The 134908-nt window shown below is 40.9% G+C and overlaps 4 protein-coding genes across 5 annotated transcripts in view; 3 read left to right on the forward strand and 1 right to left on the reverse strand.

The window, feature by feature from the left end:
- man1a2 (mannosidase, alpha, class 1A, member 2) overlaps window positions 1–1375 on the forward strand; it is a 126247-nt gene extending 124872 nt beyond the window's left edge. Inside the window, exon 14 of the mRNA XM_034147406.1 lies at window positions 1–1375. This exon is cut by the window's left edge and continues 248 nt beyond it. The gene's annotated coding sequence lies outside the window, so the exon portion shown is untranslated.
- A 22540-nt stretch (window positions 1376–23915) lies between these two features.
- On the forward strand, window positions 23916–27266 carry tent5c (terminal nucleotidyltransferase 5C). The gene is made up of 2 exons (XM_034147419.1): window positions 23916–24052; window positions 25310–27266. The coding sequence occupies exon 2, from the start codon at window positions 25332–25334 to the stop codon at window positions 26481–26483; it is 1152 nt and encodes a 383-aa protein (XP_034003310.1). The 5' UTR covers window positions 23916–24052; window positions 25310–25331; the 3' UTR covers window positions 26484–27266.
- Window positions 27267–49654: 22388 nt separating this feature from the next.
- gdap2 (ganglioside induced differentiation associated protein 2) lies at window positions 49655–93738 on the reverse strand. 2 transcript variants are annotated; one of them, XM_034147417.1, is made up of 15 exons: window positions 93698–93714; window positions 93512–93538; window positions 87372–87575; window positions 84275–84414; window positions 81778–81931; window positions 80535–80623; window positions 79670–79746; window positions 78498–78657; window positions 75620–75770; window positions 75356–75432; window positions 73993–74069; window positions 73080–73219; window positions 61034–61088; window positions 58302–58445; window positions 49655–52186 (listed from the first exon to the last, which is right to left on the reverse strand). In XM_034147417.1, exons 3-15 carry the CDS (start codon window positions 87554–87556, stop codon window positions 52145–52147), a joined length of 1491 nt encoding a protein of 496 aa, XP_034003308.1. In that variant the 5' UTR covers window positions 87557–87575; window positions 93512–93538; window positions 93698–93714; the 3' UTR covers window positions 49655–52144. The 2 variants fall into 2 exon arrangements, with proteins under 2 accessions (XP_034003308.1, XP_034003309.1); XM_034147418.1 differs by having other exon boundaries at window positions 75620–75761; window positions 93512–93738.
- Window positions 93739–95764: 2026 nt separating this feature from the next.
- wdr3 (WD repeat domain 3) lies at window positions 95765–108212 on the forward strand. The gene is made up of 27 exons (XM_034147404.1): window positions 95765–95836; window positions 96917–97118; window positions 97216–97425; window positions 97510–97628; window positions 98122–98200; window positions 98849–98944; window positions 99510–99614; window positions 99837–99938; window positions 100433–100533; window positions 101127–101249; window positions 101628–101858; window positions 102302–102395; window positions 102555–102656; window positions 102775–102863; window positions 103255–103393; window positions 103485–103541; window positions 103816–103916; window positions 104326–104437; window positions 104562–104696; window positions 104809–104859; window positions 105237–105302; window positions 105519–105611; window positions 105699–105749; window positions 105981–106024; window positions 106145–106273; window positions 107679–107772; window positions 107907–108212. The coding sequence occupies exons 2-27, from the start codon at window positions 96945–96947 to the stop codon at window positions 108060–108062; spliced, it is 2853 nt and encodes a 950-aa protein (XP_034003295.1). The 5' UTR covers window positions 95765–95836; window positions 96917–96944; the 3' UTR covers window positions 108063–108212.
- Window positions 108213–134908: the final 26696 nt, after the last annotated feature.

Raw genomic sequence — 134908 nt, forward strand, 5'->3', positions numbered from 1 at the left:
TCTGGACTGCAGACATCAACCAGAGGAATGATGGAGAGCCTCCCGAGGGGACGTAGAGACCCTCTCTCTTCTTCTATGTTTTACTCTTTGACTCTCTCTCTGTCTTCTCTGAAAGACGGCGTTTTTTGCTGCTCAGCCTCGCGACTGGCTTGAACTGACTCTGAAGGACCGAGCTCTAATACAGGCTCGATTTGTTTGTTTTTTTGTTATTATTTTTTAGTGACCAAACTCTACTCCCATACAGACTCAAGCTGAGGCATTATGGGTTTTCTGTGAAGGATTACAGTCAGTTTGACACTGTACTGATGGAAGTGTGTTTGTTTCTCTTCCAGACTGACTGACTTGAGGACTTTACAGGGTCTGTTGATGTGTTTTTTTTTGTTTGGACTCATGGGGACACAGGGTTGAATGAAAGCCCTTCGCTTCTCCCTGAACCCTCCTCTTACTCGTCTTACTCCACTTCCTGTTTAATCTTCATCTGATGGACTTTGACCTGGAACTATTAGCAGCTCGTCACATCATCAGTGCGAGGGCGGGTTGTATCTCCTCCTCCTTTTACTCCTCTAATCATCCTTTTTTCAGAACAGTGGACCATTGTAAGTGAACAGTAACTCCACCTGGACAGCAGCAGCTTCTCCATCTTCTCTCTCCACACCTCGACATCTTTCCAGTTCCTCTCCCAGATATTAACGTCACCGAGTGCTGCTACATTTGTTCATTTTCCGCCACCTTTTTCTGATCATACAATAGTTCCTGTCCATTTATCCCCTCAATTTGTTCTCTTATTTCTCGCCTTCTCATAACACATTTTTGAAGGATCCAGTAATGCTTCTGTATGAGTATGAGTGTCTGTGTGTGTGTGTGTGTGGGTGTGTGTGGGTAAGATAACCTCTGCTGTAAATCATTGATTTGTGCACTTTGTATGGGAAGACTTTGAAGAAGAGAGAAATAGAAGTGTAGCACTGAAAGAGCTGAATATAGGCTCCCTGCTGAGCTCCCAGCATGCAGCAGTCGCTCCGTATATCACGTAAATTGTATGAACTATACCGTTCTCAACCACTTATTTTTTACATTCCTGCTTTAATTGTCTCTTCGCTTCTCATTCCTTCTCTTCTCTTGTCCATTGTAACCTTCATACTCCTTAACTAAAACAAAACATATGAACACTCTTGAGGATTTGTTTCTGAGGTTTTCCAGAAAAGGCTAATTTAAAAAACATTCATTTAATAATGTCCAAGTTTTTGGATAATCTCTAAATCACAAAACAGTTTGAGCTTTTGAGAAATATATATCACCTGTTAAATGTACATTATAAAGCTGCAAGCATGTCCCCTTTGGGTTTATTGTTCAGTAAACAATCATGACGAATAACTACTGTACAGATTCAATTCACCTTTTTTCGTCCCCATCATCATATCTTCAAAAAAAGTTAAAATCTTCACATCTGGCTCGCTTATCTCTCCCGACACACAACTCTCTCTGTTTCATCTGAAGCTGTGCGAGGGATTTACTGCTTTGCTTAGATAATAGATAATACAGTCTGTTACTAAATATTACGTTAGAGAACAACCAAAACAACTCTGAAAGAGAGTGACAGATCTTCTGAATGCTGATTTTCAATGTGTGCATAAAGCAGTTATTTGACTCTTTAAAAACACACGGGTGAATTTCATGCTCGGAAACAACTAGGGCTGTACCCGAATATTCGTTCGTTGGTGAACTATTCGGGTTTCAATTTCGTTATTCGGATATTCGTATTCGGTTTTTTTGGTAGCCAAATTGAATTTATTGAAAACTCCAATATCAACGTAAGAGCTTGTGCCTCTTCGGGGGGTGCTAACACTTAACCATAAACTTTATTGTTTACTTTCTCCGTCTTTATATGTAGATATGACTTTTCTCCGTTAATTTCCGTCACGGTGTTTCCATAGCAACAACAACTTCCTGTCAACAACGCTAACTCTCCTTCAAAATAAAAGCATGTTAGTTCCATGGGGGTACTTAAGTACGGCAAAGTACTTGGTGTGAAAGCGGCTATATATAACTGCAACGAAAGTAACAAACACAATGCAATATCCTTTTCAATTTCAAAATGAATGCCGTGAATAAACCGAAATACACGTGTTGAAGCGGTTCGCTGCTGATTACTACGCACCCCCGCCCCCCCCCCCCCCCCGCCGCTGATTACTACCGAATATCCGGAGCCCGAAAAATGGTATTCGGGACAGCCCTAGAAACAACACTGACTAAAAACCTAAAGTACTGCTGCAGAAAACCAAACAATCTTATAACTGTTCATATCAATGCTACGGAAAATGTTGCAATTTCAAAAATTAAAGAAAGACCATTTCAACCTCTATAATCTGCGACTCAAGTGGAAATATTTTTGCACAAGACTTATTTTTCAAGATAAGAAATATGATGTTTTAATGAAGGCTATATTTCTTACAATGTGACAGCAGCAGCTGTTATAACAATGGCAACAATTATATCTGAACCACGAGAAATGCTACCAGGAGGAAGAGAAATGGCAGCAGAGAGGAGGAGGAGATGTTGAGTGACTCAGTATTCAGCTTAAATCATCCAATGTTGAAAAATGTTCTTTTTGAAGGTCAACATTTCAGTCAAACCACCAAAAACTTCATCCTCCATCTCCAAAATGCTCAAATTTAGTTTTTCGAATTAACGTTTTTTTTCTGATCCACTTGCCATGTTTGTTTTAACAAAGTGTGTGTGTGTGTGTGTGTGTGTGTGTGTGTGTGTGTGTGTGTGTGTGTGTGTGTGTGTGTGTGTGTGTGTGTGTGTGTGTGTGTGTGTGTGTGTGTGTGTGTGTGTGTGTGTGTGTGTGTGTGTGTGTGTGTGTGTGTGTGTGTGTGTGTGTGTGTGTGTGTGTGTGTATTAATACGTTTGTGTGACGTGAATCTGCAATGTGTCCAAACTCTACGTATCAACTGACTGGTTTAGAAACGGAGAAAGAAAGTAATGAGAATACGACTACTAAATATGATTTTTGTGAAGTTTGATCCGAAGAGTAGGAATTGCACTAAACCAGGATGATTGTGTGTGTGTGTGTCTGAGTGTGTGTGTGTTATTGTGCGTCGGATTCTTTTCAAGCCTTATTTTCAAATGTGTGACGCCTTGGCCAATACTGTGCTCTTTCTCCGTTTGCTTTGTGTTTTTTTTAATACATCATGATGAACCACATTTCTTTTTATGGTTGTTGTTTGCACAAGCTTTGTTTGCCCTCTGACCTGTAGATCGATGCACAACTGTGATGGAGTCAAAACGAAGTTGACGCCTCAAAGCAACAAGGAAACGATTTAAAATGTTGTTTACCGCACAGTCACATGACTAAAGGTTCTCTAAAACGTATCAAAATGCTGATTTACTTTCAGATTATTATATTCTAAACTCCGCTCCTGACAAAGATAGCTGTCAATAAAATATAATTGTGTGTGCAGAATGAAAACAATATGGTCACAACAAAAATGGAAAGGTTTCATTTGAGTGATTGATTAATTGTAGCCATGCTATTTCCCTTTGCCTCTAAATGCTTCAAAAAGCTTTACAAAGCGTACACACTGTTGGTTTTGGTCTTTTCGTGTGTTTGGATGACAGAAATATAAATTTAAAACAGCAAATGTAATTCAAAATATCAACAAGTAACATAATCATCAACCATCTCTGTCCTGATTTGACAGACAGGTCGAGGAAGACGTTACAGATATTTTAGGAAAATGCTTTTAGGATTTAAGTCCAAGCTATTTTAACCAAACTTCTTTCCAACGTTCAAGACAATGTTACACTTAGTTTATATGTAATTAATCCACTTCCACAACAACAGCAGTCACCCTTGTTATTTTATTTAAAGTTTTATGGAACTTCATCTAGCATCGATCAGTGTACATACAGGATATTTCTCTGCACATTCAACATGTTCCTCCCTCCCTCCTCTCTCTCTGGTGGGGGTCCATTCATGGCTCTCAGTATCCTCATCATCATCATCATCTTCATCACCTTCATCTGACGGGGGGGGGTAAAGCCCGGGCAGAAACCTGGGCACTCGCTGGGAGCGAAACGATGATTTTGAAAAATGTAGTGTTCTGTATTTGTATTTTTACTGAACTAAAAAAAAAAACGATTAAAGTCTGTAAATATGTTTAAAACTGAGACACAAATTCAATAAAGATGTTATGAAAAGTGATCAGACACAAAGTACATTCTGTGTTTTTACTGTGAAACAAACTCTTATTTCCTCATATTTTCTCTTTACTATTTTATTCCATATGTTCCAGCCGTGAGGTTCCCGGAGTATTGATCCAACACTTTGTTCCAGTCTGAAATGTTTCAACAAATATTGAAGAGTTTCTATGAAATATTGTGTAAAAACTCACGTGTAATAATCTGATGACAGCTTTTTGCTTTTATCTATTGATTCATTTTGTACTTTATGGAAAAACGTTTTGGTGTTTTGAACAGAGTACAACATGAGACTTAGTTTATGACTTTAAACCAAATGACCTTTCTTTTGTAAGTGAGGAAAAAAACAGGTAAAAAACAAACAGACAAAATAATAATTATACTATGAATAATACATTCAATTCATAGATGGTACTCAAAGACACTTTACATGTAAAAATGCATTAAAACAGCATTTAAAACCAAGTCAAATTATGTAGAAGAAAGATTACAGTTCATGTGAATAATAATCATGTTAAAGGGAGATAATACTATCAAATGTACATTAAAGCTGTCTGCGAGACCGTATGACACCAAGGGGTTTTCAGCACAGCATGTTCTCAAAATATCAGTAAAATACTTCCCCTTCCTCCGGTTCATCATAAAACCAGAGATTCTGCAGAACTAATGAGTTTCCCATCAGCCTCAGCTGTATGATGAAGATGATGCTGGATGGACGAAGAGTGAACATGTTAAACATCTGCACCTCATCAGTGTGTTGCTATGCTAACATTTAGCTCAGAGAAAACCCTCACAGCTGCTTGTTTTTCTGTATGAACTTGTCTCTTTTATTTTAAATCACAAGTTGTGTGATCGGCTGACAGCAGCAGCTCATCTGAATCAAATTAAATATATTTGACAATTAGAGCCTCTCTATTTAAAGGGGCCCTGCTATTCTCATTTCCAGGTTCATATTTGTATTTAGTGTCTCTGTGTGACGTGTTTACATGTTTTAAAGGTCACCTATTATGCTAAATCCACTTTTTCATGTCTCTTCTATATCACCATGTGTCCCCTCTGTGTAAAGAGACTCTGAAAGTGTCAGGAACAAAGACCCCCTCTCTTTTTGTCCTGATCCATTTATATAAAAACCTGTCTGAAAATGAGCTGATCAGATTTTGGCCACTTTATGATGTCATAACGATGTTTTAGCTTGGTAACCATTAGCCAATCACCAACCAAGGTAACCCCCCCCCCACCACCTTATCACCTGAATCTCCTCCTAGAGCACCATTGTGTTCTTTTTAACCAAATATCTCTCAGAGGGGCGTGGGGAGGGGCTCCTTATTTTCATCTAAAGTAACAGACAGAGAATCAGCACTTTTGAAACAGGGCTGAAACAGAGGGGATTATGGGTAATGCTGCAATGATCTGTTTGGTGTTTGGAGCCAAACACTTCAGAGACATGTTTTGTATATATCTGAGACCTATAATATATTGATGAAAGACAGTATAATAGGGGACCTTTAATGTTCAAAAAGCTCTTTATTTGTCTCATACTGCCTGTGCTGCAGCACCTCTTTTCACCCTCTGTCTGAAACCAGAGTTTTCATGCTTTAATGTTCAGAAATGTTTTGGGTATTTTTCAGCAGTCATTGTTTGAATCAGGCCGTTTAAGTTGTTGCTTAGTGGCTCTTTTTTCACAGGTTTCTGTGCAAAGCTTTCTCTCACGCAATGAGGATACTTGATTGTTGAGTGTTAGTAAGGAGTTACCCTGGCTAAACAACGGCTCCTGGCTAAAAATACCTACATGCTAACCACGTAAACACCTTTATTAAACACTGCCACTCACTTTATATGTTTAGACGTGTATAAACAACTGCCGTCAAATCGCTCCAGGATGCTGGCAGAGACACACCCAACAATTTGAACAAAACACACACACATTTCCTTGAAGTCGGCAGCTTACACACTTAAAAGCATTATCAGAGAGTATTTCTTCCACTCTATTCCAATACAGCAGTATCATCATCTTACAGGAGGAAACCAAATGTTTTATTTGACTTGTTCTATCAGAGCCTTCAGCGAGGTCTAAACTGACTTATTGGTCAAAACAATCTCCACAACATGATACAAGTCAAAGCACAGAAGTAAAAAAACATCTGTATTTTATGTCCGACAGACGTTGGTCACGGTCTAGAAATCTTGTTGTTTTTATTTGGGAATGAGGCTTCAACACTTCCTTCTGGTACATTAAAATAAGTCCCAGGGCTGATTTGATTGACATCTGTTTACAGTTGAGCCTAAAAAATAAAGACGGCTGATTTATTTCAGTTTATTAAAAACCTGATAGCTAATATTTAGCTTGGACTCCAGTGACGGTCTTTAAACTTGTTGTTTTCTGTTTTGACATTTCTACTTTTGTGTTTGGAGTTGAGGTCACTTTTGGCTTTGGGTTTAGAAAACGTTGTTCTTTTTGTGTGTTTTTCTGAGGCAGACAGAGGGAGAGTGAACATCTGCTTCCTGTTGCAAAGATCACCGTGTGTGGAAATCTGTAATTACACATCATTTATGCTTATCATGCACTAAATATTGCTCATTAGGTCAGTGTGTGAGGAGTTTTAATGTTTGTTTTTTAGTGTCAGCGCAGCAGGTTGAGTAGTAAAGGGGATAAAGATAACCAGAAATTACTTATAATTGACAATAATACATCTCAAAGAGGCCCTGCTATGCTTTTGGGGCTTTTCCCTTTCCTGTAGAGTGTTATAGAGGTTTATGTAAATAGTCTACAAATGCTAAAAAATCCCAAAGTTAAGCACAAGATACAAATATGAACCTGAAAATGAACATAAAAGAGCTCCTTAAAGTTTCTTTGAGTACGTAGAAATTCGCTATAGGCCTATAGATTGAATTTATTATTAATAATATTATTGTTATAATTATAATACTATTTAAATGGGTTTTGGGTTTCTGACTGAAACTGTGTTTGTGGGGTTTGAGTGATAAGGAGATTGTTGAAAGTAGATTGAAAAAATACTTATTTAAAGTGGACCTATCATGCTATATTTGAATAATATAGTGTAGGACCATACCTATATAAGGCATATTTATACTTTTTTTTTTTTCAAAATACCAAACAGATCATGCATTTTAGCCATGCCTCATTTTGCTCAATTTGACATTTTTTAGATCTGTTTTAGCAAGGGCTGATTCTGTGAGAACAGCACCATCTACAGGCCTGGCATATGTACTACAGCGTCTCCAGCGCTTTCGAACGGCAATGGCCGTGGCTGTCTCCTCCTGATTGGTGGAGTTGGCCCAATAGCCGTAGCGCCACTGTCCTGACGTCAGGACAGTGTTCAAATCTGGATCAGTTTTTATCAGATCCGTTGCAGCCCCTTTTTTAGAGATTTGGGTATGGAGGAAAATAGAGAGGGTTGTGTTTTCTGACACTTGGTGAGTTCCCTGGAACACTGGGGACACATATTCATGTATAAAAGACGTACAAAAGTGCATTTTGCATGATAGGTCCCCTTTAATTAATTCACAATAACAGCTGTCATGCATCTTTACGTTTTGTCTCCACAAGTATTTCACATGCTGTTGACTTCATGCTACTGCTGCTGCAAAACAATTATATAGCGTAATGTAGAAATACATGTTCTGTATGTCAGCAGTGCTACATGAGTTTGTAGAAAGTTTCTGTAAAAGTCCCTACTGTAGTATTTAGGGAAACACTTCTTGACACAAAGCTTACGCTGTAGCACCACTTAGCAGAGTTTAACACTTACATCACAACCAAGAAAAAAAACACCACAACCTTTACATCAGGACATTTCCTAAACTTCCTAATCCCTTTGAGATGTCACCAGTATTTCCCCTCTAATAATAAGCTTCCCTTTATTTATCCCCTAAATGAGAGCCGTGACATTAATAACTCAAACCGTGTTTTTATTTTCACAGACATGTTTGCGATCATGCCTCCGTGTCCTCTCTGTTCCTCGCATGTCATCTCAACACGTGTTCGCTCTGTGAGGCAGATTTCCAGACATTTTACAGCTGCTCTGTTTATAAAATGACTCAAAGTCTTGTTTTATTTGGCCCTACAGCAGCTCACAGTAAATGGCTTCAGTATGTTGGAACACAGAAGTTAAATAATCCTGGACTAGCTGTTCACATGAAGCAGAACAGGAACACAATGACCAGCAGCTCTGAAAGTGAAGAGGGAGTAATGTGGCGACGAGTCTCCCGAAAAGTCTGGATCAAAATGTGATGGAGAGCTAGCCAATTGAAGCATGATTGTTACATAGTGATGTCTCTATGTTAAAGTGTGACACCCTACAGGAAAGGTAAAACCCGAATAACAGATTATAGGTTATATTATTAGCATTAGCATACTGTATTAGGACCTCTTTAATCCTGTTACATGTGATCTCTTACTCCCGAAGCCTGTTGTGCACATGAAGAATTCTTTGGGAAGCGACTGCAGTGCAACATAAATCACCTTTAAGGACAGGAGGAGAGACGAAGAAACTGCTGACTGGAGCACAGATAAATCGCAGCCTCCTCTCAGTCATGCAGCCCCTCAGCTTCGATCCTGTGATAATGAGCATATGGTGGAGGCGGGGGAAAGTAATGTGCCCTCCGATAACACACAAGTAAATGATGTCAGAGGAAGCGCCGGGCTTTTAACTGTCCGCCTGTGAGTCATCATAAAATATTAGCAAATGTTTTCATCTGCAGACGTGGTGGAAGCTTTTATGGCACTCATGTGTGTTTGTTTGCATGTGTGCAATACGTACATACAGGAACATGTAAATGAATTGTGTGTGTGTGTCTGTCTCAGTGTGTGTTCAATGTGTGTCTCAGACAGTGTGTGTTCAATGTGTGTCTCAGACAGTGTGTGTTCAATGTGTGTCTCAGTGTGTGTTCAATGTGTTAATGGCCTACCCATCCGTGGCCTGCACACACTGAGTCACTTCTCAGATGGCACGGTGCCTGAGAGAGGCAGGTGGCAGAGCTCCAGCTACACACACACACACACACACACACACACACACACACACACACACACACACACACACACACACACACACACACACACACACACACACACACACAGACACACACACGGACACGGTTCAGGTAGATTGCGCCACGCACCGCTGTTGTTCATCCCTAAACAACAGCATCATGATAGCGCTCAGAGATTCTTTATTCAGTGTGTGTGTGTTTGCCAGAGGTCGCACTTCCATACATACTGGATATTTTCACAGCCAGGAAACAGATGGCTTGGCACAAACAGCTTAAATAACAACACCTCACACACACACACACACACACACACACACACACACACACACACACACACACACACACACACACACTGAGGAATATTATGTCCTGTCAACAAAGGAAATAAACTAGCAAACACAGCCTGTTGCTTCACTGATGTCATATGAAGAGGTGTTGTGTGTGTTTTGGTGTAAGACGATCCCAAAACACTTGTCTCTTGTTTAACGTGCCCGGTGTGCAAAGGACAAGGTGCACAATGGGGTTGTATCTGCCTTGTTCTTCTTCTGTATTGATTTTCGTTGCTTACCCTTACACAACAAATAGTTTACATCCTGATTGAATGATGAAAATGTTGTGTGAAGACTTTTCACCTGTTTTCACAACAAATTGCAAAGAAACTGCGATAAACTTCCACACACACACACACACACACACATTGTTGGCATTCTACTTTGCCTTTTATGGTAGTATATCATTAGAAGCTCAAATGTGTGACGAGATGTGGGATTTCATTGGATTCAACAGGCATTTTGACATCATGTAAATGGACAAAGCTGACTGTGATTGGTCTCAATTCCTAACTCTCTATAATCCATGGTGGTTTATTTTTGGCAGATGTGTCCTCCTCTCCTATCAGGACACATCAGTCTCCCACCTTGAATCTTTATGACACAGCTGATGCTATTTATACTTGTACTGGTAATATTAGCACTCATCCAACGACCTGAAGTAGTAGTAGGACTTTTACTGCCACAAATACTATTTCAGGATGAGTGATATTATTAGATTCAGCATCTGGCAACCATGCAGTACTAATCCCATTCATCAATCCCTTTGTTTTTGGGGTTAAGCAATGGTGGAATAAAACTAAGTACATTTACTCATACTGTTTTGACATGGTACTACATGGCTTGAGTATTTCCCTTGTATGCTACTTTATACTTACTATACTCCAATACATTCAGGGGCAAATGTGTTACTGTTTACTCCACTACATTTATTTGAACTCTCATACTTACAAGTAACTTTTATATTCATGCTTATATGATATGATGCAGTCCTGTACTTCTAATCCACTCTTTATTTCACAAAGTATCTGAAATTGGCTCCATATTGACAAACTAAAATACCCCTAAATGTTAGTGATATAAATAGGATGACATGATATTCTATAAGCATACTGTGAAAGAAGCCATTCTGCATAACCAGTACTTTTACTCTTAATATTTAAGTAAATGTAACTGGTAGTACTTCTGTATTTACTTAAGTAACATTTTCAATGCAAGACTTTTATTTTAAAGTTGCCGTTACAGAGACAGATATTTTGAAATCTGGAAAACCAAACCAACTGCTTGAATATATGCATGTATAGCTTGGGGGGAAAAAACAAGTTTACATTTCTGTGAATTCTCTTCAGCATAATTTTTAACTAAGCGAGGTGATGTTGCAACAGCAAGAATCATATATTAATATGACAACATCTTGTTTAGAAAAGTTATGTGCTGATAGTTGTGAATGTTGGCCAAACACTTGCTCGTGGAAGCCATTACATTGACAGCTTTTATTAAAACCTTCAGGCTGTTTGAATTGTCGCAGTAGATTTACAGTGATAGTTTCTGCAGAGGGTGTGATGCCTTCCAGTGGCTTTGCAAATCAGAGGAATTCAAAGCTTGCTTTTGAAGCTTTAACCTAAAAGTACCCTGTACCCTGTGTCCTTTTGTGTCCTTCTGTAGTCCATTTCCTGTTGTTCGTCTTGTTTTACCCCGGCTGATATTTCACTAAATCCACTGTTTTAATTGTTCCATATATTGCCCCTATGCCCTGTGAGGTGTCCTTGGGTGCTATGAAAGGCGCCCCCCAAATAAAATGTATTATTATTATTATTATTATTATTAAAAGCTGAATTGCTGCTATTGTTCACATACTTCAGTCTGAGTCTGTTAATGATTTTCAAAATGCATCAAAAATGGAAATCTTAAAGTAACATATTTTAGACAGCTGTGTGCTTTATAGTTTGAGTAAGGTCATCTCCTGTTCGTACATATCGCTGCCTCCGTGCAGTGCACAAAGTCTAGTCAATAAATAAATAGTTTTCCCATTTGTTTTGCCATTTTCTTAATGTCTTTCAGTTTTGTAAAGCACTTTGAATTGCCTTGTGTTGAACTATAAATAAACTTGCCTTGCCTTGAACATGAATCAATAAAACCTCTACATTTCTCCAAGACATAATCGTGAACTCCCGGCTATCTACTAAATTCTTTTATTTGAGATTGTTTTTGTAAATTTAGAATAACAAAGTGAATGTAGGGGATTATCAGAAGTGTTTTGGCTGTTTTTGGACTTGAAGTGCTGCAATATATTTTATAAACAGACTGTAAATGTGTTTCCCGCATTACAAAAACACTGTAAGTAAAAGCACTTATCATATCACGTCACACTGATTGTGTAAAACAGTGTTAACGGTTATGTTATGGATAAGAAATCATTTTGAAAGATTGTAATGAATGAGTCCAGATGTGTGTCAGTGTGTTTGTGTGTATGACGGGTTATTTACACACACCCTGCCACTCCTCACTCTTACATGTGGTGCAAGTCGCATTCTGTGAAAGTTGCTTCTGCTTTTCGCGCCCACTCGGTTCAGTTTGGGTTCAGAGGTCAAAGGTTGAATTTGTGTAATGACAGCTGGCAGCGTGCTATCACAATATGTGGCCTCAGCTCTGTGTGAACCAGCGCTAAAATGACAAGAAAAGCACAAAGAAAAGCTAACCCTAACGCATCTGTTAGTAAAGCAACTTGTAGACCATTTAACCGTAATGTTTTTGTACTTGTTTCATGTTTAATTCTTTATATGCAACAAATACAATATTTCATAGTGTTCGTGAGTATGTTTATATCTACAATACAACCCATGTTTTATTCTTAAGTACTGACATTTAGATTTTGTGGCTGATACCAATATATGTAGGTTAAATAATCTGCTAATAATAATATATTATCAGATTTTCTTTAATGCATATACACATAAATTCAACCAGAACATTTTACATGGGGTGGCAAAGGGGGGGCAAGAGGTCATGCCAGGGTGGCATGGGAGGGCGGACCGTACGTGGTATTTACTGTATATATAACCTATTTATTGTTAAATCATGCCCTAACACAAGTGTTCTTAATGCACAAGAGAAACAAGGTGTTCAGACAAACAAACTAACATATAGTATAAAACAGCAGAAAATACTCATGATACCCTAGAACTCTGTTTACTGTAAGTACAGTCAAAGTACTTAGTTATAATTAAGTACACAAATGACATCACCCATCTCTTCAGAGAGCTAAAGGTGACCTGTGCAGCAACACATTTCAATCAATATTTGTCAATACTAAGAGCCGCTAGATTGTGCTGCTGTGATGGAATATGTATGTAAGGAGAATAAGAACATACCATGTGGTCCAGCTGGAGTCTCCTCTGCCTCCTGATCCCTGCCTCTGTCCCTCTTTCTGACACTTCATCTTTATTCCTCACACACATGTCTTCTTCTTCACTAATGTCTTCATCTCCTCCTCTTCCTCCTGCTCTGACCCTTTCCTTTTCTTCTTTCTGTTCGTCCTTCTCAGATATGTCTTTTTGTTGTTGTTGACTCACTCCAGCTACTCTGGCCTGCAAGAGTCTACTTGTGAAAAGCACTGGTATAAATACGTGTATAACTCTACACGTTAGGGCCATGTAGCTAATAAGTAGCATAATAAATATTAAATCAGAAAGTATTTATCAAACGCACACAGGCAGCTGTGTTTAGACCCAGTTTGACGGTAAAGGATGTATCATAGTTTAATTTATCTGGCCTCATTGCTGTGATGTGTAATTTACGTGGATTTAATAGTACCGCATAGTTTAGCAAATAAAAGTGATCAATCTCCCAGCTAGCGCTGTCTGTGTAGTATTTTGTAACGTGACCCCTGCTGAAAAAAACAGCTTAGACCAATTTAGCTGGTCAGGCTGGTTGTTGACCAGCCTGACCAGCTAAACCAGCTAAACCAGCCATCCTGGCCAGCTAAAAAAAACAGCATAGCCCAGCATAGTATGCTGGGCTATGCTGGGCTGGTCACCAGCATCCATCTATAGTATTAAATATACCCTGCTGGAAGCTTACCAGGATTCCAAGTGACCAGCAAACATTGTTTAAATACTGGTATGATTATTTAAACCAGAGAACATAAATATATTACAAAGATTCATGTATTCTGGTATCTACCAAAATAAAGACATTGTATAGTGTTCATAACAGTATTTTAATTTAATAAATAGCAATAAATAGCTAGTTAATATAATAAAATACACAGTAACAATAGAATAATTATACAAATAACAACCAACCTGCAAATCAACCTACACATCAAAATAAATATATTATCTAAAACCGGTGCATTTGATTTAAAATAAAAGTAATAAATAGAATTCAATATTTAAATGGTACCAAAAACAGTAACACGATGTATGATAAGAAAAAGGCAACAAAGAAAGTGTTTTTGTTTTTCCTTGTTCATGTCCATAATGTTTCCCGTTGTGTAGCGTCCAGCCTTTCCCAATCTGGCCTGCATTTCTGTGTGCTGAAGCCACTTCTTGAAGCAAACTGAAAAGAAATGTACAGATATAAGTACACTGTAAAAAGAAAACTTGACATGTACGTTAACATTTGGGCTGCTGTGGTTGCCAGAACCGTTAAAGTATGGTAAAATACATTACAAATTACAGTTGGTTGGCATAGACCCTACAGTCAACAATTGCTTATGGTTATTTACAATGGCAAAACCAAATAGAGCTAGTGTACACAGCTGTATTATCTGGGAAATAGAAGAATCGGATCAGGATTCGGTCTTGGCCGACAATCGATATCAAATGAATCGGATCATTATTAGCATCACACTGATCACCTTTGTCGACTTGCAGCCTAAATACAAAGATAACTCCACTTGTTGTACTCCTAACCCTAACCCTAACCCTAACCCTAACGCTGCTTACCTAATAAGCCTTGGTAGAACTAGTGTCCGAGTCATAGGGTCCAGAACTGACTGAAGACATGTGGAACAGAGTCAGGGTCCAGGACTGACTGAAGACATGTGGAACAGAGTCAGGGTCCAGAACTGACTGAAGACATGTGGAACAGAGTCATAGGGTCCAGAACTGACTGAAGACATGTGGAACAGAGTCAGGGTCCAGGACTGACTGAAGACATGTGGAACAGAGTCATAGGGTCCAGGACTGACTGAAGACATGTGGAACAGAGTCAGGGTCCAGGACTGACTGAAGACATGTGGAACAGAGTCATAGGGTCCAGGACTGACTGAAGACATGTGGAACAGAGTCAGGGTCCAGAACTGACTGAAGACATGTGGAACAGAGTCAGGGTCCAGGACTGACTGAAGACATGTGGAACAGAGTCATGGGTCCAGAACTGACTGAAGACATGTGGAACAGAGTCATAGGGTCCAGGACTGACTGAAGACATGTGGAACAGAGTCAGGGTCCAGGACTGACTGAAGACATGTGGAACAGAGTCATAGGGTCCAGGACTGACTGAAGACATGTGGAACAGAGTCATAGGGTCCAGGACTGACTGAAGACATGTGGAACAGAGTCAGGGTCCAGGACTGACTGAAGACATGTGGAACAGAGTCAGGGTCCAGGACTGACTGAAGACATGTGGAACAGAGTCATAGGGTCCAGGACTGACTGAAGACATGTGGAACAGAGTCAGGGTCCAGGACTGACTGAAGACATGTGGAACAGAGTCATAGGGTCCAGGACTGACTGAAGACATGTGGAACAGAGTCAGGGTCCAGGACTGACTGAAGACATGTGGAACAGAGTCATAGGGTCCAGGACTGACTGAAGACATGTGGAACAGAGTCAGGGTCCAGAACTGACTGAAGACATGTGGAACAGAGTCAGGGTCCAGGACTGACTGAAGACATGTGGAACAGAGTCATGGGGTCCAGAACTGACTGAAGACATGTGGAACAGAGTCATAGGGTCCAGGACTGACTGAAGACATGTGGAACAGAGTCAGGGTCCAGGACTGACTGAAGACATGTGGAACAGAGTCATAGGGTCCAGGACTGACTGAAGACATGTGGAACAGAGTCATAGGGTCCAGGACTGACTGAAGACATGTGGAACAGAGTCAGGGTCCAGGACTGACTGAAGACATGTGGAACAGAGTCAGGGTCCAGGACTGACTGAAGACATGTGGAACAGAGTCATAGGGTCCAGAACTGACTGAAGACATGTGGAACAGAGTCATGGGGTCCAGGACTGACTGAAGACATGTGGAACAGAGTCAGGGTCCAGAACTGACTGAAGACATGTGGAACAGAGTCATAGGGTCCAGGACTGACTGAAGACATGTGGAACAGAGTCAGGGTCCAGGACTGACTGAAGACATGTGGAAACAGAGTCATAGGGTCCAGGACTGACTGAAGACATGTGGAACAGAGTCATAGGGTCCAGGACTGACTGAAGACATGTGGAACAGAGTCAGGGTCCAGGACTGACTGAAGACATGTGGAACAGAGTCAGGGTCCAGGACTGACTGAAGACATGTGGAACAGAGTCATAGGGTCCAGAACTGACTGAAGACATGTGGAACAGAGTCATGGGGTCCAGGACTGACTGAAGACATGTGGAACAGAGTCATGGGGTCCAGGACTGACTGAAGACATGTGGAACAGAGTCAGGGTCCAGGACTGACTGAAGACATGTGGAACAGAGTCATAGGGTCCAGAACTGACTGAAGACATGTGGAACAGAGTCATGGGGTCCAGGACTGACTGAAGACATGTGGAACAGAGTCATAGGGTCCAGAACTGACTGAAGACATGTGGAACCGAGTCATAGGGTCCAGGACTGACTGAAGACATGTGGAACCGAGTCATAGGGTCCAGAACTGACTGAAGACATGTGGAACAGAGTCATAGGGTCCAGGACTGACTGAAGACATGTGGAACAGAGTCATAGGGTCCAGGACTGACTGAAGACATGTGGAACAGAGTCATAGGGTCCAGGACTGACTGAAGACATGTGGAACAGAGTCAGGGTCCAGGACTGACTGAAGACATGTGGAACAGAGTCATAGGGTCCAGAACTGACTGAAGACATGTGGAACAGAGTCAGGGTCCAGGACTGACTGAAGACATGTGGAACAGAGTCAGGGTCCAGGACTGACTGAAGACATGTGGAACAGAGTCATAGGGTCCAGAACTGACTGAAGACATGTGGAACCGAGTCATAGGGTCCAGGACTGACTGAAGACATGTGGAACAGAGTCATAGGGTCCAGGACTGACTGAAGACATGTGGAACAGAGTCATAGGGTCCAGGACTGACTGAAGACATGTGGAACCGAGTCATAGGGTCCAGAACTGACTGAAGACATGTGGAACAGAGTCATGGGGTCCAGGACTGACTGAAGACATGTGGAACAGAGTCAGGGTCCAGGACTGACTGAAGACATGTGGAACAGTGTCATAGGGTCCAGAACTGACTGAAGACATGTGGAACAGAGTCATAGGGTCCAGGACTGACTGAAGACATGTGGAACAGAGTCATGGGGTCCAGGACTGACTGAAGACATGTGGAACAGAGTCATAGGGTCCAGAACTGACTGAAGACATGTGGAACCGAGTCATAGGGTCCAGAACTGACTGAAGACATGTGGAACAGAGTCAGGGTCCAGGACTGACTGAAGACATGTGGAACAGAGTCATAGGGTCCAGAACTGACTGAAGACATGTGGAACAGAGTCAGGGTCCAGGACTGACTGAAGACATGTGGAACAGAGTCAGGGTCCAGGACTGACTGAAGACATGTGGAACCGAGTCATAGGGTCCAGAACTGACTGAAGACATGTGGAACCGAGTCATAGGGTCCAGAACTGACTGAAGACATGTGGAACAGAGTCATAGGGTCCAGGACTGACTGAAGACATGTGGAACAGAGTCAGGGTCCAGGACTGACTGAAGACATGTGGAACAGAGTCATGGGGTCCAGAACTGACTGAAGACATGTGGAACAGAGTCATGGGGTCCAGAACTGACTGAAGACATGTGGAACAGAGGACAGGCATGGTTCCATGTACAGGGAACTGGAACTTTGAACAGGTGTTTTCATCTTTTCTGCCTGAAGATTCACAAGTTCTTGATCAGGTGTTTGATGTGGGCTGGCATGATCCTTTCTGCAGCGATGAATAAAGAAAACAAAGATTTTTTTTTTAATAATAGTAATGATGGTAACAACAATGATATTAGTATAACTTTGTATATAGCACTTACACAATTGCAAAGTGATTCTCACAACAAAAATAAAGAACAACACAATACCAACAATAAGAAAACAAATGATTATAGGAATGTTAAGAGACAAAGACATGATAAATATTCTGAGAGGCCGACTACAGAAGGTAGACTCAATGGCTCTTGATGACATCAATGAGCAGTCCCAATACATGCTGTTGTATAAAAAGAAATAGAATAGGTCCAGATTGCTTCTATTTTGTGTTGGATGATTTGTTTTATTGATTGCTGATGTACCAGCGCCGTCCCTGGCCAACATGAGGGGGGGGGGGGGGGGGGCGCGAAACCGTGCCGCGCCACACTAATTGCGCTGCATAAGCGCATTTTCGGCTAAGTTGAGGCACCCTCCGCAAGATGAGGCCCCCTCCGCGAGATGAGGCCCCCTCCGCGAGATGAGGCCCCCTCCGCGAGATGAGGCCCCCTCCGCGAGGTGAGGCCCCCTCCGCGAGGTGAGGCCCCCTCCGCAAGGTGAGGCCCCCTCCGCAAGGTGAGGCCCCCTCCGCAAGATGAGGCCCCCTCCGCAAGGTGAGGCCCCCTCCGCAAGGTGAGGCCCCCTCCGCAAGATGAGGCCCCCTCCGCAAGATGAGGCCCCCTCCGCAAGGTGAGGCCCCCTCCGCAAGATGAGGCCCCTTCCGCAAGGTGAGGCCCCCTCCGCAAGGTGAGGCCCCCTCCGCAAGATGAGGCCCCCTCCGCAAGGTGAGGCCCCACGCAGTCTGCATGATCGGCCTGTAGGGAGGGGCGGCCCTGTAACGTATACTGAACTTACATGTACCACTATTTAGGAAAGGCTCTGATCAGAAAGGTTGACTAGTAGGACAGCAAAGAGGTGGAGGAGGTCTATGTCATGTACAACCATTGGTAGATGTTACACCTGAAAGAAAGATAAGGAAATAAGAAAACACAGGAGGACAAACATTTTCTTAAGTAAAAGACCAAATCATGTCAAGCTTTAACCTGAGCCTGTTTTTTCAGTCTTTGCAATGCACTGTTGGAAAATACATTCCAAAGGATAAATTCAAACTCAATACCATAAATAACTGGGTACTAAAGTGCTTTACCTGAGAGAACACGTTCCACGCGGAGCAGCAACCATCCGGCTGGGCCTTTTGCTGCATATCATCCATAGACTGTATATCTAAAGATATCATCTCCTCCCTCTCCACTGTTTCCAGTAGATCTCTACTATCCAATCAAACTGAAATTCTATTATTATTATCCGTCATCACCACGGAGGAACACACAGCCTCTGTGAGCGAGCGAGACAGAGAGAGAGAGAGCGAGAGAGCACACCTTTATCTATTTAATATAGCCTAGTTGTAGAAAATAAAGTAAGAAATCATTCCAATGTGTACTATAGGACAGTAAAAAAAAAAAAACAGTTTAAAAGGGGAGTGATTAGTAAAATAAGCATACATAAAAAGAAAGAATGCTAACTAGGTAACATTAGATAAGAATAAACAAGTTTAAATGATTTGTTATTGGTTGTGATCATATTCTAAAGATGTTTGGATTATTGAAAAGTATACAGCTCCTTTTCATGAGTGTTGAGAGCTGTATCCATACATTCATGTTGTGCTCAAAGTGCTCCAGATTGATGCATTTCACTTCAACATTTAAAAAATAATCTTCCAGGGGGTGCATGCCCCCGGACCCCCCTGGAGGAGGGGAGGTCCACCCCCAAATAAAGCAGGTTAAAATAATTAAATTGCATACATGTTATTTTAGTAAACACTGAAAACGGGTCCCACAGACCCAAACAGCACACACAGGTTCAAGGTCAGCATATCATAATGTTAAAATGTGCTAAATATATACACTGCAAAAAACAAAAACAAGAGGAGTAAAAGTAGCTCACTTGAAAAGACCCACCTGTTCAAAGTGGACTGGCAGAAAAGGGTTGAGAACCACTGGCCTACAGGAAGACACGGCCCTGATGACATCCATGCTGGGCTATGCTGGTTTAGCTGGCCAGGCTGGTCTTGAACCAGCAAGACCAGCCTGGCCAGCTAAACCAGCATAGCCCATGGGGTCACAAGTTCTCACAACCAATAACAAACCAACTAAACCAGCCTAACACCAGCTAAACCAGCAACCATCTTAAGCTGGTCTATGCTGTTTCTTTCAGCAGGTACGTCCCAAACAGCGACCGTCTGTTAAACGCTATCGATTCAAACAGCAGAGTTTTATTCATATTTTTGTTTCAAGCTCTAGTCTTTAGTCAAAACAAAACGAAGGGGAAATGCTCCCAGGGGAAGCTGATCCACCTCCAGGTGCTGATCCACCTCCAGGTGCTGATCCACCTCCAGGTGCTGGTCCACCTCCAGGTGCTGATCCACCTTCAGGTGCTGGTCCACCTCCAGGTGCTGATCCACCTCCAGGTGCTGGTCCACCTCCAGGTGCTGATCCACCTCCAGGTGCTGGTCCACCTCCAGGTGCTGATCCACCTCCAGGTGCTGGTCCACCTCCAGGTGCTGATCCACCTTCAGGTGCTGGTCCACCTCCAGGTGCTGATCCACCTCCTTCAGGTGCTGATCCACCTCCTTCAGGTGCTGGTCCACCTCCTTCAGGTGCTGGTCCAGGTGCTGATCCACCTCCAGGTGCTGGGACAGCTCGCTCCCTCTCTGCAGCGGTGTGAGCCGCGGTCTGTGTGAACGCCGCGCCGCAGTTCAATGCAGGGCCGTAGCTGCGTTTTTAACGGGCCTAAGATGATATTTCAAATGATTCACTTGTAATGAATGTACTGCTTGTTTCGTTGCTTGAGAAGCTTGTAGACATAGTGTAGGTTTGTTTCTACAAGTACAGTTTTAGGGACACAAAGGTTAGGGGGGCAGCTGGGGGGGCAAGGCTCTACAGTGGGGGGCAACATATTGTAGGGATTCCTTACTAGAGTTTTGACCCAGATGTAAGCCAGATTTAAAATTGGCCAAACATATTGACCCTGAGGATTTGGTGGTCAGACATTTGCTGTTTTCATCTTGTTCCTATACTTTATGGGATGATATGCAGCTTTCCTTTGTTTTAAATACGTGTAAACTGAGAATCTTCAATGTATGGACGACTGAAGATGTCATTGTAGGAAGTCTTTGTGATTTTTTCAGAAATGTAAAGAGTATTTCATGAGAAAAGTATTTATTGTTTGCCTCATAGTTCATTTTACCGCAAATCTAACTTTTCAGTTGGGAAAGGCCTGATCTCACAGCTGTGTTTGGAGAGATTGATCTTTAAAGAATACTGTCTCATCCTCCTGTATCACAAATATTACTGCCATAAAGTAAACCCTGTTCCTCTTGAGCTGAGACTTTCTGAATGAGAACATTTGCATGCATATTCAATAACCCTTCTTGTTTCTATATCAGTTTGTCACAATGACAGAATAAGCACTGCATGTTCCCTCTGTGCATTTCAGTTTTCAAGAAAGTATGACGCAGAGACACAACGACAGGGAATCCACCCCCCTGCTCTGTTGGTTTCCTATCAAATCTGTTGCTGACTCACTGACACAGATGTACTACCCACTCCCCCCCCCCCCCAACATCCACACACACACACACACACACACACACACACACACACACACACACACACACACACATTCGCAGTAGAGAAAGGGATAAATGTCTTTTGCGAGAATCTGCATCACGCATCACTTCCTTGTAACCCCCAACTCTCCCTTTCACTGACACATATTGATTGGTGTGTGTGTGTGGCTCTAAGCCTGGAGGAAACAGAATGTGTGTGTGGTGTGTGTGTGTGTGTGGTGTGTGTGTGTGTGTGTGTGTGTGTGTGTGGTGTGTGTGTGTGTGTGAGTGTGTGTGTGTGTGTGTGTGTGTGTGTGTGTGTGTGTGTGTGTGTGGTGTGTGTGTGTGTGTGTGTGTGAGTGTGTGTGTGTGTGTGTGTGGTGTGTGTTGTGTGTGTGTGTGTGTGTGTGTGTGTGAGTGTGTGTGTGTGTGTGTGTGTGTGTGTGTGTGTGTGTGTGTGTGTGTGTGTGTGTGTGTGTGTGTTTCCAGTCAAGCAGGAAACTAAATTCAACATTTGCAGCCAGTCACATAAGATCCTTATTTGTCCAATTCCTGCCAGAAGACAATAGTGGAAAAATATTTGCAATACACAGATTTGCAGCCAAATGTATATTGATATGACTTGTCCACTTGTCATGCGTTCCAGGGGGAGAAGGGGAGGGTCAGGATATCTAGAAATGGAGGTGGCAAATATACATATATATATTTATATATATAATATGTATATATAATATGTATATATATATATATATATATATATATACATACATATTTGCACACATATTTTTATATACTTTTGTTTTAGATTCGGGATTGTGGGAAACGGTATTCGATCTCTCTCTCTGTACATACAAACTGGAAGATTGACAATGAAGTTGACTTTGACTTTGACTTTGAAACTGGGTCACACACTTAAATAGGGGAGTACATTTGGATAAAAGTGCTTCATTTAAATGTTCATGTTTTATGATGTTCACTGCTGTGATTAATTACTTCGGTAAATCTGAACTCCTTAAAACACAAATAATAACAATGACTTACCTGAATTAAAACAGCGATTAATCAGCAACTTCAAGGTGACTAAAATATGTTTCATATAGCAGTACATTGCTTTACTAAAAAAATACCTCACAAAACTGCACTACAGAAAATCGGAACTTTCCCTTTAAGCCGTCATCATCAAGTTTCCTGTTTCAAAATAAAACCCCAAGCTCTTATTGTGGCGGGAGCATCCTGTGGTTTATACCTTTGTTTCATTTCCCAAAGAATCACCACACATGCTTGTGGTTTCCCTGCGTCATTCAGAATAATGTCTGGTGCAGGGAGGGAGAAACTATTTGTCCAGGTTATGTCACAGGGGGGATCTCCAATGCAGCTGTGATGTTTGTCAATGCTTGTTAAATGTGTGTGTGCAACAGAAACAGATCTACACAGGAATGTTTGTATGTGTTCCCTGGAAATTAGGTATAGAGATCTGAGGGAGGGTCCCACCTGCTGTGTTAGTGTGGCCTTCACCTAACATATGGGACTGAAATATTTTTAGTGATGTAAAAAGACTGGTCAGATTTCTTCTTCCTCAGCTTTTCAACAACAGCCGGTTGTTTCTTGACAAAACATACTATGTTATATAATATTGGGTATATGTGTTTATATTAATATATATGTATTTGTATGTGTATTTTTTTATTTTGGTTATTTTTTTCTATTTTAATTCATAAAAACGTTTGAATAAGCTTGTAGACTTGACAAAATATGAATTCAGGAAAATACATTTAAAATATATGTTTTATTTGTATTAGTTATAATAAACAATAGAACAAATTATTCATTAACATCAACCAAATTATTACAACTTAGACAGATATTAATTTGTATATATATATATGTGTGTGTGTGTGTGTGTGTGTGTGTGTGTGTGTGTGTGTGTGTGTGTGTGTGTGTGTGTGTGTGTGTGTGGTGTGTGTGTGTGTGTGTGTGTGTGTGTGTGTGTGTGTGTGTGTGTGTGTGTGAAAGGTACCACACATAATCAATACGTTTACAATAATTCAAGGCTTTATATTATACAGTATTTATCTTGGGTTAACTTATGTGTGTGGGAATGTTTTTCAAATCTTTAGTCATATAAAAATAATAACAGAGTAGAATGTAATATTATTTAAAGTTAAAATAAACCAGTGTAATTTTCAACAAAAACAGCTGATTTTCAAATGAAACGTCAGAGAACGCCGGCTGCATGGAGACGACCCTGGTTACTTGGCAACGCAAAAACCTCGTCGACCAATCAGATGCTTCGTTCGGCGCATTGCTACAATCAAACTCAACGATTTCACGCCTGTGTGACTTGCTGATGATGAAAGTTGGACTATTCTTTGGGTAAATATACAAACATGTGTGTTTTATGTTAAATGTAAAATATATAAGTTATAGCATATTACATATACTGTTTTAATAGTGAACTTTTAATTTGTAAAAGCCACGCTACATATAAATAGAGGGGACTGTGTTATGCCACGGCGGTGCATTTGTTTCAGTGGGTGGTGCTTCGGCTTTATAAAGCGGGCGTGTCTTACTGCAGATGGTTCAAATAGAGACTGTTCCGCAGAACCGCATGTGTTTGTCTCCCAGCAAGTGGATTATGAGGAGGTGTCTGCACGAAATCCAAGTTAACATCTTCTTTTTCTGACTGAGTGCTTTTCAGAGGACGCTTTTGAAAATGTATGTACTACTTTTACGGTTCATGTATGTGATTATGTCCAGAAAGAAGCCATGTTTTAACTCCACATAGGATAGACATGTGACATGACATTCGCTTTTTAAAAGTATAACCAGTCGTAGGCATTATTCGAAACGTGATGTTAGTTGGGATATTTTAACGTAATTCGTACTTTTTTTAGTTTTCTTCATTATTCCAATGCGTATGTTAAACGTGACTTTGCTAGATTCTCAGATTCGTCGCCATATGTTTTCATATTGAGTCAAACTTCACTCGTCCTACTTATCGTTATGGCAACAAGAGTTACCGTTAGTTTTAAACGCATTCATGGTTTAAAAAAGTTACTGTAGCCGACAGCCGTTAGCAACCATGGAAACGTTAGCGGTTTACGTACAACTGAAATGCTGCACTCGTCACGGCCCAATTGATAAATCAGCTGGAACAAATGATTATGATGTTTTTGACAACGTGTGACACGGTTACTGGTATATTGGACAGTGCTGTATTTTTAACACTTGAATAAGAGTTAAACCTGTAGTAACATTCACAAGCTACCCTGCAGTATACAAAGTGATTAAAACTAGCTCCTCGTTTCCCAGCTGTGATAAACGCATGAATGCATCCATAATTATAATCAAAACAGGTGATATTATTTTTTGAAAATCCTGGCTTTAGTTGTCTATTTACTTTAAATCTAGTTGGTGTGTTTGTCTCTCAGCAGTTCTGGAATAAAAGCCAGGCTCGCGGTGTTCTAGAAGCCTCACGCGCTCTGTCCTCCACTGTGTGTGTGAGCGACAGAGTGAGCGAGCAGGTTGTCTCGTGCTCACATTCAGCTGTGCTCGTGCTGAATGGGTCATGATGCTGCTACTGTTTAGTGACAACTTTCAACACTGAAGCCGGAAGTTATATTTTGATGTATTCCCTTATTGTTTAATGTATACAGCATTCTTTATATACATTTTTAATTGAAGTAGTTTGATCTATTCTAGCGTGCATTTATATTGTATGCATGTAGATGTATATATTTCTACTGTGGAATATGTATTTACGGTTTTTATTACTTGTATTTTTTTGTAATGTCTGCTGTATGTGTAACAACATGCTTCACTAAAATACATAAATGTATCGATTATATATTTAATACATTTCCCATGTTCAAAGAAAATGATTTTAGTATAGTGATAGTCTGTGTATTTTGCTTGGTTTATGTCCCGTTTAAAAATCACAACTAACATCTGTTTTCTCTCCTGCCTCCTCAGTTAATCTGAACTTTGTGAGAAGATGGATAACAAGGAGGAATCAAAGAGTTGTTCCGTCAGTGTGCTGACCTGGGACCAGGTGAGCCGGCTGAATGAAGTTCTGACGGAGGTTGTGCCCGTCCACGGAAGGGGGAACTTCCCCACCCTCGAGGTGCGGCTGAAGGACATCGTGGCCCGGGTGCGCTCTCGCCTGGAGCTCAGGGGCATCCGAGTGAAGGACGTCCGGCTCAACGGCTCCACGGCCAGCCACGTGCTGGTGCAGGATGTTGGCTGGAGCTACAAGGACCTGGACGTTATCTTCAGGGTGGACATGCCGCACGAGTCAGAGTACAGGCTCATTAAGGACGTGGTGCTGGGAACCCTGCTGGACTTTCTGCCTGAGGGTGTAAACAAGGAGAAAATCACACCCATGACTCTCAAAGAGGCTTACGTGCAGAAGCTGGTGAAAGTCAACACAGAGCAGGACCGCTGGAGTCTGATCTCCCTCTCCAACAACAACGGGCGCAATGTGGAGCTGAAGTTTGTGGACTCGATACGCCGGCAGTTTGAGTTCAGTGTGGACTCCTTTCAGATCGTGCTGGACTCCATGCTCTCCTACTACAAGCTGGCACAGACGCCCATGTCTCAGGCCTTCCACCCCACAGTGAGCGGGGAGAGTGTGTACGGGGACTTCAGCCTGGCGCTGGGCCACCTGCGGGACAAACTCATCGCCACCAAGCGGCCCGAGGAGATCCGCGGCGGCGGCCTGCTGAAATACTGCAATCTGCTGGTGAGGGACTTCCGTCCTGCCAGTGAAGAGGAGTTCAAGGCCCTGGAGCGCTACATGTGCTCCCGCTTCTTCATTGACTTCCCTGACATTGGTGAGCAGCAGCGCAAGGTGGAGGCCTACCTGCAGAGCCACTTTGTGGGAGAGGAGAAGAGCAAGTACGACTACCTCATGATCCTGCGGCGCGTCGTCAACGAGAGCACGGTGTGCCTCATGGGTCACGAGCGGAGGCAGACGCTGCACCTCATCTCGCTGATGGCCTTCAGAGTGCTGGCGGAGCAGAACGCTATCCCTGACGCGTCCTGCGTCACCTGCTACTATCAGCCGGCGCCCTACGTCCGAGACCACAACTTCAGCAACTACTATGTGGCTAACCAGAACATTCCAACATGGCTGCCATGTAACTGACATAAAGTGGACGGATGTAAAAGAGGGCCCGCTGCTTTGGAGACAAGAGAAGGACTTAAAAAAACAGAAAAAAATATATTGAGGCAATAAATACAAAGTTCCTCTCAAGGCACAATTATATTTAAGTGGACAGGTGTTTTGCTTTGTTTTTGGAATACTTTCTCATTCCTCATCTTCAGAGTTGTCTAGGTCATTGAATAGAAAGTGATATTTTTAAGTGTTTAGACTTTCTTTTTCTTTTTTCTTTCTCATGTTTGGTTGTTTATCAGAGTTGTGTTTTGTGCCTTAACCTCCAGATGTACGCCCCAATAATTTAAGTATTGGCTATGTTTTTGAAAAAGGGATGAAAATAATGTTATAGCCTAAAATTTATTTTTCTCCTGTGATTTAGTAAAAAAAAATAATAATACAAATGTGAAAGGCAGAAAAAAATGTAAAATATTTAAAAATAGTATTATTGGGGTAGGGGATATATAATAGGTGACGAGCCCCAAAAAAAAGCAGAGCACCAGTGTTATAAATATGTTTGATTCACTGGGGAGGGGAAAAAAGGTGTTACACTAATAACTTTGTTCACATCAGATATGAAGAGGGAAGCGAGCGGAGTCCATTTATTTTAATTCATTTAGACATGTAAATATCTCTTGCATACATTTGTAGTCTCCCTGATACGCCGACAGTGCCTGTGATTTGTAAACAGTGCAGGAGATGCAAAAAAAAATGTGTATATTTTTATTTTCCACTGTGAATTTCAGTGTAGGACAAGCTCCACTCCTCCCCCCCCCCCCCCCCCCCCCCCCTCCCTATCCACTTTACTCAGACCTGTACTTTGCAGTCGAGACGGGCTCCAAGTGGGACAGCTTGGGCCTCAGAAAGATGGCTCCTGTGTGTCTGAGGAGTTTATGTTCCTCTGTGTTTTTAAGTCTCTTCCAAAGCCTCACCAGTGACCTCCAGATGTCAGTCTTATGGCCATTGTGGGAAGCTCTCTGACGGGAGGCCGGCCTCGCTGCCTGGAGCGAGGCTGGCTGGGAGTCCCTTCCCTAAAAAGGAGCAGCACATGGCGTCCCTCACAACCATCGCAGGCTCGACCGCGAACCTGAAACGGGATCCTCCTCTGACGCAGCTCACTGACTGGCTTTCAAACTATAATTATCTTCTTTTTCTTTTTTCCCTGGGGGTGATATCTTCGGTGCCCTGCCACCTTACATGTGTGGGGAGCTGAGTCACTTCCTGTCCTCTCTTTACCACGCAGTGTTTGAACCCCTTTTGTGGTCATGGGAGCGCAGAGTGCAGCTGGTATGTCGAGAGAAATGCTCACGTCTGCCAGTGGGATTCCTCTCCCCTTTGGGAGTTTGAAGAATCCTGGAAGCTACTACCAGCCCCCCCCCCCTGAAAAATGTGACTGAGGTGCAGGTCCTCAAACTTATGAATTACTATTTCTAGCCAAGCTTATTATAGACAGTTAATTATGAGCTCTTGCGGTGCGGCTAGCAGATTAGCTTTAGCTGTATGAGCCTTAGCTGTAACTTTCACATGTCGTATCTCTTCACTTTCCTGATATTACAGCATCCAGGCTTGAGAGAGGGAAAGTTGTTCTTATGTAAGAGACAGCTGCTGCGTTTCCCAGAAGCTCCCCTCCTGCCTTTCTGCTGCTCGTTCCACAGATAACCAGCAGCGCCTCTTATCTGGCTGGCGCACGACTCCTGGCTGGTGAGAGGAATTGTTGAGTGGGCGGTCAGCTCGCCCCCCCCCCCTCCCCCGCTCAGGTCACAACCTGGGTCAGGGCACGCTCTGCTGCTGAACTTTGGTAGGTGACCTGCCATAGTCTTTTTAACAACAAGTCAGGGGCCACACATTGTCAGAGTTACAACCAGCAACTGCAGCGCTCAAGTGCCTTTTGAGTCTTTGGAGAGTGATTTAGCTTTTTACGGTTCTTTTGAAGGAGGGAAAGCATTGTTCTAAGCCTTATGAAATGTGGATGATCCACGACAACATCTTTGATTACAAGAGATTACATCCTATTCCAGTTGGGAAATTTAATTATGGGTTGAGTTTGTTGTTTCAGTCCCAAACCATTATCTTCCTTGAAAGCCATCTGTCTAGTCATTCCTGTCAGTGTTTCTCTGTCTTTCCTACCAGTGTGGGCCTTGTTGTCGCTGGCAGCCATGTTGACCTCAGTCGTGCCTGAATGCCTTTTTTTAAATCAAACTTTTTGATTTTCTAAACGGGCATTATATTTCTACACCCTGCCGATCAATTGTAGCTCCACCGGCCCTGATGCAACTTGTCTTGTGTTCCTATCCAAACCAGAGCAATACCTGAAGTGCACTGAGCCAGACTTTTGGCTCCAGTAGCTGGAGGTCCCCCAGCAGAGACCCTCACTGACAGAAGCACTTTATAGAGGCCTTGGTTTACTCCAACCCCAGCCACCGGAGAGGAATGTAAATAAGCTAATGTGGTGGATTTGCTGGAGGGAGTTGAGCTGGTTCTCAGGGACATATGATGTGTTTTTGAGGGCTTTGTTTTGTCCCTTTTTTATTTTGGAAGGGTGAATAGGTTTCATCTGCCTTACATATTGAGGCATCCCCTTCTAACACTTAATGTGTGTCTTCTTCTCTCTGTGATAATTGTACCAGCAGGTTCTTATTAGAGTAGATCATGCCTGAAAATGGAGGTAGCAGACTTTAGCGTGCAGCTTTGGCTTTTGTTCTAATCATCTCTCAGCGGGTCGTCGCCTCTTTGTTTAGTGCCAACAGCTGGATTCATCACCACACTCTTAACATAATCTGTGACTTGTCTCGAAGCCAAAAAACATTGATTTGGTGCTTTTAAAAAAAAACATCTTTGCATCACGTAATCTCAATCATTCCCCAGTTTGTTTATCCCCTCTGAGAGATGATGGATTAAAGCTTGGAGCCACATGCGGCAGGTTAAAGTCTGAGCGAGGAGTGGTCCCTTTTTTTTGGGGGGCTTTTTGTTGACATCGCTCACTATAATCAGTTTGAGCGATGTCAAAGAAAATGCAACGTGCGTTTTCTAGACAATCGATGGTGAACGCAGCCTGGAATGTAAATACTCGTGCGTTTTTCTGATGACTAAAAAATGTGTGCCTGTTTAATGAAAGCTTTACCTTCCCCCCCCCCTCCCCCCACTAGAGGAGAGAGGGGGTGCAGCAGCAGCTCACGTTGAATAATTTCCTTCATCAGGGTGGATGTGTGTGTGTGAACTTTTTGTCAAGTACGATGTGGAGAAAAAAGAGGGTGGATTATTTCCCCCTTTTTTTTGTAAGCACACACATTCTATTTTCTGCTGTAAACTACGTATGAATCCTCTGCTTCTCTCACCCCCCCCCCCCCCCGCCTGTGATTGTCCCACTTGTTTGGGCCTTTGTTTATTAGTACAGCGTGTATTTATTTACGACACCTGTAGATGTGTTTTGTGCGCTGGGGGGTGCAGAGAAAGCTGTGGATTGTATTTGTAGTGGGTTATGTGTGTCTAAAGTCTTACACCATAGGAATGTGATGGAGACTTTCTTACACTTCCTTTATGAAGTGTTGTGAATATTACTGCAGCAGATGTGTGTTTACGTTAATGCGTGGAGGTGTGTGCTTGTCTGCATGTGTGTATGAAGAAGTAGCTATAAAAGTTTAAAAAAAAAAGAAATTTGTGGCACTATATATTTTTTTTTGAAATAGTTAATGCAAAAGAGCTTTTGTCAGCTTCGTGATTGTGACGACGAGTTGATGGTTACAACCATTATACTATTTCATTTTTCAGGACTTTTACCTCACTTGAGTTTTTCCTTTTGAACGGAAATGTACATCAGGAAATGTGTTTGAAGAGGAAATGATGAATAAAAGAGTATTAAATGCAATTTCTGCTTCAGCTGTTTCTGTCCAAATCTCGCCTGTCAAGCTGCGTCTTAAAGATTTATCCTAAACCAGTATTTCAATGGATTTATGTTAAAAAATACTTAAGGGTAATACTGCATTTTCTGTTGAAACTTAAAACCCTAACATTTAAATTCCAGACATGTCAGAATAAAATATGTATAGAGTTTAAACTGTAAACTTATAAGGACAAAATCTTTCTTTTTTTGGGTGTTTTATTTTGCCAACAAAAAAAGTATTACTTAAATGAAGTTGTGTAGGACGTATTCAGATCCTTGAGTAAAAGTACTGATGCTACACTATAAAAGCACTCCAATACAAGTAAAAGTCCAAGTAAATTTTTTTATTTAAGTGTAATCACAGGGTTCTTAAAAAGTATTAAAAGTTGATAAATCAATTTTAGCGAAAATTAAGGCTATTAAAAAGTATTAAACGGCATTTTCCAAGGTATTACATTTGGTAGCTTGTTTTCAATAAGTATATCAATTGTCCAAAGAGGTTGTATTCTACAGTTTTCCTGAATGTAATCATTGCGTAGGTGTGTAGTGTGATTCTGTGTAGTTTATTTATGGCATCCCGTTGGATTTGACGTCATCTGAACAGGACATCGCACGCTCACTGCTTGATAGCGCGCCAAGGTCCGTTTACGCCGGTTGTTAAACAACACCGTTATGGGGAAATGCAAGTCTGCGTCCAAATGGTTGGAAGATAAGGAGGAAGGACAATCAATACTGTATATAGTAAATGTGAGGTAAAGTGTCGCCAATGTAACCGGTTAGAACTCGAAGTGGTGATGAGGTCTTAAAATGTATGGAAAGGGTCTTAAAAAAGGTCTTAAAATGTATTACATTTGACTTCAGGATTCCTGCATATACCCTGAATCAGGAAAAGGTATTGAAAGAAAAAGTACTCGTGTATATATATAAATACCAATTAAGATTTTTTTTTTTTAAATTACTTTTTCTTTTTTGTGTTTTCTCAGGAATAGCCATGTTCTTGTGCGATATTTAGTATTTGGCCCATTGGATTACAGTTTTTTCCGAAAATATACCACAAGAAAAAAAATGTGTCACATGTGCCCGAAGACTAGATGTAGTATAAAAAGAGAAACCCACTTTATCACACTTCCACAATAGGAAATCAGTCATATAAAAGCTCTCAGTATAAACACGGTACATCAACGCGACAGTTAAATGGCTCATCCATAAAAGAACCCTATTACTTTACCTTAGCTCAAAGACATATGTAATCTTTGAATGCACTTACAGGAAGTGGCATTATTGTATTTCTATAGCTTTAGTTTTACCATCCTTCCTTTATTCAGTGGAGATGAATTCAACCAGAGATGTTTCCTGTCTTCATGACGGGGGGGAAGTGGTTAGTGGGAACCTCCATCATCTCTGCTTCCAGACATTTGAATGGTGTTTATGCTGATCTGAGTTCAGTGGAAAACACTCTGCCAGACGTTTTAACGGGTAATAAACCCTGGGCATTGCTTTAGTGTACAGGAGTACCTCTGAGCATCAAAGCATGTATGACCCTCCATGCAGCACCACATATGACTCTGACCACACGAGAGCAGGGGGTTTAACCTGAAACTTCTCATGCATGTTACTGTAAATGTCCCCTTTCTGTTTGCTGCTCCCCCCCCCCATGAGCCTTGAGTCACTTCCATTCATAAAACACTTTGACTTAAATCTGAGCGATGACTCATTGAGGTGAAGCAGTAAAGTGCTCTGACCTCACCGACATCGTTTTTTCCATTCGCCTCCGTCCACATGCTGATGCTTCTTTACGGACCGTATTAACCTTTATTTTTTATAAATGCCTCACTTCCTGCTTCTCGTCCTCTCTTGTTTGTGGTTTAATATGAATAATACTGCAACAATCCTACATGATTACCATTATCTTCCATCCTCTATGGATAAGAACAGATGTAGGTAATCCTTTAATTGCAGGGCGACTTAAAACATATGCAATAATAATGGATTACCTTTTAAATTGACCCCAACAATAACTAAGTTGGCATGTATAAACCAATGTTAATATGTTGCATTCAAAATAATAATATTTTATATGTATGTTCTGTAAAGTGATTCAGTAGTTATCAAAGTTGTGTTCATTTGGCCAGTTTATACTTGCTAATAAGTAATCAAAGTTAGTAGGGTTAGGGTTGCAAAGCAGCAGCTGGCGAGCCACCTCTCATCTACAGTAAAGTACATGTTTTTTATGAAACTAACACTCAGAGCCACATCGAATAACTTTTTCTTTAAATCAGTTGCAGGGGAACGGAGGTCACACAGAGAGCATCAAGCCGGATTCCCTACAGTATTCTCAGTTTGGTGCACAATGTTTGTGTTCACCGTGTAAAAGTGAAACGTTTCCCACTTTCATTTGATGAACAAAATAATGAAAATGAGATCATATTCAGAAGGTTGAATCCTATCTGTTATCTCAAACTATAAACCTCTTGTTCATCTCTGTGGATGATTCTTTAACCATCACCTTTGTGAGGTTGACAAGAAACCAAACGGAACAATCCAGCAGTTTGTGATAAATGATCCGGTACCACTTAACAATAAGACTACGGTGATGTGTTTTACACTTTACAATAAGACTAAGGTGATTTGTTTTACACTTTACAATAAGACTAAGGTGATTTGTTTTACACTTAACAATAAGACTACGGTGATGTGTTTTACACTTAACAATAAGACTAAGGTGATTTGTTTTACACTTAACAATAAGACTAAGGTGATTTGTTTTACACTTTACAATAAGACTAAGGTGATTTGTTTTACACTTTACAATAAGACTAAGGTGATTTGTTTTACACTTAACAATAAGACTACGGTGATGTGTTTTACACTTTACAATAAGACTACGGTGATGTGTTTTACACTTAACAATAAGACTAAGGTGATGTGTTTTACACTTTACAATAAGACTAAGGTGATTTGTTTTACACTTTACAATAAGACTAAGGTGATTTGTTTTACACTTAACAATAAGACTACGGTGATGTGTTTTACACTTAACAATAAGACTAAGGTGATGTGTTTTACACTTAACAATAAGACTAAGGTGATTTGTTTTACACTTTACAATAAGACTAAGGTGATTTGTTTTACACTTAACAATAAGACTACGGTGATTTGTTTTACACTTTACAATAAGACTAAGGTGATTTGTTTTACACTTAACAATAAGACTAAGGTGATTTGTTTTACACTTAACAATAAGACTAAGGTGATTTGTTTTACACTTTACAATAAGACTAAGGTGATTTGTTTTACACTTTACAATAAGACTAAGGTGATTTGTTTTACACTTTACAATAAGACTAAGGTGATTTGTTTTACACTTTACAATAAGACTACAGTGATGTGTTTTACACTTTACAATAAGACTAAGGTGATTTGTTTTACACTTAACAATAAGACTACGGTGATGTGTTTTACACTTTACAATAAGACTAAGGTGATTTGTTTTACACTTAACAATAAGACTACGGTAATTTGTTTTACACTTTACAATAAGACTACGGTGATTTGTTTTACACTTTACAATAAGACTAAGGTGATTTGTTTTACACTTTACAATAAGACTACGGTGATGTGTTTTACACTTTACAATAAGACTACGGTAATTTGTTTTACACTTTACAATAAGACTACGGTGATGTGTTTTACACTTTACAATAAGGCTCCCTTTTGGCAGTTATAAATGTTAGTAACTCGTAAATAAATGGTCATAAGAGATGCCAAGAAACATCAAGATTGAAGGGGGGGGGATCAACTGTCAAGGACTCCTTGTCTTCACTAGCAAATCTTTTATTGCAACTTGACTACAAGGAAATAGTGCTACTTGGAGATTTTAATTGGGACTGGTTAACTGCAGTATCAGAGGATTTTAAAAACCTTTGTATCTCTTTAAATGTTACTCAGATTGTTGACAGTCCTACTCGCCCTAACATTAAGTCCCCTAATAAATCCTCCCTAATTGATCTCATTCTAACTAATGTTCCCTATAAATACTCATCTGTGGGAGTATTTGCGAATGATGTGAGTGACCACTGTGTTGTAGCCACAATTAGGGACACTAAGGTCCAAAAGGTTAAACCTCGTATTATCATTAAGAGAGACATAAAACATTTTGTGGAGCAGGGTTTTGTTCATGATCTGTTTGGGTTTGATTGGGGGAAAATCGATCTGTGTGCTGATGTAGAAACTGCATGGTCTTATTTTTATCTTGGTTTTATGGAAATTATAGATAGACATGCACCCCTGCGTAAATTTAGAGTAAAGGGACGAGACAATCCTTGGTTTTCTGCTGAACTGTCCAGTCTCCTGCATGAGAGAAACAAGGCCTGGGCAAAGGCTAGGAAATCAGGCTCAGAGGTAGAATGGCTGCGTTTTAGGCAACTAAGAAATAGCTTCACTTCACAGGTCAAAAGTGCTAAGTCAAAGTACTATTTGTCAGTTACTACAGAAAACCTAAATAATCCTAGGAAATGTTGGAAAGCCATAAAATCGCTATCCACCGGTGAGATCCGTAATGAGCTACCTCCGTGCCTTACCACAGCATCTGGCTCGATATCGGACAGGGCTACTATGTTAAATTGTTTTAATGAGCATTTTGTGTCCTGTGGCTCTCTGTTTGATTCTGTGACTAACTCTGCTTCTGTGAACACCCCAATCCGTGACTCTGAACAATGTGGTCTGGAAAACCCTTTCAGTTTTACTCCTTTTACTGTAAATGTTGTTCATGAAGCTTTAACCAAGTTAGATCCTAAGAAACCTGCTGGCCCGGACAACGTGGAACCTTTCTTTTTAAAGATAGCTGCAGATTTTATTGCTCCACCTCTCACTACTCTTTTTAATCTCTCCCTCAGCACAAATGCAATTCCACAAGTATGGAAGTCAGCTTATGTCCTGCCACTACTAAAAGGAGGGGAAGCAACTATTTTAAATAACTATAGGCCAATCTCTAAATTGTCAGTTCTGGCTAAGGTGCTTGAACGCCTAGTGAGTGAACAGGTAAAGGAGTTTTTATGTAAAAATGATATCCTGTCTAAACATCAGTCAGGCTTCAGAAAGAAACATAGCACCATCACTGCCACAATGAAAGTGGTGAATGACATTACGAGTATTTTAGATAATAAGCGGAGTTGTGCAGCTCTATTTATTGATCTTTCTAAAGCGTTTGATACCGTCGATCATCGCATCTTAAAGCAGAGGCTACTCAGTATTGGCATATCCAACCATGCAGTGGTTTGTGAACTACCTCTCTGAAAGGTCCCAATGTGTTCACTTTGATGGGCTGTCTTCTGAGTGGTTAAACATTGCTAATGGTGTTCCTCAAGGTTCTGTTTTAGGTCCGCTTTTATTCTCCATCTACATCAACAGTTTAGGTGAAAATGTGGATGAAGCTACTTTACATTTTTATGCGGATGACACCGTGATGTACTGTGCAGGTCCCTCCATTAAGGAGGCTGGTGTTAAATTACAGGCTGTTTTTAACATTATTCAGACTCAGCTCTCTGAACTAAAGCTTCTTTTAAATGTTGATAAAACCAAGGTAATGCTCTTTTCTAAAGCTAAAAAGACACCAGAGCCTGTTTTAGATATTGTTACTATGCAAGGACAAGTACTAGAAGTGGTTGCCTACACAGGAAATATTGGTGAGTATTTTTTCCAGAGTAATTACTATTTTGCTCTGAAATAGTGATATTTAATCATTTTGGAGTGTATTTATTACTCATAGCTTCTAGAGTGCGATCAAAAATGCAGAGTCAATTCTATTGGAGTTAAACCATGGCCACGCTGTCACGGAGGTGATCTCTGGGGCCATAGATCTTGGTCTCCGTTACGGATTATATAGCTTCATTATTGGCGAAGTATATTCATTTGTTCCACGCTAAAACATTGCACAGGAAGCATGTGATTATATATAATTTATGCATATATTTGTCACGATCTGTCTATGTTTTAGTTTGTCTGTCTCTGTTTCCTGTTTTAGTTTGAAAAGTGTTCCCCCTCCCGTCTTGTCTGTTGCTGGTGATTGTGTTCACCTGGTGCCCTGTGTTTCTCCTCCCTCCTCACCTGTGTCTTGTTGGTTTGATTAGTCCTGTGTGTATATAGGTTCTGTTTTCCTGTTAGTGTGTGTGTGTGAGATCCTTGGTGCTGGTGACTGTGTTCACGTGAGACAGTCATATTGAGGCTGTGTATCCTGTACCACAAAGAGGAATAAATGCCCACACCGGGTTGTATTTGAACTCTCTGCCTCTGCCTCCTTGCTTGGTCGGGCCGCTCAATGGTCAGCTTCACACACGCCCACTCATGTTCCTTAAGCACTTTGGTTTATTGACCTTTTTTATTGTAAAGATCATTGTGGTTCATTTATTCTATTCTGAGTAAAATTACCTTCGATTGGGAGTAAAATTACCTTCTATTGGGAGTAAAATGGCAGTAGAGTTGTTTTTAATATACACTACATAGAGTAAATAACCATTAAGCAGAGTCAAATCTAAGCACATAATAGAGTAAAATGAACTCTAAAAATACAACTCTGAACAAATAGTACATTTTACTCTATATAGGTTGGGACCAAATGTAATATTTTTAGAGTAAAATTGTCTTCAATTTGAGTCGATTTTACTCAGAGAAATGTACTGTGTATTATAAATACCTAGGTATCTGGCTTGATGATTGTCTTACTTTTAAACTTCAGGTCAATAACCTGCTTAAAAAGCTGAGGGTTAGACTAGGTTTCTTTTTCAGAAACAAGTCCTGTTTCTCACTTGAGGCCAGGAAAAGGCTAGTCTCTGTGACCTTTTGACCTGTGCTGGACTATGGTGATCTGAATGGTGGTCTATATGAATGCACCTGCCCATTGCCTGAACAAGTTAGATGCCGCCTATCACAGCGCACTGAGATTTGTCACAAATTGTAAAGCACTTACACATCACTGTACCCTGTATGCCAAGGCAGGTTTGCCATCACTTACTGTACGGAGGCTCAGTCATTGGTACACGTTTATTTATAAAGCTTTGTTGGGTAAACTCCCGTATTATATCTGCTCTCTGATAACACAGAGAGTTGCAAGCAGCTATTGTCTGAGATCGCATGATGTAGTATTGTTAGATGTGCCAAGAGCAAGGACTGTCTTAGGTAAGACAGCTTTTATGTGCGCAGCTCCACTTGCTTGGAACAATCTTCAGCAAGAATTGAAACTGAGCAATCTCATTCCTCTGCATGTTTTTAAAGCTAGGCTAAATGAAATGCTCGTTGATACTATGGGTACTTGTAAATGTCTATAACTATGTAAATGTATCCTGTAAATATAATGTATGATGTCCTTTATTGTTTTATGTTTCATGTGGAACCTACTTGAGCAGGTCTCCCTTGAAAAAGAGATCTACTGTATGATCTCAATGGGACCATCTGGTTAAATAAAGGTTTGAAATGAAATGAAATGACAACCGAGTTAATAACCTAATTATATATATATTATATATATTTATGAATCCTTTATAAGGGTAGTCTTATTGTAAAGTGGTACCAATTGTCCTTATGTTTGTACTCAACACATTTCCATTTCCTTTTATTGAGCCGTCCCCTTTTCTAAGTCACAGTAAAGCCCCTCGTTTCCTGAGTTTCAGACACAGTGAAGTGTTAACTGTTTATTGAGAGAGTTTCAGGGCCTTCACCAAACCACACAGCCCCCTCCCTTTGCACATGAACACTCTCACACACTCTCACACACCCTCACACACTCTCACACACAAAACCCCCCCCAGCAGAGTTCGGCCAGGTCAAACAATGCATGATTTCTGGAAAAATACTGATACAAGTATGCAGGGGATAGTGAGACAATGGAGAGTTAACACAGAGCAGAGAGTGTGTGTGTGTGTGTGTGTGTGTGTGTGTGTGTGTGTGTGTGTGTGTGTGTGTGTGTGTGTGTGTGTGTGTGTGTGTGTGTGTGTGTGTGGGGTGAGACCACCATTCACATACCTGCCACTGGTCTCCAATAGCTGCACGAATCTGTTCTCAGTTTTCATTGTTGATTTGTAGGTATTTTTGCTTTTATCACTTTTTTGAATTGTCTGATGTCGAATTCTTGATTATAGCTCAATAAATGCAGAAGTGGAGAGTAAATAATGACAAGTGATAATGTGTTCAGTACGTTTTAAACCCAAGAGAGAGAGAAACACAGGGATTTGAGCCTTTGCACACACACCTATAGAACACACTACAGGAGAGGGAAACCCCCACAAAGCATAAAAGGGCCTCTTTAAATCCTGTTTCATTTCCAGGTGACAGGATGCATGTTGGAACAATGATTACAAATTCCCATTGAAGTTTTAAAATGAATAATTATTTCTTCCATATCTGAAAGATCCAATGACAACGACTTGTCTATCTGTTTGTGAAGCAGCAATATTTACAGAGGAGGTGGTTTATTTTTCAGTTTCACAACGCCCACTGCTGTTGTATCGTAGAACAAAGTTAGCTTCATGATTTATTACAAGAACTGATCCAGTAATCATCATTATAACTGAAGCTTTAGTGAGAAGCAGAAACATTTTGGGGTATTTCTCCATGTTCACCAAACCTCCCACAGCTGCTGCTCGTTGCCGTTGGCCTCGTAGCAAATGGAGGATTTTGTTGGCACCGTGAAACTCATTGTTGTGTGTTAATTAATGTTAAAAATATGCTCTCTGTTGCTTCCTGTTTGTGGGGTCCGGGGGCTTGAGGGCGGATTCATTAAATAGTGATCCAGTATCCAGAGGAGAGCTCATCAGCAGCCATGCGCACCGTCCAGGAGTAATGAGCTGAGATAGCATCTGGTTCCTGGGCTGATGGTTTTGCTGATTATGTGTTGTGTGTGTTTTATTTGTTGCGAGAGTGTGTTAGTGTATTTCAGACTGCTGCTGTTATTCATGCCCTTCTGAGTGTTGGTAAGTATTACTAAGTACTTTTTGGAGGTAAATGTACATCACGTATTTCCTTTTTTTGCTACCTTCCACTATAGGGTAACATTACTGTTGTCCCCGATCCATCTCAGATGTGCTTTAAAAGACCTTTACCAATATTGTACCTTTTTACTCTGCAACATGTATTTCATAACTTTTGCTAGTTACTTTGCAATATAAGCCCTTTTATGGAAGTAAAAAAATAAAAAACATGATGCAAAAAGATCATGAAACTCTTTACTATACGGCCCTATTATGCTTTTTGGGGTTTTCCCCTACCTGTAGTGTGTTATAGAGGTTTGTGTGCATGTAAATGGTCTCCAGAGGGAGTTTCCCCTGCCTGAAACACCTCCATTGGACCCCTTTGTTTACTTCTGAAACATAGTGACATCACTATCTAACACTTGCGCTTGGTCCCGTCTTTTATTTTGACTTACAAGCAGGTGATGCAGTTACTATTTATCTCAAGTTTCACTGCTTCATTCATGCATGAGACGCTCCAAGCTGAAACACATATTCAAAACACCTCTACAGTCCGGAGGTCTGAGACTGAGACTCTGAGAGCTGTCTGAGTTTCTCTGCATGAAAACTAAAGGGAGGTGAGAGCCAAGGAGCCAAGTGTTTACTTTATAGATTGTGCTGTATTCTTTTCTATGTGAATTTACTGTCATTTGGTCTATTTTATGAACATGGTTTTAGCTAGGCGGTTAGGGGAGATTAAAAGATTCAAGGTTCAAGGCTTTTATTGTCATGTGTGCATAGCTACAGTAGTTATGTCGATGAAAATCTTAGGTCACAGGCTCCTCCAACAGTGCAACACAATAAAACTGAAGTAAATACAAATACAATAGAATAGAAGTAGTGGCATAAGCTTGATTGATTGAAGTCTAGTGGAGCCAAAAAACATTATGAAGCCTGACTTTCACTCTGAAAAAGTTTGTTTTAAAGAGTCTCACTTTGAAATTACATGTATCACAATGTAGGTCACTAAGACCACTTTATTTATGTATCACTTCACCATGTTACTTTGCATGAAAACACCAATGTCTCTTCATTAAATGTCCGAGGGTTTAAAAGCAACTCCAACTAGGAACTACTTTGCAAACTGAAGTCCATCATCGTGTTCAGACTGCCTGGACTTTCACCTGTGAAGGAAACAAATGACCATAAAAAAAAGAAATGGTGTGAGAAGTTGAGCAGCTCGTATAAACTCTCCTCTCTTCTCAGGAATAAAGCAAGCTGCGCAAACATCCCATCATGCAAAGCTGGAGAGGAGAGACAGCTGGACGTCAAGGTCCGAGAAACAGGTGATGGGGAGGGGGGGGAGGGAGGGGACTGTGGCTGAAACAGAGAAAGACCGATTTAAGAAAGAAGAGTCAGCAGGTTTTCATGTACCTCGTCATGCACCGATGGCTTGTTTCCCAGAAAGACTTAAACATGGACGCCATCAATCTGTGTGAAACTCTCCGATTGTAAAGGCAGGTCTGTGTTACTATCTCCTCTATCTCATCACCAGATGTATGTGACATGACATGTGTGTCAAGCATCCGTCTGACTGTGTCCGTGTCCTGTACATTTAGTGAGCGTTTGATGGCTATAAGTTTACTCTTTCTTTTACAATACTCTGACATGCTGTTCCTATTATATTCCTATCAGATGAAGCCCAGGGTGTGTGATCCGCTTCCAGGCCTTTCTCTGTCAAACAGCACGTCACTCTCACTGTGCACAGAGCGAAGAACACAGGTCAGATAAGGTAATGTTATTCAAACATCCTGCTATATTATGTATAATACATAAAAAAGTTGATTTGAAACTTTTAACATCTCTTTTTACCAAACAAAATGCATTGTCTCTTGAAATTCAAACTGCAAAAGATACATTTGTAATGCAATAAGTGAAGGTTTTAGTGAAGTAAAGGGTGCAATATATCCTGATGAAATATCGGGGATATATAAGTACATGGAAGAATAAAATGGAAAGTACATGTGCCTGAAAAAATGAACTGTAGATGAGTAAATGTGTGGATGAAAACCCAGACGTAGATATGATTTATGTCCTCTTGTTAGTATTTTCATTACAGTTTCGTCCGGCTCAGGGACAGACAGGAAATATAAAAGTGACTTTTAAAACTGAGTCTCTCTCTCACTGAAAACAAAACTGCACTATGACGAAGAAGAGCATGTCTCTCTGTTTGTGAGTTTCTTTCACACACACACACACACACACACGCACGCACGCACGCACGCACGCACGCACGCACGCACACACACACACACACACACACACACACACACACACACACACACTTTTGTCTTTCTTTGCTCTTTGTTGGTGCCTCCGTAAAAATGCAGCATTACACTCCTGCTTATACTTTCACTACTAACGTGTAATGAGATGTCTGTCCTTGTCTCTCAGTGTCTCACACACACTCATAAACGACCACTCTAACACACACACGTCTTCTCCCTCCATACCGTCCTCAAGTGACCGTTTTCAGCAGATTTTTGTTACAAGGAGTTCGGACAGTAATGCCTGTTATTCACGGTTTGCTGCGCCCAACGTGGGTTTGCCCTTCTGGATCCAAACTGCAAAAGCATGTGCAACAAACACACACTCACACACACACTTTAATATCAAGCTAAGTGCTTGGAAGACACATAAACAGGAAGCCTTTGCTTTTGAAAAAATGGTCCACTACCCTTCAAATCTATTTTACAGGGTTAAAGTATCTATTCAGTATAACTCTACCTATAAATGTAGATATCACACACACACACACACACACACACACACACACACACACACACACACACACACACACACACACACACACACACACACACACACACACACACACACACACACACACACACACACACACACACACACACACACACACCTTTCTCTTTCTTTGCTCCATGTTGTAGTTTTCAACCACTGCATGTGTAATACACTAAAGTGAAACCTGTCGAAGCTGAGTTGTGTTCATAGGAAGTTGGAAATTCCACAATAAATGATAGAAAACTGAACTTAACTCGTACAAATTGTGTAATCTTACTGCATTACATCCTCCATCTCATTATATAGCTCATATGATTTGAAGGCGTGTAGCTGCCACATTGAAGCAGAGGAAGTCTCGATGAGAGCGCAGATGGAGGCTCAGTTTTCTTTCTCACACACTTTGTTCCTGCCAAGCTGTGACCTCTGAGCTGAGGACAGCCACGAGGCAGAGCATGCAAACACACCCAGCAAAAACATATGAAGAAATAAATGTTCTTGTGAACTCTTTATAAAATATAAGTTAGCCAAAGGAAGGTAGCTGCTGCTGGAGTTTTCTAGAAGACGTTTTGCATGTTTCAGTAATGTACCAACAGATGTCCTAACAGCTGTCAAAGGCAAAACACCTGCTTGGACGTAAAGCTCCCAGGGAAAATGTAACTGCAGGTTTTTACTTTCATCTAACAACATATCAACATCTTTACAGAAAGTACTTCTTCTCAAAATGTATGACACACAATTTGGAGACAGATTCAATATAAAGAATGACATCAGAGATCACGCTTTCCTAACTTGTTGTCCCTATTAGTGTCAATAACCCTGGATACTACATTTCCCATGATGCAACTGGATCTCCCTTTACCCCTTTTCAGCAATGTAAAAACTCATGTCTTTCAAAGGTTGAGGGATCAGCTGACAACATTTAATCAAGCGCTGTAAAAATGTAGCTGTTCTTCACGGGGGTATTCCATTAATGCTTCTTTATGTTGCTTCTCCAACACATTTTAAACTGTGTTTCATGATACACTAAAAAACTCTTTTTGGCTTGAGACCCTTTCAAAAGATGCAGTATGTTGATAAGCCATACACATTTCCACCCAAACAAACTTTGACACAGCAGTAAAATCCAGTTTACACATTTTTACTTTCATGAATTTGTATTATATTCTTCAAATTACACCTGTCTGTTTTTGCAGACTCTGTATTTTCCCTAATTTATCGTAGTAAGCCTGCTCAGAGAAAACTCGTTTTAAGTCTTAGTACTTACAGTATGTCAAGAAAGCATATTCTATTAGTGTATCTGGGTTTTAAGGCTATTTTTGATGTGTTGACGCTGCCTAAATGATTTCTATAATGTATTTAATTATCCCAGGAATAGCAAAGGCATTATATTTCCTACAAACACACACCAGGAGTCTGAACATGCCTCAGTGTCTCAGCTGGTATCAACTCGGCACAGATGTCCAGGTGGAGTTTATTTAATCTGTGCAGAGGCTAATCTGCACCGCTGATAGTGTCGCTGCGTCTGTGCTGCTTTCAGATACAAAATGCTTGAGTGTCCGCAGTGATGTGGACACAGTCAGCGTGTTCATTAAACACAACACGTCTTAAAACGATAATCAGTGGTGGGGGAAACATTCAGGTCTTTACAGAAAGAAACAAATCTGAAATATGTTATTGATCTCTGCGGGGACAGGGTTGGTTTTTTTAAACATTAGTTCCCTTTTAGAATGAAATAAATATATAACCATAGAGGAATTAAACTGTGGACATTGTACCTTGATGTTATTCCTGGTTTAGAAAGACTGAAAGATATTGCTTTTATTTTAAGTAAAAAAGTAAATTTATTTGACTTTTTAATGGTTATTTCATTTTTATTTATTTGTGTAAGAAGGGGCAGGTAAAATAAGATGTTCTTCTCCCTGCTCCTTTCCACCTTGCGCTATAAAAAACAACAACCAGTATAAGTGTTAATGTTTTTTTAAAGTTGTACATGTTTTGTTTTAAAATAACTGCCATGTGTGGAATACACAAATACAATTAAAAAAATTAAAAAACAAAAAAATATAAGTATGTATATTTCAATAAATACAATAGTTAAGTAGTACACTATCAAAATATACCTTGACTCCATAAAGCATACTCATGAAAATCTATATAAAGCATTAAAAGTTAAATTATGCAAAACACCTGAAACTGAGACGTTGTTTATTTTTCTTCTTTACTTGCTTGTAAAGCGCTTTGAGCACCAGGATAAGCGCTATATAAATGTATTATTATTATTATTATTACATACAGTTTGCCCCCTCCAGAAACAACCATCCCTCCACACAGCCCTCGTCCCCCTGGTGGTCAGACCTCCTCCCTGCACTCTGACCCCCGGCTGCCCCCTCCTCACTTTCCTGAGGTAGACTCAGGACGTGTGTTCAGTTCTAATCAAACAACACACAGCTCACTTTGAAACTCTGCCACGTCTGCAGACTGATGTAAGACAGGTGACCGAGACACACACACACGGAGGCGCACACACACACACACACACACACACACACACACACACACACACACACACACACACACACACACACACACACACACACACACACACACACACACACACTCTCAGATGCAAGTTGAAATGGATTTCTGTGATAAGATATTCCTGGTAAAGTACTCCGGTGTGAAAGCACCTATTGCCTCCAGACGCAGTTGAACTCCATCTGTGGTTGTTTATCTTCGACGTGTGATCTGTGATGGAGGCTGAGGTGGATTGAAGGTGTGTGTGTGTGTGTGTGTGTGTGTGTGTGTGTGTGTGTGTGGGGGGGGGGGGGGGGGGGGGTTAGTGCTATTTATCACTACATTACCTCCTTTCTGTCTGGGAATGCAGCCAGCGTATACAGTGTATATCGCTTCAAGGAGTTTTGGTCTAGACTGAAATATTTTGAAACCTTTTGGATGGATTGTCGTGACATTTGGAACATACCTTCCTGTTCCCTGAAGGATGAATTCTGAGTTTTACTATTCTGTCTCAAACTCAAGGCCCACGGACCAAATCCTGCCACTGGGACACTTTTACCCCCCCTCATATCAAAAGTCCAATTAACAATATTCCAACATTGTAGCATATGTGGTTAATCAGGGTGCATGAGTTTAGCTAAATAGCAAAGTTTGTTTGTATTTTTAAGGTTTTTAAAAGAGTTTTCTGTATGGGACATGCAAACTACTGATTTGGGTGTATTGTCCATATTATGCTTTGTGGGGTTTCCCTTTCCTTTAGTGTGTTATATAGGTTTTGGTGCATGTAAATGGTCTGCTAAGGCTAAAATCCCTGTGTTCCCTCCAGGGGGAAATGCCTTAATTTGACTGCTTTGTTTACTTCAGTAACATAGTGACATCACTATGTAACACTCACGCTTCTATTGGATAGCGCTCCAACATATTATACGTGATAGGCTAAGGGGCGGGACATCCCTAAGCCATTAACCAATCACAACAGAGCCGGCCAGCTAACCAATCAGAGCAGACTGGGCTCTGGTTTCAGACAGAGGGTGAAAATAGGTGCTGCAGCACAGGAGGTAGGAGGAAAATAAAGAGCTTTTTGAACATTAAAGCATGGAGACATGTCACAGGAGAGACACTATACTGTACAAATATGAACAATATTTTTGTATTACATTTTTTTAATGAATACAGTTATTACTATCAAACAAACTTGAAGAAACCTTCAAACAGCCTCAGCTTCCACATGTCATTTCCTCTTTGTTTTATCTACCGTTTCTAATTACTGATATGTTTGACAGTTTTACATTTTCAATCATCTGGAGATTGGACGTGATTTGATTAATCAAGCGTTCAATCAGTATATAAACATTTAACATCTGAGCTTCAGAGGAAACGCTGTGATGTAAAAGCCAAGAGTTATTTCACTCATGAGAACCTGCACGCTGACTGTGAATCTAAACGTTTATTCACTTTGACCTTCATCGCTCTGTTGAAATCTGCTTATCATTTGATGTTTGCTGTTTTGTTCATTAGTCATTAGTTCTTAAATAAATGTGTGAGCCTTCTGTCGTTTGTTAGTCCTGCAGACGAGTCCTTCTGCTTTACATCCTTTCACAAGCAAACTCAAAGGAGCTTTATTAGCATCAACGTTTCAAGAACAATGTTGTGTCAAAACATTTGGACGTGACACAATAACAATCAAATAAACATTAACATAATATTAACATTGATTTATGCACATGTGTTTGGGTGGGGGTGTAAAGCTGTACCGAATAAAGTTTGTCTTACAATCAAAGTTTCTATAAGCTTTGGGTGTTTGGTGTTATATTTGAAGACGTCATCACCCTTTTATAGACTTTAAAACATATTTTAAAATAAATATCTTATCCTTTTTTTTTTTTTTTTTTTTATAGTGTGCATGTTTGTTGCTAGCTTAGCTTAGCATACTTGCTGTAAACATTGGGAAACTGCTAGCATGGATCTTTCCAAAGATAAGTAAATTAATCCACAGGGATCTTTAAGGCTCACAAATGAACGGGTTATGTGTTTCATAATTACAAAACCCCAACGGCGAAAAGGCAGGTTATGGTTTTAGTGAGGGTTATATGTCAGATTATTTTCGAGCTCTGAGCATTCGGCCGCCAACCAGCAGACTTCAGGAAGTCACTGTGCCTGGCCAAGAAAGAAATACCTCCGACATCAAAAGTCTAATTGACACTTTTAGGTGTTTTTCTCATTAATTTAATGATCAATGCTAAGTGGACTTGAGCCTGTTTATTTTCGTAATATTGGGCAGCAGCAATGTCATACAACAACTGTATGTTCCAAGTGTGTATATGCAGAGGTGGGAAGTAGTGGAGTACAAATACTTCGTTTCTGTACTTAAGTACATTTTTCTGGTATCAGTACTTTACTCCACTACTTATTTTTCTGAAGAGTTTTTACTTTGACTTCTTACATTTTTAACACAAATACCTGTACTTTCTACTTCTTACATTTTCCAAACAGGCTGGTTCCTTTAGTTTGAATGTGTGTTTGGTGGCGTGATCATTATTATTTAGAGTCATTGCGTGCCTATTGATTTGAACACGATCCGTGTATCCATCATTTCCTGGTCTTCTCTAAAGAAGAGGGACCAATGAAAACGTTGTCATGTTTCCGTTGTTCAGCATGGAAACATTCATTAGCTAACAATGACATTATTGTTCTATTAATATAAAGGGAGGTCAGGTACTCTTTAAAACAGCTGCTAGTTATGGGTACTTTTTACTTAACCCTTAGATGCACGAGTGACTGGACCCTACACTCTTCCATAAGTGGGTCAAAAAGGACCCGTATTAGAATAATATGTTTTTATGCCATTTTTGTCATTTTGGTTAAGAAAAATCACTCGTATAATATTTAGTATTATATTTTGGTTCACACTAGAAATATTTTATATTTAACTTTTCACTATTTATAATTTTAGTAATTTTTGTTACATTTTTGACCCACTTATGGAAGCTTGGGGTAGTAATACAAAAACTACAATTTCTTAAAATGTACATTTAAAATTAGAATGGCATGATATCCAAAACATGTTTTTTGAGGAATAGCTGGAATATGAAATGATAAAAAAAATATAATTACAAAGATACTTCAAGAAAACCACCTCACCGGGTCAAAAAAGACCCACTTGTGCATCTAAGGGTTAAGTACATTTCGAAGCCCATACTTCTTTACTTTTACTTGAGTAAAGAACTTTAGGCAGTACTTCTACTTTTACCAGAGTATTTTTAAACACGAGTATCTGTACTTCTACTTGAGTAAAGGATGTGTGTACTTTTGGTCTGTATGTTTCAGATCAGAACATAAATCTCCAACCCCTCAAGAGTTCAATTTGACCAAAAAGGGACCTGATCGTTTCCTGTGTTTTGTTGCCCCTTTGTGTTTTGACCAGATGATCCCTGCTGTCACGGAGGAGGTCCATGAAAGATGGATTTGCTCCTGCACTCACTGCAGCTTTTTGTTGATGTTTTCATTTAGTGAACAGACAGCAGCGTCCTCGCCCCCTGCTCGGCACTTTAATCCAGGTAGAACGAATAGAGGGATTAGAAAAGATGAGACATGATGGAAGAGGGTCACAGCGTTCGGCAGGATGTTGTCAGGTGGAGAGAGGTGAAAGGAGGAAAGCTTTAATCAGAACAGCCTCTCCTGCTCTTCCTGGAACATGACGCTGATTTCTGCGGAGGGAAGGTGAGACCGGCCGGAAAATAAACCTCTGAGTGCAACACCTGCTGTTTATCCACCTGTTTCAGCCACTCTGTGTCTCCAGCTCTGCTGCGTTGTTCATGGTAAACACAGCCTCATAAAAGGTACATCTGAGCTATTCTATGGTAAAGTGTGCCATGAAAATGTCATATAAAGTGATAGTTTAATGTTATAGTAAATATGTCAAAGAATAGTATGCCTTAAAGGTTATCAAAATATCATAGTATGGTAAAAGATATAAAATAATCATGAAATAGGTCAGAGTAAGGTATGTGAAGAAGTCACACAAAAGGCCAGATTAAAGTTTGTCATTGAAAAATGTCATAGAATTTCATAAATATCTCAAAGTATATATTGTAGAAAATAAGTCACAGTAAGTTATGTGAAAATTCTAGTTTCCAGATGTCTTGACACTGCATCTCTTTGGCTTGTATCTGTACTCTGCAATCACAATAAAGTTTAATATAGAGAGAAAATGCTCCAATGAGCCGTTTAACTTGAGGTGTGCATTATGTTGAGAATACAGGTAGTTTTGAGCGCTTTAGATCAGGGGTGTCAAACTCAATTTCATCGCCGGCCACATTAGCATTATGGTTGCACTCAAAGGGCCAGTTGTAACTTTAAGATTATATAGATATATAATATATATAAAATAATGTATTATATTACATTATTGCCTCTGAATTGGATTATTATCGGATAGGGTAATAACTTTATAATTAACTACGTCTGAAGGCAAAAGTCTATGGCAAATAATTGCAAGTCTCTTCAGTGCGCATGTCACAAAATGAGATGCATTGTGGGACATGTAGTTTATGGGCAACGTGCTTCTGTAAAGCGGCATGTAACCATATAATAAACTAATCATATTCTTTGCAAGCTCTTACATTAAATGAAGTCGCGGGCCGGATTTGGCCCCCAGGCCCCCGGACACCCCTGCTTTAGATATTACACCAACTTGTGAATGCCAGTCAAAATAAAAAAATACACCCTCAGATTTCCTTATTTTCATCTAAAGTAACAGACAGAGAATCAGCACTTTTGGAACAGGGCTGAAGCAGAGGGGATTATGGGATGCTGCAATGATCTGTTTGGTGTTTGGAGCCAAACACTTCAGAGACATGTTTTGTATATATCTGAGACCTGTGATATATTGATGAAAAACAGTATAATAGGCGACCTTTACATGGGAAAAAAAACATGGATTTTACCTCAAATAAACAAATTATTTGCTACAAGAACAAAAAGAGACTTCACATAAACTGAGAAACAGATTTACAGAAGAAAAAAGTCATTTTAATAAGTGTGTATATGCATATATATATATATATATTAAAAAATCAGCATTGTACAGTAAATCTGTTGTCCAACCCCATCCGATCACTTTGAAATCATAAAAAATATATATATACATTTGCAGGAAGTCAAAGATTGGCTCAACATTTGATAACCTCTGAAATAATCACAGTTCACTGGTTGTCTTTGTAACTGAAACAAAGTCCAGAGTTGTATTGAGGACCTTTTTCACAACTCATTGTCATATCCAGTCTTTAAATCTTTATCTTTGTAAAAGCACGAGGTGAGAACAATCACTTTACGTGGATTCATCTCGCCTCCCTATCATTTATTATAGAAAAACAAGATTTTTAAGACATTAAAAAGTTGATTAATGTTGTTGAAATCTACTTCATTCTCTTCACAGGGTGATTGGTTGGTGATTTTAAACAGAGGACACCATCTGAAATGTCTCCTCGCTGGATGATGAGTCTTTCAAATCCAACAACATGTGAATTGAAATCTAAGAAGCCTTTTCTGTAGGGATAATCTCTGTGACTTGTGCACATGTGTCATGATTCAGAACATTTTAAGACAAAGAGCTGAGAGGCTGCCAACAGAGCGGGACAGATTTAAAGAGGCGCAGATTGAGAGACTGAATGAGAGATTCCTCCCAATAGAGAAACACACATTTGTTGTGATAGTGTTCAATCTTTGGGTGGCAGACAGCCGGGGTTCGCTTCGTTATGACCGATTTAATATTTAGACACTTAAAAGGAATGTTTTAAAAGTTTAGTTGATTTGATTTGCAATGACCCTGATGAGGTAAACCCACCAGTCCCATCATAATGCAAACGACATGTGCTTAGTGAGAACACCAAGCAAAAAAGAGACAAAATTATCAGTTTAAAGCGGCCCTATTCTGCTTATTACAGGTTCATGTTTGGACTTTGTGCCTCTGTGATGTTTACACGCTTTAATGTTTCAAAAGGTCTTTTTTTGTACCTCTTTTCGCCCTATGTCTGAAACCAGAGCCCAGTCTGCTCTGATTGGTTACTTGGATGGCTCTGTTGTGATTATGAAAACCCTTTGAATGCAGAAAAACAAATATAACACCCTACAGGAAAGGCAAAACCCCACAAGAGCATAAACAAATGTGAAACTCCATTGGCAAGATGAGGAGAAAAATCAGTACCCTTTAAAAGCGAACATCAGAGGAAGCAGAGCAGATGACATTAGCCAGCGTTTCAGAAAGAGATAACATTGTGGGGCAATGGGAAAGCAAAAACATGAGACAATTGTTTTAGAAAAAGTTGTAATAAAGTGAAAAATGCACACGATACGTTCCCAGAGACCCTTGGTGATTCATTATAATGTTCTGCAACCAAAAGTCCAAAAAGTGTTCAAAATGTGCCGATCCAAAACAAAAAAAGCAGCATGATATTTGAGAAACTGAAAGAAATCATTGACGATTCATTGATCCGTTGATTGAGCATTTGATTCATTGTTTCAGTGCTACTTTTATCAACCGTAGTGACAAAAAGGTGGGTAAACCAAATGAATACAGTAAACTAGTGCTGCCTTCAAGACACACCATAACGTGGGAAATTACAAACTTCCTGCAAGAAAACATGTTGTCTGGATTTGAAGCGTTTGGTGATATTTAGATAAAGAGTTGGAAGGGAAGAGGGATACCACGTTCATATTTGTGCATTAACATAAAAGGTAAGAACCTACCAGCTCCTTCAAAGCTCACAAACGTACAGCTTGTTTGTTTAATTCGTACAAACTAAATGTAAGACGTTTTTTCATTTATTTAGCAAACAAATATGAGTGTTGTCGACCGTCTTATTTAATGAAAGCCAATAGGTAATGTAGAGTATTCCTTTGAGTTGAACATTGCTATTTGTTGTGATATAAAGTTGATTCGATGTTACCTAGCTAAGCTTCAATAGACAGAGTGTTTCTCTCCTCAGGGTTTCTCTGATTGTGACTGCAGGACAGAGGCGGTTTTTAACAACGGTGTTTTCCAGCTTCAGCCTGAGAGAAACTGGAGGAGACGATGTGGAAATCCAGACCGACGTCATTTCACTGCAGCATTTGAAAAAGTCTGATAATATTCTGAGCGCAGACGTCTGATACGACCGCACGATGGAAAACGCTTTGAGGCTTCACATGATACTTCATATTGCGGGAAGTTTGAGCAAAAAGCAGTCTTGGTGTAAGGCATAATCCAGAAACCAGATCCACGAATAGTCTGTGGAGAGAGAGAGAGAGAGAGAGAGAGAGAGAGAGAGACCGCTCAGCCGACCACAGGCTGCTAAATCTGTCCTTTTGGCAGAAACAGAACAAAAGGAGAGTTTCCCAACAAAGGGTCAGAGCCTTCAGGAGGTCAGGAGGTCAGGAGGTCAGACCACACCGTGAACGTGAAGGTTCCCACTTTACGAGCTGAAAACGTGTCGTTACTGGAGGGTCGAATCGATCTGCTGTCACAGACTGGAGGAGTGGGAGGGGTGGTACGGTCCGTTTACCTGAGAGAGAGAGAGAGAGGGGAAGGAGAGAGAGAGAGAGGAGAAGGAGAGAGAGAGAGAGGAGAAGGAGAGAGAGAGAGAGGAGAAGGAGAGTTAATACAGAGTTATTTAAATGGTAAAACCCACAAATGGTCAATATGGAGAATAGAATATACATTTATTTGTCATCATACAAAGTACAACATATATTGCATATTGCATATTTACACTTACAGTCTAAATATATATTAGTAAAATAGCCCAGTGTTTCCCATACATTGATTTATTTGTGGCGGGCAGCCACAATTAAATATCGTCCGCCACAAAAAATATTTTTTTATTTTGGTGTTCTAATGGATAGTGAGGTGGGCTGATGATCGGAAGGTTGCGAGTTCAAATCCCACCTGGAACACCACCACTAGTGTGTCCGTGAGTAAGGCACTTAGCCCTCAGTTACTCCAGGGAGAATGTCCCTGTAATTGGTCATTGTAAGTCGCTTTGGAATAAGGCGTCTGCTAAAAGCCTAAATTGTAAATTATATTTTTGGGAGAATAGACCCCACAGATCCTCAACTCCGGTGTGTCTCACTCATTAACAACGCAACACAGAGCAACGAGAACGTTGTCTACAGTAGCCATGAACTCGCATGTATTTTGTTTTTTGAGGGGGGGGGGGTGGATGCGTGGGCCACCCGAATAGGTTAAGGTGCCTTTGGCTTTTCTTGCCGGGGGGGGGGGGGGGGGGGAAACACTGTAGCCATAAGTATGTCTAAATAGTAGTGCTTGAGGTAGAACTGTTTCAATAATATTTGTGGGAACAGATTAATAATCCATGTGTGAATGTGTATTCTGTAAAGGTTAAAATAACATCCACAAATAGAAAAAAGATTTGTAAACTCCCCAAAAAATGTTGCAAATATAAAATGGATCTGAAAATATAAAAAAATTAAACTAAAACTGTGAATACATTAAACTGATTTACAGATGAAAAGCTTGAATATCTTTCAAACGTTTTCACTTTTGATCAGCTTTTGTAGATCAAGCTTATATTAGTGGTTGTGAGCATTTGAATTTGTCACACTGATGACATGATTTCCACATGTATAAGTAGGAGCATGCAGTCTGTATACCATATTGGAAACTGAGCTTGTTAAATGAAGCTCCTCTGTTACCACTTGCAGCAATAACGTAACATTTTATTGCATGCTTTTTCATTTTGTCTTTATATAAATATATTTGGGTGTGTCAGGTCGAATAAGGTCTACAAATGAGAAACTCCTCTCCTTATTGTGGCGGCAGATGCCTCGGCAAGTCGTGGCATCTGTGGCAGATGCCGGAAGTACTTGCCACTGCCTGCAGATGCCACGAAATGAGCCAGGCCCTACTGCAGAAAACAGTGGCTGAGACCGAGTGGTGCAGAGGGACACATCCTTATTGAAAGTGTTGAAAGGAAGGAATTTCCTCAAGTTTTTGGCAGAAACCCCAGCAGTTTATCATCAGAGGACACAAAATGTCCCTTTTTTTCCCGTGCAAATTAACTTCCTCTTCACTGTCAGAACCCTGATGCTGTGCCAGGGCAGACGCCAGAGAAACAGTTCTATCAAACTAACGGAGCGAGAGCTGGGCGGGTTTTTCTCTCTGAGGAAACACCATCTCCCAGGTTTAGTTTCTGTTCAAAGAGCTCCTCAGTGAAGTGGAGCGGGTTGTTTCTGTACTTCATGTTCAGGGCAGCTCTCCAGGTAAACTATACTTAGCTCACATGTTGCTCTCTCACGCTGCTTATCGGTGTCACTGATAGAGTGTTATATCATCGTGAAATACCATGGGACACGGGGTGGGTAGGTGTGTGTCTGTGTGTGTGTGTGTCCTAGCATTACCATAATTGTGGGGACCGACATCTGTTTACACAGTCACATGTGGGGACTCGCCCCCCTTATGGGGACAAAATGGAGGTCCCCATGAGGGGAATCATTCATTTTAGGGTGAAGACTTGGTTAGGGTTAGGGTATGGTTAAGGGTTAGGGTTAGGGTAAGGTTAAGGGTTAGGGTTAGGCATGTGTTGGTTATGGTTAAGGTTAGGATAAGTCTCCAGGAAATGCATGTAAGTCAATGTAATGTCCCCTGAAGTGATGTATACATGGTATGTGTGTGTGTGTGTGTGTGTGTGTGTGTGTGTGTGTGTGTGTGTGTGTGTGTGTGTGTGTGTGTGAGACTGGTAATACACTTTTAAACTTTGTCCTAAAAATACATGTTCTTTCCGCTCTTTAAGAAGTTTTTATCCTGCATGAATGATTGTTTTTGGGTACTTGGGGGCAACAAAACATGGACATATCCTCACGCTTTATTGTTAACAGTTATTTATTATTATTATTATTATCATGGATATTATTATTAAACAGAAGACCTTTAATCAAACCTGATGATAAAATTAAATCACGATTAAAAGTCATTCTAAAAAAGAGCTTTTCTCTGTTTTTCGTCTCTACCATCTCCTGAGGAAAATGTCACTGCTAGCCTGTAAATATGTCTTTTCGGTTTGGTGCAAACCAGGCAGTGTAACGTGGATTGTTAGCTGCCTGCTGCAACCAAAACACATGTGAAGTAAAACAGTTAAGAGTGACAGCAACAAAATGAGCTCCACTCACTATAAAGCCAATATCAATACAAATATTCTTCTAATTCTGATTGTCTCCGGTGAATAATGATCTGTGCTCACAGCTTGTATATGAAGTGGTGTCTGTTTCTCCTACACTTTTCGCAAACAAAAGGAATCGTTGCTTGGATCCCAGCAGAAACGTAATTCAACCCAGCAGAGCAAACTATAACAGAAACACACTTTGGTGTTGAGAGGAACTTTATTGACCCGTTCCCTTTCTGGCTGCAGTCCTGAAAAACAGGGAAATGCTCGGGACTAAAGCCTTCAGGGAGGCCGGCTCTTTATGTTCACTTTCTCTCCGTTTAGTTCCCGGCAGGAGACTGAGAACGACCCAGAGCCATGGAGGACAACTAAACAGTGAGAATGATTAAAGACTGATCGGTGTAACAACTAAAGCAGCATGTCACCTTGTTCCTACTTCCCGTACCAGGTCAAAGTTCATAATGGGAGGCTGTGGCTCAGTGGGTTAGTGCGCTGAACTTTGAATCAGGGGATAGCAAGTTCGAGTCCCACTGCAGTCAGCATGTCGTTGTGTCAAGACACTTCACCCCAAATTGCTCCTGTGGGGATTGTCCACAGTACTGAATGTATGTAAGTCGCTTTGGATAAAAACGTCTAACAAGTGACATGTAATATAATGTAATAATATATTGTGAAATAATCTATTATTAAACCCCTAATATGTGCAGTCTGTAAGCATTAGGACTGTCTTGTTAAAGCTCTGTTTGTCTGGGAGTTCAAGATTGGACTCTGAGCTTTAATTCGACTTAAGTACGTGAGTAAATGTACTTAGGTTGGCTATTATTTAAGTATTATATAAGATTAATTATATAAACTGTGGTAACTAAGACCCATCTATTTATTTGGTTTTTAATTGAATGTTATTCATTGTTATTTTATGATTTTATTCTTGTTTTATTGACTTCTGTTAGTATTAAGTTTTCTTTTATTTATGTAATATTTAAAAGCCATGTGTGAATGTGTTTATCACCTGGGAAGTGGAGGTGTTTTGAAGCAGTTTGTGTTACCTTATGTGTACGTAAAGTGCTATATAAATAAAGTTTTGATTCAATCAGCCAACGATAAGTACATAAACAACTGCAAAGTCAAAATATATAGAATCAGAAACTCAGTTCGCCAATCACAGATCACGACGTATAAAAACATGATCACAAAAACATTTTAAAAAGGTCACTCTTACAAGGCATTACAACCGAGTATGAAGAAGCGTATTTAAGAACAGTGACCTCCTCTCGCAGCCCTAAAGCCTCGTTAGATCAAAGCTTTTGATACGTATGACTTCATTCAATCATCTTCACATCAGACCCTACATTTCAAGGGGAACTCAACACAGAGCATCCTGGGAAATCTCACTTTAATTGAGTTTGTTGCTGATTTATAAGTTTCATTTCCTAAAATGCACACACACACAATAAACAGGTCATTAGCTGATTGTTCCTCCGCTATTCTCTGGTTCACATCAGCAGTAAGGAAGGCATCAGATGACCGGAAGAGATGAAGGAAAGCTGATTAATAGAGCTGGGAATAAAACACACAAGGGTGTAAAGTTCAAGCTCTTCATTGTTTAGGATTTGGCTGACGAGGGGAAGTCTGCAGGAGTGTTCTGTTTCCAACACAATAAGAGCGGAGAGGCTATACAAAGTATTGCATGTTTTGATACCTGCAAATTCTAAAGACTGATTGGAAACACAAAGAGAAAGCTGCACACAGATAGACTAATACAAGGAAGTCAAAGTTACGAGTAAAAGGAAGTCGTTCACTGACACCAAGGGTGTTTCTCAATGTCGAGGACGCTTGCTTGGTAGCACATGTCTTCCGAGTCACTTGCTTCAGAAGCGAGGCAAGAATACTTCCTGGCATTCGGAAAACAAAGAGTGGAACAGGCGAGCAAGTGTGCGTCATATGAGAGGCCCCGTCTTACATCTTCCGCCACAGATTTGGGGAAATTGGTCCGTGCGCAAAGCATTGTGGGGATTTTAACACCGCAGAGTCTACACATGTGCAGCCTCGAAATTTCTCCAAACGAAGTACGCCGGGCTCGGTAGATTTCCAAGTATGCTGGACATTGGAACAGTCCTTCGGTGGCACTCGATGACGTAGCATGCTTGAAATAGTGGCTCTGGAGCAGCTTTACTCGACATTGAGAAACACCCCAAGTCTTGGAAACCAGAGCTCTTTAAAAGCGGAAATATGCATATTTTTCAAGTCAAAGACAGGGGGTGTTTCTCAATGTCGAGTAAAGCTGCTCCAGAGCCACTATTTCAAGCATGCTACGTCATCGAGTGCCGCCGAAGGACTGTTCCAATCTCCAGCATACTTGGAATTCTACCAGCATACTTCGTTTGGAGAAATTTCGAGGCTGCACATGAGTAGACTCCGCGGTCTTAAAATCCCCACAATGCTTTGCGCACGGACCAATTTCCCCAAATCTGTGGCGGAAGATGTAAGGCGGGGCCTCTCATATGACGCACACCTGCACACTTGCTAGCCTGTTCCACTCTTCGTTTTCCGAATGCCAGGAAGGATTCTTGACTCGCTTCTGAAGCAAGTGACTCGGAAGACATGTGCTACCAAGCAAGCGTCCTCGACATTGAGAAACACCCAGGGAGAGCAAACCAGGAAAATGTTTCTTTCAAATGCAAGATGTATTCCAGATATCTTTCCAGATACAAAGCTCAATTGCTTCAACACCTGTTAAAGGAGAACTTAAAGGATTTTGGAAAGGACTTGGAGTTTGCTAATGATTTCATAAAGTAGTTTAGACTACAGTCATAGAAAAGAGTGAGAGGGTTACAGATCAGGTGTTTTCAAAGTCTGAGACTGTGGGCCTAAATAAAACCTTCAAGAAGGCTTCTCATTAACCTCCTAAGTTTACCGTCTTTGTTTTCCGCGTACTTCCTTGATCATGCAATCATGCTTATGTTATCTGATCTTAGATATTTACACATGAGCTGAAATAGACTAATATTGCCTTTGGACAAAACTTCATACATAATAATACATTTGTTCCTAAGGCATTCATTATACCGATATTTCCACCAAAATAATATTTAACACGGGAAAACCCACAGAAATAGGCGATCCTTTCCCATCGCTAAAGACCAGTGTGACTTTTTTTTCTGGTTGCTTTGAAAGAGAGAATATTGATTGTGTGTGTTGTACAGAAACGTACATGAATATTAATTGTCCAAACCCCTGTTTATATATATTCCTCTTCGATGCACGTCACATATCATTTGCGCAGGGAAAGGGCAGAAAGTTAGCCGGGTGTCGTGTTTCCATGACCCCTTCAACCTGTTCTATGTGAGCTACTTTTGTTATTTAATGTCATATTTTAGCGCTCCTTAAAGTGTTTGAAACCCTCTGTTATAGAATACGTGTCAACGACATCTCTGTGTGCATCTGTGTGTGCATTATTGATGAAAGTGTGTGTGTGTGTCTGTGCGTGTGCGCTGCCTACCCGTGCGTCATAGTCCAGGACGAAGGGAGGGATGTCGATCTGCTCCGGTTGGATGCAGGTGAAGAGCTGCTGCAAGGTGTCCAGGTAGCGAACTTTGTCCTTCAGCCCCGACACGCTGAAGGTGGTGAAGAACCACGTGGAGACCTGGGGAAAAAGACGAAAGAGGGATGAAATACGAAGGGGATATTTCATGCGTCACAGATGCCATTTGCTCTTGATTTACCAATAAACTAATCTTGCTTAAAGGTCCCCTATTATACTGTTTCTCATCAATATATTATAGGTCTCAGATATATACAAAACATGTCTCTGAAGTGTTTGGCTCCAAATACCAAACAGATCATTGCAGCATCCCATAATCCCCTCTGTTTCAGCCCTGTTTCAAAAGTGCTGATTCTCTGTCTGTTACTTAGATGAAAATAAGGAGCCACTCCCCACGCCCCTCTGAGAGATATTTGGTTAAAAAGAACACAATAGGCGCGTTCACACCGGAGTACTTTTCCCACTTTAGTTCCGATATAGTTCCGAAATGTCGCGTTCACACCAAAAAGAGCCGGAACTAAAATTAGTTCATGAGAACCTTTTTACCCACTTTTCCGTCAGTTTTCCGTCCCTGCTAGAGAGCAGGTACTTTCGTGGGGGAAAAAGGTTCCTATGTCTCATTGGCTGGGCGGATTGCGAACCACGCCCCGTAAAACTGGCAGTATACGCCGTGAAGTTGTTTGCGGCCTGCCAGTAAACCCAAAGCAGAAGAAGAAGAAGTGACGTCAGCGGCTTCAGTTGCGTAATCTTCCCTCAGGGACTTATTCCGGTGTGAACGCGATCTGTACTTAGTTCATGAGAACTAAAGAGTTCTCATGAACTAAGTACAGATGAACCTTTGTGGGAAAAGTACTGCGGTGTGAAAGCGCCTAATGGTGCTCTAGGAGGAGATTCAGGTGATACGGTGGGGGGGGGGGGTTACCTTGGTTGGTGATTGGCTAATGGTTACACAAGCCAAAACATCGTTATGACATCATAAAGTGGCCAAAATCTGATCAGCTCATTTTCAGACAGGTTTTTATATAAATGGATCAGGACAAAAAGAGAGAGAATCTTTTTTCCTGAAACTTTCAGAGTCTCTTTTCACAGAGAGGACACATGGTGATGTAGAAGAGACATGAAAAAGAGGATTTAGCATAATAGGTGACCTTTAAGACAAAAACAAGAGTAGACAAGAGACAAGAGAACATTTGAAAAGCCAACAACAGAACTAGATTAAGTTGAATGAACTTTTAATGATCCTAAAAGAGATGTTTAGCAAGTGCAGGAAAAAGTACAGCATTTCTTGTAAACGGCAAAAAAACTGATAAAACCCAGGCGACTAAAAGAGCTCATATCTCCGCCAAGGCTTCACAATTATCTAGAAATCTCGATAAGAAAAATAATCATGTTTAATACGAGTAAAATATTTAGAGGTTATTATTTCTGGACCATGATACGTTTCGGTGGAAGAGCGGCGGATAATTATCCAGATTTTTGGAAGAACCTTTATCTTGGGAATGTTTGGGGTTTGTCCAACGACTAATAATTAGAAATGTTCAGACACATGAGCACAGAGTTATTTAAAATAATCATGTTGCTGGGGTGGTTTTGAAGGGCTGCTGTTTTTATGAAATTGCACAATGCTTTTACTGAAGAAGTCATGGCAGCAAAAGTTAGGTTATTTTTGTTTGAAGAGGCCCGATTATACTTTTTGAAGTGTTTTCTCTTTCCTGTTGGGCGTTATATAGGTTATTTTAGTTTGAAGAGGCCCAATTATGCTTTTTTAAAGGTTTTCTCTCTCCTGTTGTGTGTTATAAGTTATTGTGCATGTAAATGGTCTGTAGAGGCTAAAGTTTCTCTCCCACACACTCCCCCCCCCTGTCTGAAAAGCCTCCATTGGACTCATTTGTTTACTTCAGTAAAATAGTGACGTCACTAAGTAACATTCACGCTGCTATTTGCTAGCGCTCCAACACATTGTACGTGATAGGCTAAGGGGCGGGACATCTCTAAGCGGTTGACCAATCACAACAGAGCCGGCCAGCTAACCAATCAGAACAGACTGGGCTCTGGTTTCAGACAGAGGGTGAAAAGAGGTGCAGCAGGCAGTATGAGAACAATAAAGAGCTTTCTGAACACTAAAGCATGGAGACATGTCACAGTAGAGCATAATATGTCCACTTTAAAGTCAATCAAATTTAAAAAAGATTGGTTAATGTGTTAAGGTTTTGCAAAACAGAGAGTAAAAAGCAATATAAGAAACTATTCTGACATTATGAGCCAAAACATATAGTGAATAATTCAGTTCATATGAATGAAAATAAACGGAACAGCAATAACACTATCACCAACAATAATACTTTCAACACTACTAGTTTACTTTGAATATCTTGTACTGGCACAGAAATATATACAGTGATTGTATCCTGTAGGCTTGAATATACAGTAATCTGTATATTGTAAATATGTAAATGTAAATATGTAAATAGGCTGTGGCTCAGTGGATAGTGTGCTGGACATCGAATCAGGGGGTAGCAAGTTCGAGTCCCACTGCAGTCAGCATGTCGTTGTGTCCCCGGGCAAGACACTTCACCCCAAATTGCTCCTGTGGGGATTGTCCTCAGTACTGAATGTATGCAAGTCGCTTTGGATACAAGCGTCTAACAAATGACAATAATAATAATAATCAATACATGACAGGACGTTACCTTAGAGCGAAATGTTGGATGTACAAAGTAGAAGGCCTTCAAATTCTTCTTAAACCTGCAACACATAAAAGGAAAATAAATGACAGAAAGGACTGACTCATTACTTTTTAAATACAACAGATAAGAGGAAAATAACAAGTTGAGTGAGAATTATGACCATGACTAAGATGAAATCAAAATGATTAATCCGCTGACAGATGAGACGGGACGTGAATGTAATCACTGTGTTTTTTGGGACAGAATCTCACACCTTTGGACTCAAATACAACGTCTACAGAATCAGCTCCAGGCCGTCCATCATCAGCTGAACATTCACAAACATCTGCAGGAAACCAACCTTTATACAAAGCCTTTGAACAAACTCATCAACCCCTCTTTGAAAATTCACTTTTTCCGCTTACAGCCTGAAATCAAAACTTTCATCAACATTCCAGCTTTATGTACAAAGTCTTTCAACAATCAACTGATGAACAAAAACACAATTGTACAGACTTGGAAATGTCAACAGTGCACTGATTTAATACTTCATAGGGTTTACTTCATGTTCACTTCAACACCTGTTGCTTTAACAGTCTGTTCAGATATGTCACAAAATTGTTGTTTAGTCAAATTTCGTGGTGAGTGGCAATGGTCTTCTCTCTTCAAATCCATGCAGAGATGAGCAATAATACATTTTAACTGGTCAAACATAAGCAACGTTGCAAATTGTGGAAGTAGAGTTATTTAATGATTCTACATTGTTGTATTTCAGTCAAGGCTATCACTTGGCTACTCAAGGACATTTTCCATCTTATGTTTCAGCCACTGTGATGTTTTTTTGGTGGTGTGTTCAGGGTCTCTTGCTGAAAGATGAACCAAAAGCATATCTTCATCTGTCAATCAATGAGCTGCAGGTTTTAAACATGAATGTGCGTGTGTGTACTTTGCAGAATCCATCTTTCCCTAATACCTAACTTAAGTCGTCGCTGTAGAGAAACACCTCATGCTTCACAATCAGGATGCTTGGTTTGCTTTTTCCATCAAACATAGTGCTTGGAGTTCAGTCTTTTAAAAAAATGACTATAACATTTTTTATCAGAATCTTCAGTGATTTTCTTTTTGCAAACCAAAAATGAGACACAGTTTGTCCCAGCTTTGTGTGAGCAAACTTAACAATAGACTTGTAAGGCCTTCAAAGTAACCACTAGCCTCTGGGTAGCTTCCAATATCATATTCTCCTAATGTGTGGGGAATCCGAGGGCAATACAATAGAAAACACTTTTAAATGTTTTTGCATCCTTCTTTTAAACTTGTGCTTTTCAAACATTAATCCTGAAGCCCTTTTGAAAAGCACTTGTGTGTAAAGTGCTTCATGTTACCTTTTGCTGTTGATGGTTATAATGTGTACAAAGTCAGATGATTTGTTTGAATATGCAGGGAACATGTGTAGTGTCACTTTGTGGAGACTGCCTAAGGCCAATGTACTTGTCTACAGTGACGAATCCCGATGGACCGGTACTGAAGTGGGCCGGTCGGATAAGTCACTAGCAACCCCCCCCCGTTGATGACAATTTACTAGCGGTACCGAAGTGGGCCGGTCGAGAGTCCCGGGCTGATTTTTAGTCACAGTCCGCCCCTGCTTGTCTATTAACAATTAACCATCTTTCTACAGGAGATAGTTATTAAAGAGCCTGAAGAGTGTGTGCACTGATCGGCGTGAGTAATATTGACTTTGAGTATATAAATAAAGCATTTCTCCTGTCTATTTAAACACTTCTTAAGGTTTGTTTTAAATACAACTCAAATGTAAGCCCCTGATCCTAAACAAATATTGCACCCTGACCCCGATATATATTTACAGTTTCTATTTCCTTCATGCTATAGAGCTCCATTATTGTCCCAAAATCTATTGCCATCAAATATTTAATGCTCTGAAAATGCAATAGCACTTATTTTGTCGCTAAATCATTAAATGTCCAGCTGCTACACTACATAATAATTAGAGCAGCATATGGATATTCATCCCCTGCTGAAAATAGTCCTCCCAAAAAGCACAATATCCTAAAATGAAACTATATATTTGTGATCTGCTTTTAAAAAATCCTTACAAAGTTGGATAACAGTTGAATCAATGCTGTGTCCAATCACTCTGTCATAGTAGCGCCAAATGGACATATTATCGATTAATAGAAAGACGAGAGCTTACAAGTTCAATGTCATATATAGAGAGGCGAAGTCCAGCCCTTCTACTTCCCTTATTTCGGAAAAATTATGTATTGAAGTCAACGGGGAGAGAAAGATTATCTTTCAATCCCGTTTGAATTGTGCCACGAACTACACATATGATGTTTGTCAATCTTAAAAAATAATTTCAATGTCAAAAAAGTCACAGTTTGTCGTAAAACTGTTGAAATATAAGACGATGAAAAATACGCAACTAGAAAGACTACACATCCCAGTAAGTGATGTCATTAACGTTACACATTACACTCGTGTCACTCACCGAAACCTTGTAAAGCCGGTCCCGCATGCTGGCTCTCAGGCCCTTAAAGGCCCCTACACACCAGGCCGATATCGGCCGTCTTGCGTTGTTTGGCGACAACGGGTTCCTTGTCGCCCAAAGTCAATTTGGTGTGTCCCGAACCCTCGGCCGTGACACGCCTTATTTGGCCTTTCACGGTCGACACTCGGCCGATTCAACATGTTGAATCGGCCGGGTGTCGGACACAAGCTATCGGGCCAAGAAACCACTCTGATCAGCTGTTCAGCTAGCAAATGAGAAGCGAAACGGAAGTGAGGGACGTAAACAAACGATTAAAAAAGGCACAGGACAGCAGCTAAACCCCAGCAGGTGATACTTAAAAGACATCAAACATAGCCCTTAAATGTCCTCTCTTACCTCCCACACATAGCAGGGACATCTCTGATATCGGCGGGAGCGTCCCCGGCTGTCCTCTGCTGAGAGCTCCGTGATTTGTTTGGTCAAGTCCGGTTTTTCATCTCATCGTAAATTTAGCAAGAAGTGGCCATTATTACATTGCTGACTCAATAAACTACACACCCGCCAGAACACTGCGATCATCAGATGCAGGTCTATTAACTGTGATTTTATAGTATGTCTGCACTTTATGTGCTCATTTCATCATTCATGTATTTTTATATTCTAAAACATGTTTTCGATGGACGAGAGTGAAAATGGAACGCACATGCTATTTGTTTGTTTATATCAGTCTGTTCTTCTTCTCTGTCTTCCGGTTGTTGCCTATTTTGAATGACGAATACACACTACCGCCGCCTGCTGGTAAGGAGAGTTATTGCCACTCACGCATGTGCAGTTCGTACGTGCTCGGCTGAAGTCTTTGCGGTGATTTCCAGTGCGACACACGGCCAAGACGCAGGAGAACTCGTCGATGGAACTGTCGGTGTCGGGTGTCGGCGAGTTCTCTGGTGACTGCCTGGTGTGTCAGGGCCTTAAGGCCGCTACACACCCACCTGAGACCAAAGAACGCGTACCGAAGACGTCCCGACTTTTACGTCAGCTTCGTCGCCTGCGTCCGCTACGCCGCCCGCCTACGAACACACCGCAAATACTTCAGTCGACGAGTGGCAATAACTGTCCTTACCAGCAGGCAGCGGTAGTGTGAACAGCCAATCAGAGTGATTGGGAGGTGTGAAAATGTGCCGTAAAGAGACGACGGTGCGGGACACACCAACCTGAGTAGGGCGCCGCGAATGCCCGACTGCCTCTGATGGCCTCGGACTCCCAAAATCGGGTTGGTGTGTAGCCAGCTTTACGGAACCGACTAACTCCCCTTGTGTGTATGTACAGCTCTCAACATGCCCAGACTTGTAGTGATTTTCACCTCGTTTAATACTTTTCGCCTCATTCTGAAAGAAAGAAGTGAAATGTGCCAACGTGACGGCCGTCTTGGTGTGTGGTGCGAGACGGGAGATGTAGTTCATTGAGCGGTTTCACACAAAAAAAAGTGTTACTTCACAGTTTTACGACACATTTGAATTTTTTTGACTTGCAAAATTATCTTTTAAATTGACAAACATCATATGTGTAATTCGTGGCACAATTCAAACGGGATGGAAAGATAATCTTTCTCTCGCCATTGACTTCAATACATAGTTTTTCCGAAATGAGGTCCACCGGAAGGGGAGGGACTTCGCTTCTCTATAGATATTTGTGAATATTTTAAAGGAAACTTTCAACATGAACATTCAACATTTGTTGGGAGGAGTACAGATACAGTAAAGCTGTTAGAGAGAGGAACACGTTTTAATACCCCAATGCCAGGTGTCATGCCATTTAAACATGACTTACTATTTAATGTCATCAGACCATTTAATAAATAGGCACACTCTGCACTTAAATGCAACACAAGTCATTGAATCCAACAATGAGTTCACTGGGCAATAATTTAACCGACGGATGATGAATAGTTTTTTCAGCTGGATGGGTTATTCTGTAACCACAATAGCAGCGGTTCATCCAAAGTTAAATGTCTCAACAACTGTAAGATTGATGTTCAATACAATGTGCAAAGACGTTCATAGTCCCTCAAAGGACTCGCTGTAATTATTAGACTCTCACTCTTCCTCCGGTGCTGCCATGACATCAGGATGTGTCAACCTTTTATTGGCAATGTATTGTAGGTAATAAGCAATTCGTTTCTACAGCTACAACATTACAATTATACAGTCAACTTTGTACACACGATTTCAACTATTCCATTCAAATGCCCTTTTTGGAATCACCAATGTATGTCTTAGTTTTCTACAAATGTTTCAGTAATCTTTGTCAGGCAGATGTTTAATTTGATAGTGTTTGTTAATGCAGTCTCCACAGTTTTGCAATCTTCAGATGTCAGAACCGCATAAAGGGATATTACAGATGTTTTCAATGACTTCTCTGAAATCATTGTATTACTTATAGTAGATAGCAACTTAGGAGAAAGGCTCAGAAACTAAGCAATGCATTTCTGTGGCAGTGGGGAATACACACACTGCGGATAAAGACCGTTTTCAACTCCAGTTCAAACAATCCAAAGTTAGACTTAATTTTAAGGCCAAAATAGCCTGCAAAGGAAACTCATTTTAGTGACTTGTACCCATGATCTCATTCCCTGAGCTCATGGCCAGAGGAGAGTATTGGAATAGACTGGTAAATGGAGAGCCTAACCTTCAGATAAACCTCTTTAAATCCAGCCAAAACCAATCCAGTCTGTCGATCTCTCACACCATAACATCACTCATGAAAAGGAACCCCAAGACACTTGAATTTACTCAATTGGGATAGCAACTCAGTCTCAACCAGCATGAGGCATTCACTCCTTTTCTGGCAAGGTACCATGAACTTATCTTAGCCACTTCACCCTCTGCTGCAAATCACCGCTGGAGGTATCGGTCCAATGAAGCAAGAAAACCACATGCTCTGCAAAAAGCAGAGGAGCAAAACCAGTAAAAGCCAGTAAAACCAGTGGGAAAAACATTCTCAGCTGCCTTGTTTAAAAGATGGGTGCCACTTTCTGCAAGTCTAGAGTTAGTGTCTGTTAATTAGCTGAAAAATAACCTCTTTATGACCAACAAACCCTGAAGTAACCTTAACTGTGATTACAAACCAAATATAAGCAGTTTTTATAGACTGGAAAGTCATCTGTAACGCACTCAGCACTGGACGTGAAGACTTCGCAGTTCATTTCAAGGCAGTGGTAGATATTAATACGCCACATTTGTGACAGTTTCATTGTAATCCCACACACACATGGTGGTGTTTTGACTGTGGTGAGTGGTGTTTATTCATATAGCACAAAACAGTGGGCCAAGACAAGGAGGAACTTGGTGTTTCGGTTGAGACATTTACTCCGAAGGGAATCACGAGTACCAAACTATGACGTAGGGATTTCTACTCTGGACAAAAATAACAAAAATCAGTCAACTGGAGAAAGTAACCAGCGTCTCCCCAGTAAGACGGACAGTTTTGGAAACTTTTGTGATCATGTTTGGCTTTTAGTCTGCTGGTTGAGTTGTCTGGAGCCAGCATGCATCTGCAGCAAATCAATAGTCTGATGGGTTGAGCATGCGAGGGTCACCGAGTCCGTTCATGTGTTCATTCAACACTGCCTCCAGAAGTCAAAACAGCAGTAAATACTTGTGAAGTAACTAAGAATTCAGGCATGATTAGAAACTGTCAGCCTTTTATAACATATATAAATAAAAGTTGTTGTTTTAAATGACATGTGAACCCTTAAAATGATATAACAAAGACAGAGTGTCCAAGTGAGACAGAGTTTTATGCTTTAAGGTTCATTATATTTTACTGCTCAATGGTGAAATTGGCAGTAATTAGAAATAGAAACAGTCGTATTACTCAGCTGTGTAATGATGGATAGAAAGGACAATTAAGTTGTAAAAAAGAAGCACAAACAGACTTAAAAACTATTCCAAAAAAAGAAACTATTATGCTTTTCTTCTTTCCTTACACTTAAAACAAGACAGTTACTGTATATTTAACATTTAAGATTAGTATCTGACCCCCCCCAAAAGATAATAAAATCTTAACATCTTCTATTTCTTCCCCGCAGTGTTGCACGGGATAAAATAATAATAAATATAATACATTTTGTAGTCTTTCAACAACCTTAAAGGTCTCCTATTATACTGTCTTTCATCAATATATTATAGGTCTCAGATACAAACCTGTCTCTGAAGTGTTTGGCTCCAAACACCAAACAGATCATCCCATAATCCCCTCTGTTTCAGCCCTGTTTCAAAAGTGCTGATTCTCTGTCTGTTACTTTAGATGAAAATAAGGAGCCCCTCCCCACGCCCCTCTGATACCTCTTTCACACCAACGCAACTCCGGCTCAAGCTCCGTGCTAGAGCTTTTCAGGTTCAGAACCGGTTCTTCGGTTTAGCTCCGGCTCTTTTCACACCGCCCAGAGTCCGACTGGTGCTGCGTCATTGCGTCATCGTTTGCGTCATGACGTAACCGTTTGCGTGCCTGCTTCATAAAGCCAAACCGCGCGGAAACCCCTCACAGCTCACACCGACAACAACAACAATGGCCGATTGTGCTCCAGCTTCCTCTGTACCTCTTCGGAAGACCAGATTCCCAGTAGGTTGCTGGTCTCTTCAGTGGACCACTGCTGCTTGTTAAGTTTCTCCATCGTTGTGTACAAACTGGATAAAACGCGGGCTTTTTGTTGTTGTTCAGGAGTTCATGTGTAATGCCCCTGCCCCGCCTCGACGTAAGCGTGACGTATGCCGTGCTTTTGCAATTTTTTGGTGCTTGAATCGAACCGGATTCCGGAGCTAAGAGGCTAAGAGACTGCTCCGCAGCGGTGTGAACAGGAAAACCCGGTGCTTTTCAAGCTCCAGCTCCGAACCGGCCCTGAAACACCGTTGGTGTGAATGAGGTATGAGAGATATTTGGTTAAAAAGAACACAATGGTGCTCTAGGAGGAGATTCAGGTGATAAGGTGGGGGGGGGGGGTTACCTTGGTTGGTGATTGGCTAATAGTTACACAAGCCAAAATATTGTTATGACATCATAAAGTGGCCAAAATCTGATCAGCTCATTTTCAGACAGGTTTTTATATAAATGGATCAGGACAAAAAGAGAGAGAATCTTTTTTCATGAAACTTTCAGAGTCTCTTTACACAGAGGGGACACATGTTGATGTAGAAGAGACATGAACAAGTGGACTTTGTACAATAGGTGACCTTTAAAGCAAGCAGAAATATTGCTTTTTTATATATATAGATTTGTCGTGTCGTCTGAACCCAATTAGGCTTTTGTTGCTCGCAATAACTTTTGAACGGGAGTGTCCAACGACCCCCCAGAAAAGCTGATAACACATTTTTGTTGCTCACTGAATCATGGAGAGCTACCGATGTCAAACATTTCAGAGGAAACGGGAGCCAACCAGGATCCAATATCCAATTCAAAAGCTGCACACATTCAATAAAAGACATCTGGCTTTCAACACACCTAATTAAAGTCTAACAAGTCTCTCTTCTTATAACAAGTTCACATGAAATGCTAATGTTTGCAGAGAGTTTGTGGGACTTGACATTAAAAGGTGATTAGCATTAAAGCTGCAGCTCTCTGTGAATCAGCAGCGTGTATTAAAGGAGTCATGGTTAACCTCTATGGCTGAATGTGGTTTCCCTTTACTAAAGAAACAGGAAGCTGAATACAGCATCTTCACTCATATTTTACCATCTTTTCTTTGGCTTTCTTAGTTCTCTGCTGTGTGACTGAAGTAACTCACAAATGACTCCTTTTAGCCATTGGGTGACAAATGACTAAAGTAAAGATCAAACATGAGGAATTATGTTTGTAAATGTTAAAGTCCTAAGGGCGTAATTGACTGAATGTTCCAGACAGAAAAAGGTTTAGTAAAAGGTGTGACGAAACATAATGAGGGGCCAGTCTCAGAAAGAAATGAAGAGAGAAACACGGGGGTGTAAAAGGTGCAACATGACTGCATGGAGTTTCCCTCTCACACAGGAAGCTTGTTCGGTTGTGGGTTTCCAGAGACCAGAAAGATACTATGAATCAAACAATTGAGCACCGGAGTTTCTTTTTAAGAGGTTTCCAAGTAAGAAAATACAAAATGTTTAAATAATTGCAACTTGTCCATCAAAAAGTACATCCTCTTGTTTGAGTAAAGTCTGTTCCAAGATCTTTTAGGAAATGTTTGAACTTATTTTTTCTTTTTAGTCGAATGAGTCCTGTTTATATTTTTGATCTTTTCCTAAAAGCATATACAGTTGAGAGCACTTTTGAGTCACATTTATAATCCCAAGATGTACAAAGCAGATCTTTATTTGTATGACTGTTCGGGTAATAACTCACTTTAGTTTTCTCTTCCAAATAACACTGACCTGGGGCTTTTCTTTCAGCCAGTCTTCTTACCTATCTGCATGTGTTTCCTGCCCATTATGACAAACAAGAATGACATCATTTGAAATGCATTTTTCCTTAAATTCAGCCCAAGTCTATCACATACCTTTAAAGGTCCCATGTCATGGCCATTTCTACTGATCATATTTCCATTGTTGAGGTCTACTAGAATAGATTTACATTGTGCAATTTTCCAAACTCACATTGGTTTCTCATACAGCATCTCTGTAAAGTATGTGTATTCACTCTCTGTCCTACACGGCTTGTTGGAGCTCCTGCCCCCCCCCTGCTCCCTGTGAGCCCAGTGTGCTCTGATTGGTCGGGACGTTGCGAGGCTCGCTGCTCAGTGAGCTGGCTTACTGGTGTGGTTTCCGGGTCGGCGAGACAGCGCGGAATTCATCCTGAGCACACACACAAACACTCACAGCCGAAGTAAAAACAATAAGTGTGGCTTGATATCGAGTAAGAAAAAGGTTTATAAACGCTGTGAGAATGGGTCTGTGGAGAGCATTTCTCCAACCAGGGAGCTCATATGCAAGTCAATGGGACTCCCTGTTAGTTGAAAATGTACGCTAAAGGTCCTGGTGTGTGAGGAGCTCCGCGGATTGGTCCATTTTGGTAGAAACAAATGGAAAAAGAGAAATCTCCAACGAGGCGTTCTGGGGCAGCATAGACAGGTCTTTTCTGTGTTAGAGTTTTACTCGCTACAGGGTGTACTTTGAGGGTTTGTGACTCTGCAGACCGTTTACATGCAGCCTAACATAACCCTAACGGGCCGTCTCCACGGCAGCGTTAAAAAAATCTTGGAGGTGGGCGTATCTGAAGCTTGAGGATTTTTTGCGAGCAACCAATCACATGAATCTCCCGCCCGCGACATACGAAGCAAAAAAGCCCGAAGTAAACTGGATATAAACTCCCCAAAACAGGCGAAAACCTACCACTGTCTCTGCCACCTCCCTCCATGCCTGGCTCCTCCGGTTTATATCCCGGTAGGTCTGGTCATAAAGCACCGGGTGATTGATTCGCTACCGCTAATTTCTCCTCCATTTTTTGGAATATGAGGAAATGACCTGCGGTATTTCTCTCCCAGCATACACGCCGTTTGATTGGCTAGAGCTTGAACTGTCAGATTTGCGTACACGGGATTTGATTGGCTGACGCTTCCACCTCAGCCTCAAAAGTTGAACATTGTTCAACTTTGGATCTTGAAAATCCTGAGAATCTCCGCTCGCCTGCCCACAATGCATTTCGGCGAAAGCGAAAAAAAAGTGACGTCACCCCATTCAAAGTGAATGGGCAGAAGCGTTTCAAGATTTTTTAACGCTGCCGTGGAGACGGCCCGTAACCCTAACCCTAACCCTTCATAACACACAAGGGGACGGATAATAACCGGAAAAGCATGACATGGGACCTTTAAACAATTATAGGACGTGTTGAAGAACATACTATGCTAGACCATATAAAACATGTTGGCCAACTCTGATGGCTGGGTAACTCAATAAACTATTCTTTATTTGATTATTTCCAGGATTTGTCTCTTCTTAAGCTTGATAAGTGGAACTCACTGAAGGCTGCAAACAATTTGATGCCTTTTTAAGCTGGCCTGGTACTAATACAACATCTGACTACATGTGTAGAGTATTTAGTGTGTCGATGTGTTTGTGATAGTTAGCATAGTCTGTATCTGGAATACAAATAATACAAACAATCTTTGAAGTTCAGATGATTCAGGTCCAGGTCTGAATGCTGCGCTGCATCTGGCTGGTGTTTGACACAGCATGGCTGACAGATTGCCATTCATATGTTGATGTGAAGATAAGTAGGATTATTTTTCAAGTTTGCCTTCAAATATGTGACACTGGCTGTATCGTGTACTGATCTAGAATAAGATAGCTTGTCTGTATCTGATTTAGATCCATTTAAAGACAGTACTTCTTTATTTTTCTGTGTACTTTAAATTAGATTGCACCTTCCTGTTACCTCGTTTACTTTCCTGGCACTAGGTACATTTGGTTTTAGCACTTTATAAATTAATCTTTATTGTCTATATTTATACACATTTCTTTATTTCTACTGAAACTCCTGCAGAACACGTTCCCTCCGGACATTTCATCTCTAAATCTTATCACTTTTCTTCAGGAGTTTTATTTTTTTTGATCAGCTCCTGGAGACCCGTTCTTAAACAAATATAATGTCTAAAAGTTATTTAGTCAAGGGATTCCTATGAGCCGTCTACTCAAAGCAAGCTCATTACAAACATAGTCTTTTAAAACGTTGAACCCTGTCATTAAGGCCGAGTCACAGCCGATACATCACCCCAAGAACACGCTCCAACTTTGTGTTTCCTGTTCCAAATATGGCCGCCAGATTTCCAAAACCCGCAGTGAAACAAGCCCGTTTTGCTTTTCCAAAAGTATAAACAGTGTAACCTTGGCGGTGCGATGCTGCAGCAGGAACAATGTATCTGAACTTGAATGCAGCTGCAGAATTCAGGAGAAAAGAGAAGCGCCAGAAGAAAGACAAACCAGGGTCAAATAGCAGCCAAAGCCTCACAATACATTCATCATGAACGACTAAAAGTATGTACTGTGATATTAAAGATTATTGCACCTGCCCAGACTTAATGTCGTATTACAATAAGCAGACAATTGACAACAGAAAACGCCCGAGAGCTTTCAGAGCCGTCAGATTCTGTTCCATCTGTTCCTGAGAATTTTCTTATGACTTTTTAAAAGAAAAACTCTTCAAGATTTATGTTTGATATGCAACTCTCTGGCAATTCAATACTGGAGATGTTGGCGCTGTCCAGCAGAGCAAATGACTGCAAACCCAGAAAATACAACACAGATCATTAAAGTCGTGGCGTTTTCTTATTCAACCATTGTGTGTGTGGCAGAGGGATGAGACAAACCTGAGAGACTTAATCAATGTCAGATATAAATAGATCTGTTTTAAGTGATCATATTTAACACACATGTTGTGCTTTTGATCAAAGAAACCAAGTCAAATAACTGCAAAATGTAAAAATATTAGTACAAAATGTTGCCCGTGTATTAGATGCTCATGGTCATCTGACTTTTTGTCCCATTTATGAACCCATTTAGGAGTTGTAGCACAGTTGAACTCAAGAGTTTAGAGTGTTATACTGACTTGGCGTCCACGATGTCGTAGAGGTTCTTGAGGAACTCTGAGTCGAGGTGGTTGTGCTCTCCGGTTAGCGTGTGGAAGTAAACCATCACATACTCCTTCACTGTGATGTGGTCCATCACGTGGATGAAGTACAGCAGCGCCTGCACACACACACAGTGAATCAGTTACAGACTAATAAGGTGCAAACACGCTTATAGCAGTGGATTCTATACAAGTTTATACACATTCTTTCAGAGTTTTATATCAATATTCATTTTATAATGTACAATGTGTGTGTTTGAGTGTGTGTCTGATCTGTTGATATCGTGTGTGTCCTCAGGGGTAGACTTGTGTGGCAATAATATGGAAATTACCAAAAAGCAGAATCATGCTTTTTGGTAATTTCCATATTTGTTGAATAATTCGTTTTTAGTTTATTTTGGTTCAAGTAATACTATTTTTGGAAGATGGAGGTTAATGTTAAGGTATCATAAAAGAAGTTTGGAAAAAAAAAATTCACACACACACACACACACACACACACACACACACACACACACACACACACACCACACACACACACACACACAACACACACACACACACACCACACACACACCACACACACACACACACACACACACACACACACACACACACACACACACACACACACACACACACACACACACACACACACACACACACACACACACACACACACACACACACACACACACACACACACACACACACACACACACACACACACACACACACACACACACACACACACACAGCACACACACACACACACACACTACACACATCACACACACACACACACACACACACACACACACACACACACACACACACACACACACACACACACACACACACACACACACACACACACACACACACACGTCACCTTTTCGATGTCGATCAGAGTCACCGGGATGTTTCGTCCAACCAGAATCATCACCGTCCGGCCACACAAGTCCACCCCTGAGGACACACAATATCAACAGGTCACACACACACGCAACAGTTTTACATTTTGTCCAACCATCTGCCCAAAACAAAAACTTGAACATGTCATTGTAAAATTGTGTTGCACATTTTCTGATGTGTGTAAGACAAAATACAAAGTAACAATTAGTTACAGCATCTTTTCATTTTCCATGACGTGATGACACAGTTCCTCATGATCTCAGTTTTTAGTGTATTTCCTGATATTAGTAATATTATTAATAGTCAAGTCCTTTCGACAGGCTGTAAAACTTCTGAGAAAAGAGCTTGGAGCTCACTCTGCCTCTCCAGCTCTTGGTTTCCTGCCTCTCCTCTCAAATGAAAGCCTGTCCCCTCAGAGAAAGTGACAACAGCTCTCTGGAAACTGAGGATCTGCAGCAGCCTGATCACATGTGTCTCTGATGAGGGCCTTGATGTTGTGTTTGAACTATGTGGTGCATTTGAGTTTCTTCCGAGGGCTGTGTTTTGTTTAAACATTCATTTTATGTGTAGTGTCAGTGTGTTACTGTTTTTACCTCCACCAACAAGTTATTCTTCAGTTTGGTGTAATTGTGTTGGTTTGTTTGTCTGAATATATAGTTTATATATTGATTGCTTGTTTCATGACATTTACTTTCAATTAAGTATAGTTCAGAAAACAAAGTTAAGCTTCATTTTATCCTTTAATGTAAGCGGTGTCTAGGTTTTATAACGTAAAGAGTTATATTTGCAATGTTTTCTTTGTGAACCTTACATTCTTCACCAAACAACATCCTCGTAACACTTGTCTGAACTCCAGAGCTCTCTGGATCATTCATTTTCTTTTTCTAAAGTATTGTTAAGATTTAACCAGATAAATATGGGATTATCCAGTTCATTTGGGGTTTACACATGTCCCTGTTTTAAGAAAACTGGTTCCACAAGGTAATGCAAGTTTTAAAATGCCTTGAAACCAAAACAGATGGCGTTGGGGCAAAACTGTAATACAACACTGCCTCCTACTGGCAATGAGATGTAACTGCACCTGATAACAGCTGAGCAAAGGGAGATGTTGCATTTCATTCACTGGAATTAAATCTGGGATAATCGTACCTCACCAGTGTCGTGTTCAATGAAGTGGAATAAAATCAAAACACCAACATGCACACGAACACACATGCAGGCAGTCTGGCACAAAATACACAAGTCTAAACATCTCCTTTTGCTTCCGTTCTGTTTCCAAAATTAAGGTTTCAACTCACAACTTTTCTCTCTCCCTGCCCCTCAAACACATGATCACATACCGGTTTGATATAAAGCTTTCAGAGCAGCGATGTCAGACAGATCCTCCGCTCTCGCCCGACACAGCCAGCGGTTGTAACTGCAGGTGAGGAACACACAGAGAAGGGATCTTAATGTATTGTATAACATCACAAATGCTAGTTTTCGTGAGACACACCTAAACTGAACACAACTGAGACCTGGAGAGACGCATGTTATTATATAAGATGTTGCGTTTTCGACACAGTAGGTTCCAATTATTTAAGATTTGTGTTTATGACTCTTACTTTCTCTGGTGCTGTTTCTGCAGGGCCACGTCCGACATCTGGCCCTGAAGGATCTGTTTCCTCTGTTTGTCCACGTCCCCCTCCATCCGGGCGAAAGCGTGAGTCCCCACCTGACCCAGGTCTGACTCCAGACTCTCCTCTTCTGAATCATCTGCACAAAATGTTTGGTCGGGCCAAAGTGCTGTACATGTAATAACTACAATCACATAAAAACACATTTCTATAATCACAATAAAAGACAATAAATTACAACAGATATTTAAAACACAGGGAAAAGTCAGGAGTCGTGCTCCGCTCTGACTAAAAGGCCAGGGAGAAGAAGTGTGTCTTAAGAGTAGATTTAAAAACCCCTAGGGTCTGGGCCGACCTCACATGGAGGGGCAGAGTGTTCCAGAGCCTCGGGCCAGCTGCTGCGAAGGCTCGGTGCCCCGGTGTGTTATGATAATGTCAGAGGCTTATATTGCAGCATAATTCATCAAACACAAGGAACACACACTCACACATATTAAACCCTAAGATGCCAGTTTATCATTTAACACCACCACTCAATTATCTTCATTTAATGTGAGACTATTTACCCCAAAGAGATCTACTGTGTGCTTGAATTTGTGTTGAGTTGTAAAGCTGACTTATTCATTTATTTGGGTATACTTGTTTGCTTTGTATTGTCTGTATTGCCATTCATTTAGCTGATGCTTTTATCCAAAGCGACTTATATTCATTGCATTCAACCATGAAGGTACAAACTACCTAAAATAGAGAATCCGGCAGGTCAAACTAATCTAAAAACTACTGCACTTGCTTAAAAAAAGCCAAATGCTACATACAGAAGTGCAATTATATAATATTTTATTATGTGCCAAGCACAAATATGTTTTTTCTATGATCGTAACGTATCTGAAAGCATGACTTTGTAAAAACTTTGAGGTCATAGACTCAAAGACTGTCTGTTTCTGCTTGCTTTTCTAAAACCACATGTACAGTCATGCACATGTCCATGCATTTCATCTGCATCCAAATAGGCATGTGTGTCTGTCAGTGTGTCTGTCAGTGTGTTTACATCAGCCTGTTGTTGTTGGGTTTGACTCACAGGCAGCTGCTTGCTTTGGATCGTCACCCCAAAACCACATCTCACCACATTTGAAGCGTCACGCCAGCAGACGTTCGCACTGGAGGTCTATGAGGGCAACAGGCTCCACGCAGACACCACAAACACCCACTAAAACATGGCCTGGTGTTACATTTAAAACCCTTTTCACCCCAAAGAAACAACATTTAGACGGATCAAGAAAAAGCTGAGGTTGGTCAACTGAAGAGGTCATACAAAATACAGTTTATAAAAGTGCTTAAAGGTAGGGTAGGTAATTCACTTCAGAAACCCTTTTTGTTATATTCCATGGAATGCTCTTAACATCCCGATAGCAATGAATATATTAAATGCTTTGACAATAAATACATACAAATATTTCATCTGTGGAAGCCGTAGCGCTGTAAAAAGCACGACCAATCATCTGAGCCGGCCCGGCTAAAATAACTGGATGGCCTACCTGCCTGTCAGCCTTCCATCTCGTGCACAAACTTATCTCGTGCCCTCATTGGTCATGTGAGCGTTCGTGTGTGTTGGAGGAGGGGCTCTGTAAGGAAGTCTGAAGGAAGGGGCAGATTTTTTCCGGCTGCGTACTTTCAAATTCTAGCGCACTCGAGCTGGTTTCTCCATTCTTACCTACCCTACCTTTAAGACCGTAAAAAGGGATTAGAACTGAAGGTGCCTATAGTCATAATGTTTTGCGTCTACCGTTTAGTTAAGCTAGTAGATTTAAAAAGGAAAAACACCTCAAAAGGCTGCGAACAACAGCTCTAGCCTTACTGCTCTTTTTAAGATTTTATTTATTTATTAATATTTTAACAACTTTTCCTAAAACATCATCAAAAACAACAACTGTCTTGTTTAAATCACCCTAAAATCCTTTGTCACTTTTCACTTTAAGCAGTTTGATGCTATATTCATTCACATATTTCCAGGCACTTTAATTAAAAGCTCACTTATTTATTCACTTGGTTTCATCCGTTACCATTTATTTCTGTTTTCAGACAAACAAAATCACTGCTCGTGTTGCTGAATAAACAAAGAGCAGAAGGATAGCGATGCAGAACAAACACCTGATCCGTGTTAGTCAGGCCTGCCGGTCTCTTTGTGATATGCAGATGAGCCTCAGTGGAAAACCTGAAGTGCTCCAGATGTTTCACTGACCGTTGCAAAACAATGTCCTGCTCTTTCACGTCCTTTGACTGAACTCTGACCAGTCTGTGATTCAAACACATTGTCCTTATCAGAACTCAATCCAGATCTTAATATTTGGATTTTATTTTTGACTAATCGACTGTGACCTCATCCAATGTCCACTGACTGGTTGCCTAAATGGTCGACTGACTGTGCGGTGTATTGACAGCTGACAGACTGACTTACAGTATGGTTAAAAAGGTAGATAGTTAAATAGTTGAATGACTGATTCTTTGGTTAACTCTTGATCCAAAACACTGCGTCAACCCTGTGTTCATTTTTAGGTTCATATTTGTATTTTGTGCATCTTCTACTGTGACACAATTTAATGTTCAAAAAGCTCTTTATTTGTCTCATACTGCCTCTTTTCACCCTCTGTCTGAAACCAGAGCCCAGTCTGCTCTGATTGGTTCACTGGCTAAATTACGCCTGTGTTTATTCTGCTAACTCAATTTCTCTGACACACGAGAGAACTTTGATTCCAAAATTAAACATCAACCCCTTGAATAAAAAAAAGACGTCTCCTCGTATAAATAGATGTCAGACATGAGAGCCAATCACATTACACGTCCTCTCTGATGAAGCATGTTTCTTTACCTTCCAGGGTGCCGGGTTTCTCTGCGATGCGGATCTGTCTCTCGGGGATGACGGGTTCCCCCTCAGAGTTGCCGATGTCAGAGGGGATGAGAGGAAGGCTGGCCCGCTCCTCTTCCTCAGAGCGAGGGAAGTACAGAGGCATCAACTTCTTGTACACCGGCTAAAAGAACACACAAACAAAAGTATTAACAGAAATGCCCACAAATATACACTTCATCTTCAGGACAAAGTCGTCCATGTTACCAGATGTATTCCTCATCCTCCTACAGCTCTGTATTTACAATTTCACCTTCATCCTCCATGTTTGGACACATGTGTTACCTAACGTGGAAGATGGATTTCAATATCGAGGGATCTAGCTGTGGTTACGAGGGTCCGTGAGAATAGCCACCGCAGGGAATATGGTATCGGCAAATCTACTACAGAACAAGAAACCCAGCATCCAACTCTCTGATCGAGCTTTGAGACACATGAAAGGTGTCAGTATGCTTCCAGGGCCTGACAGATGATGGACGAGTGTCTGAACCACCTCGTGCCACATTTTCTGTAACTCTCCAAAACCAGGCACTTTCAGCTCTTTCCGTGTATACAGGGATTGGCTAGGTGTTTAAAGCTGAGAATATCAAAAGGGTTTGAACTTCGAGCGCCCTGTTTCTATCACTCTTCATCTGGACAATGAGAAAAACAGCATGAATGCTTTAGAGGAAATTTAGTCCAAATGTTTTTTCCATTATCTCCACGTGAATGGCTATCATTTCTTTCAGCTTTTTATCCTGTGTAAGTGCAGCCACCAGCAACAGCCTTAAACATGGTTTGATGAGTAAGTTGGGCGATTGCACAAATATATATCGGCTCCCTTTAATTGGCTTAGTACATTGCAAATGCATTTGGCTGTTTTTCTTATATCTTTTGCCGACTTAATGGTCTGCATCTGAAGAATGATTGAGCAGCTGCTCAGCAGAGAGGGAGAGACAGAAAGGAACAAAAGCGTGTGGAGCCTAAATATTTTCACATTTTATTTATTATGTATTATTATTTCGAGCTGGTGATTTCGTTTTGGTGAATTTTATTTCTGTTGAGGTTGAATGGATATGTTCCACTTCTTAGTTCCCCATTCTGTGATTATTGTGGTTGTGTTTAGGGGAATCGGTGCAGAGGAAAGTCACACTTACCTCCTCTGTGTCTGACACTGCGAACACCACCGCCTCCAGGCTGTTCCCATGATTCTCCAGGAACCTGCGCACAGTTCCTATACACACACACACACACACACACGTTAACTTACATATTAAAACATGCCATATAAATAACGATTGTAGGACACTGGAATCTAGATCTACTATCCACAACTATAAAATGTCTAAAATGTTTCTCGGTCACAAGTTCCAAATGTCTCCGAATAGCAGGTTTCTAAACATATTTTTCAATATGTTTTGCACTTTTAGTGGTATTAAGTATTAGCGTAACGCGACACCTTGACCTTTCTGTTAAGAAAATACATCAAGAAAATACATAATTTAGACAGTATATTCATTCATCAAATACATCATAACCCATCAATAGACCAACAAAAATCATTTTAAAACTGTCCAAAATAATACCACATATAAATAATTGTTTGTAGTATTTGTTAAACTCCAGTCCTGCAGTGCGTCCTCTCATCAAGGTTCAGTTTAAGGTAATTGGACCTGTAATGAGTAGGTTTGCTGTAACATGGATGGAGGTTTCCTTTATCAGATGATCATGTTATCAGGCATCATGTGTGCTTAAAGTGAACACCTCATTTAGGTTGACATAAAGAATTGCAGTGTGTGTTATAATTAAATATGTGTGTGTCTGCCTGTATAATTTGTTGACCTCATTTTGGAGTCCTATGTGTCTTTGGAGGAGCGAGGTTAAGGTTTCCAAGAAGATTATCTGTGAGTAAGTGGGTCAAAAAAAAGACAGTGATAATGTCTCTTTTTTTAACCACGAGATTTGTGTATCTCTCTGTGCCTAACTGGTGAAAAGCTGTGTGTGTGTGTTTGTGTGTCTTACTGAAAGCGATGTGTGTAGCGTCCTCCAGTGGGTAACCTCTTTTGGTCGTTGTCACCACACAGAAACCAACAGATGCCATCGACTGCTCTCTGAAGGCGACAACAAAAATAAGAACAACTTCACTTACTGTACACCACATTGACAGTACACACTAGGGACTGGGTAAATGGTCACACACACACACACACACACACACACACACACACACACACACACACACCACACACACAACACACACACACACACACACCACACCCACACACACCACACACACACACACACACACACACACACACACACACACACACACACCACTACAAACACACTACACACACACACACACACACACACACACACACACACACACACACACACACACACACACACAACACTACACACACACACACACACACACACACACACACACAACACACACACACACACACACACACACCACACACACACACACCACACACACACACAACACACACACACACACACACACACCACACACACACACACACACACACACACACACACACACACACACACACACACACACCACACACAACACACACACACACACACACACACACACAGTTAATAGATGACCATTATCAGGCATTTTGAGGGTCAACATATTTTTATACGAACCAAAAAATAAAATGTTATTAAATAAAACATTTAACATTAAACAGTTATTATTATTTTTCTTTTCACAATTCTCAAAACCCATTGATGCAAATATGTAAGCTTCATTCAGAGCTGACGTATCAACCGAAAAGCCTTAATCATGAAAAACGTCCAACTTCAGAAGCTTTTATTGTGCGGTCTGAGGCAAATGATGTATTCTTCACTTCTAAATGACCGCCTGTTACACTGTAACAGCTTGAATGAGTTCATATATTTGGCTTCATTTTATTATCCACTCAAAGACAGATGCAACATTCCTGTTTGAACTTTCCAAACCGAGTTGTTTATTCCTGCTGTCTTTCAAATTAATGTATTTCGAAAAACTGTGAAGCTGTGAGTGTCTTTCATCACATTATTGTTTAGTTGCACCCATCAGGAACCAATACTGTTTATAAAACGAAATCATATCGGATGGGAATTCATTCAAATCTAAAAATCAACAACTTCAATTGATTTCGTATCATTTCTGTATCACGCTGCTTTGAACCCAGTTGAAAGGGAGTTTATTCATGACTCTGATTCATGAACACTGGTCTCAGACGGTTCTTACGCAGCCAGCTGCAGCGTGTTTCTGTAGCAGCTGTACAGAGAGCTCTCCGCCGCCGTCCTGTACTTGGATTTATATTTTGGTCCCACCGTGTGGACGATGTACCGCGCCGCCAGGTTAAAGCCTTTAGTCAGCTTCGCCTCGCCGGTCCGACATCCTGCACACAAACATGCATGCAAAAGTGTTGGGAAAATACTGAATGTACTCTTCCAATATCAGAGTAGCACATGATAGCAAAGGCCCTACGTAGCTGTGTACATGACAGGATGTATGATTACCTAGAAGAGCATCAGGACTGTTTTAGGCATATGATAGCTATGTGATTAACATGATGATTCAGCCTCTATGGAGATAGACATATGACAAGCATGATCATTTCTGACGTGGAGCTAATCTGAACTAAACATTGAATACTGCTTTATATTCCTCCATCTTGTGACTGTGTAACTCCCTCTCTTGGATATCAGCATGTGAAGGACACTGTTCAGGAACTAGTTGATGCTCTGTGTGTGATGACTACTTCCATTCTGGAGAGGATCAGAAATACATGGATCCTGAGATTGAAGACCAAGCCGGTGACCAGGGATTATTATTATTTTTAAGTAAAAAGTTAGAATTTTGAGAAAAAGTCAAAACATTTGAGAAAAAGTCAGGATTTTTGAGAAAAAATCAGATTTGAGAAAAAAAAATCAGATTTCTGAGAAAGTGTCACATTTTTTTGATTCTTAGAAAAAGACAGAATTTTGAGATTCTTAAATCAGAATTTGGAGGAAAAGTCAGAATTTGGAGATTTTGAGAAAAATTCAGACTTTTGAGAAAAATCTCAATTTTGAGAAAAAGTCAGTATTTTGAGATTTTTAGAAAAAGTCAGAATTTTGATATACAAGCTATTCTGTATGTGATGACTACTTCCATTCTTGAGAGGATCAGAAATACATGGATCCTGATTATTGAAGACCAAGCCGGTGACAAGTGATATTTTTCTAACAAAAAGAAATCAATGAAAGCAGATAAAACTAATTTATAATCACTTTAGTATGAAGCGGATTTAGGCAGAAAGTCTGACAAATCAAAACATGTATTATTTTCTTATTCAATTTTATTTTCATGTATGGATGTTCAACTTTTAAAAATGTTAACGTTATTCAAATTACAAGAACATATTTGTTATTGAGCCACGGAGAGATCTTTTTAGTTTTGAAAGCTAAACCCATGAGATATTTGGCTTTAAAAACTTCCACACATTTTTGGAGATTACAGCAACAGCTCTTTCCAGTTAAATAACAAAATCCTATTTGTGTGACTTTTAAGGATTTCATCAGTACTAAGTAGATCGGATTAACGTTGTTCACAGTGAATCCTGGAAATGATCTACAGTTAGAGTTGTTTTTGGAAATGTGATTATGTAACTTTGAATGCTTTGGCCACCAGAAACAGAACTGCTTTCACATGTTTGTATTTGTTTGGTAGCAGAAACTTTAAAAACATCTCCTCGAGCACATGTATATAGACATGTCATTTAAATTCACAGAATGTAAGTGGTAAGTGATGACTGTAAATATGTATTTTAAATATAAAACCAGGCGGCTTAAATAAAAAGCTTAGATCAAGACAATACGTATTTCTGAATGTTTTTAGACACATGTCTCAATTTGTGATCCGAGAGCTTCACTCTGTATTTCTTTATTTTATGTCACATATTTCATCGCACATTTTTGCTTTAACTTCTTATGTTTATATACATATTTAGAAGTATTTTATTTATCATTTGTTAATAAAAAAAATCCAAGTATTGTGATTTTGATTGATTCTGATTTACGAGAGCATCTGTGGAGCATTTCTCAAAGATGATATTTTGTAGCGATGACAGATTTCATTATTTAAAGTGGACCTATCATGCTATATTTGAATAATATAGTGTAGGACCATACCTATATAAGGCATATTTATACTTTTTTTTTTTCTAAATATTTGACATTTTTTAGATCTGTTTTAGCAAGGGCAGATTCTGTGAGAACAGCACCACCTACAGGCCTGGCATATGTACTACAGCGTCTCCAGCGCTTTCGAACGGCAATGGCCGTGGCTGTCTCCTCCTGATTGGTGGAGTTGGCCCAATAGCCGTAGCGCCACTGTCCTGACGTCAGGACAGTGTTCAAATCTGGATCAGTTTTTATCAGATCCGTTGCAGCCCCTTTTTTAGAGATTTGGGTATGGAGGAAAATAGAGAGGGTTGTGTTTTCTGACACTTGGTGAGTTCCCTGGAACACCGGGGACACATATTCATGTATAAAAGACGTACAAAAGTGCATTTTGCATGATAGGTCCCCTTTAAACTAAAATCAGCTGAACATCATGTGCCTGGTTGTGTCTCCAGTGAAGCCACATTTAGATTGTGTTGTCTCCCAATGAGATTTATGTCCTGAGCCGCAGCAGCACTGAGCCGGCGAGCTGAAATACAACTTTATCTTCAAAGTTGGAGCCAATATGTTTTCTCTACCTTTGAGTTTGAGCAGGTCGTCTCTCAGCTCGGCTCCTGCCAGCCGATGGATGCTGTCGGACACCGGGTTGTTATCGTTCAGAGACTCGTTGCTGGTGTTCACGATGGCCGTGCAGTTCAGCAGGCTGATATCACCACAGCTGGGGAGAAACAAAAACAGTTAAAGGTCACCTATTATGCAAAATCCACTTCTCCATGTCTCTTCTACATCAACATGTGTCCCCTCTTCTTCATGTCTCTTCTACATCAACATGTGTCCCCTCTGTGTAAAGAGACTCTGAAAGTTTCAGGAACAAACATCCTCTCTCTTTTTGTCCTGATCCATTTATATAAAAACCTGTCTGAAAATGAGCTGATCAGATTTTGGCCACTTTATGATGTCATAACGATGTTTTGGCTTGAGTAACCATTAGCCAATCACCAACCAAGGTAACCCCCCCCCCCCCCACCTTATCACCTGAATCTCCTCCTAGAGCACCATTGTGTTCTTTTTAACCAAATATCTCTCAGAGGGGCGTGGGGAGGGGCTCCTTATTTTCATCTAAAGTAACAGACAGAGAATCAGCACTTTTGAAACAGGGCTGAGACAGAGGGGATTATGGGATGCTGCAATGATCTGTTTGGTGTTTGGAGCCAAACACTTCAGAGACATGTTCTGTATATATCTGAGACCTATAATATATTGATGAAAGACAGTATAATAGGAGACCTTTAAAGCATCCGTGTCGCCAAATATCAGCACAAAGGTCATTCAAGTTGTTTTATCTCAACACAGTGAGTGATCACACGTATACCCATTGGTCTGCACACATTCATCCAAACAACCATAAACATTTGGACATTAATCCAAAGTAAAAAGCTTGTTTTATTAAATAGATTCGTCACTGTGAGGCCCTCCAGTGTTTGTTGGAGAGAACAATGAGGAACTACTCGAGCATGTGTTGAAGATATTTGGTCACAAGACAAGTTCAGCCTCCAGGACAGAAGAGGAAGAGCTTTTTTTTCTACATCATCGCTTTTAGGTTAATAAATTGAGTCACACTGAGTCCTGACTTACTGAAGAAACAGACCTCAGAATTTAACATGCTGTTTTATATTTATTTGTATCTCCATCTGTGTAACTCCTGAGGTTCCAAATACTGACGCTAAATGGCGTCGAGTTCATAATAAGCCCGACAAACAGCTTTATATAAACCGAGCTGCAGACAAAGACATTCCTGTCTCACTCTCCACCCTCAGCAAAAATAATCTGCTTATAAGTGTCATGATTACAGGTGTGTCATATTAACCAACTTTGTAACTCAATGTGAAAACCTTATTGACTTATGAATGTTATTTAATTATGATTGACTAATTATATCTTCCATTTTTGTTAAGTATTTATATGTATTTACTTATAAATAGTGTCTGTTAACTGCTTCATTGTGATTATGTATTCATTATTTTGCATTTGTCTGGTGTTGGGAAATCAACACCCCAATACATATATTTGTCAAAAGAGGTGTGTTATGTCAAAAACATTACAATAATAATAGTGCCACACATTTTTAAGCAATAACTTGGGGAACTGTTGACGTATTTATGTCATGACTACAGCTTTCTATGGCTGAAAGTGAAAGTAACATTTGGCAGTGTGGCCATTGGTTGTGAAAGGTGAGATCTACAACCAACCACAGTGAAATGTATTTACTATTATTATTATTTCACAGACTAATAAAGCCAACTCCATGGAGCAATTGTTTTAATAATACAGTAAATTAAAGGAATTGTTTGTATAATAGAATGTGTGCTGTATAATACGTCCTCATTAAAACCAATGCACCCTCCTAAATGAATTGAAATGCAGCAAGGGTACCAGGTATAGACTCTGATTGCACTATTTCCATTCTATTTTATTTGTATTACTTGCACTATTTAATCTGTTTTATTGTGTTGAACTGTTGGAGGAGCCTGTGACCTATGATTTTCATCGACGAATGACAATAAAAGCCTTGAAACTTGAAACGGTAGGACTGTTGAGAGCTCATGAGCTGTGGAGAAGTGATCACAAGTTAAAAAGGTGCCGCTGCTTGAGCAGCCGCGGTCACGTTAGCGCTGCAGGAATTTTCCCGAAACAACGAGGCTCTCACAAAGAAACTGTGTCAAGTCAAACTGCGGACGGTCATGTGTTCCTCCAACAAGAGGATTTACGAGGTGCTCTGAACTCTGAGCGGAGACACACACTGCAGACCTGAAACTGCTGCGCATACCACCTGAGTGTGTGTTTCTGCTCCTGTATTTTCTATGACGTAGCTCTTGTAAGACTAACTGACAGTGATGCATGTTTAGAGTCACAATAAACACTGAAAGAACCACCCGTGTGTCTGCAAATGTCCTGCTTCCCGACAAAGTACAAAGAGCTTTTTTGAACCTGATGAATTTGTCAAAAGACTACACAACAACTCCAGTGTCACCGTTACAATAATAAGCCCCTGCCTGCCAAGAGTTGAACATTACAAGAAGTCCCCTCAGCCAAGTTATCACTCAGAAGATTAAACTTAACCAAATGATAACTAAAGAAAAAGAAAAAGACATCACTTACTGGAATTATATTTCACGCTCACAACACAATCTACAAACATAGTTAAAAGACAGTATAATGTGGAAGAGTACACCAGAGTAACTGATAAAAACCTCAGAATGACCCTGAAAATATGCAGACTTACGCATTTTTTGTTTGCCTAAGAGTTAAATAATGTAACGCTAGAATCTGACATTTTGGGATACTCCTAAAACTTAGATTAAAGTCAATGAACTAACCACTAAGGAGTTCTTAAGCACCGCCAGCAGGAGTGGATCGTGGTGTAAGGAGCCCAGTGCATTGTGGTTGTTATAGGATTTCTCCCTTTTGAGTACAAGAGAAAATAACAGCCTATTTTTTTTCTGTATTATCTGGTCATGTTGCAATCATTTAAAAAATATTTCCTTTCAGCATTAACAGCCCAGTTGCATTTCTTTAAACAAGAAGTGAGTCTGTCATTGTGAGTTCCTGAAAAAGCTGACCATTTGATAATAGCTAGGTTTTCGCCCCAACGTGAGGAAATGGAGGCTGACTCACAACAGGATGACTTTGCGGTTGATGTGGGGTCTGAAGGGGAAGGGCGAGGGGAAGGACTCCAGGCTCAGCAGGCTGTCGTTCGGGTCCAGCGGCGTCTCCTCTCCATTCCCCCCCTCCAGCTGCTGCTGCCAGGTGGGGAGAGACTGGTGGTCCACGAACTGGGAGCGAGCGCCCAGAGGATCCATCCCTCTGCGGACCTACGGGCTGAACAACACAGACGTTGTAAACCACAGGACCTGACGGTGGTGTTTTAAATCCTCACATGCACAACTCACTAAATATAAGACTGATAGGAGGTGTCCTATCACATCAAGTCAAATTCCTCGTACGTGTAAACCTACCTGGTAATAAACCTGTTTCTGATTCTGAGGTGACCGTGTCATTAAAAAACAGGTTTCATAGTGACAGCGTGGCAGATTCCAGTCTGAATAAATGATCAATCCATTTCTTTTTGTAAAGCACTTTGAATTGCCTTGTGTCGAAAGGTGCTATATAAATAAACTTGATAGATAGATAGATAGATAGATAGATAGATAGATAGATAGATAGATAGATAGATAGATAGATAGATAGATAGATAGATAGATAGATAGATAGATAGATAGATACTTTATTGATCCCAAATTGGGACATGCCTTGCCTTACGGGCTGACGCTGAGAGCAGGGAGAGGGGAACTTACTGGATTAAAAAATGTGATGTTTGTCTGAGTTTCTCAAATATTTGTATTATTTGCCTTTTTTTCAGATGAAAAGCAATGATGATAATTGTTAGAGCCAGTATTTTGTTTTTATAAGAAAGGCCTCATAATTGTGACGTCTGTAGTCAACACACTATAAAAGACTACAATTCCCAGTGATGGGCAACCTGCTAGAAAGACGCCATCGAGGAACAGTTTTTAACTGTCCACTTACCCTTTAAGTTATGAAGTTATATAAGCCTTATGAAGAAAGAAAGAATACCTAAGTTGTTTGTTATTTTATTTGAGTTTTGCCTATTTGTTTTGAATATTGTAAAGGCCTCTTTTCTTTGTTGCATGTGTAAAAGTTTGTTATTTTATTTTGGGCAAACACATCACATAACATCATTCAAACCATCGGAGGCCAAGCAACTCTTCAACTGTAAGTAATATAAAGGAAAGAAAACGAGTTAGAAATGTCTGTTTAAGCCTTAATTAAACAGACATTTTTAAGGCTTTGTTTTTCTTTCAAGCCACTAGACGCCTTAAACGTTAAGGCTTGAAAGAAAAACAAGGAAGGAAGCCACAACATTAATAATTGTATATAGTACTTATTTCAAATTTCAGCTACATTTAGAGAGGAAGAGTTATTGTGTAATTGTTCCTCTTAACCTCCGTGTATCTCAATTTCATTTTTTGCAGAGGGGAAATGCATGTGCTAATCTTTGTCTGAAAAGGAAACATGGTGAAATAAGCAAAGATGATTTAGGCTATATCCACAAGTCTGACATGCTTTATGTAGTTTACTATAGATAATCTCTACATTAAAATTCCTTGGAAACAACATAAACATGAATACGTCAGATAATTATTCTGCTTATCAATCAAGACGTACAGCAGTACTGAATGGTCCTCTCTTTTTGCATGTGCATTCAATCAGCATCTTATCTTTGTTCTACTTATCTTTTGATTCCTAATAGTGTACACATGATGTCTAATTCCGGTTCAGCTTGTCAAAGGTTTTTTTCTTCATACAATTACTCCTACCGAGCACTCTGTGAAAGCAGTGCTCCTAGAATGAATGGGATGGTAAAATTAAGTTCATTAAATGTGCATCTCGTATTCTCAGAAATCCATTGGCTGAAAAAACAGCTATTTATACAAATACTGAACAAAAACAAAAAATGTCTTCATTGAGATAAAGATTATTATTTCTGTGTGTATTAAACTACGGTGATTTGATTTAGATGCATGCATTTCAGCCTGTTGTCCCTTAATCACTCAGACTGAGCTAGTCTATTTTCTGCTTCCTCTTCTTTGGATGGATTGTTGCAGGTTGGTGTGAAATAGCTGCTTTGGAAATAAAGCCCCTGCCTCTGACTCTGCGGGACACTAAGACCTAGGGCTGTGCAATTAATCGTATTTTAATCGCAATTACGATTTTGGCCTGCCACAATTACGAAAACAACATAATCGAAAAAAACGATTATTTTGCTTTGCTAGGTTGTGACAGTGCACTGCAACTTATTTGATCAAATGTATTTGTATTCATCATATTTATATATGTTTAGTAGCTTGTGGAAGTGCGCTCCAAAATATTTGTTGAGCTTGTTTATTGGTATTTATTATTTTGACATTATTTATTTAAATGTAGATATAAATGTATCATTTATTTTATTTATTTTTGTATTGGTTTTTCAGTTGAATTATACGCTCAGGGAAATCAACAGTTAAAAAGATACTGTTCAAATTATTATTTGTATTTGTTTTAAAGTTCAGTAAATGGATGTTTTCAAAGTCAATGAATAAATCGTATTTAATAATCGTGATATCAATTATTGACCAAAATAATCGTGATTATGATTTTTGCCATAATCGCACAGCCCTACTAAGACCCCATTTACACGGGAACGAAATGGGTTGTATCCGCATAGTTTCTCTTGCGTATAGCCCTTTCATTTACACAAGAGGCCGTAACAAAACGATAGAAACGGACCCCGCAAACAATAACGGGTCCCAAGGTGGATAGATCTGCAAACGGAACGCTCTGGGGGGTCAAACGGCTCCGTGTAATCGCCTCTATACGATCATTTCCCGATAGATGAAGCCATAGCCCCGCCTCTCCCCACCTCTGCTGCTCACTGCTGTAGCATGGTCAGTAGCTACTGTCAGTAGCTACTGTCAGTAGCTACTGCTACTGACCATGCTACAGATGTTAGTACAAAATCTACAGCTCGACCATGCTACAGATGTTAGTGCAAAATCTGCAGCTCCTCTACCACAACCATCAACAACAATCGCAGGACAGTGTACCCAGCAGGTGCCTCCAGCAGACCCCCCCGCACGGCAGAGTTTCCGTTAGCCGAAATCTAAAATTCTCCGGTCAAAATGTCGCTAATTGTTTAGGTGTCCTTTGTACGGTGGCCCGAAAGTGCAAGTCAAAACAACATTTCAGAAAACACCACAGCATTTCACTAAACACCACAGCATTTCAGAAAACACCACAGCATTTCAGAAAACACCACAGCATTTCACTAAACACCACAGCATTTCAGAAAACACCACAGCATTTCACTAAACACCACAGCATTTCACTAAACACCACAGCATTTCAACTTATACGGAAAGGGTATTCCTTTAGGGAGAACTCTTCTTGTTTGTGATTGGACAGAGCCAGCCAGAGAAGCACTGCTGTGATTGGTTGTTTTGCTGCCAGTCAAGAAATGACGCTTCGTGATTGGTCAGCACCCGACAGCGCAACATGTCCCTAAACATCAGCCGTTAGCTGTTAGCACACAGAGCTCACAGCTCCTCATATCTGTTCAGAAACTGGACAAAAGTTAAACAAGTACAAACCACAGACTGTCTGTGTCATGGCGAATACAGTCGCTGCTTTGTTTCTGTCTGTATGAAGTGTGGACGGAGCAGCTACAGGTTAGTTTAGCCTGATCGATCCAATATCCATTCAGATTAGAGTGATGCGAATATTCTGTGGTTTACCATAGTATTTACATGGAGATAAACCCTGAATATTCGCATCGCTCTAATCGCTCGAGTTTCACCGCGGCTGTCAGCTGTGTTTACTCCTGTCATTCAAACAAGACGTGCTGGAGAGGGGGCGGGGCTTATCTCCATGTAAATCCTATGGTAGATACCAACTACAACAAAATGAACATATTTTACCGTGATTTAATTGTAATACACGTTTCAAAATGATGCCGAAGTAACTACATACTGATACCGGTCAGTAAAAACCATGAATTAATGCTGTGACAAGTCTGCAGACAAGACGGCAGGCGAAAAACCTTTTAAAATGCTTGTTTTCTGAATGGATACTGGATCGATCAGGCTAAACTAACCTGTAGCTGCTCCGTCCACACTCACAACAACGTCATACAGACATAAATAAAGCAGCGACTGTATTCGCCATGACACAGACAGTCTGTGGTTTGTACATGTTTAACTTTTGTCCAGTTTCTGAACAGATATGAGGAGCTGTGAGCTCTGAGTGCTAACAGCTAACGGCTGATGTTGGGTGCTGACCAATCACGAAGCGTAATTTCTTGACTGGCAGAACAAACAACCAATCACAGCAGTGCTTCTCTGGCTGGCTCTGTCCAATCACAAATAAGAAGAGTTCTCCCTAAAGGAATACCCTTTCCGTCCAATGTGAAATGCTGTGGTGTTTTCTGAAATGCTGTAGTGTTTTGTGAAATGTTGTTTTGACTTGCCCTTCAGGGCCACCGTACCTTTGACACTCAGGCAGTCATATCATTAGCTAGAACTAGCTAGATCTGATCGATATGGACATAAACGTGAGTGAAATCTAATCGGACAGGAGAGAGAGATCAGCTGCTGCTGACGGAGAAAAAGAGCCCTGCCTCTCCCCACCTCTGCTGCTGAATCCACCGCGGAGAATAAACAGAAGGGCAACCATGGAAACCATGCTCGGAAGTCTTCTTCGCTGCTTTTGGTGTATTTTGTGGCGGAAGTACAGCACCACTTACAGGCCCGGCATATGTACTACAGCGTCTCCAGCGGGTCGAGCGGTCTCGTGTGGAAGGACACGTTTCTGGTGCCTATTGCGTGTGGACGGAAGACTTTTTTGAAAACGATTTTGGTTCGTTTGCGTTACCGTTCTCGTGTGGCTCCAGCCTAAAACATGTTGTTATTTGAGTTTGTGTTTTCTTTTCTAGCATCTATCCTGATCATAGACTGTATATATATATATATAATATAAAGACCCTGATCCACCTCGATATTTTAATTGGCAACCCCCAAAAATACACGTGCAAGTTACATATCTGACGGCTGTAACTGACTATTATTTTTATTAACTCTTGACTGTCTTCCTGATTAATCGATTATTGTTTTTTGTTCTATGAAATGTCAGAAAGCTCATGGTGTTGCCTTTGAATGTCTTGTTTTGAGAATCCAAAACCAAATACAAGAAGATATTCTGATTAATGCGTATAAAACAGAGAAAAGCAGGAAATCATGAGGCCAAAAACTGAAATCTTAGCATGTACATATAGGTTTAATTAGTGGTTGTGCTTGATAAACAGCTTTTACAAAAGTGTTTATATGTATTTAACTTTAAGCCATACAGTAAGAACACTTCTTTAATAGGTCTGTTTCAGTTTAAAGGAGTTTTAAACACATGCTGTTTCAAATCATTAAAGACGAGAAAACTGAATAAAGGGAATACTGAATACATGACCTTGTCAGAAGGAAATTGGTCATATCTGGAGATACTTAAGACAGCACAAAATCTGCCTTTTTTATTGGAAAACCTCACTGATCAAACTACTTAACATTAGTCTGACAGCAGCGACATACATAACAGTTTTTGAGCAGCCACTGAGAAGCCTGCATGTAATAACATTATCAGCAGATTAGATAAGATGAAGAGCATGCTACAACCAACTCTCTGTTCAGTAATCAGTATTCAATTTACAGAATACTATTACAAATGTGGATTTAGACTATAATTTATCAATACACAAATATCGAAATAAAGCTCGCAAAGCTGATCAATTGGGATTATTTGCTGCATGTCTCAAATTTAAATGACCATAAATAGATTTTCAATCAGTTTCAGATCATTTTACAGAGAATAATCGACACACAAGTGGCAATAATCCTGTAAAAAGATGCTGTTTTTTCTTTGTTGTACTTTCACTGTCGGCTTCAAGACAACCACGACATACTTATGATTAATTAACCTCTAGGTTGCTGCTCTGTGACAGCTGCATATAATTAATTAAACCAAATAAAGCAGGACAGTGAGAAACCAAGAAGGAAACAGTCGTGCTACTGTCAAAAATGTGATTTTACACTAATAACTGAACTGTGTTAAATCTTTCTAAACATATTTACAACAGTCCCATAGAGGAACATTTGCTTTAAAATCGATTATCAGTGTGTTTTGGCCTCTGGACCAAAGAGCAGCAGTTTACTCACCTCTACTCTTGTATTTCCTCCAGGCAGCTGGGATGTACACGCCAAAAAATAAATAAATAACACATAAATCTTGACACGACTATTTGTAAACTCAAGAACGAGTGTCTTTCCAGAGTGTCCTCATACTAGCGAGCAGAGTTATGGAAAGAATTGTCAAAACATTAGGTTTAAAAAGTGCCAATTTACCAGTTTTCAACATTTAGCCTGTATGCTAGGTGCTTGCTGCAGCGTCAAAGTAACATAAGGTGAACGCAACAACATCCGGTTAAGCATTTCAGAACAAGAGTCCAACGAAGTATTTAATTCAAATTCAAAAACGCAATATAAGACAACAAACCAGAACATATCACATAACTGCGCATATTAGTATATGAATTCATAATCTTAATGTAAAATACAATTAATACAATATTTGTCTCAAAATGTGGTGAAATATAAAATAACATATTGTGGAAGGTAGAAATAAAAGTAGGCCTACTGTACCTCCAAATTGTACAGAAGCTGTACTTGAGTTAACTGCTTCTTATATTGAAAGATGTAGCCCTGCTTATGAGAAAACATATAGTAGGATAATGGAAGATGAGTGAACGACTCACTCACTACGATCTCATAGGGACTCCAAGATACTCTGCAACTTCTACAGGTGCACCATAGAGAGCATCCTGACTGGCTGCATCACGGCCTGGTACGGCAGCTGCACCGCCCTCAATCGTAAGGCTTTACAGAGGGTGGTGAAAACTGCACAGCACATCACCAGGATAGAGCTGCCATCCATGGAGGACTTTTACTCCCAGCGGCTCAGGAAGAATAAAAGACCCCCATCACCCCAGCCACAAACTGTTCTGTCTGCTGCCGTCTGGCAGGCGGTACCGCAGCACCCGGACTAAAACCACCAGACTCAGGGACAGTTTCATCCCACAGGCAATAAGACTGTTAAAGACCTGAACAGCTGAAGCAAACTCTGTTAAACACCTGAACTGTTGAAACAACATCCATAACATTCATCTGCTACTTAGTAATTATTTATCTATTCATCTAATATATCATTCCAATAACTTGCATATAGACTCTTATTGCACTATTTCTACCTACCTACCTACCTACCTGCTGTAGGTTTCAAATGTCCATTTAATTGTTATTGTGGGTATGTTTCATGTAATTGTTTTGCCCTGCTCTTTCCCCATTGTGATTCTACTGTAGTCATGTTCTGACTTTCATCATATACTTCCCTGATGGCTCCCACAGGATTGTTGACATCCTCGTGGATTCATCTTCTTATTATAGACACATGCATTTCCAAACATTTGGTCTACCTATGTTGTAAATGTATTATCTTTTCGATTTACACACGGCATCTATTGCACGTCTGTCCGTCCTGGGAGAGGGATCCCTCCTCTGTTGCTCTCCCTGAGGTTTCTCCCATTTTCCCATTTAAACTGTGGGGTTTTTCTCTGGAAGTTTTTCCTTGTACGATGTGAGGGTCTAAGGACAGAGGGTGTCGTATTGTCATACTGATATTCTGTACAAACTGTGAAGTCCACTGAGACAAATGTAACATTTGTGATATTGGGCTATATAAATAAACATTGATTGATTGAGTAGTTTATTGTGTAGGGTCCATAAAAGTATACTTCCGGTACTGTTCTGGTTGTTTCTTTTTAACTTGACGCATCTGTTCTCCAGCTTCTAATCAGCTGACTAATAAGAGGAGAACACTTCCGCTGTGGTTGTGTATGGTACCTGTGAGAAGTCACTGTATTTTTATAAACTTGGATGCAAACCTAGATAAACAAAAACTTGGTTTAGTGCAATAAAATCCGAGCATTATTTCAAAATGTATTTTCCTAGAAGTATTTCGCAAGTCAAGTGTGCTTGTTCTAGCAGCGCAGACAAAAGCAACAGAGAGAAAATGACAGAGCAAACATATATAGATAGTTATGCACCTTTTTTACTGTCGTGTTTGTCTATAGACATTTACTTTGATCACAACCCAATCATAATTATAATTCCCTTTATTGTCAATTGGATTTCCACATATAAGGAATTTTCTTTGGTGTATAATAGTGCATAGACAGTAAGTTAACATTTAAAAAAAAAGCAGGTATTGAAAAAGCAGCAGTAACAGAGTGTTTTTTTAGAGGGTCTCATTATTACTTTTTACTTAATTAAAGGACAAATACTCTCTCAACCACTAATTTGATGGTGTGAATATATTTGGTCCATTTGCTCATATTGTCAGCATCGATGTTTGTGATCGACTGCTTTGGTCTGAATCAGCGTTGCATGAAGAAAAACACAAGTGAAGCTAGCAGCTGCATTTCAGAGGTAAGAGAATGAAATACAAATATATATTTAAATGTGTTACGTTTGAGTTATACATATTTACTTCATGTTAAACATATGCAGACATAAATCTACGATATATCAGATTTTAGGAGCTACGTTAACACTGGAACTTCTCCACGTGGGTTCAGGAAGCAGCGGTGTGTCCTGGTTGGGTGCACTCGATTTTTAATACAGCGGTCTCTAGGCGAGCGGGGTTTGCTGCGTATTGAGTCAATTTACGTTCCCGGAGCTCTTAACTCCGACCACGCGGGGTATTATGTTTCAAAACAAACGCTCCTCTGACTAAATAAACTAGCGTGCTTTACCAAGCTATAAAGCTACTAAAAGTAAGCGTTTAGGTTCATTGTCGCTTATTTAAAAGCATGTATTGATAGATAAAAACGGGAATATACCTGTAATAATATTAAAGTGACAAAATTGGAGCTAACAATTGAACAAAACACTGTATCTCTATCTGGACCACCACAGACACATTGTACATAGTTATAGTGTAATCAATACCTAATTATCAATGTTGGAAGAAGAATTGGGAACTTTAACTCAAGTAAAAGTTCTAATACCACAGTGTTACATGTCAAAAGTACATGTTAAAGTCCTGCATTCAAAACCTTACTCAAGTAAAGGTAGAAAAGTATCAGCAGCAGCATGAAAATGTACTTAAATACTGAAAGTACTCATTATGCATATGCCCATTTGATATTAATTTAATTATTGCATAATAATAATTGGTGCTTTCATGTTTTCATCACTTCAATGTTGTAGCTGGGAAATGTGAAGCTCGTTGTATTTACCTTATATCCTGAATCGGATGGGCAGCTTAATTAATAGTAATGTGTCATAATGAATAGGTAAATTAATATATTGTTGTAGTAATCTAACTCTGCAACGTAAATACATCAGTCAAATAAATATATTGGAGTAAATTCTTAACAAAGTAGGATATGGTTACATGGAACTAAAATGAAACCTTAGATTTATTTGGGAGTAGTTAAGGAATACTACGGTTTTATTTTTCACAGTGTGAGTAATTAAAAATATCTCCTTTGTTGTTGTAAACAGTATTCAGAATTACCAGAGGCTGCCGGTCATGGGGTTGACCAAGCAGTACCTGCGCTATGTGGCCAGCGCAGTGTTTGGAGTCATCGGGAGCCAGAAAGCCAACATCGCATATGTGACCCTCCGAGGAGGAGAGAAGGGGCGCTATGTCGCCGTGGCTGCATGTGAACAAGTGTTCATCTGGGACGTCCGGAAAGGAGAGAAGGTGAATGATATAAAAGTTTTGAATGATCACAGAATAGGTTTGGGTCTCCTGTGAAAAAGTTTTGCAGATCTTACCCAGCGTCTCTCTTTCTGTGCAGGTCCTGATCCTGCAGGGTCAGAAACACGAGGTGACCTTCCTCTGCGCCTCGCCCGACGGCATCCATCTCGCCGTGGGCTACGAGGACGGAGCTGTGCGGATCTTCAGCCTGCTGAACGGCGAGAGCAACGTCTCCTTCAACGGCCACAAGACGGCCGTCAGCGCCATGCACTACGACTCACTCGGGGCTCGGCTCGTCACTGGATCCAGGGTAAGCAAGGAGGAGTTTCTTTTTTTTGCTAAAGTATATTTTAAAGCATGTGTTAAGCATGTTTTACCTCTTTCTCCTCCTCAGGACACAGATGTGATCGTGTGGGACATCATCAATGAGTGTGGGCTGTACAGGCTGAGAGGACACAAAGACGTCATCACTGAGGCCTTGTTCCTCAAAGACAAGAACATCCTGGTCACCAGGTAACACACTGGGGCCTTTACACAACACACTAATAACAATGTATTATTGCCCTCAATGATGATCCTGCGCATATGTTATTTGTTAAAAGGAAAACAAAGATAAGTATTATACATTAATATTTGATGCTTCAAGTGTCAGGATGTCTAGAATTAGTGTTTGGCAATATGCCCAAAATCTTTTACCCTGTTAAAGGTTATTTCATATATTGATAACAATATATATCACCATAGCACACAGCATGTTTCAAGTGTAATTCAATACATAAATAGTCAATATGAATTAACCAAATAGCATAGCCCTTTGTTAATAAAATAATATATATATCTATATATAATTGTTTTTTTTCATTTCAAAACCTTAAGAGCAACAGTTGTGGCACTACAGGGACTTTATATATTTGTAATAATGGGTTAAAATGTCCCTTTAACTGTTTATAACAAGATGATAGCAGTGTCACTAACCGTATGTATGTGTCTGTGTGCTCTGCTGCAGCTCCAAGGACAGTTTTGTGAAGTGGTGGGATCTGGACACACAGCACTGCTTCAAGACCATGGTGGGCCATCGCAGTGAGGTGAGGGGCTTCATACTCTATATTCATTAACATCAACATTAACAAAGGGTTGGACTGAGGGGAATTCACTTAAATTGCACAACCCAGGGACCAAATCAGCTGAATGTCATCACGTGTAAACAATCAGTGTTCTCTCACTTCTCACTTCTCACTCTCGATGCCTCTGGCTGCATTTAAAGCAGAGCTAAAGTGGGTTCAGTCCCCTGAGTTTTATCCATAAAGGTAATTGAATTGTATTACTGTTGGCGACATGATGCGAGTGGAGACAGGATTAATTCATTTAGCTGAGTGGAGGCTAATAATAAGATCATTGTGACTGCTCTTTGAGACATAATATTCCAAGCCTTTGTTTTCAGCAAGACCGTGATCTAAAAACAAAGCTTTCAAGGTCAAGGAGAAACATAGTACATTTTGAAACTAATCTGAATTTCAGGGCCGAACCGCACATTATATTTCACTCGCGTTAACGATTCAAGGCATTTGTGCTGCATTGTTATCATGTCCGTATAAAATGAGTTCCTGATTAGGAAAATATAACGCCCCCTAAAGTAGGAACAATAACTTGGAAACAGTTTGAATGTCAATATTGTGTATTTGTTTTCCCCGGATGGATTTTGATGAATCTGTGTGTTGTTGTCTGTGTGATAGGTGTGGGGCATGGTGCTGCTGAACCAGGAGAACAGGCTGCTCACAGGATCAGCTGACAGCGAGCTCAGAGCCTGGGACATCGACTACCTGCAGGAGGTGAGGACAACACAGCTGGGGACATTCACCTGAATACATCCTGATTTATACAAAGGAGAAATGGGAGATTAGCTGGAGCGCTGATAGCCACCATGGTTAAATACAGCTTCACCATTAAAGACCATTACAATAGTCATGATTATGGGGTGGGGGTTAGGTAGATCATTGGTTTATATATCATTTGTAAGTCAATAATATTTTTGTTTATCAATTTGACACTGCTTAAGTTTGTACAGTATAATAATTCTCATGGTTCATGTCATTATTATTATAATTATTATTCATTAATTATTAATAAGCCGTTGTGTCCTTGGGCAAGACACTTCACCTGAATTTGCTCCTGTGGGTATTGTCCACAGTACATGACCGTTACATGTATGTATGTGTAATGTGTATCTGTAAAGCGCTTTGGGTCATGGAAAAAGCGCTATAATAAATATAAGGAATTATTATTATTATTATTATTATTAATTCTTTTGTATTATTCTTTTACACGTTCTAAATAAATCAAAATTAAAAAATGAAAGTGGTAAATACTGACAGGTTTTGTCCTCTGTCTGCTCAGGAGAAAGCTGAGGGGGAGACCAAAGAGAAGAAGGGGAAAACTCTGCTGGATGATGATGACCATGATGAAGACAATGAGGAAGAGTTGGATGAAAGTCCTGAGGAGGTAAAAGAGTTCATGTTTTTTGGGGGGGAAATAATGTGGTACATGGATTTAATTTCACGGAGCTTTAACGTTGTTCGTTCTCTCTCTCTCTCTCTCTCTCTCTCTCTCTCTCTCTCTCTCTCGTTCTCTCTCTCTCTCTCTCTCTCTCTCTCTCTCTCTCTCTCTCTCTCTCTCTCTCTCTCTCTCTCTCTCTCGCTCTCGCTCTCGCTCTCGCTCTCTCAGCGGATCCTGAGCTGTAAGAAAGCCGGCTCCATCCTGAGAGAGGCTCGGGACCGAGTGGTGTCTCTGACAGCGGACGCTAAAGCCAGAGTCATCGCCTGCCATGTGAGTCTCCTCCTGTTCTCTCCAAAAGATCATAACATGTTGGAAATACACAGTGTAGAGTTCAGCAATCAATACATATCTGTGCCTAAAGCCTATACAACACGCAAAGTGAATACAGACTAAAATAAATAACTGTTACTTCCAGGATGAACATTCCAATGTTAAAGATCCAGCTGAAAATGTTTGTCTTATAATTTGTTTCGGAACTCTGACAAGTTTTTACCTATCAGGCAGCATGAATATGAGTTCAGCTGTAGTTTTTACAGTGTGCTCTATTAGCATGAGGAAAAGTGAGGCATTGTGGTTGGTGTTGTAGAGATGGCTTAATGTATCAGGTCTCTAATGCTGGAGATAGAGATATTTCACTTTGTTGGTTAGTATTTTATGCAATTAATGGACTTTTGTGTTCAGCTGAATTTCTGACTTTGAAATGCATGATCAATATTCGTTTTTTGTATGTAAATAATGCTTAACATTTCTCTGTTCTCCATCAGGGCAATGACTCAGTCCTGGAGATCTTCACTGTGCTGTCAGAGGAGGAAGTGCAGAAGAAAATGACCAAAAAGACGAAGAAAGCCAAAAAGAAGGCGGCAAAGTAAAGACACGTCATTTCAGTTTTTACATTTGGAGGGTTTACATGTTGCACAGCCTCTCCTAGTATTAAGGTGTGTGTGTGTGTGTGTGTGTGTGTGGTGTGTGTGTGTGTGTGTGTGTGTGTGTGTGTGTGTGTGTGTGGTGTGTGTGTGTGTGTGTGTGGTGTGTGTGTGTGTGTGGTGTGTGTGTGTGTGTGTGGTGTGTGTGTGTGTGTGTGTGTGTGTGTGTGTTGTGTGTGTGTGTGTGTGTGTGTGTGTGTGTGTGTGTGTGTGTGTGTGTGTGTGTGTGTGTGTGTGTGTGTGTGTGTGTGTGTTGCTTTTTGGACAAAAATATGTTTTCTAAACTTCAGTTATGATACCGTAACATTAACCTCCATCTACCAAAAATGGTATTACTTGAACCAAAATAAACTAACAACGAATTATTCAACAAATATGGAAATTACCAAAAAGCATGATTCTGCTTTTTGGTCATTTCCATATTATTGCCACACAAGTCTACCCCTGAGGACACGCACGATATCAACAGATCAGTGTGTGTTGATGTGTGTGTGTGTATAGTAGCTGATGCTTGTTGTGTGTGTCCCTGCTGCAGAGCTCAGGAGGAAGCAGCAGTGGAGGAAGCAGCAGAGGAGGAGGCAGTGGAGCCGCTGGTGGAGAGGACGCTGAAGGACGAGATCCTCAGACTGACCAACATCAAGGCGTCCGCCAAAATCAGGTCAGTGAGGAGGAGCGGAAACAGACAGCAGCTGAGAGAGAGTCTTTCTCACTGTCATTCAGGGTTTTACCATTTCTATCCTAATCCAATATAACAATTGTCTAATAGTACGTTGGGCTTCTTTAGTGTGTTTTAACTTATTCTATAGATTTGATATGCTTTATTCTATAAACACTCTTAAACTTACATCTTTCTACTGTTGATATGTACATATTAACTGGTTTATGTAACAAAATACTTTTTCCAATGTGGAATTAATAAAGTAAATCTAATCATTATTCAGTCATTGACGGTAAAAACAGGGTTATCATGACCTCTTGGTTAGAGCTTGTGACGTTTGTAATTCCCCCCCTCACACGTCTCCTTCTATATCCTCAGATGGGTGGACTGCCTGTCCTGTGTGGGAGGCGAGCTGAAGGTGGCGCTGCTGCTGCAGAACAACACGGTGGAGACGTACAGCCTGAAGACCTCAGACAAGACGCCCACAGCCAATAAGACGTCCCGCCTCACGCTGGGCGGACACCGCACCGACGTCCGCACGCTGGCCTTCAGCTCCGACAACCTGGCCGTCCTCTCGGCCTCCGGGGACACCGTCAAAGTCTGGAACAGGTGAGGAGAAGGACACATTAAAAGCCAATGCTTGCCACCTCCATAAGGGTTAACATGGGCTTGCACCATAATGCAAAAGGAAGTATGGTAGGGAGGGCAGAGGGAACCGTGTTGTACAATAAAGACGTCGTAGCATGTTCTGAAAAACATCTTCTCAGTACAATCCACCCACTAACAGTCCTTCTAATAAAATGAGAAAGAAAAGTAATTACCTCAAATTAACCTAACAGATGGCTTCAAACAACAGTTATCAAACTACCTCATCTCTGGAATACTAATTCATTTAAGTATTTTATTGTACTGTTGTGCAGCTGAAGCATTGCATTGATAACATTTGGCCCCTTTTGTAAGAGATTGCAAAGGGACTACAGCTGAAACACACATTTACAATGCAGTCATAAAGGTGAAACAAACTATAACATCTGAGTTGTTGTCTGTTTCAGGTCCACTCTGCAGGTGATCCGCACCATGGCCTGTGAATACGCTCTCTGCTCGCTCTTCGTGCCCGGAGACAGGCAGATCATCCTGGGAACCAAGGTAACAGATTCTGCCTTTTTTTATTGGAGTCTTGTTTTGTGTTTCAATGTATAACTTGGCTTGAAAATGAAGACAGGGTTGCCAGTAGAGCTGTCTGTTAAAGAAAACTCTTGTTCAGTTTCTACTTTGTGTTAACTGAGGCCTGTTTCTTCCTGTCAGAGCGGGAAACTGCAGATCTTTGAGCTGTCCTCTGGGAGCCTCCTGGAGACGGTGGACGCTCACAGTGGAGCTCTGTGGTCCCTGTGCCTCGCCCCGGACCAGGTACACCCCCACACCTGTCTAAATCTACTTCTTAATATCCCCTACCATGTGGTACCTTTACTCTAACCAGCTGTGTTTTCTGTTCTTTCTCATTTGTTGTGTGTCGTCATTCCTGTAGAGGGGGATTGTCACAGGAAGTGCAGATAAGAAGGTGAAGTTCTGGGAGTTTGAGCTGATAAAGGACGAAGGAAGCAGTAGCGGACAGAAGTAAGCCACCACTCTCTTCAATGTTTGAATATCAGGACAGTTTATTTCGGACCATCCTATGTTTCCTTGCACCTCGAATGAAGTACTCAACTGCAACACAACTCAACTGCAACAATTATAGAAGAAACTGTCTGACGTTTTTTATTTAAAGGTTTAATTCAGCTTTAATTGTTATTATAAATTGTTTCTACTTTATTTGGCTTTTTACTTACACATGGTAGAAGATGCTACAGTAGTCAGCATGTTCTCACTTCTAAATATGAATTTGTTAATTTAAAATCTGTTGCATGCGTTTGTTTCAATTGGCACTATCTTGGCAACGCACCAAATGCTCAGTAGCCAGACTGAGAGACATTACTCATGGTTAAGTATTTGTGTGTACGTGTTGTAGGCGGCTGACACTGAATCACACACGCACGCTGCAGCTGGAGGAAGACATTCTGTGTGTGAAGTTTTCTCCTGACAACCGCCTGCTGGCCGTCTCTCTGTTGGACTGCACCGTCAAAGTCTTCTACACAGACACTCTGAAGGTACTGACAACACGGCATACGAAGAGTATCATTCATTCATTAAACATATGCATATATTGTTTTGTAACATTTCTCCCTCTCCCTGCTGCAGTTCTTCTTGTCTCTGTATGGACACAAGCTGCCTGTACTCTGTCTGGACATCTCACATGTGAGTTCTACAAGATTTAGAAAGTGTTAACCATCAGCTGATTTTAGTCCACAGTCATAAAGGAGTTACTAGTGCAGATTCCCAAACACATGTGCACAAGCAGTGAACAATTTCAGTTTTTAATGATATGTCCCCGTTAAGAATCCCACATTTGTGCAGCCATTGTTAACAGTTTATTGGTTTTGATATTGGTCTCAACTTGTTCATGACTATCATGGCATCAGTTTGTGGACTTGACTTGTTCCTAACCAACCTTTGTGTCTCTGTTAACAAGGACAACACACTAATCGCCACGGGCTCCGCAGACAGGAACGTGAAGATCTGGGGTTTGGACTTCGGAGACTGTCACCGCTCTATGTTTGCTCACGACGACAGGTAACGCCCGTGAACACACACCCAAAACATGTGTCGTGTGTTCTCTGGAACAGTTTTTTATGTAGTGGTGAATTCATGTTCTAGGCTTTTGAGTCTTGTTAAATCTGTTCTGTGACTTCATCTGTTGTCTTCAGAGTCTTGTTAACTCTGTTCTGGGACTTCACAGCAGCTGCTCCTTCATCTCGCCGCGCTGTTTTCTCCTCTTATCATGTCACTTTTTGTCCTCAGTGTTTTTTCATTTTTTCATATTTTTTTATTATAGTTTTATTACAACCTTCAATTTCTGTCTTTCTTTTAATCCTTTGATTTTTTTACACATGTTTTCTTTCTTCCAGTCCTACTCTCTAGCCGTGGATTTATTCTCTATTTCACCTTTTCACCTGGCTGACTGTCTCTCTCTTCTCCACAGCGTCATGTTCCTCCAGTTTCTCCCCAAGACTCATCTGTTCTTCACGGCAGGGAAGGACAAGAAGATCAAGCAGTGGGACGCCGACAAGTTTCAGCTCGTCCAGACTCTAGAGGTGACGCTTTGCTACTGAGTCTTGATATTTACTAGTGATTGTGAAGAAGTCACCTGGTGGTTGGTAGGTGCTATGTTTTCCCAACAGCTGGACATCTTCTTTACATTTTCTCTTGGCGTTACAGGGCCATCATCGAGAGGTTTGGTGTCTGACCATCAGCCCAAACGGAGACCACATCGTGTCGGCATCTCACGACAAATCCCTGCGTCTGTGGGAGAGGACGAGGGAGCCCATCATCCTGGAGGAGGAGCGAGAGATGGTGAGGAGGAGGAGGAGGAGGTGGAGGAGGAAGATTTGAGTTTTTCAGACTGCTGAACACCATGTTGCTTCTTCTTTGTTAAATCTAAATGACCATGTTTTTGTATTTACAGGCGAGAGAAGCAGAGTTTGAGGAGGACATGGCCAAAGGAGATGCGCCAGTGGTGAGCACTCGGTGTTTTAACATTTTCACCAGACATTACCTGTACTTAAACAATAAAGCATTACGCCGGTCTATTTCAAGCAAGCAATGTCTGAGATTCTGTTGTGGGAGATTCAGATTTCAGTCCCTGTAATATAAGCCGCACTCTGGCCGTTATAACCTAAAACAACTGATGCTGCGTCTGTCCAAACTTGACCTTGACTTGTTGGATTTCCATGCAACAGGAGCATCTATAAACAACTTGTGTTCACAAAAAAACAACCCCAGATCCGTGCGTTTTAGGGTTATGTCTTGTCTTTTGTTCAAAGTATATTTATAGACTGTATATAAGAAGTGGACGTTGGATGTTTGGGATGCATTACCTTGTTTGATCTGCAGGTTCCTGGAGAGACAGAAGGAGAGGCAGCTCCAGCCGGCAAGAAGTCCATGGAGACAGTCAAAGCTGTGAGTTTAGCACGAATATCATCCTCCCTCTTATTAGTGGATATTGCTTGGATGTGAATATTTAAGGTTTGATAGTTTTTAAATAGTTTTGTTAATGTTTAAAGCTGGTTGCATTCATATTATCTGTGTGTCAAAAATGTGAAAATGGGACTATTTGTTTGAGAATGATCAGTTATTTTTGTTCTTTGTTGATGTTTTTGTGCGATCTCTTTGCAGGCAGAGCGAATCATGGAGGCTCTGGAGATTTACCGAGAGGAAAGCAGGAAGATGGAGGAGCATAAATATGCCTGTCAGAATGCAGCTAACAAGGTAGAGACAGGATGCAGTAATCCTACTTTTTATACTCCCTCTGTTTCTGCCAAACACATTTAACAAACATCTGATGTTGTTTTGCAGATTCCTCCCCCGAAACCCAATCCTATCCTCGTGGCCTTTGGAAACGTCTCAGTAAGTAGAACAGCGATGAAGAATACATGTTAAGCCAGTAAAAACTGTTCACACAACAATTCAGGCAAACATACATTTTATTATAAAAATTATGCAATAAACCGAAAAAGTAAAAAGTAGTTGGATTTGCTACTACTGAGACATGAGGGAGGCTCGCTAATCTAAAAACAGCACTTACATTTTCTCACAGTAACTGAGGTACTTAGTTCTCCGTCTCGTTTTCTCTTCCAGCCTTCCCAATATGTTTTGGACATCATAAAGAAGGTCAGATCAAGGTAAGATTTGATGACGAGAACAAACCCGTAGATGTTTAACTTTGATTTTACCCATAAAGCTTATCACCACGGTCAGTGCTCTGTGCCTATAATCACCTCGTGTCGTTGTGTGCTCCTCAGTGAGCTGGAGGTCTCTCTGCTGGTCTTACCGTTCCCGTACGTCCCCGAGCTGCTGAGGCTGTTCAACAGCTACATCAATCAGGGCCTGGAGGTGGAGCTGGTCTGCCGCTGCCTCTTCTTCCTCCTCAAGTAGGTGCTCCGCCTGTGTGGGAAAGAGAAAAATGGGTTTGCGTTTGGTTATTAAGTAAGATGTTTGGGGTCAAAGGTTCAGAGATCTGGCAGCTTGTCATTTGTTGCCACAGTGTGCAAAATATGTGAATTGAAAATGAAAAACCCCAAAACAATATTCTGCATATTTGAGAAAATGTTTTGCACTTTCAAACACTGCCCAACAAGCTAGTTGAATGCACAACCAACTGAGTGTGTGAGTAAAATAACATGTCACAGTATGGATTGTTTTTACAGATTGAAACATGTACATTTGGGCAAAATGCAAGATTAAAAAAGTCTTCTATTTTCCTTTCAATCATAAGTCTTAAAGGTCCCATGTCATGCTTTTCCGGTTATTACCCGTCCCCTTGTGTGTTATGAAGGTTTTTATGCATGTGAACGGTGTGCAGAGTCACAAACCCTCAAAGTACACCCTGTAGCGAGTAAAACTCTAACACAGAAAATACCTCCCCAAAACGCCTCGTTGGAGATACGTCATTGTCCATTTGATTCTCCATTTCGTTCCGGGTACGGCTTGACATCATGCCGTACCCGGAACGAAATGGACCAATCAAATGGAGCCGTTACGTTACGTCCGCGGAGCCGTTACGTTAAGCCCCCGCTGATTGGTCCAAATTGACCAATCCACGGACTTCCTCACACACACATCTGTGTGCAGGGAGCAGGCAGCTCAGCTGATTTCTCCTCCCTGGCTGCAGGCTGATAACAGACAGTTGGGATCGCGGCAAAATTCTCTCTGCAGACCCATTCTCACAGCGTTTATCAACCTTTTTCTTACTCAATATCAAGCCACACTTATTGTTTTTACTTCGGATGTGAGTTTGTGTGTGCTCAGGATGAGTTTGGCTGTGTTTGGCTATGTATCCTAAACAAGGAAACAACACCTCCACGGAGCTCAGCACGATTCACAACGTCCCGACCAATCAGAGCACACTGTGCTCACAGGGAGGGTGGGGGCTGGAGCTATTGGAGCTACAACGAGCCGTTAAAGGCAGAGAGTGAAATTCAGTGAATACATGTAGTTTACAGAGATGCTGTATGAGAAACCAATGTGAGTTTGGAAACATGCACAGTATAAATCTATTTTAGTATACCTCAACAATGGAATTATGATCAGTGGAAATGGCCATGACATGGGCCCTTTAACAGCCAGTGGACTTCAAAAACGACTCTTTACCAATTTAGATTTTAGTGTCTGAGAGAAAATAACAAAAATATGTTTGTCAATGATTAGAAGGGTTTCCAGCTTGTCCATTGCTTATCTAAGAGTGGTAGAGAACATGGTAAATGCTCTTAATACACTGCTGCTGATTGTTCTGGTGATACAGTGTTGCGCTAACAGTGCTTTTTTGTTTCTTTGAAGGATCCACTTTGGTCAGATCTCCAGTAACCAGATGATGCTGTCCGTCATAGATGAGCTACGGACAAATACTGTAACAAAAGTGCGAGAAATCAGAGTAAGTGACAGTGATAGAATTCTGTGACCGAGAAAAGCTGTCTTTTGTCTTTTTGTCTTTTTGACCCGTACAGAGATTATTGTCCTTATTACATCTTTACATTTCCTCACATCCCTTTTTCCTTTGTGCCTCAGGACGTGATGGGCTTTAACAACGCGGCGCTCCAGTTCCTGCAGCGGGAGATCGAGAGCAAAGAAGACGTGATGTTCTTCGCCGACGCCACAGGCCAACTGGAGGAGAAGAAGAGGAAGAGGAGGAGGAGGGAGCGGGCCATCCTGACCATCGCTTGAATCTAAATGGACATATTTGTGACTGTTTGTGTGTAAACATCTCCTCCCAGAGCGTTTATCTGTAGTGTATGTAACCCTGATTGGATGTAACGCAGTGTTATTCAGTGGCACGCTTCATTTCCCAAATAAACGGTCTGACTTTTTCTCACAGTACTTCAGCTTTTTACGGGGGGTTTGAAAACAAAGAGCTGCAGAGTGAAATATAGTGTGTCTACACAGCGGTTCCCCCTGCAGCTCTCTATAAAATACAATCATACGCGCTAAAGCCTTGAATAGATACATTTCATGTCAAAAGCAGCACTCGCTCCATGATTACCACACACGGAGGACAGCTTTGATTTAAGCTGCGTTCTGTCCTACAGGCCTGAAGGGAGCGATTCGGGCCGGGAGCCAAACGAGCAAAAGATGGTAGTTTCGAAAAGCTGTCACACTACCTGAGCTCCGGACCACCTGGGTTTGTCCCAAAAAGCAAAATGTAGCTACTGGCTGAGAAAGAAACTCCCTGATGTCCGCTGGCCTCGCTGCAGACGTCCTCCACTAAACTCAGGGAGATGGATCTTGACTTTACAGCTCTTGTAACTCGGGCCTGAATTTATAGTCCCAAGGCCGGGTAGATGTGGCAAACATATTTACACACAGCGGGGGTGAAATGTGAACAGTGCAGTTTTTTTTTTTTCCCAGGTGCCCGGCCCTCTAATCATGTGACCTTCAGGAAAGTTTCACACCCACATCAGACACTTCATTTTCCACAAGTGTGTTTATTTCCTGACCGTGGGGCGCAGTGGAATAATGAAATGAACCCTTTAAAACACCTCGCGCTCACTCTCTTAGTGTTTTAATCTCACGGCGGACAAAAAAACAAATTAACTCTGTATTTACAGGGTCGTTAAAAAAGGGGGCCAGCAGCTATTTATGGGGCTGGTTTCGGTCTGCAGGCTGTAAATGTCACACCTACCAAAATTAAAAATTCTTCAGGAAAATCCCAGACCGCGCTCTGACACACTCGCACAGCATTAGCACCAACGGATTCATCGTCACAAAGTTAGAGGAACAAGCTTTGTTGAAGTGAAGGATCCTAAATCTACCATTGTGTGCAAAACACTTATACTGTATAATTGTGACATTTCATGAACTTAACGTGAGGATACGGAATGAGATAGTTTTCAAATCTAAATATGAAATCACACACATATGTTCTGTGTGTTGCCTTTTATCATGACGTAATGCAGCGTAATTGAACCATTTCTCTCACTTCAGTCATTTTTAATGAATCGTCTGAGCTTAGTGTTTTTACAGTTTGTTTTTCTGTCACCAGTTTAACTAGCAAGCCAGTCGTTTCAAAGCTCGACTTTGATCATTTTCAGCCTCATGCTTAGTGCTGGAACATCAAAAAGTACATATACAAGTACATAGAAGTACATTTTGCTCAAATAAACATATTAAGAGCTTATGAAATGATTGTTGTTTTACATTAACCTGCTGCCCAACGGTTTATACAAGAACAGCTGAAGTTACAAGTTGATTATTCAATTAGTCCATTAAGAGAACATGTATAAGCAACTATCCTATCCAACTATACATGTGCTATGAATGGCAAAGGAAATGATTCTTCAAGCTTCACACATCTTTGACTTTTACTCAGAGTTAGTACACAGCAAGTTTTCAGAACAGACTTCAGCTCTTAGAGATATTCAAGTTGTGTAGAAAACAACCTCTAGAACGTTTCAAAGTACTTTACATGGTCAAAACTAATTACATGGAAATACAATGTAAGTAAAACAAAAACGACACGACATGTTGGAAATAAAATGCTGTGGTCAAATTATTTTTTTATGATGAAGTTAAGGTTTTGATTACCATTTCCTTTTCTCTTTAAGATGTATTTACTCAGTGGCTTTACATGGGCAGAGACTGAGATTGACTTGAGGTCCATAAGATCCTCATTCAACGTCCTGTTGGTGTTATTTGATGTCTCTCCTTTCTGGGACTATTGGGAAAGTAACACTTAAAAGTAAACTAACAACGATTGGATGTGTATTGAATAACCAGTGGGGACTTGTCTGCTCAGTTCTATTTTGCATTTGTATTCCCCTAAAATGCAATCTACAAAAATAAAGTTGTTTTTCAAAAGATGTCACTTGAATGCACCACCATGTCAGTACATTGCTTTGAGTCACTAGATGGCAGTCTTGCCTTTTCTTAAACAAGCTCCAGATTCCCTGCTCCATGTTGAGAGCTCACACTCCTCCAGACACCTGCTGCAGCGCTCAGATCAGACAGAGGAGAGACACTCAGAGACACTCAGAGACACTCGGAGACACTCAGAGACACTCAGAGACACAGAGAGACACTCAGAGACACAGAGAGACACTCAGAGACACTCAGAGACACTCAGAGACACTCAGAGACACTCAGAGACACAGAGAGACACTCAGAGACACAGAGAGACACTCGGAGACACTCAGAGACACTCAGAGACACAGAGAGACACTCAGAGATACTCAGAGACACTCAGAGACACTCGGAGACACTGAGAGACGCTCAGAGACACTCAGAGACAATAAGAGACACTCAGAGACACAGAGAGACACTGAGAGACACAGAGAGACACTCAGAGACGCTCAGAGACACTCAGAAACAATGAGAGACACTCAGAGACACAGAGAGACACTGAGAGACACAGAGAGACACTCGGAGACACTGAGAGACACTCAGAGACACAGAGAGACACTCAGAGTCACTCAGAGACGCTCAGAGACACTCAGAGACGCTCAGAGACAATGAGAGACGCTCAGAGACACTGAGAGACACTCAGAGACACTCGGAGACACTGAGAGACGCTCAGAGACACTCAGAGACACTGAGAGACACTCAGAGACACTCAGAGACGCTCAGAGACAATGAGAGACGCTCAGAGACAATGAGAGACGCTCAGAGACACTGAGAGACACAGAGAGACACTCAGAAACACAGAGAGACGCTCAGAGACACTCAGAGACACTGAGAGACACAGAGAGACACTCGGAGACACTGAGAGACACAGAGAGACACTCAGAGACACTGAGGTCCTCTCTTATGTCCTCACCGAGCACTAACAGCACATCACAGCTCATCGGCACAGGGACACATTTTCCTGCAGACACCATGTGTGTTTGTTAAAGAAGCATCTTGTTGAAACATGACCTTTAATAAACAACTCTTTCAAATGAAATGATTAAGAAAAATACATGTATAATTGTGGCGTAAACAGTGTAGATAAGAGTGTGTAAGTAATGCCTCCTTTTCCTATACATAATCATTAAGACTGCTTACTGCCATAACATTTTTAGAGGAGTTTTGTAGGTTTTATCTCTTCTTCAAAAGCTATACATAGTGTTCATTATAATTATCTATTTTAGTTTTTTTAATTACTTTTTTAAAATGTAGTTAAATGTGATTTTATTATGTGTTTCTATTGCACTTTTAATCTTTTTTGTGAAGCACTTGTGTTAAAATGTGCTATATAAATAAACGTGCCCTGTGTTACTCCTTACACTGTTTATTCCAAACAAGTCACCCACAGGACTTTCTCCCTGGAAGCAGAGCCCCCCCCCCCACCCAACAGCACAGAGTGTTATTTTACAGGCTGTATTTGCATTAGGTTTTGACGGACAGGAGATAGTGTTACTCTGTGGTGCACGCTGCTATAGTCTGTCATCGTGCGCTCTGCTGGATATTATATACTGCAGGATACCATCAGCCCCGAGCTGCTGACTTGATTTGGTGGCCGGTGAATTTGATACGAGCTATAAATGTGTTTGACCCCCCCACAGATAGATGCTGTTGGCAGTGACAGGACTCCGGTTACAGCAACACTGACTCTGTTCGCTCTGCTACTCTGACCAACTCAGGAGGTGGGTGAAAAGATAAGTGTAATTTATTGATTGATTTTTTTCAAGGTGGATTTTTTACTGAGACTGATACTGAGACATATCCTGGTAAAATAAAGGTAAAATAAAAATTATAATAATTAGGGAATGGTGGAATACAGAGTGTAAATAACTTATACATGAAATATATGTGTGCACCTATCATGCTATTTTTAGGCAATAGCATAGGTCTCAGATATATACAAATATATAAAAAACATGTCTATGAAGTGTTTTGCTCAAAATACCAAACAGATCACCCATTCTAGCCATGCCTCATATCCCTCTATTTCACTTCCTGTTTCAAAAGTGCTGATCTTGGGTATAAAGCTTTAAAAAAAAAATTATAAAAAAATAGGAGGGGGCTGAGCTCATGCGGGACCCGGCAGCTACTGTCTAAACTAAATACTGCGGTGATGAAACACCATATCATGGATTATCAAGGATTATTTCTGAAACAGTATGGAGCTCAAAGGCTTTCTCTCTTGCCGGTTATACCACAAGGTGAGTTCCTTTTTATTTCCTGCTTCTTCACACACATGCTCTCCAGTACAGGTTAGCTCTGAGTGTTAGCGATGCTAATGTAAACACCGACCATATTACGTCCAAAACAGTCGGGCATTGTTTCTGATAGCAGCTTTTCTGATAGTGCTGTGGGTCCACATTTCCGATATTACGTCATATCGGACGTAAATCTGGATCAGCTCTGTTGTACCCCCGTTTTTAGAGATTTGGGTACGGAGGAAAAGAGAGAGGGTTTTATTTTCTGAAGCTGCGTGAGTTCCCGACACACCGGGGACACACATTTATGTATAAAAGACATCAACAAGTGCATTTTGCATGATAGGTCCCCTTTAAATTAAATGTAATGCAGCACAACAGGATCTTATATTAGTGGTATCCTGTAAAAGGCAAATAGGAATATGTCAGATTTATAGATTTATAAAAATACGATAAGAGCATAAATTACTTTTTAATCCGCAACTGAAAATAATCCACATTAAAATCACTGTTTTCTTTATTTTTTCAATTTGCTTTAAACTGCAGTTCACGTAGACAAAAAACTTTTTTTTAAATTAAAGGAAATGTGTCTTTTCTATGTCTATGTCTCTATTTTTAAAACCAACATCTTTGATAGAAAAGAGAGCCACAGACGGGGCAGGGGATAAAGTACTGAGTATTTGAAAATTGAGTAACACCTTTCACACCAAGTACTTTGCCGTACTTAGTGCCCCGGCACTTATTACCCCAGGGCACTAATGGCGCATTTCCATTGCAGCGCGTAGCTCGCTTTAAGCGTGCCGTGTCGTGCCGTCCCCTTTTTTGGTTGTGCTTCCACTAGGCCTCGTTCCGGCGCGGCACGGCGCAGGGCCACTTTTTCCCCTCTTTTCTGGCCCTAGAAAATTGTGGTTCTATCGGGGCCAACAAACAGGGCTGAGTCGGGCTGAGTATGCTAAACTAGAGAGAGGAGCGCTGGCAAGAGGGCTAGAACTACAACAAGATGGACATATTTGACCGTGATTTAATTGTAATACACGTTTCAAAATGATGCCGAAGTAACAACATACTGATACCGGTTAGTAAAAACCATGAATTAATGCTTTGTCAAGTCTGCAGACAGACGGCAGGCGAAAAACCTTTTAAAATTCGTGTTTTTCTAGATGGAGATTGGCTAAGCTAACGCAGTATATGCCCCGACCGTCCACACTCACAACAACGGCCTATACAGACATAAATAAGGCAGCGACTGTATTCACCATGACACAGGCAGTCTGTGGTGTGTACTTGTTTAACTTTTGTCGAGTTTCTGAACATATATAAGGAGCTGTGAGCTCTGAGTGCTCACAGCTAACGGCTGTGTTGTGTTTCTGGATTTCTCATTGAAGATGACGTCACGGCTCCGCCTACACTGCGTTACTATAGTAACTACCCCAGTTCCTAAACTGTAATGGAAGCGCAGCATGAAGTGAGTCGGCCCTGTTAAGGCCCAACGCGGCCAAGCCGTACCGAGCCGTACCGAGTGTGGCCGAGGCCGACCGTGTAGTGGAAATGCGCCATTAGTATCAATCGCGTTCACACCGGAGTACTTTTCCCTGAGGGAAGATTACGCAAATGAGCCGCTGAAGTCACTTCGTCTTCTTCTGCTTTGGGTTTACTGGCAGGCCGCAAACAACTTCACGGCGTATACTGCCACCCGAAGTCCCCGGCCGGAAGTCCCCGGAGTTGGGGACTGGCTTCAGTAGCTGGGAGTCCCAGCTGCTTCTAACATGTGAACAGTTTGGTCAAATAATGTAGACCAAAAGCAGCTTTAAAAAGTGAATTGTGACTTCAGGTACATATTTGACCTTCCCTGGTCAGTACAGGTAACTATCTGACCTCCTGAACTACAGATAAAGCCTAAAGCTACCAGTTGTGAAGAGAATGTAAGTACATTTACTCAAGCAATCTACTTAAAAATCTTGAAGTTTTCCATTTCCTACTTTTGATTAAATAATGAATCGATTACCAAAATAGTTAAAAAAACATTATTGTCCAGTAATTCTTCCTCTACTAATTGGAGCAGTTCTACTCTGAAACTTTAGGGACGTTAAATCGCCCCCCCAAAAAAAAATCCAAATTCTCACATTGTGTTGCTTCAAAATCCACCAGGCCAACTGGCTCATCAAAAAAAGCTTCTTATGTCCAGAAACATTTCTCAGCAGAACATTTTGCTCTGTCTGCGATGACCTCAGCTCGGTGGGAGCGCCGTCCATCAGTCGCCAGTCACCCGCCAGTCACCCAGCGCCGGGCCTCGTGTTAAATCTGTGTCCAGCACTCATGAATGAGACCATACCTGCGCTGAGATATGAGGTGGCGGCTCGTTCTGATGAGACGCAGCCGTAATGCAGCAGTAGGAGGGGGGGGGGGCGCTGAGTGATGAGGTGATGGTGCATGCAGAGGCAGCCAGCAGGACTGAACCGCTGCACACATACGGCCATGAATGTTTCCCTTCTCTGCTCTCTTTCCACCCGCCGCTGTCCTCAGACCTTTCACACTTCAGGCCTTGATGTTTGTTTGTGTGATGGTTCTCCTCGTACGCAGCTAGTTTCATAAAGAGGAATGCAAATGCAGGAAGTTTGAGCTTAAATCGTCATCATCCAAAGAAATAAACGCCTTGAAGTTCGAGGACTTGCAGCTAAAGTTGCTAATTGTGCAAGGGTTAAAATCAACAAACATCAACACATGTTGTTTATTTTATTCTGATGATTGAGTCACAAGTCGTGATGAAGTCACAAATGGCGTTTTTCTTGTTATGTGACCTTAATATTGTGGTTTCTTGAGTGAAAAATCTGCCTTAACTAAATCCAACACGTTCAATCAATCCAACAATAGATCTACCAAGTAAGCCACTAAAGAAGTGTTTTATCTGATTCTTTATGACTTTTCCGTTCCATGTCAGGGTTTTAATGGCGTCTGAGAAGTGTTCCCTGCACGTGTTGGGGGGGGGGGGGGGGGGGGGTCGGAGCTCACCTCCTCTCATCTCAACGGAAGAGGGAAACATGTTTTAATAACCAGAGTCTGCAGAGATCAGGGGAGAGGAAACTATTTTTTTCCTCCCGCGCTGCACCGAGGTCAGCCCTCTGTCGGCACACACACACACACACACACACACACACACAACACACACACACACACACACACACACAACACACACACACACACACACACACACACACACACACACACACACACACACACACACACACACACACACACACACACACACACACACACACACACACACACACACACACACACACACACACACACACACACACACACACACACCACACACACACACACACACACACACACACACACACACACACACACGTAGGCTCGTAATACTGCAGCAGGTATAAAATGAAGACAGAGGAAATGGACGAACTATTGCAGAAAAGAGTAGACCAGACTATTTGGTTAGGTTTGAGACTGCCAGAAAGGCCACAAACAGATTAGACCTTATTATGTGCACGCACGCACGCACGCACGCACGCACGCACGCACGCACGCACGCACGCACGCACGCACGCACGCACGCACGCACGCACGCACGCACGCACGCACGCACGCACGCACGCACGCACGCACGCCACCAATACCCCTTTTAGGAGCTCTCAGCAGAAATCCACGTAGCTGATGTAATTAGTGATTTTAGAGCTCTGCACTTCATATTACAAGTCATAAACAGACATTCAATACTGGGCTTTGAGAGAGCTGTTTATTCTGGAGTTTTATAGTCCACGCAGGACCCTTCTGTGTTTATTCTCCGAGAACAATAATGCCACTATGCTCCCGGACTGGAATGCTATTCATTTGTCCAATTAAACACAGAAAATAAATACAAAAATCGAGCCCACTTTTTCTACGATTTTGCTCCAAAAACACTTTAACAACAGTCCAGGATTTACAGGGTGCTTCTGGCGCAATGAAGAAATGACTGGATGCTAACTAAAGGCTTAATCTGTGTTATTATGTTGTGTTTTTTTGGAACAATGGGAAGTTAGAGGCAATAAGTGTTAGAAAAAAGTCCAATGAGTCTAATGAGAGCTCATTAAAAAGGAAAAAGGGATTCATTTGCAGAAGAAAAAGGAAAATCAGGCTGGAGAAATGTGAACGTTGCTGGAAAGGAGTTCAGGGATTTTTTGTCAAATGTGGCATAACCTGAGGAAAATAACAAGTTTGCATAACAAAAGGGAGCGATCCATTTCGTGTAACATGAAGTTAGTACGTGGTCACCGTTAGAGCCGTGATTTACGAGCAGGACGCTGACCCACAATCCTCCTGACAGACATGCAATTTCCTGTGTGAGAAAACACTAACTTAATCCATGCAGCAAAAGAAAGCCACGGACAGAAACTATTTGTTCATGAATAATAGTCAAACCGCTGAGAGGCGAGACGGTTGGACTGTCACTGCTTCAGAGCTCCAACTCATATTTTCCTGAGAAGGCCTCGGACTATTTACTTTTACGGTATTTCCTGTGAAAATCCATAAACACCAATGGCACAATTGGCCTGCAAAGTTTTCTTACTCACTATATAATTCCACAAATCTGGAGGCAGAGGCACACATCATAAATACTCTGCACGCATCAAAACACACTTTCACGTCTTGAGTCAAAGTGTTCGTCCAAGCCCCGACAGTATCGTAAATCTTCCAGTAAATTGTTTTTCAAAAACACGAGACGTTATTGAGAGTGGAATAAAAAGTCAAGATGAGAGCCAATCATTGGGATCAATAGTATTTCAAATGATGCTTTTTATGAGAGAAATATGGGCAACAGTGTCATGTCCATCAGGAAAAACAATTATATTTAAGTATAACTATTATTATTTCATATATCTCACTAGTGTCATGGCTCAGACAAACACATTTAAATGCAGCCGAAAACTAGTTTATCTGCAATTTTTGCAAGAAATGCAAATCAGTAAGGTCATAAATCCCAAAATGACCAAAAATATATATTTGTAATCATATATTCTAGTGTTTATAGTGTTTAATGGAGCATGGAGTACTTCCATTATGCTTTCCTAAAGCAAAAAAAGGTGTCAGGATAGATAACTGAATCTACCTATGGGTACAAACACAAAACCTGAACCTGATATAATGTTAGGCTTTCATTATTGTCAAACAGTGAGTGTTGAGTGTTAAATAGCAAATAAGTACAATTAATATATGTCCCAGAGTAGGTTAAAAAGAAGAAAGTAAATTAAAGGATGACTGATAAACCTGATTATTAATATGTAAGTAAAGATATTGAATATTTAATACACCTGTTTATAAAAACCCACCTGTCTAAAATATCAGATCCCTGCTTCCCTCTTTGTTTCTCTGCAGACTCACTGATGTTGTAGTTGAACACAAACCCAAACACACAGCCAATTACTGGCTTCACTGAGGAGGTCTGTTGACCCCGTTGACCCCGGGGTCCTCAGGCTCAGAGACAGACATGATCAGTGGATCATCCTGAGCCGTGACCAGCTCTGTGTTTGGTCTAGCATTGGATCAAGGTGTCAAAACTACCGTGGGCCCAGCGAGAGGAAACGAGGAATAATGGGACAGAATGAGGAACAATGTGAGGAATGTCTGTGAAGTGTGGTCGCTGGTGAAGCCCTGCAGCTGGAGGAGGGGCCACACTTAGAGGGGACGAGGTTAATCACTGTTTTAAGCCTTTAGCAAGGATATGGTTATTAGTCTGGAGCAAGGAGCACGCCTGTGATGAGGCGGCTGCCATGTTGATTGAGTTAGGAAATATGGAAGTTCAACTCTCCATTCTCAGCCACTACAGCCCAGGTGATCCGTTTCTGGTGCCCATGGGTCGAATTTGCAGCCTGTTGAGCCTGCTAGCTATTTTCAACTTTTAGCTTTCTTATTTGAGCTTGTTATTTTTTCGGACAAAAGCTGCTATTTCTTACTTATAAAGCCCTCTCTAAACGCCCTTATTGATATATATTTTGTTAGTTTTATTCGCCGTTGAGTTGCTGCTGTTGTGCATCAAGGCACTGTTAAGCAGCAACCACATGGCTAACTTGTTTACAACAGGGAGAAGCTAATAATGCTAAAGCCGGCTAATGGTGTGTAGTTTGATTTATTTTACAGAAACATGGCAGCACCAGGATTTATCTGAGGACGACGCTTCCATCGATGGCTTCCAGACTGTATGGTCCGACAAGGATTTACCGAGAGCTTCACCATGTGTTCACCATGATTTTTGCATGATTATGACGGAGCATCCTTCCTTAGGCATCCTTCTACAGTTCGTAAATAGACTGTGTCTTTATTTCAAACTGAAACAGCTCTAACAGATCTTGCATAAGCAGTAACGTGAGCCTCTTCTCTCAGAAGAAGAAGATGGTCCCTCTGAGCCAGACAGCAGCCTGCTACACTACAAAGAGCCACAGACTCTATGTATCTTTGTATCATGCAAACATGAGAAATCCAGAGTTACCAAACCTTCTTTAAATGCCAATTTCCCTTCAATTGAATGACCCAATGCAGCCTAGTTGAAGAGGCAGGTATCATGTGAGAAAGTATTATAAATGACAAAAGTAGAAAAACGACTTCAATTTGTATTATTCGTCAAAATATATGAATGTAAACCCATATTAGTTCTCCAAAACGTACACGGCCTTTCTCTTCAAATTCACAAACGTACAAGTATTTGCAAAGTGGGGAATCACTGGAAATCATAGACTATATATATTTTATTGTTGCCATATCTTTAACCCCCGCAAAAATCTGGCGATGACCTAATCCTGTTGAACAATCGTGATTAACAAAATAACTGATATCAAGTTGAAGATGGAATTACCTGTTAAAGATCTTACAAAGCCAGATGTTATTGAATGCAATATTTCAGCGATTTAATTGGCTGCATATATATGTATGTATTTGTCGCTCACAGCTAGCAGGTTCTCCAGAGTGACCCATGGACAAATCTGTCATAATATCCAGACGGATGTTTAAAGAGTGCAGAGTGTCTCTTTAAAGGAGTGACTTTCTGTGTGATACACGTCAGATCGGCCGGCTGAGGAACACATGACCTGCGTAATGTGGCTATTCCATTTAAAGTGTGGGGGAAAACGAGTGATGAAAAATAGCTAAGAGTGTAGCACAGAGACCCCCACCACCACCACTACCACCACAAACTAGAGACCACCCAGAAAGAATAGTGAGCTGTCAATCATTTCATTTCGGGGATAAACAGAGCAGTATTTTGTTTCTTAGTGAAGTATTGCTCCAGATTTCTCTTAACAGCAGACTGATATATCGCTGTGGTCTACACCGTTTTTTAAAGGGGCAGGGGTTCACTATATATGTTTTTTTTGTTGGTTGTAAACTCTACAAAGGAACCGCAATGCATTTTTCTACCAAGTGAACTTATTCAGACTACTTTTTTCAGCTTTTTTCTTGTGCAGAATTTCATTTTAGAATGAATATCATACACACTGGACTTTCTATATCATCAATAACAGGCATTACTGCAGGCATGATGGGTCAATTCAATTGTCATCTGATGTCTTTAAAATACAGATGAATCCTCAGAATAAAGTGAGAATGATAAACTTGATAAAGACGGCAGTGGTGCCTGATCATCACCGTGATAAAAACACACACCAGGGTCAGGTGAGGGCGCAGCGAGGTGTGTTTCCAGAGTGTGTGTTCTGTCTCTGGGGCGAGTTGTCTGTCAGCGCAGAGGCTTGAACTCCGAGCTCGCCGTAATCCCTCTGTCAATAACCGGACCTCCTGCCAGTAGCGCACACACACACACACACACACACACACACACAGACACACAGACACACACACACACACACACACACACACACACACACACACACACACACACACACACACACACACACACACAAACCACTGACCAACAACAGTCCAAACACAACCTGCTGCCTCCACACAGCCTCCTGGCATCTGGCTAATCTGGGGAGATTTAGGGGACGTTGATGTAAACTGCGTTCCTTTCATGTAATGACAGACAAAGTGATATACGATTACATATTGAAAAACAAAGAGCTCCACTCGTGATTGAGTTGTGAGACGAGCAATATGTGAACCTGAGAGGAGCTCTTATCCAAGAGGCAGCAGATGCTTAAACCCCGACATGATCCACCTATGATGAACGGTTATTGAGCAACTTTTAACAACGAATTGACAGACACTTCTTATTTTATTTTAATATAACAGGTGTTTTTTGTACTTTAACCATTAATCATCTTCTGGTATTTATACTCAGTACATTAAAGGCAATGCAAGTTGATGTTCATATTGCACTGACATAAAACCAGTGAATGCTTGGAAGTTAGGAAAAACACATTCGTCAGTCAGCAAAACATTAAGCAGTAATGCCTGCAAGGTTTGTAACTAACGGGGTTAAACATTTTAAACCACTGGTGTAATGCTTTAAAGATGGGGCTGGCAGTTACCTGGGACTTCTGTCAACTTATAGTGGTTTGAAATTGTGTAACTATTACTAAATTATGCAATGTAACTTAGAAATGCACAAGGGGGAACAACAATAACAATGTCTATGGCACAATAATACAGAGGTGCCTTAAGCAGGGTTCATACATATTGCAAAACACAGAGTATCACAGTAATAGATGGCCTGTGGAAGAGATTTGATACTGTATTTAAGACAGATGTGCTGATGTTCTGGCTATAAACGTACTGCTCATTGTGTAACCCTTCTTGTAAAAATGTAGGCAGTGAGATTGTAAAACATGTCTACGATTGCTACACTATTTGGCAACAAGAATGCAGACATGTGCATGTGCATATGGGACTTGTGACCAAAAACATGGTGAATAACATGTTGCTTTAAAATCCTCCTTTTCTGGAAAGGCTTTCAAGAATAGTTTGGGACCCGACTGAAGGGGTTTGTATTTATTTAGCCACAACATCATTACTGAGGTCAAACGCTGATGTTAGGTGATGTGTCCTGGCTCTCAGTTTGAGCTCCAAATAGTGAAAAGCTGTGAACATTTTTTATTTAGGGAGGGACCTTGCTTTGAGAACCATTAGAGCAGGATTTCCACCACTTATTCACATACAAGTGTTCATTTGTTTTTATAAGAGAGACAAACTGTTTACAGCAACCTCCCTGCTGTTCACATTTCTTTTGGAACAACAGTTTTACAATCAATTCAAAAAGTCAAAGTGAAAATATAAAATACCAAAATGCGTTCCTCATAAACCAAAGTTTTTGGTTTGAGGACTCAGTGACAAACACACACACACACACACACACACACACACACACACACACACACACACACACACACACACACACACACACACACACACACACACACACACACACACACACACACACACACACAACCCTGTGGCCTCTGACTAATCCTATCAGACTAATGCTATCAAAACACACACTTCCACACAGTGCCGAAAAAACACAAAAGTGCACACATAAGCGCACACTGACACACACACACACACACACACACACACACACACACACACACACACACACTAATCTTTCCATCCTCATCTAATAACACCTCTGACTGACTTCAGTCAGTATTGGAGAATGCAGGGGGGGTCCACACTCACAAACTTTCCGGTCATAGACTTCACCTCCAGTCATACACACACACACACACACACACACACACACACACACACACACACACACACACACACACACACACACACACACACACACCACACACACACACACACACACACACACACACACACACACACACACACACACACACACACACACACACACACACACACACACACACACGAAAGCCCCCCCAGGAAAGAGAGGCACTGACTGCTTCGTATTAGTGTTTAATTAAGTTAAAGGCCTCTCTGCACCTCTCTCGCTCCACAGTCCAATAACTCAATTGAAGCTTCTATTCTTTCATGGCTCTGAGCGCCACAGTCCTGGGATCACGGGCCATAAAAAGCAGATCGTGGCCTGAGCGCTGCAGCCCTGACAGACGCCTCTGGCCTCAGCCGATATCTCACTCATGTGATTAATTCAATAAAACTATTACACAGAACTCCCTCTGTCCACAAACCTCCTCTGCTTTGTCTTTGGTGCCCCCTCTTTCTGTTTTCTTTTCATACGACCTGCTCTCCCTCTCATCTCTGACAGCGTCCAACCTTTCACTTTCAGAGGTTCAAGTTTTTACCCTCCGGCCAAAAGTTCAGTCTCACTTCTGCCAAGACAAGCAGGTAGAGCTCTTTTATCCTACATATAAAAGGAGGAAGCAGGCAGCCAGAAAATCTGATTTGTTTTTCAAATATGATCCTTAAAGCATTCGGGCCAACTTTGAATATAAAGAACAATATACAGTGGACAATCTGGCAGTTATATCATCACCGTCCACTGACAAAAAAGCATATATTGAAACAATGGGTTTGACATTTTTTAAGATAAGATAAAACGGATTCCCTGGCACTGATAATGATTATTTTTGATTTTGTTCCAGAAGAAACCAAAGAAGTCCAATGGAGGCGTTTCAAGCAGGGGGGGGGGTGTGAACTTTGGGATTTTAGCCTTTTACAGACCATTTACATGCACACAAACCTAAATAACACACTATAGGGAAGGCAAAACCCAAAGAACCATAATTGGGCCTCTTTAAAACATCACCTGGACGACGGGAAATCAAACTGTATTCTTTATGATGAGCTTTTCCATTTCATAGCGTTGCCTTTTAGAAAAGTGTTTATTCAGTTTTCATACTGTGTTTGAAATATTGCTTATTTTTTATAATGAAAATAGTTTTCCACAGTTGCCAATGGGCAAAATGCTTCCCCAGTCACCAGCTAGAGGACTGTGTCTGACACTACTCTCCCTTGTCTGGTCATGTGATAACAGGTGATGTTACTGTATGTGAGAATATTGTAAATCATATATCAGACCAGAAACAGCTTTTTTCGTCAAACTACGAGGAGAGAAAAGGAGCCTATTGTGCTTTGGGCTGTTGCTATTCAGTGTTCAGACTTAGATGTACAATTTAAATCCCATAACTTTTCAAAGTGTGTGGTAAACCTCCATCAATTCACTCCTCTGCATTTTTTCCACCTCCCCATCCTCCAATACATCCTGTCCTTTTCATCACATCTCTGCATCGTAACTCCCTCCCTCTCATCAGCTCGTCACTCCCCATCCTCCTTCACAATGACAGATCTCTGCTTTCGCACCTTCATAAATTGCAGATAACCTTTTTCAGCGCCAAAATAAACATGGCCGAGTTCGTCTCAGGAGGCGGCCGCTGCGGTTTCCGATCGGATGTCGGGGAGGGTTAGAAAAACAGAAGAAATCTCTTTGAGAAATCCTCTCCCTTCCACACTTGTTTTATCAGCCGCTGGAGAAGAGAGGAGAAGGCTTTTCAGCTGCTGCCGAGATAAGAGAAGCTGCATGTGTGAGAGATCATTAGATATGGTCGCTGGGGATTTATTTTGGTTCCACTTTCTCTCTTTACCTACATTTCCCCCTCTCTCTGTCACTTATCCGCCAACATTCCTCGGCCTTATATCTCACATGCAGCCTGTGTTCAGTCCTAAGCACCTACAGCAGGGGCTTTAATGTCTCTCAAGTAACATTTTATCTGGCTAATATGCTGCACGGGCGATAAATCTTCCCCCGTGCTCACAGCGACTCTCCCACGGTTCGATTACACCGCCTTGGCAGCACATTTATTTCATATCCCCAAATTACCGTGTCAAATAAAAGAAATCTATGAAGCTGTATAAATCCTTCATTCATCACACTACTGTTAAAGTCCATGTTGATTCAAGCCCCCTGTATTTCATCCCCGACCTTAGCTGAAAAAGGAGCAGACGATATAACTGCTGTGTCGAGGGTTATGTTTAGCCTCGGATAAATCAGTCTTGGAAATAGAGCCATTTGAGATGAAGTTGCTCCTGAATTCTGGGGTGTTGAGAAGGTTAAGAACCACTATCCACTGGCGGTACAGGTGGTGGGGGTCTCCTGGGCAGAGTGCCATCGCCCAGCAGGGAGGCTCCGAATATTGAACCTGCCTTACAGGAGCTTGAATGGATTATAAATGTCCACCCAGAGATTAACCACCCGTATCGCATGAGAGCGCCGTGTGTCCGAATTGTAAAAATAAAGTGCGTATGACACCGCCACTGTTTACACTTCCTCTCTCTGCACACTTGTGGCACATTTTTGGTAGGTTGGGTAAGTGTATCTTGTTCATAGATACGGGCAATGGATACATCTACTGGTTACACAAGTGGGACAAGAGGCAGGGAAGGAAGGAGAGAGGCGGAAAGTGAGAGACAAGGATGTCCAGTCCTAACGAGAGGCAGTAACTCATGTCAGGGAGGAGAGTTTGTGATTTATGACCTTTTAAGCTACGCTGGGGTTAAGTGTTTTCATTCCCAAACCAGCTGACACTCGACCTAAGGAGTGCGTAGACAGCTTGATGTGTCTGCAGCACAATTTATGGCCATGATCATTGTCTTTGTTATTTTTGCCCTCTGAACTCCTCATTACTGTTTGTCTGCCTCCCACCTCATCTCCAAACTGCGCATTTCTGGCTTTCTGGTATGTAGCTTGATAGTCTTGGGTTTTCCTTCATGTGTTGTTGTGTCAGGCTAAAAGTTTAAGTGGCAGGATGAATGAATAACGGCAGAGATGGCGGGGTGTGAACTGGAGTGACCCCATGGCTGACATTTGGGATTTTTAATTAGCATAAGACTGACCCTTCGACACTTGAACTGCAGGAGTGGGTTTCTCTTTGACGCAATGCTCCCAGGAGTCAGGTTGTTTTTGATTTGACTGATAACACTCAAAAGCTCATGTTGTGCTTGTGAAGCCCTTTTTTTTTAAGGTCCCTCGTCTATCTTCGACACAGAATACAGTCAGTTGCCCTGGCTGGGCTTCTGCCATTTGCTCGAGAGACACTTTTTCCATGAGCGGTCAATGTGGCTCGACGCTCCGTGAAGACATCCAACTTTCCACAAGGCTCTCCTACAAAATATTGATCTCACCACCAAGTAAATAACATGGTGATGGAGGTCATTTGTTACTGTCGCTTTGACCCTCCTCTTTGTGTGAATCCATCTTCTTTGAAAGCATTATGTGGCGGCTGTCTGACGGACTTGGGCACAACATGGAAAGGACTTCAAGCCTTTCAAATACGTAGGAAAAACATGAAGTCCGGATAATTTGCACAGTGTTTCCATTTAATGGTGCGTGAGTGGTTGAGGTCAGAATAGTAGTAGAGTTACTCTGTTTACTGACGTTTTTATCCATTCATCTAGTACTTGTAACTGTTTAGCAGACTATATAACTGTCAAACATCACAGTGAAAATCATGTTATCTTAAGTTGTGGCAATTGCAATATTTAGAGTAGATTCAAGGAGGTCCAAAGAACCAATACTTTGTTCATTTGAGGAAAGGCATCAGAACTCATTGTATCTACAGTACCAAAGGTATTCTCATCAGGGCTCGAGAATAATGGGGTTTCGTCATCTGGAGACGAAAGGAAATGTTTTTGGATAACATTACACTTACCATTGAAGCGTCAATAGGACACGCATTCTTTCACTACGAATGCTACGTTGTGAACAATAAATCGGTGTTGACATCGGCGGGAGAGCTAGTAAGCGTTAGCAGCTGATGAACTGAGGTGCCATACAGTATCAATGTTGGCCATTTATGTCAGTGTATGTATTTGACATGTATTACACTTGACCTGACTTGACAACAGGGAAACGTTGAGTGGCTCACATCAATAGTATAACACTATTGAACTGACCAAATCTGAACAACTAGCACTACTGTTTATGAAACACATTTCAATCATTTTGGAAACAAGATACATTCTTATACGGCTTATCTTGGATTACATATGTGCCTCTCAAACTCTCACTTACATGTTCTTGTTTATCCCTCTCTTGTCACTCACTCAATCACTTCCTGATCATCTACATCTTTATCCTCTTCACTCTCTCCACTGTCTCTCACCTTCTACATGTCCTTCTCTCAGAGTCTTTACCTCTCAGCAGGAGAGCAGAGATGCTGAGTGCTGAGCTCATAAATTCTGCACGGTGTGAAACAGAAGATGGCTTCCCAGGACGGCCGGGAGGTTTTTCAACACTGGTGCCTTTTTAGTGCCACCAGCGCCACATGGCACCAAACCCATGCTGGGCTACGTGTTTATGTATGTGTATTTGGGACTTGGCGATCCAAATGCATGGCAGCAAAGCAGACAGAAGTGAGTATCAGCAGAATAAATGATAGGATGATGAGGAGTGTACTAGTGAACTTCATTGGTACATGGCGGTTTGAAGACAACAATTACAACGTCTGGTAATTTACTGACAAGATTAACATGCAGTTGAAGGGAAGTTCTTCACGACAGGGTGCCAACAAATAAACAAAATTCAGAGATGACACCACCCTGGTGTGGTGATCACAGCGGAGGGTCAGCGCCATTCCCCAAATTCCCCACGTGTGATCTGGTGTCAGATGGTCCCAGCCTTTCTGTCTTGGCCCCCGAGGGACAGAAAGGTTACCCCGTTCTGCGGGAAACACGAATATGGCGGCACGATAAGGTTCTCTGGGACAGCTGTGGCCTAATTTCAAATCCACACCAGCCGGTACCCGGAGCTGGCAGATCACAGCCAGTTATGTGATAGCAGTGTGAAAATGAGACAATTCGTTTTAAGAAACATACAAATCAATTTGCTCGCACTGGTGGTGTCTGATTACATCTACCAGGCTTAACAATAATGGAAATGTTGTATTGTTTAAGCCCGCGTCACACTGTCCCGAAATTGACACCAGATGGACACACGAATATGGAATTGTGAATTTCGCACGAAGATGGCCCCGAACTTGGTCAACAGCCAAGCAACAGCCAAAGCAAGTACGATGCCTACAGAAGGCCACACGATGGCACCCGAACCACACACTCCGTCATGTTGTTTCCATAGTAACAACAACTTCCTGTCAACAGCGTAAACTCGTCTTCAAAATAAAAGCATCTAAATAAAACAGGAAGTTAACCTAAATTACATTTAAGACATACAACTGCAACAAAAGTAACAAAAACAATGTAATATCCTTTTCAGTTTCACAGAACACAAATTGTACTATAATACGATGGCTACACGACGGCATTGCGAGGGCTTCACGTAGTCGTGTTGCCTTCCTAAGACAATCGGGCAGCTTCTTGTTTCCTTCGTATTGTCTTCGTGAGGCGAAAAATGCCCGATGGCACCGATGATCACACGAAGTAAAGACAAAGATGACACGATTTGACAAGATGCCCTCACGATGGCCTTACGAAGGGCAAAATGGACACACAAATTCAACACGAAAATGAACCTTTGCAAGGTCTTTCGGCAATGGTTTGGCATGCCAAAGATTTTGCCACCGCTCACGAAGTTGCTCCTGGAGCCTGAGAAACTCCACCGGCGGTCATACGATGGCTTAAGATGCCCTCACGAATGGCCTGATGTTGTTACGATCAGAGCCGAATTTGAACATTTCCTTTGTCGTGTGTCCATCTGGTGTCAATTTTGGGACAGTGTGACGCGGGCTTAACCAACTGCAAATGTAGACACAAAGGCATGTCATATAAAATGTTGTGTCAGATTCATTATACATAGAGGACAATTTGAGCAAATTTGTTTTACTATCATCCAAGATTGCTATTCGGGATTTGTTGTGGTGTGGAACCAACATGGACCTTACAAAAATGTGTATTGTATTTTATTGCTTAAAGTGGACCTATCATGCTATATTTGAATAATATAGTGTAGGACCATACCTATATAAGGCATATTTATACTTTTTTTTTCTTCAAAATACCAAACAGATCATGCATTTTAGCCATGCCTCATTTTGCTCAATTTGACATTTTTTAGCTGTTTTTGCAAGGGCAGATTCTGTGAGAACAGCACCATCTACAGGCCTGGCATATGTACTACAGCGTCTCCAGCGCTTTCGAACGGCAATGGCCGTGGCTGTCTCCTCCTGATTGGTGGAGTTGGCCCAATAGCCGTAGCGCCACTGTCCTGACGTCAAGACAGTGTTCAAATCTGGATCAGTTTTTATCAGATCCGTTGCAGCCCCTTTTTTTAGAGATTTGGGTATGGAGGAAAATAGAGAGGGTTGTGTTTTCTGACACTTGGTGAGTTCCCTGGAACACCGGGGACACATATTCATGTATAAAAGACGTACAAAAGTGCATTTTGCATGATAGGTCCCCTTTAAAGCAGTTGAAACATCAGATTTATAGATTATTTTCAAATTGTTTTTGCCACTTGAGGGAGAAATTCAAATTAATTTCCCATTTGGGAATACATTTTTCCTGTTTTCTAGACTTCACGTATCTGCAGCAGAAATGCCCCATTTTGTATTATAAACGGAAGTAAAATACATTTAGTGTATCAAATATGTATGGATTCTTCATTGGTCTATGCTTCACCCTTCTACAAAATGTATTGAAACTCGGGCCAGTAGTTTTTCTATAAACCTGCTATCAGACAAACAAAGCTAGCCAAAAACATTGCTATAGCTAAATATCCGAAAACAATATTGTCAGGTTGGAGTTTGTACGAATTCCATCCACTGATGAAGATGGATAAAGTGCAATATGGTCAAAAAAAATCTGAAGATCCAATAATAAACCTTGGATAATATGTCAAACTACCATTTCCAAGGTCAAACATGCTCTATCTAACTATAGCCTCTTACTCCAGTCCAATCAAGTCCAGTTCAGTAATCACATCTAATAGTTAAGGCACTGCTCACATTACCGTCCATCAAATGTAAGCTGCATTCCAAAGTTGTGCTTATTTCATCGCTTTTTCTCATACGACACACAGTGTGAGATATTTAAAGCTTGGCCTCCAAAAGCAACCGAAGGCACTAACTTGAGAAACAAGAGGAAGCAGAACTTGATGCAGGCTGAGCCATGATCCCTCCCCGGAGATACAAAGTGTCCCGCTTCATCAGCTTGTCCAGTCCTTCGCCAAGCTAAATCTTTACCCCCTCTCTCCCGTCTCGTCTGTTACCATCTCAGCATGCTCGAGGCTTATAAGGTGGCTGTGATGGAAATAACGTGCAAGAACAGTTGGCGTTAGCACTGCACACATGCTAAGAACCGTATAACAAATGGTTGAGAACCAACTAAGCAAATGTTGATATCTCTTAGTGTATTTTTTCATCGCGAATGAACTGGCAGACAGGCAGGTGTGCGTCTCGGTCATTAGTCTCACAAGTCCTCGAGACACTCAGACACCCACTTAGCATATGTGTACATGTGAGTGGGAGTAAAACAGACAACTATGGAGAACAGACAGAAACTAATGCCAGCCTGTCACCCCAGGGTGTCTGTGTGTCTGTATACACTATTTGATTTATGTACGACTTGATATGTGGACAGCAGAGGGGGACATAGAGGGCAAGTCACAGCTGAGAGAGGGATGAGGAAATACACAGGACTGTCACTTTATATGTCTTCCTGCACGTTTATAATCACATTTACATTTCAATAAAAAGTGTTATTACTTTTCTAATCAATGCAAATGGTAAAAAAAGATCCATGAGTTTAGCAGTTCTGGTTTTACAACTCAAGTCAATTGAATTGTATTGTATTGTCGTGTTGGCAGTTTTGCCATTAACATTACTTATTAGGTCAATTTAATATATGATATGACTTTGTGTGTGCATTCGAAATAATTGTGCTATATGCTGATCACATTGATTTATGATCCAGGTCTTTGTCCTTGTTTTCTTTTACAACAACTGAGGTCTGGGGGTGTGTGTTGAGTGAGCTGACTGTATCTGTGATTTTACTTTCTAACTTATTTTGTATGTGTATCTGTATTTGAACATCGTCAAAATACATGGGGAAAGAAATGCTATATCTCAATGGGGCTTTTGTTTCAATACATTCAAATACCCCTTATTTTAGTGTTGTCAATGTTGCAATTAATACTTCTAGAATAGTTCAATATTAAATAGTAGATATGTGGTATCTTGGCCAAAAAAATAGGAAGCAAGTGACAATGGAAGAAAGAGGCTGTCTTGATTTCGAGAGGTATCAAAAACACTTAGCGTATAAAGCAACAGATGGCTTAAAAACATGCACACATTTTTCAAATATTAAGTTGACTGTGTACTCCCATAGAGCCCAACATGTGAGGCAATGTTATTTCATTTTAGGCATTGGACCACCTGAAATGTGCGACTCTGACGACTGACATACTATAAGCACGCTGACTGCACATGCACTACAAAAACAAACTGGACCCTTGTTTTGTGTCTTTTTTTTCATCCAAATACTAAAAAAGGACCTCTTTTTCTAGCTTCTTGTTTTCTAGAGTGAATGTATGAGATAACAATGTTTACGTTGTAAGTCAGTTTTAGTTAAAGTGGACCTATCATGCTATTTTTAGGCAATAGCATCAGGTCTCAGATATATAAAAATATATAAAAAACATGTCTATGAAGTGTTTTACTCAACATACCAAACAGATCACCCATTCTAGCCATGCCTCATATCCCTCTATTTCACTTCCTGTTTCAAAAGTGCTGATTTGGGGTATAAAGCTTTAAAAAAAGAAAAATTGATTTAAAAAAAAAGGAGGGGGCTGAGCTCATGTGGGACCCGGCAGCTACTGTCTAAACTAAATACTGCCGTGATGAAACACCATATCATGGATTATCAAGGATTATTTCTGAAACAGTATGGAGCTCAAAGGCTTTCTCTCTTGCCGGTTATACCACAAGGTGAGTTCCTTTTTATTTCCTGCTTCTTCACACACATGCTCTCCAGTACAGGTTAGCTCTGAGTGTTAGCGATGCTAACCGACCATATTACGTCCAAAACAGTCGGGCATTGTTTCTGATAGCAACGTTTCCGATAGGCCCGTGGGTGTAAAGCCAGCCTACATTTCCGATATTACGTCATATTGGACGCAAATCTGGATGAGCTCCGTTGTACCCCGTTTTTAGAGATTTGGGTACGGAGGAAAAGAGAGAGGGTTTTATTTTCTGACGCTGCGTGAGTTCCCTGACACACCGGGGACACATATTTATGTATAAAATACATAAAAAAGTGCATTTTGCATGATAGGTCCCCTTTACATTTTTCGAAAAATGTAAATCCATTTAGGGCACAAGAGATGTTTGCAATATATTGTACTGTTGCTGTTGTGTGTGAGGTTTCCTCGTTGTGTGTGTTTTAATAGGCTGATGTAGAGATTCATTAAAATGTGTGTCTGCAACTATAGTTCTTCTCAGTATGGTCAAAGTGTCATTAAAAGCAAGATTCATAATGTTAGACAATGTGGACTGGGTGTAACCTGGGAAGACTTGGTGGACCACTCTTCAGCCATAAACGCAACAGGTTATACTGTAACGTTGGTGTAAAGGGATTTCAGAGCTTGGGAAAAGATGGTTATGAATGTGCAGACACACATAAATGCAGTCTGCAGCAGTGACAGGTCCGGGACAGCTCGCCCAATCATCAGATTTAAATTTATCCCCGAGGCCGAAGGAGTGTCCGAGGCCTGAAGCTGTCAGAGATGTCACCGTCCGCCTGGCCTTCTCTCTTCGTCTCTTCTTCTCTCCCCTCCTCACTCTTTCCACTTGTCCAATCATTCATCACCATCACACTGCCTCCTCCATGTCCTCCTCATCTCCTCACACAGCACTTGTCTCCTCTTCTCACATGTGGCATTTGGTGGATCCTTTTATCCCGAGTTCCTTGCAGTATGATGGCCGTGACCATTTTCAGCATGGTTTTCCTCAAATGGTAGCAGTGGGGACATGAGAGGGATAAGAAAGCATCCTCCTAATCCCAGGCCAGACTCTAAATCTGCCGTGAGGGTCTCGCTCTTCCTAACCCCACTGAGATTTACATGAGCGAAGACATTATACCCTCACATGCTCAGATTTCTAATCCCACAATCGTTAGAGTCTTCTAATAATAAATGAACTTTGAAGAACAATATACATTTTTTTTTTGTATTTATCTTCAAATAAAATCTGTATTATTACAACCAATAGGATTTGTTTCCTCCTTTACTGCTCCACAAGGAAAATTCACAAGCATGCAACTGTATTTAAATTAACAAAAATTAGCTCTACTTTGAACATTAAAACATACATTTTTCCAATTAAATAATAAATAATATTCAGAAATTGTTTAGTTTTTGTACTCAAAGATATTAAAGGTGGGGTAGGTAATTTTGGAGAAACCAGCTCGAGATACACTTTTTGTTATATTCCATGGAATGCTCTTAAAGTTGGGGTAGGTAATTTTGGAGAAACCAGCTCGAGATCGCTAGAATTTGAAAATACACAACCGGAAAAAATCTGCCACTTCCTTACAGAGCCCCTCCTCCAACACACACGAACGCGCACATGACCAATGAGGGCACGAGATGAGTTTGTGCCCCGATGGAAGGCTGACAGGCAGGTAGGCCATCCAATCATTTTAGCCGGCTAAAATGATTGGTCGTACTTTTTACAGTATTACGGCTTCCACAGATGAAATTTTTTAATGGATTTTTTGTCAAAGCACTTAAGATATTCATTGCTATCGGGATGTTAAGAGCATTCCATGGAATATAACAAAAAGTGTATCTCGAGCCGGTTTCTCAAACTTACCTACCCCACCTTTAACATCCCGATAGCAATGAATATCTTAAGTGCTTTGACAAAAAATCCATAAAAAAATGTAATCTGTGGAAAGTAAAAAGTACTGTGGAATCTGTGGAAAGTAAAAAGTACGACCAATCATTTTAGGCGGCCCGGCTAAAATAACTGGATGGCCTACCTGCCTGTCAGCCTTCCATCTGTGCACAAACTTATCTCGTGCCCTCATTGGTCATGTGCGCCTTTGTGTGTGTTGGAGGAGGGGCTCTATAAGGAAGTGGCAGATTTTCTCCGGTTGTGTATTTTCAAATTCTAGCGATCTCGAGCCGGTTTCTCAAACTTACCTACCCTACCTTTAAAGGAGGCCTTTTACTGGTTACAGATAATTTTCTACACTGTGACATACAGTAGCTACCTTTACCTACAATTCTTCCACCATTCAGAGCGAATAGTACAACATAACGTTGAGATGTTATTAACGTTATTCAAAATTAGTATTTTTTTGGCAAGACATTTATTTTCTCTTTAGCTCTCTGTATTGCCCTCCAATGTTTGCTACTGTGGGTATCCTGCATGACAGGTTGATGCCGACAGCTCGTCTTCATCAGGACTTTTTCTATGATCAATCAGCAGCAGTTGCACTTCCTGTGCCAAGAAAACACCGAGCATGCTGGGAGATGTAAATGATCTGTCGCTCAACCTGTCTGCTCTGTGACCCGCGGGCAGTAACCCTCAGCAGGCCGTCGCCACCGCCGCCGACCCCATGACCTCAGAAACATGCACGTGAACCAACAGACTTTGATACAAGCTAATTCATATCCCATATTAAAGGTCCCCTATTATACTGTTTTTCATCAATATATTATAGGTCTCAGATATATACAAAACATGTCTCTGAAGTGTTTGGCTCCAAATATCAAACAGATCATTGCAGCATCCCATAATCCCCTCTGTCTCAGCCCTGTTTCAAAAGTGCTGATTCTCTGTCTGTTACTTTAGATGAAAATAAGGAGCCCCTCCCCACGCCCCTCTGAGAGATATTTGGTTAAAAAGAACACAAAGGTGCTCTAGTACCCCTTTCACACCAAGGCTTTTCCCCTTCTAGCTCCGTGCTAGAGCTTTTCTGGTTCAGAACCGGTTCTTCGGTTTAGCGCCGGCTCTTTTCACACCGCTCAGAGCCCGACTGGTGCTGCCGCTGCTGCGTCATGACGTCACAGTTTACGTCGCTGAGTTTCTCCCCAACGGAGCTCACCTCACAACAACAACGGGCCGGGGACTGCGTCGGGTCGATGATCGTGTTACTTTTAATCATACGAAGCCAGATTAAATTAAATAACGACTTCTCCAACCTTATACTTTTCTCCAGAGTGCCGTGGTTCATTGTTTATTAATGTGTTTCAGCGGAATTTACCGACCGCTGCAGTGCTGCTGCTCTTCCACGAGTGTATTCTCCCGTTAGCTCCGGGTTAGCTCACACGGCTCTAAAGTATTCACTGTCTGACTGTCACACAAGCAGCTGTTACATATCCCCAGTTCCCCTTAAGTGAATGTGTGTCAGTCTGAATTGACGCTGTTTGGCATCACAACGCTGTTATGAAAGTTTCTCTGGTATAACATGGGTGATGTTAGCATAGCAACCGAAGCTAAACTGACTACTTGCTAAGCCGTTTTCTCCAGGCACATTTTACCGACGTATTTTTCATTATGATTCTACTTGTGATAGTCGGACATGACAACCTGTGCAGCC

Source organism: Trematomus bernacchii, unplaced genomic scaffold (genome assembly GCF_902827165.1).
Source record: "Trematomus bernacchii unplaced genomic scaffold, fTreBer1.1, whole genome shotgun sequence".
Lineage (NCBI taxonomy): Eukaryota > Metazoa > Chordata > Actinopteri > Perciformes > Nototheniidae > Trematomus > Trematomus bernacchii.

Excerpts from the sequence above, each read along its gene's own strand:
- gdap2 (XM_034147417.1), bottom strand. The coding sequence starts at position 87,556 with ATGGATCCTCTGGGCGCTCGCTCCCAGTTCGTGGACCACCAGTCTCTC. Across the intron at positions 81,932-84,274 it reads CGACCTGCTCAAACTCAAAG|GATGTCGGACCGGCGAGGCG; the intron begins GTAGAGAAAACA and ends GTTTGTGTGCAG. Across the intron at positions 78,658-79,669 it reads CAGTGTCAGACACAGAGGAG|CCGGTGTACAAGAAGTTGAT; the intron begins GTAAGTGTGACT and ends GTGTTCTTTTAG.
- wdr3 (XM_034147404.1), top strand. The coding sequence starts at position 96,945 with ATGGGGTTGACCAAGCAGTACCTGCGCTATGTGGCCAGCGCAGTGTTT. Across the intron at positions 102,396-102,554 it reads AGATCATCCTGGGAACCAAG|AGCGGGAAACTGCAGATCTT; the intron begins GTAACAGATTCT and ends TCTTCCTGTCAG. Across the intron at positions 102,864-103,254 it reads GGAAGCAGTAGCGGACAGAA|GCGGCTGACACTGAATCACA; the intron begins GTAAGCCACCAC and ends TACGTGTTGTAG.
- tent5c (XM_034147419.1), top strand. The coding sequence starts at position 25,332 with ATGGATAACAAGGAGGAATCAAAGAGTTGTTCCGTCAGTGTGCTGACC.